Here is a 144179-nt window from a genome sequence, read left to right on the forward strand (position 1 = left end):
ACTGGACAACTATGAAGTTAGCAAATATTATGTAAATATGCACCTCTTTCATTTAGAGAGTGCAATATCTCTTGCATGAATCTGAGTGTATTCAGGCATGCTTAAAAGTTCACTACTGAGCTACCTTAACCTCCCTCCCCTCTTTTTTGTTTGGCATCAAACTACGCGTCTCATGTTTTATATTAGTTTCACTTTCTAATAAAATCATCTAACTCTTCATGTGCATGTTGTAGCTACCCGGAAAGCTAAACCACTATCGAACGGACATGGTGGATTGGACACAGTAGCAGGATTACTAGCATCACTAATGGAAGTAGTGCGGACAACTGTAGCATGCGAGTGTGTATATGTTCGAGCGATGGTCGTCAAAGCTTTGATATGGATGCAAAATCCACATGAGTCTCTTGATGAATTGAAATCTATCATTGCTTGTGAGCTGTCTGACCCAGCCTGGCCTTCTTCTCTCCTGAATGATGTCCTGCTAACCCTACATGCTCGGTTCAAGGTATTGTGCCCCCTTTCACTGCTAATAGTATACACACTACTTTTTTTTTTTCTGTGTGAAGTTGCTCTTCTTCCCCATTTTGATGGCTTATTATCAGCCGTGTACCTGAAATCCGTCTGAAACTGGAAGCAACATTTATCTGTTCTCTATGTTTGCCTAGTTTCCAAGGTTTTAGTTATTTAAAATAACATTGTTAAAAAAATGCTACTCCTTGTTTAATACTTTTACGGGGCTTTTCTTAGCCTTCTTTAATACAAGATTTTATTGTTGCAACTAGTTAATGTTTGAACTATCTTTGTTTGACCCCCTTGTTTATGTGTTCTATGATTGTAATGTGTGCATTTTACTGCTATTATTTTGGTCACCAGTAATATGTTGTCATTTACTTGATTTGAGCGTATTCTGGTTTGTTTTCACATGATAGGCAACCCCTGATATGGCTGTGACTCTGCTTGAGATTGCTAGAATTTTCGCTACGAAAGTTCCTGGAAAGATTGATGCTGATGTTCTACAACTGTTATGGAAGGTAGTCATTTTTTCATAAAGTATTTTCCATTGTTCTTCCGAATCACCAAGGTTTACTTGACGAAAGGTGACCCAACCATTTGTAGTCGTATGCAAAGATGCAGCAAATTTAGCATAGCCCTTGCCTTTTTACAGCATGTTGGTGTTATACTGTTATGCAATGGTTTACATGTCCTGTTTTATACAGGCAATAGTAACTTCCACAAAAAATAACAATTGTTGTCTTTCCAGACATGCCTTGTAGGAGCAGGACCAGATGGAAAACATACAGCCTTGGAAGCTGTGACAATAGTCCTTGATCTGCCACCACCTCAGCCTGGTTCAATGTCTGTGCTCACGTCTGTTGATATGGTTTCTGCCTCAGATCCAAAATCTGCAATGGCACTGCAAAGATTAGTTCAAGCTGCTGTGAGCAAAACGTTAACTTGGTTAATTAGTTCATTGATCATAAAATCAAAATGTGCTGATGCTGTGGCCCTTCAATTTGTTCAACAGGTTTGGTTTCTGGGAGAAAATGCAAACTATGCTGCATCTGAGTATGCATGGGAATCTGCAACGCCTCCTGGCACTGCTCTAATGATGCTTGATGCTGATAAAATGGTTGCTGCAGCAAGTTCCCGTAATCCTACACTTGCTAGCGCGCTAACACGGCTCCAAAGATGTGCATTTAGTGGCAGCTGGGAGGTATGCACCTAATAAAATGATACTTCCATATTTTGAACTTGACAATGTGGCGGGGTGAGACTGAGATGATACTTTATCTCCTTATACGTGCTTTCCGTTTTTCCTTACCCTATTGTTCACTTCTGTAGATCCGTATCGCTGCTGCTCAGGCCCTGACCACCATTGCTATAAGGTCTGGTGAACCTTATAGACTGCAGATATATGAGTTTCTCCATGCTTTGAGTCTGGGCGGTGTGCAGTCAAACTTTTCAGAATTGCAGCTAAGTAATGGGGAAAACCAAGGTGCTAGTGGTACTGGTCTTGGATCTTTGATAAGCCCAATGCTGAAGGTCTTGGATGAAATGTATAGAGCTCAAGATGAGCTTGCTAGGTATGTTGTCCACAAAATTCCTCTTGCCTGTTTTATAATAGTTTTGAAATGATTGCTTTGTATGGATTTTTGCAGGGACATCCGTCAGCATGATAATAGCAAACAAGAATGGAGTGATGATGAACTGAAGAAACTTTATGAAACCCATGAGAGGCTTCTTGATTTTGTTTGTTTATTCTGTTTTGTTCCAAGGATCAAATACTTGCCTTTAGGTCCTACCAGGTATGTATCTGTGATATTTGGTATGTTAATCTCCTCGTATAGTTAAGTTGCTCCTGACACGAAAGGTTACTTCATTGTGGAAATCATCTATGAAGTAAAGCTGTAAAATTTCATGGCCCTCATCATCGTGAGTGTTGTATGGAGCCATGGGCAATCCCATAAAATGGGCTTGGGCTGTATTATCTTGGGCTACCTGGATCATTTGCTCCATATATTGCATAAAATTAAGTGTAGTTTTGGATCATCACCTGCGGGTTATGGTCTAAGCTGTCTACAGGTTCCACTGCTATACTTATACCATAGGGAACATTTTTTTCCCCTTAATGGCAAGTGACACCTTTAGCAATTTTCCTTTACTCTAACCTTTTGTTTCAACCAACTTGGGATTTCATAGAACTGGTGTCGTTCTCGAGATACTGAGAAGACTCATATGCTATGATGTTTTATAGTGATCATGGCCCTATAACGTAATTCAGATATTTTATGCTAGGTAGCCATCAGCTTAAGCTTTCTGGTCCGCACCTACTGCTAATTTTAAATGTGTAGGCTAATTGCCTATATTTTAAAATGTCTTTCACGATGGAAGATATAATATTTAGAAAAAGTTTGAACACTTGTTAAATAAGCTGTAATTATTCATTTTAGCTGCTTAGGGTGTAGGTAAAGTGTTATTTTTCTGGCTTACGCAGTTCATGTAATCTACTTGACTATCGTACTTTTATCACAAGAGAAATGTTGTAGCATCCCATAAGTTAACACTTGTAGCTATTTCTCTACAGAGAGAAAAGGTTGAGTGTAAATGGACAGCATCTTTTCCTTTTTTGGCTGCTTGCAGTATTGTGTAATTATTAATGTTGAATATTTTATACAGTGCCAAGCTCATTGAGATCTACCGCAATCGGCATAACATCAGTGCCTCTGTCGGTCTAAGTGACCCTGCTGTTGCAACCGGAATATCTGACCTCATGTATGAGTCCAAAGAAGTACATAAAGAGACCAGTACTATGCAGTCTGGAATTGACCCTGATTTAGCCATGGCCTGGGCAGCAGGTTTGGAAGATGATGATTGGGCAAACAATGCCCCAGCTGTGGACAAAGTAAGAATCTTCAATTTGTTCTGCTGCTGATTCCCCAGATTTCCTGATACCTATCAGTTCAGCTTAGAAAGCTGCCTGCTGTTATCGGTGGGAGATAGCTTAGTTGCTTAATCGTTTCCGCAACAGTTCTCCTTTTCCTCTCTGCTTGTGCTGAATTTGAGATTTTTTCATCTATTGGCTTATTTCTTCTTTTACTGTACGATAGGTAAAGGACTTCCTTGCGGGTGCTGGAACTGATGCTCCTGATGTGGATGATGAGGAGGAGTACATGAATTCTAGGCCGTCAGTCGGTTATGATGATATGTGGGCCAAGACAATTCTTGAAACATATGAGGTGGATGCAAGTGTTAGAATATTTGCTTAAACTAATTGACTCAAATATTTATTTAAACCCATTCTTTTATATGTTTCAGGAAGATGATGGGAGGTCTTCTGGTGGGTCCTCACCTGAGTCAACTGGTTCTGTGGAGACATCCATATCGTCCCATTTTGGTGGCATGAACTATCCGTCCTTGTTTAGTTCAAAACCACCAAGTTATGGGGCTTCGCAACAAACGGTATTTTGCTTCATTCATTGTATAATTGATATATTTTTTGATACAGTTTCTGTTATTGGATCTTACAATGCAGGTATCATATTTGTCATATGAACATACTTTTCTTAAGAATAAACACCATGCAACTTTAACAAACTAATTTCATAAATACTGGTATTTGCTGGTATGGGCATTGCATAAGATGATCTGCACCACCTAAGGCTTGAAACCAGAATGTATCTCGTTCATCGGGGCTTGTGGTGCATCGCTGCACCCAACCCCGGTTGCCTTCTTAAAGTTTTGAAATATCGGGGAAAAAATGAGGACATATCCATAACATCTATGTACTATGACACGAATTTCAAATCTTAATTTGGATACTGCGTGAGAAACAAAAGGAAAAGTAAAATCCCACATGAATAGCACCTAATCGAATTTGCGTTGTGAATTTGATCAACACTTGATCTGTGTTTTCGTCTTTCTGTCTGTGTTTTGAATTTTAAATTTTGTAAAATGATAGATGGATGGGATGTCTATCAACATTTTTCAGAAAATTTTGAAAAATTTAGAGTGGGCTACCGGGATAAGTTGCAACACGAGCCCTGCTGCAGCAGATGCGCTATGGGTTTGAAACACCATTTATTCCTGAAATCCCAGGCGCCAGAGGAATACAGGAAACCACACCGTTTCCAATCTTCTCATTCCATTTTAACTGTTAGGAACTTAGGGCATCTCCAACCGGGCGACCCAAACGGACGCGCTGGGCCGTCCGTTTTGGGCCGTTTGGGTGGCCGAACGGACACCCGGACAGCGCCCCGCGTCCGCGTGTCCGTTTGGGTCGCACGCTGCGCCCAACGCAGCGGCCACTCAATTTGGCCATTTGGCCTACTTCTTTGGGAAATAGGCCATCTGGCCACAGATACTTTATAAAACAATGTCTAAACCTAGAATAATATCTCATAAACATGGAATAATATATAACAAACATAAAATATAGCAAATAGCATAAAATAGCATCAAATGTAGCATGATAAATCAATTAAAATGTGCCATAGTTTGAGAAAAATATAAAAATTACAATTGAGATTGTCTAACTCAATTTGGGCGCTCGAGGATCTCCTTCCCGCCTCTTCTCGAACCAAGCTCTCTTCGCCTCACTCATGTTGGTCAAGTCGGCATTCATGATGAGGTTGTCCTCGGCTTGGCGTTTGAGCTCAACTTCCGCGCCTTCATCTCCATCTCTTTGGCCCTTGCCATTGCTTTGAGCTCAATTTCCTTCGCCTTCATCTCCACCTCTTTCGCCCTTGTCGTGAGCTCAAGTTCTCTCTCTTTGAGCTCAAGTTCTTTAGCTTTGGCCTCGGGCCTTGACCTCTTCAATCTCAAGCTTCTTCGCTGGACATCAAAGAATTTCTTCCTGTCCTCTTCTTTCTCCCGGCGCCTCCTCTCATCCCTCTTGTCCGTGGACACCTCTCTATCCGCATGCATCTCCTTCAAAGTGCCATACAATAGTACGGAGGAAGCATCACGCTTCATGTCGGCTTTGGTTGACTTGTGGCCGCGTGGACGACTTGCACGAGAAGCGGAGCTACCGCAAGGCTGCCCACCATCAACGTCAATGACCGTGGCATCTTTGGCGGGGTTGTTGCCGATCAAGGTCGCCATGTACCCCTCATACCCTCCCGGAACTTGGGGGTGCCCCGGAGTTCCTTCCAACAATGAGGGAAGGCAAAGGTCTTGTCTCCATTGTTGGCTTTGTAGAAGTCCAAAGCTCGCCACACCTAGAGCAAAGCGAGAGAACAACGATAAACATATGTGCGAATATCGGATGATTAAGTTGAGGTTAAGAATCATACCAAGTCCTTCATACCCATGCCACTAACGGGGAGCCGCTTCGCGTGCTCATACGCCGCCTGGAACTTGTTGCATTCCGTTTGAATTGTTCCCCACCTCTTTTGGATCGATATGTCGGCTGCGGTCGCTCTCAAATGGCTCCTGTCCATATTTGCGATGTTCATGGAAGTATTCATAGATCCGGCGCCGAATGCGGTCCCTTCGCTCGGCACTGTCAACGCATCTTGCCCGATGGTCAACCATGCATGGACGATCATCTTGTCCTCCTTCTCCGTGTAGTTGGCGGTTCGCTTGCTTAGCCGGCGAGCTCTAGCTTGTGCAGCTGCGGCTTGTGTGAGGCCCTCAACGAACAACGGCTCCTCCTCGATGTTTATGCTGCCGGGACAGGCAGTTGTGCCCTCCTGTGTGTCAACGGGAGGTGGCTGGGGAGCTTGCTGTGTCGAAGGATATGGCAGGGTGGCCGGCATCGTCTGCGCGAAAGACGTAGGGGCTCGCACGGTCGACGGTGACTGCGCGCGCGCGGCCGACAAATCGTCGAACGAGGTTGCGTGCGCCGGCCATGGCAGCTGCTGCCGAGTTCTTGTGGCCTTTGGAGTTCGCCGGCGCACGGTTGAGGTCAATGGACGAAGGTGACGGCCCCGACATGGACTCTCCCACCTCCGGTGACCCATCCCGTGACCGGGTACGCGTGCCGCCCAGAATGCGCCCCAATTCCTGCCCAAACGGGGCAGACGGTGAGGCCGGTTGATCTTGGAGGAAGGGGCAGGGTCACGGATGAGGCCGAGCTCCCCGAGGCCGTGCCGGTGCCGGGGATGAGCATGTGCTGGCCGAGCGATGAGTGGCCGTAAAACAGCATGGCTCGCGCCTGCTCTTGCATGACCGTGTTCTTCGCCTGTGTTTGGAGTTGGAGGAGGTGCTCCGCCGCCCGCACCCGCTCCTCCTCGGCGGCGGCCTCCTTCTTCCGTTGATCACACGCCCGGCGCCGGTCCGCCCGCTTCTTGGACTCCATCGCCCTCTGCTCCGCGGTGAGCTCGGGCTTCGCCTTCTTCGTCGGCGGCCCGGGCTCCACGACCACCGGAGCTTCCAGTTCAGAAGCCGCCTCCACGGAAGGAGCGGCAACGGCCGCGACCAGTGCCTCCTCTCCGATGGTGGCGGTGGTGGCGGTGGCGGCGGCAGTCGCTTCGTCGGCCATCTCTAGGTTTTGGGAGTGGAGTGGAGTGTTTCTGTTGTGGGAGGCAGACAGGCGGGCCAGGGGCGGACAAGGGGAGGACGCGAGCGACCAGCCTTTCGCGTCCGCGGCCACGCAAACTCGTCCAAGATTTGGGCCGGGTTTGGGTCGTCCCGGATGCCCCGGCCGTCCGTTTTAGGGATGGGTCCGCGCGCTGGGCCGCGATTTTGTCCGTTTCGACCCATCCGGACGCGCGGGCGCGGGATGGGTCGCCCGGTTGGAGATGCCCTAGGATGCTTTTGGGCGTCTCACCACTGACCAAGATGAATCTTAGTTACCCAGCCAGTTACTGTTGAACGGATACAAACTCCGGGGTTCATCCTTGGAACAGGCTCATCAAATTTTATAGCCAGCTTAAACTAATACTAGACCTGATGAGTTACAATAAAATCACTTCATATTTAGTTATAATCGAACTTTTGACATATGAATATTAAAAGATAATTCTTTTCCTATTTTTCTGTAAGGAAAGTATGCCATCGGATAGTAGTTATAGCTGTGTTGGTGTAGTATTTTAGATTGCCACTTCTACCCTGTGATTTCACATGGTATCTGTATTAAAAACACTGTTCCTGATATCCATTTTGGTTTTATTTCAGATACGTGAAGAACCACCATCATATTCAACATCTGTCCTACAGAAGCGTGAGTCGTTTGACAACCCCCTTGCTGGGCGTGGGAGCCGAAGTTCTGGATCACACGAGGATACCGAGAAGAGTTCCAGTTCCGGGAATCCTCAATCTGGGAAAGCACTGTATGACTTCACAGCAGGTGGCGATGATGAGGTAAGAAGGCTGTAATTCCTGGCTACAACTTATCTTTGTGAAGTCCAATGCATCCTTTCCAAGTTTGAAGGGGTATTGGTTTTAGAAGAACACTTAGCGTCGGTTGAGACGCGGTTCTGTTGCATAGCTTAGGATAGGCTTTTTCTTGTTGTGTTTGTTTTGTCGATGGTGGCTGTCTACGGACTAGCCGGTGTGGAGTTGTCGTGCTACATGTGGTAGTCTTCTTGTATTCAAACCTCTGCCTTCTACTCCCTCCGTTCTTATTTAATTGACTTTGATTAGAACCACAGCTAGTTCATTTGCTTGATATCCATGCGTCGATTAAATCCGTACAGAGGTAGTATAAAGGTAAGGTACGCCTTTGGCGTACTCTCGAAAAAAAAAGGATAGTTATTTACTTCCTGAAGCAAAAGTAGTTGGTGTTCATTTGATACTGGTTATACATTTTAGTTAGTGAAAAATACTCTATAAATTTTCTATTTTTTTTGCAATAAAGACCGAACTTCAAGCGAATGTCAAATAATCAAGCTGTCTCTTTTTTCGAAGAGAATCTCAAAATAATCAAGTTGTCTTTTCTTATCTTGGAATGCAAACAAAATAACACATCATTTATGTAACTGTTTTCAGTTGAGTTTGAACTCTGGAGAAGATGTCGATATCGAATATGAGGTTGATGGTTGGTACTACGTAAGTTTTTATGACTTCGCCATTTATTTTACCTGTTCCCTGGCTGCAAATGGAACATTTCTAATAGGGCAACTGTTGCTATTTGCTCAGGTAAAGAAAAAGAGAGCTGGAAGGGATGGGAAGATAGCAGGTCTGGTGCCTGTTTTGTATGTGAGCTCGTGATAGCAATGAACCTTGTGACATATTATTCTGAAGAGCTGGCTGGAGTAAATAGACCTAAGCGTGGCACACATAAAGCTTTTATGATGTGCGTACTGGAGCTGCTAACATTTTACAGGCACACAGGCTTGTGGAAGGATATATCCAATCATCTTGATGGTTCTATGATGCAGTTTTGTCAGCTTTTCATACTGCCAGGTCATTCAATTCATTGTTTATGTGTGGATAAGCATTTGGATGAACGGTTTAACCTTTCATCTTCTCCGATCTGCTCCACTGGTTATACTTGAAGGATTCCGTTGCTCTCTTCTTCAGTCGTCCCATCCGTTGTGCAATATATCGCATTGTAATTGTAGAACTATATTAGCTGTGGAGAGGCTGTAGTAAACTGTAGCGCCCGAGTTTCCCCACGATTCTTTTGGCCTTGTGTATGGTGTGAAACGTGTGATTCAGTAGTAAGTAGTGGTGTTGTATCGATTTGTGTAAAATTTTGTATTCTGGTGGAACAAGGATACATGAGAATATATACCAATAGCGAAGTGACATGCATACATTGTATTACTCTCTTTGCATTTTTTTTTTCTTTTCTTAACTGAGCTCCTTTTGCCTATACGTTGAAGTGCATAGCTATGGTGATTTGTCGGTGTGCAGAGGTTGGGTTGATTTGTCGGTGGGGTTGGGTGTAATTGGTATTTTTGAGATATTAATATATTTATTTTATTGAAAAAATAGTGATTTGTTAGTGCGCATGAAGTCGCCATGCTTAATCCAGTCATCGCCATCCTTGGACACATCGCCAGTCCGCCTTCACGCGGCCTAAATTGTGTTTTCAACTATATACTGCATCAGATTTACCGATCGTCATGACTTGTTCCATTCTTTTTTATCACAAAATCTATTCGTCGCTAGCCAGACTATGTTGAATTCGCAAAAAAGTGCGTACAGGTACGCGTCTCTCTCAGCGGTCACCATTTCAACAACACATCGCAATTCACAACAGAAAGCAAGCAGCGAGGGGCGCTCGAGGGAAAGCGAGACGGGCGATGGGGAAGAGAAGCAGCGGCGCCGTCGAGGCTCGGGTGTTCGGGAGCATGGAGGATTTCTGGGGCTTCTACCTGGGCCAGCACTCGAAGCCGGCGACGCGGCGCTGGCACTTCGCCGGCACGCTGGCGTCGCTCCTCTGCGCACTCCTCGCGGCCGCCACGGGCCGCGCCGCGCTCCTGGCGGCGTGCCCCGTGCTCGGGTACGGCATGGCGTGGTACAGCCACTTCTTCGTGGAGGGCAACCGGCCGGCCACGTTCGGCCACCCCGTCTGGTCCTTGCTCTGCGACTACCGCATGTTCGCCCTCATCCTCACCGGCCGCATCGACGCTGAGCTCGCCCGCCTCCGCATCCGGCCCCGGAGCGACGCCGCCGTTCACCAGCAGTGACTGATCCGTCTCAAATTCCCCGTCTCTTTGCGTCTCGTGGTACCATCAATAAGTAAAATTTCCTCCCCGTGCACTTGCAGGTGCTAATTAAGTTCTTATTTGGCGTGTGTCTACCATACTAGCCGCAATTTGTGATTGCCCTAATCTTATTGTTCATCACCTGTTTGGCTTGGAGTCAGTGATACACAAACTGGACCATGATTTTTTTTTTTAAACTGAAGGCTCGACGAGCCCGACTTTGAATTAACAAAGCCATCACGGCCAGGAGTACAACAAGAACACCCACAACAGAGAAAAGAAAGCGAAAAAACTGGGGTTGCCAGCTAGCGGTACAAGCACATGTGCTAAGCTAGAGCCTAAACAAAGATAAAAAAAACAGAGGAGCCGAAGGCCTAGCTAAACACCGGCAGCTCGGCTAGAGACTTCACGCACCGAGCGCCGCTCCAAGGAACTGCACCAAACTGAAGAAGAACACTGGGCCGCCTAGCAGAAGACCACCGACGCCAAGGGAGCTAGCTAACTGCGCAAGAGAGCAGGTGAGACTCCAGAGTTCAAAGGGGGAAACCTTCACGGCAGCGCCTCCAGGAAGGGACACGTCGCTCACAAGCGTCGTTGCTGTCGGCACAGAGGGGCCGTGCAATGCTTTCGCATGGGCTTCAACACCCACCCCACGGAAAGCCTCTGTCGGTCTTTGCAACAGATATCAGGACGTCACCAAACTATTGAAAACCACCAATGTCCCCCTGCGCCGACCTCAACTCCTACAGCCACCCTAGGCCCGAGAGTGGTCGCGCAAACCTGGAGCACACCGTCTATGTGAAGCCGGTCGCATCAAGACGCAGTGCATCGACGAGAAGGGGATCCGAGGAGGATCTCGGAGAGCTCGCGAGTCAACAGGGCAGCGAGACGGTGCCCAAGGGAGGCAACCAGCGAGCCAGGATGTGTGTCGTGGCCACGCCTCCAAGGAGGTAAACGGCATCCGTAGACGTCGTCGTCGCCGGCGAGTGGCCTAAGCCTTGCGGTGCTTTCGCGGACACACTCGAAACCGCCGGCGTCTCTCGTAGGCCACACCCCGCAATACCAACCCGGATGGGCGTAACCGAGACGAACCGCCCCCACGGTTGTCAAAGTGGCCGGAGGGGATCAAAACATCAATGGCGGCGGCGAGCCGTCGCCATGCCATAGTCGCACCATCCTACCAACCACGGGTCCCAAGCTCTCCCGAGCCGGAGCAAACCCGCGAGAGAAACTAGATGTCCTGGCCCCTACCGCGAACACCCAGATGCGGCCCAAACCTAGGCCCACCTACCCAGATCTAGGCCCGCCGCCGCCATCCCATGGCCGGGGCCGAGCTTGTCGTAGCGCGAGCGCCGACGAGGAGCTTGGCCACCTGCCGGAGACGAAGAAGACCGCCCTACCATGCCAACAGCGGACGCGTAGGGCGCCCTCAGCCGCCCCGAGGCGCGCACGCGAATCAAAGGCCCCTGCCCTTGACCGCCGGAGTAGCCCGAAGAAGCCGACCTGACGCAGACGTCGCCCGCGAGGAGGCGACCGCGCCGCCGAGCTCCGCCGCCTCGACCTCGAGGAAACGCCTCGCCGCGGCGCGCCGGCCCGCCACGCAAGGTGCCATTGCTTCCTCGTAGAGGATTGATACGTCTCCAACGTATCGATAATTTCTTATGTTCCATGCTACTTTATTGATGATACCTACATGTTTTATGCACATTATATGTCATATTTATGCATTTTCTGGAACTAACCTATTAACAAGATGCCGAAGAGCCAGTTCTTTGTTTCTGCTGTTTTTGGTTTCAGTAAATCCTAGTAAAGAAATATTCTCGGAATTGGACGAAACTTTCGCCCAGGGTCCTATTTTTGCACGAAGCTTCCAGAAGACCGAAGACCTAACGAAGTGGGGCCACGAGGAGGCCAGGAGGGTGGCCGGCGCGGCCCAAGCCCTGGCCGCGCCGACCTGCCCCCTGGGCCCCTCGTGTGGCCCCTCGCGTTGACCCTCCGCCTACTTAAAGCTTCCGTCGCGAAACCCCCAGTACCGAGAGCCACGATACGGAAAACCTTACGGAGACGCCGCCGCCGCGAATCCCATCTCGGGGGATTCTGGAGATCGCCTCCGGCACCCTGCCGGAGAGGGGATTCATCTCCCGGAGGACTCTACACCGCCATGGTCGCCTCCGGAGTGATGAGTGAGTAGTTCACCCCTGGACCATGGGTCCATAGCAGTAGCTAGATGGTCGTCTTCTCCTTGTTGTGCTTCATTGTTAGATCTTGTGAGCTGCCTAACATGATCAAGATCATCTATATGTAATTCTATATGTTGTGTTTGTCGGGATCCGATGGATAGAGAGTACTATGATTATGGTGATTATCAATCTATTGTTCATGTGTTGTTTATGATCTTGCATGCTCTCCGTTACTAGTAGAGGCTCTGGCCAAGTTTTTACTCTTAACTCCAAGAGGGAGTATTTATGCTCGATAGTGGGTTCATGCCTCCATTGAATCTGGGACGAGTGACAGAAAGTTCTAAGGTTGTGGATGTGCTGTTGCCACTAGGGATAAAACATTGATGCTATGTCTAAGGATGTAGTTGTTGATTACATTACGCACCATACTTAATGCAATTGTCTGTTGCTTTGCAACTTAATACTCGGAGGGGGTTCGGATGATAACACTGAAGGTGGACTTTTTAGGCATAGATGCAGTTGGATGGCGGTCTATGTACTTTGTCGTAATGCCCAATTAAATCTCACTATATTTATCATATCATGTATATGCATTGTTATACCTTTCTCTATTTGTCAATTGCCCGACTGTAATTTGTTCACCCAACATGCTTTTATCTTATGGGAGAGACACCTCTAGTGAACTATGGACCCCGGTCCTATTCTTTACATAGCATACAATCTACTTGTTTTACTGTTTTCTTTGCAAACATCTTCCACTCGATACGTTTAATCCTTTGTTACAGCAAGCCGGTGAGATTGACAACCTCACTGTTTCGTTGGGACAAAGTACTTGGGTTGTGTTGTGCAGGTTCCGCGTTGGCGCCGGAATCCCTGGTGTTGCGCCGCATCACATTTCGCGACCATCAACCTTCAACGTGCTTCTTGGCTCCTACTCGGTTCGATTAAACCTTGGTTTCATACTGAGGGAAACTTGCTTCTATACGCATCATACCTTCCACTTGGGGTTCCCAACGGACGTGTGCATCTACGCGTATCAAGCTAAATTTCGGCGCCGTTGCTGGGAACCGAAGAAAGTTGCACCCCAAAGATTTCTAACTCCCACGTCAACTACACGCCGGCAAGTAAATTTACGGCGCCGTTGCCGGGGAGATCAAGACACGCTGCAAGGGGAGTCTCCACTTCTCAATCTCTTTACTTTGTTTTTGTCTTGCTTTATTTTATTTGCTACTTTGTTTGCTGCACCTAAACAAAACACAAAAAAATTAGTTGCTAGTTTTACTTTATTTACTGTCTTGCTCTTTATATCGAAAACACAAAAAAATTAGTTACTTGCATTTACTTTATCTAGTTTGCTTTATTGTCCTGCACTCTATATTTAAAATACAAATTTTTTTTTTTAGTTACTTTTATTACCATGTCTAGCTCTGAACCTGTTACTTCTTCGCCTGAGGACTTAGTTTTTACTTTCAAACAAGGGGATGAGGAGAGTTTTAAGGATGCTTGGTCTAGAATTTTTACTTCTTATCGTAAAACTGAACCTCAAATGACTCTAAGTTTGCTCCTTAGTAATTTTTATTTTGGTCTTATGGTTCGCTATAGATATGCTTTGGACACTTTAGTAGGAGGAGATTTCCTTCATTGTAATGGGGATCAAGCTTTTAATGCCATAAAGAAATTGGTTGCATCACATGATTCAGCTAATAACTTTGATTCAGCCCTTATTAGCATTTATAATAGATTGAACAATCTCGAGATAAGTACATCTCGCTTAAATGACAATTATCACTGTGTTCGTAATCGTCTTGAACAAGTCCTAGAGAATCCTAAACCTTCATTATGGGACCCTTCTGTTAAAATTGTTATCGGTGATCGAACTCTTCATGCCTACTGTGATATTATGTATGAATTTTGCCTTATGCCTGAAAACATTTATAAATCTTTGAAACTTTGGGGAGTCGATAAAGGGGGAGAAGAAATAACTCTCATTAATAACTCTATTATAACTCCTAAGGGAATAGCTGCAGGTGTGCATACAACCATTCATGGAAGAACAATATCCATTGATTATCTTGTTATTGAAACAGGAAAAATCATACTCGGGAGATCCTTGCTGAAACTATTGGGAGCAGTCATTGATGTGGGAGAAGGCACTCTGAAATTCACCTCTATACCCGGGGGAAATCATATATTTCCTAAACCAAAAGGAAAGAAAAACAATAAGAAAGGTAAGGATGAAGCCCAAGGTAAGGTTGACACACCGTCTCTCGATAATACTTGATTTGCACTTTCTGCGCCTAGCTGAAAGGCGTTAAAGAAAAGCGCTTATGGGAGACAACCCATGTTTTTACCTACAGCATTTTTTTTTATTTTGTTGAGTCTTGGAAGTTGTTTACTACTGTAGCAACCTCTCCTTATCATGTTTTTGTGCCAAGTAAAGTTTCTATGTCAAAGTTGATGTTATATTTGGGATTGCTGCGCAGAAACAGCATTGCTGTCTGTCACGAATCTGGGCACAATTCTCTGTAGAAAATTCGAAAAAATCTGCCAATTTACGAGCGTGATCCTCAGATATGTACGCAACTTTCATTAGTTTTGAGTTTTTCCATTTGAGCAAGTCTGGTGCCATCTCTAAATTCGTCTTTACGGACTGTTCTGTTTTTGACAGATTCTGCCTTTTATTTCGCATTGCCTCTTTTGCTATGTTGGATTTATTTCTTTGATCCACTAATGTCCAGTAGCATTATGCAATGTCCAGAAGTGAAAATAATGATTGTGTCACCTCTGAATGAGTGAATTATTAATTGTGCACTAACCCTCTAATGAGTTTGCTTGAAGTTTGGTGTGAAGGAAGTTTTCAAGGGTCAAGAGAGGAGAATGATATACTATGATCAAGAGGAGTGAAAGCTCTAAGCTTGGGGATGCCCCCGTGGTTCACCCCTGCATATTTTAAGAAGACTCAAGCGTCTAAGCTTGGGGATGCCCAAGGCATCCCCTTCTTCATCGACAACATCATCAGGTTCCTCCCCGAAACTATATTTTTATTCAATCACATCTTGTGTTCTTTACTTGGAGCGTCGGTTTGTTTTCGTTTTTGTTTTTGTTTGAATAAGATGGATCCTAGCATTCACTTTGTGGGAGAGAGACACGCTCCGCTGTTGCATATGGACACATGTGTCCTTAGGCTTTACTCATAATATTCATGGCGAAGTTTCTTCTTCGTTAAATTGTTATATGGTTGGAATTGGAAAATGCTACATGTAGTAATTCTAAAATGTCTTGGATAATGTGATACTTGGTAATTGTTGTGCTCATGATTAAGCTCTTGCATCATATGCTTTGCACCCATTAATGAAGAAATACATAGAGCTTGCTAAAATTTGATTTGCATATTTGGTTTCTCTAAGGTCTAGATAATATCTAGTATTGAGTTTTGAACAACAAGGAAGACAGTGTAGAGTCTTATAATGTTTACAATATGTCTTTTATGTGAGTTTTGCTGCACTTGTTCATCCTTGAGTTTGCTTCAAATAACCTTGCTAGCCTAAACCTTGTATCGAGAGGGAATACTTCTCATGCATCCAAAATCCTTGAGCCAACTACTATGCCATTTGTGTCCACCATACCTACCTACTACATGGTATTTCTCCGCCATTCCAAAGTAAATTGCTTGAGTGCTACCTTTAAAATTCCATCATTCACCTTTGCAATATATAGCTCATGGGACAAAATAGCCTTAAAAACTATCGTAGTATTGAATATGTACTTATGCACTTTATATTTTATTAAGTTGCTCGTTGTGCGATAACCATGCTTCGGGGAACGCCATCAACTATTGTTGAATATCATGTGAGTTGCTATGCATGTCCGTCTTGTCCGAAGGTCTATCATTTTAGTGGTTGGAGCATGCAAAATTGTTAGAGAAGAACATTGGGCCGCTAACTAAAGCCATGAACCATGGTTGAAGTTTCAGTTTTGGACATATATCCTCAATCTCATATGAGAACAATAATCATTGCTACATGCTTATGCATTTAAGAGGAGTCCATTATCCGTTGTCCATGTTGTCCCGGTATGGATGTCTAAGTTGAGAATAATCAAAAGCGAGAAATCCGAAATGCGAGCATTCTCCTTAGACCTTTGTACAGGCGGCATGGAGGTACCCCTTTGTGACACTTGGTTGAAACATGGCATGCGAAGATCCGGTAGTCCAAGTTAAGTAGGACGAGGTGCGGGCACTATTAGTATACTATGCGTGAGGCTTGCAACTTGTAAGATATAATTTTCATAACTCATATGCTTTATTACTACCGTTGACAAAATTGTTTCATGTTTTCAAAATAAAAGCTCTAGCACAAATACAGCAATCGATGCTTTCCTCTTTGAAGGACCATTCTTTTACTTTTATTGTTGAGTCGGTTTACCTATCTCCTTCCACCTTAAGAAGCAAACACTTGTGTGAACTGTGCATTGATTCCTACATACTTGCATATTGCACTTGTTATATTACTTTATGTTGACAATATCCATGAGATATACATGTTATAAGTTGAAAGCAACCGCTGAAACTTAATCTTCCTTTGTGTTGCTTCAACACCTTTACTTTGATTTATTGCTTTATGAGTTAACTCTTATGCAAGACTTATTGATGCTTGTCTTGAAGTACTATTCATGAAAAGTCTTTGCTTTATGATTCAGTTGTTTACTCATGTCATTACCTTTGCTTTGATCGCTGCATTCATTACATATGTTTACAAATAGTATGATCAAGATTATGATGGCATGTCACTTCAGAAATTATCTTTGTTATCGTTTTACCTCGCTCGGGACGAGCGAGAACTAAGCTTGGGGATGCTGATACGTCTCCAACGTATCGATAATTTCTTATGTTCCATGCTACTTTATTGATGATACCTACATGTTTTATGCACATTATATGTCATATTTATGCATTTTCCGGAACTAACCTATTAACAAGATGCCGAAGAGCCGATTCTGTCGTTTTCTCGCTGTTTTTGGTTTCAGAAATCCTAGTAAAGAAATATTCTCGGAATTGGACGAAACTTTCGCCCGTGGTCCTATTTTTGCACGAAGCTTCTAGAAGACCGAAGACCTAACGAAGTGGGGCCACGAGGAGGCCGGGAGGGTGGCCGGCGCGGCCCAAGCCCCGGCCGCGCCGACCTGCCCCCCGGGCCCCTCGTGTGGCCCCTCGCGTTGACCCTCCGCCTACTTAAAGCTTCCGTCGCGAAACCCCCAGCACCGAGAGCCACGATACGGAAAACCTTACGGAGACGCCGCCGCCGCGAATCCCATCTCGGGGGATTCCGGAGATCGCCTCCGGCACCCCGCCGGAGAGGGGATTCATCTCCCGGAGGACTCTACACCGCCATGGTCGCCTCCGGAGTGATGAGTGAGTAGTTCACCCCTGGACCATGGGTCCATAGCAGTAGCTAGATGGTCGTCTTCTCCTTGTTGTGCTTCATTGTTAGATCTTGTGAGCTGCCTAACATGATCAAGATCATCTATATGTAATTCTATATGTTGTGTTTGTCGGGATCCGATGGATAGAGAGTACTATGATTATGGTGATTATCAATCTATTGTTCATGTGTTGTTTATGATCTTGCATGCTCTCCGTTACTAGTAGAGGCTCTGGCCAAGTTTTTACTCTTAACTCCAAGAGGGAGTATTTATGCTCGATAGTGGGTTCATGCCTCCATTGAATCTGGGACGAGTGACAGAAAGTTCTAAGGTTGTGGATGTGCTGTTGCCACTAGGGATAAAACATTGATGCTATGTCTAAGGATGTAGTTGTTGATTACATTACGCACCATACTTAATGCAATTGTCTGTTGCTTTGCAACTTAATACTGGAGGGGGTTCGGATGATAACCTGAAGGTGGACTTTTTAGGCATAGATGCGGTTGGATGGCGGTCTATGTACTTTGTCGTAATGCCCAATTAAATCTCACTATATTTATCATATCATGTATATGCATTGTTATACCTTTCTCTATTTGTCAATTGCCCGACTGTAATTTGTTCACCCAACATGCTTTTATCTTATGGGAGAGACACCTCTAGTGAACTGTGGACCCCGGTCCTATTCTTTACATAGCATACAATCTACTTGTTTTACTGTTTTCTTTGCAAACATCTTCCACTCGATACGTTTAATCCTTTGTTACAGCAAGCCGGTGAGATTGACAACCTCACGGTTTCGTTGGGACAAAGTACTTGGGTTGTGTTGTGCAGGTTCCGCGTTGGCGCCGGAATCCCCGGTGTTGCGCCGCATCACATTTCGCGACCATCAACCTTCAACGTGCTTCTTGGCTCCTACTGGTTCGATTAAACCTTGGTTTCATACTGAGGGAAACTTGCTTCTATACGCATCATACCTTCCACTTGGGGTTCCCAACGGACGTGTGCATCTACGCGTATCAAGGATCTCCACCGCCCGAGGGAGATGCCCCGTGCCACCTCCACACGAGCAAGATCCAGGGGCCCGCCGCCGGCACCGCCAGGGCTTTGCCCGGCGGCTGACGCCGGCGGCGGCGGCGGGGGGAGCGGGGAGGAGGGGGCTGGGACTAGGGTTTGGGGGAATCGCCCGCCCGTCGCCCGCGGGGAGCGACAGGTCGGGCCGAAGCGTTTTTTGTTATTGCCCAGCGTACTCGAAGGAGCAGGTCAACTGGACCATGATGCAACAGTTTCTGCCTTATTTCCCTCTTCTGAAATAAGCTTTCGCCCCCGCTGTACTAATATAGCAAACATACAATACATCAGTACATACACGTCTAAAAGAAAACACAAAAGAAAGAAAAGAGAAATACTGCCGAAAAGGCTAGATTGACAAAAACGTCCCGCAATCGCCGCGTCCTCCGAAGAATTATCACCATTACAAAGCAACACCTTCAAAAAGGAATGCCACGATGATACCACTGCTGCCCGGACTAGTCCTAGGGCTACCCTAAGTACGCGCAGGGACAAGCGAGGAGGGCTTCACCCAACGCCCTTTAGGAAGGAAGGGTGGCGCCTACGGGCGTCATCGCGTCGGTGTCGGCCAGACCGACATGGATTTCTCCTGACCCTCGCAACCCCGCCTCGGACGCTCGAGTGTGCTCCACCAAACTCACCGCCCACCAACGCGCCACCACGGCCTTGCAAACACCATCGACGTCTTAACATGGCTAACGAACCGAAGCCAGCGGGACCAAGAAGGATGGCGAAACTGACGAGCAACGGGGTACTAGCCACACAGGAGGGGACCGCCTCCACCGCCAATGGCAATACCCATCCAAACAAGCCGGCAAGGGGCACACTAGGCCCTCATAGCCCGGCCGAGCACAAACGACCCAACTGGCCCATGCTCGTGAAGCCCTTGTCGGGATGTTGCAGGGCACGCGCCGCCACCCCAGCCATCCCTGCTCCGACGCCTCCCCCACCCACCGGAGGCAGCCCTGCTCTGCCGAGGCCCAACCCCAAATGGGGCCCAGATCTGGGCCGGGCGGCCATCGCCACCACGCCGCCAACAAGCCACGCCATCGCCACCACGCAGCCCGAGAAGGTGCGCCGCCGCCGGAACCTCCACCCACCGAAGAGCACCGCTGCCGAATGAGGGGACCCCACGCCCCCTCCAAACGCACGGGTAAGAGCGCTCCGCCGCCGCCGGCATCACGAGGGCATTGCCTGGCGGACTGTACCGACGAGGGCGGCTGGGGAGGGGGAAGGGAGGCTGGTTTGAGCGCCAGGGTTTCACCGCCCTCCCGTCGCCCGCTGGGAGCGACGCGGAGGGCCGAAATGTTCTTTCGCCACCCGAAAGGGTGTCTCTAGGTTGGGTCTTCTGCCTTATTTCCCATAAATTACTTTGACAACATAGCGGTTTTTCGAGATCGGTGCACAGACTTTACAAGTAGAAGAACCTCGCAAGAATTTTACCCCATTAAGAATAGTAAACAAGCATACTTGTCATTTGGTTAGTGAATGGCCAATTTAATCGGAGTGGCTTCTTCCAGTGGAAATCTGTATGAATCTATATTATTTCATTCCAATTTCTTCCCGACACTTCCCAAGAAAAATCCCGAATTGGATCCAAAATTGACGGGTTAATGTGAGCTTATCCATGCGATTAGGCGCTCTTCAAATAGGAATCCATTTTTTAACTGGCTTTCGTGCTTTGGTGAGTCGTCCGAGATCTTTTCGATGACCTATGTTGTGTTGAAGGGATATCTATATGATCCGATCGATTGCATAAGACCCGCGGTAGCAATAGAACGGGAAAAGTATACAGAAAAGATAGTTCTTTTCAATTTAGTGGTACTATTCTATTAGTTACCGAGGAGAATGGGGGCTCAGCAGGAAGAGGATTGTACCATGAGAGAAGCACGAAGGTCAACCCGCTTCAAATATCGAATATGGATTCTAACAATACGAGGGAGTTGGATCCTCATATCGATCTGATACGAATGAATATCTGATATGACTGTAGATCATTCCTCGGCTCAGCTGTCGCTTCTGTTGGGCTTGTCTGACGCCTCACGCCTGGTACACCTGAAAGAAGCAAACGATTGCCTGGTTACCGCTAACGGATGCAGGGGTTCTTGAACAGAATCGTATCGCTCGTTCACGGATCATGAGAAGTGCAGAAATGCCGACTTGTATCGTAAGAGCGAAAGAACAGACAACCAGGCTCATCTGTTTGCCCTACCGGCTACCGTGTCAGCTCATCAGCTGGCGACGGCAACTGTTAGAGATATATTTGGTACATGTGTATTTTGTAGTACGTGATTTGTAATTATCTCCTGCCTTATCTCTAGGATAGTCTTCTTGGCTCCCAAGACTTGTACCCCTATATATACTCGTCCGAGAGGCTCAATACAACATCCAACACATTACGCTAAACCTCTCTCTATCGTTCTACATGGTATCAGAGCGGCACGCTCCTTGACCTAGCCGCCGTACAAGCTTCCACGCCGCGCCGCCCCCGGGGAGTTCGATCTCTATGAGCTACTCCGGGGGCCGCGCAACCCGTATGAGGGTTCGTCCGCCGATCCGTTGATCCGCTGCCCTCGAGTCTTTTTTTTTTTCAATCCGTAGACTGGTTTTCTTTTTGCGTCGCCGCTCGACCGACGTTTTCTTTTTTGGTTTACCGATCATAGATCGGATTGAGTCGCCCATCGCCGTTGTCCACTTGCACCTCTACTCGGACAACGTATCGACCTGCACCGGCCATCAACCGCACGGCACAGCCGCACGCGCCGCACACAGGGCGCCCCTACGTGCATCGCAACAGGTTGTTCTTGCTCGCTCGGTCTCCATCGCCTGCCCGTCTTCGTCGCCATCGACCGGGACTACATCGACAACGCCGCCATCGACTCCGATCTGCGCGTCGTCCACGCCATGGCGCGTACAGCGCTGCCGTCGGTCTGATCAACCGATAGCGCGCACGTCTCCGCCAAGCACGTCCCCGAGCACGCGCCTACCACTGATCGAGCTACGGGTTGCCGCTGCGTTGCCCCTTCGGGCCGCAGCGCCGCCGCCTTTGGTCCACGCTACCGGCCTCCGACGCGCCTTCCGAGGCATGTACGGCGCTGGTGGCCTCCCGCCGCTGCACCGACTCGCGCCCTGCAGCCACACCGGCCCCTCGGGCCGTGACGTCACCGCACACAGTCTACTTCGCCGTCCCCCGCGCACCGATGTTCCAGGCTACTACCGCGCCGCCCCTTCGGCGTGGGTCGCCTCCGTCCGCGCATGGTCTTCGTCACGTCTCCGGGTCTTCCTCGCCTACTTCGTGTACCGCCGCCGCGCCTCCACCCCAGGTCGCCGCTGGGCTCGCCAACCACTACAGGTCACGCTGGGATCGCCGACCACCGCAACGCCCGTCTAGGCGTCCAGCATGACCACCCCAGGTCACCGCTGGGTTAGCCACCTTCTACATCTTCGTACACTACAACTTTGCCGCCAGCGTCCTCGCCTCTTTCCCGACTATGCCACCTGCTCCTCTACTCCGACACCCGTCGTTGAGACCTTCTCTGTTTGTCTACTCCGACATGGCGCGCACTTTGTATTGTCCCTGCCCCCGCACGCCCGGTACTGGCAACACCGGCACGTGCCTTCGTCCCCGACGTGTCCCCGGGCCTGGCAAGCTCGGACCGGCGCCTCGTTTCATCGGCTTCGACGACGTCTTCATCGGCATCGCCTCTACGACTGCCTCGATCGCGTCACCGCCGAGTTCTTCTATGTGTACTCGGTTCTGGCAAAACCGGAGTATGCCTTCGTCCCCGACGTGCGCCTGGTTCTGGCAAAACTATGGTTGCACTTCGTCCTTGACGGCTCAGACTGCATCGACTTCGGCATCGACCATCTCCACGACTGCCTCTGCGCGTCTCCGTCACTCTCCTCGCACACCACCTCACCTGCGGCTACATCGACACCGACACCCGGCCACGACATCGACCACGGCAACCCCTCGCACAACACTCTCCACCAAGGCTGCACCGCCCAACGCTCTCGGCTCCCTCGACATCGGCACAAGGGCTACCACCTCGCACGAGCACCTCGGCTTTCTCTACAGTCCAAGCATCCGCGACGCGACATCGTCCACGACGCTCCCGCTACGACTGCGGGGGAGTGTCAGCCCGTTGGTTCATACCTTCGGTTTCTCTCCGTTCGACCGTCCGCGACCCTTTCATTGTTCACGTCACTACCGCTACGACTGCGGGGGAGTGTTAGAGATATATTTGGTATATGTGTATTTGGTAGTATATGATTTGTAATCATCTCCTGCCTTATCTCTAGGATAGCTTTCTTGGCTCCCAAGACTTGTACCCCTATGTATACTCGCTCGAGAGGCTCAATACAACATCCAACATATTACTCTGTCTATCGTTCTACAGGAACCACTCGTTGGTGGCAGGATTCCCCTTGCAGGAAGCGTGGCGCTCTGTGGAATCCGGGTCTTCGGAGAGTTCAAACGAGGCGCCAGTGGGCTTGTCATCTTGATGAAGCCCGTCCCAGTATGCAGGACATGCACCAAGTTAATTTAACAACTCATGATTCAGAGACCAAAATGGTCACACTGGGCAGCAGGAAGATTGCAGAGACGGACCGTGTGGTGCTGCTTGCCGACGCCGCCGAGGTCTTTGTAGTACTCCGTCTCCACCAACTGCTCCCCCGGCCTTGCCGCCCCCGAGCGCCAGTTTCTGCAACAAATGACCCACGGTCACGCGCATCATATCGGCTCCATGCATGTAAACGAACCTCACGGTTGCGTCCAACGCACCCCAGTCCAGTCGATGCCGTTATTCTCCATTTTTCAAGTGCGCGTGATTATAGGAACATACGTGATCCCCTGACTTCTCGCCACTCCCGTAAGCGTGATTCTCTAACAGAAATCCGCAGGTTATAAGAACACATCTGACCTACGAACTTGACGACCCGTGAACCTCCAAGGCGTGCATCAACAAGCAAAACCCTAGCAGCGCGAGCAGTGGGTGGGGTGGGGTGGGAAGGAAGGACGTCCGACGGTCCGGACGAGGCCACCGAGGTGCCGCCATGAAGCTAACGGTGAAGACTCTAATGGGCATCCATTTCCAGATCCGGGTGCAGCACCATGACACCGTGAGATCCCTTACCCGCTCCTCCATTTATTAGGCCTTGTTTACTTCTCTCGTATTTTTCTTCCCAATGGGTATGGGGATGGGAGGGGATTTGGTGTTCACCCAATCCCCTCAAATACCCTTCCCCAAAAATACACTAGTATGATGGAGAGTTTTTGATTTAGGCAAAAAATGTGGGAATGAGAGGGGATGGGAGGGGATATCTCGGGATTATGTCGTTCAAAACCGGAGAAGTAAACGGACTAGTGGGGATTTTTCGGGATACAAAATAATCCCCTCCCATCCCCATAAATACCCTGGAAGTAAACAAGGCCTTATAGTGTCGAAAATTTCCCTCGAATTTCCCCCTTTCCTACTTTCAAATGGACCTCGATCGTCTTCTTCTCCTCCGCTAGATGCAACACTTCCTAGTGATTTTGTTCGGGAGCTTTTTTTGCGTTTTGATCAAATGCAGGTGCAGCTGTGGTTATGCGTTGATGCAAGGGATGATTAGCTCGTTAGGTTTTAGATATGCGGTGGTGCCGCGAGGAGGGATTTGGCTACGCTACTACTCCGATTGCTCCTGAATCCTAATGCCATTTGCACTGCATCCTTGCGTTGCTTGTGAGTGCTCGGGATTACATACCCAAGATATATATATGAACACGTTTTGGGGGAAGAAGAGTGCTCAGCGTGGGTGCCACTGATTTTTTTATGGTGACCGTGTGTCCTTATACGAGTTTTGGCAATGTTCCAAACACACATCGCTGGTGGAGGAGGCACCGTGTTCATGGCCAAATGTTTTTAGTTAAGATAAACTACGTCCGTTCCATAATTCTTGTCGTAGATTTAGATGTATCTATAATCATATTTTGTGAAAAGGTACATCAAAATCCGCCACAAGAATCGTGGAACAGAGGGAGTACTATCGAACTTCTTTTTAGCTTGAGACCCTAAGGTGATAAGGTCTGTGGCCGCAAAGTTCTCACTGCAAATATATTTTGAAACTATCTAGACTGTTCGTATAATTTTTTTATTATGAGATCTTTTGTTGATATGCTTTTCATAGTATTATAAATAGTGTATTATACTAGCACATCTTAGTGTAAAGTTTTTAAAATATTTTTCAAAGTAGCATCTCAGAGACTTTTGAACTTTCAAGAGTAAAAAAATGTCAGTGGGAGTAATTATTTCAAGATCTTGCTTACTTTTTTGCTTTTGAATCAGATTATGGCTGTCAAGACGAAGATTGAAGAGATCAAAGGAAAGGATAGCTATCCACGGGGTCAACAAATGCTCATTTACAAGGGCGAGGTGTTGAAGGATGAAAGCACACTGGACAAGAATCAAGTTACTGAAGATAAGTTCCTGACCGTCTTGCTTTGTAAGGTAAGCTGCTTATATAGTTATATGCCTTGTACGTATATTGGGAATTATTTCAGTTCTGCACTTTTCTTTGGATTATTTGCTAGCAGGCGGCTTATATTATATGCCATGTGTATTAGGAATTATTTCAGTTCTGTACTATGCTTTTGATTATTTTGACTAGCTGAACGCTTGGTGTAATAATTGTATGAATTTGCAGTACTGCGGAGTTAGCATAAGCGGTTACATGTAAAATGACACGTAACAGCTCTCCTCTAATAAATAAATAATATGCATCAAACAATTTCCAGCCTCATTTGATGCATCACAGTTTCCTGACCTCCTGGCGTAGGCTATCAGTATTGTTACTTCCTACTACCTCCGCTACGATTTTATCAACGCTCGACACCATGTACGTACATGCTCTGGTCGCCACCACTCTGCGTCGATTAAATCGGAAAGAGAGAGTATGTACAGCTATACAGTACAATGTCCATTTATATCAACAACATTACAGAAAGTGCTTGACGCATACAACATTATTTTCACATTATTCAATATTTCCCTCCTCTGTGCTTTGTGCTTTGGCCTTGTTTTGTTTATTTCTAAATATTGCTATTTACTTATTTTCTGCAGAGTAAAGCTTTAGCTTCCAGTGGAACTTCATCTGCTAAGGTGAACTTTCTTTTGGGGATAATATAATATATAACAAGCATATGTACTAACATACTACATGAACCATTACTAGCCTTTGAGCACTCCTGTATCCAGGCAAGCGCCTCCAATTGCTCAACCTCAAGCTTCTCAATCCATGTGAGTCCCTGCTTTCTTTCCTAGTGGCATTCTACTGCATGGGTCATGGTCGTACTCAAGCCAAATGTATCTTTATGCAGGGTCTCAACAACTACAACTGCTCAACCTGAAATACCAAATGCAGAGTATGTTCCATGTCTGCCTACTGATATATGTATTAGGGTTCTTTTTTACCACTTAAATTTCATGTTTCTGCATGTACACTCCCAAGGGAACACCTGTGGCTTTAATTTTTTGGAGTCACGGCCTTCTAATGTTTGTTGCAGCTTTACATCATGCAGTTGGAATCAGGCCAACCCGTCGCGCTGTTTTGTTGCCTCCCCGGCGGTCCAAGGCATGCATCAACAAGCAGAAGGCCGACCTCCTAAAACCCTAGCGCGAGCAGCGGGTGGCGTGGGAAGGAAGGACGTTCGACGCTCCGGACGAGGCCACCGAGGTGCCATAAAGCTGATGGTGAAGACTCTCAAGGGCACCCACTTCGAGATCCGGGTGCAGCACCATGACACCGTGAGATTCTCTAGCTACTTGATCCTCCATTTATAGTGTTGGAAATTTCCCTCAAATTCGCCCCTTCCCTACTTTCAAACGCACCCCGATCGTCTTGATGCTCCTCCATTTGTAGTGTTCGAAATTTCCCTCGAACTATCTAGTGATTGTTTCGGGAGCTTCCTTGCGTTTTGATGATCAATGCAGGTGCAACGCGCGATGGTGAACTAGCTGCTCGGCGCCTGTGGTTATGCGTTGATGGAAGGAATTAGCTCTGTTAGGTTTTAGATATGCCGTGCCGCGAGGTCAACTACTTTCGCTTAGCCGATTGCTCCTGAATCCTAATGCCGTTTGCACACTCCTTGCGTTGCTTGTGAGTGCTCATGATTACGTACCCAAGATATATATATCAACATTTTGCGGGGAAGAAAGAGTGCTCGGCGCGGGCGCGAGTGATTTTTTTATGGTGACCGTGTGTCCTTATACGAGTTTTGGCAATGTTCCATTGTTCCAAACATATATCGTTTGGTGGAGGCACCATGTTCATGGCCGAATGTTTTTAGTTAAGATATACTAGTATCTCCGTTCCATAATACTTGTCGCAGATTTGGATGTATCTATAATCATATTTTGTGAATAGATACATCCAAATCCGTGACAAAAATTGTGGAACGGAGGGAGTACTATCTAAGTTCTTTTTAGCTTGAGGCCTTAAGGTCAGTGGCCGCAAAGCTTTCACTGCCAATATATTTTAAACTATCTAGACCGTTCGTATAAAAAATATAGTATGAGATTTTTTGTTGATATGTTTTTCATAGTATTATAACTACTGTATTATACTAGCACATCTTAGTGTAAAGTTGTTAGAATATTTTCAAAGTAGCATCTCAGAGACTTTTGAACTTTCAAGAATAAAAAAAATGTCAGTGGGAGTAATTATTTCAAGATCTTGCTTACTTTTTTTTCTTCTTTGAATCAGATTATGGCTGTCAAGAAGAAGATTGAAGAGATCCAAGGAAAGGATAGCTATCCACGGGGTCAACAAATGCTCATTTACAAGGACAAGGTGTTGAAGGATGAAAGTACACTGCACGAGAATCAAGTTACTGATGATGAGTTCCTGGTCGTCATGCTTAGTAAGGTAGGCTGCTTATATGCCATGTATGTATATTGGGAATTATTTCAGTTCTGTACTATGCTTTTGAATATTTTGACTAGCAGGCGGCTTATATTATATGCCATGTGTATTAGAAATTATTTCAGTTCTGTACTATGCTTTGGATTCTTTTGACCAGCTGAATGCTTGGGGCAATAATTGTATGAATTTGCAGGTACTGCGGAGTTAGCATAAGCGGTTACATGTAAAACGACACGTAACAACTTTCCTCTAATAAATAAATAATTTGCATGAAACAATTTCCAGCCTCATTTGATGCATTACAGTTTCCTGACCTTATGGTATAGGCTATCAGTATTGTTACTTCCTACTACCTCCGTTCCGATTTAATCAACGCTCGACACCATGTACGTATATGCTCTGGTCGCCACCACTCTGCGTCGATTAAATCCGAAAGGAGATAGTTTGTAGCAGCTATACAGTACAATGTCCATTTATATCAAAAACATTACAGAAAGTGCTTGACGCATACAACATTATTTTCACATTATTCAGTATTTCCCGCTTTGTGCTTTGGCCTTGTTCTGTTTATTTCTAAATATTGCTATTTACTTATTTGCTGCAGAGTAAAGCTTCAGCTTCCAGTGGAACTTCATCTGCTAAGGTGAACTTCTTCTTTTGGGGATAATACAATATAGCAAGGATATGTACTAACATACTAACGTGAACCATTACTAGCCTTTGAGCACTCCTGTATCCAGGCAAGCCCCTCCAATTGCTCAACCTCAAGCTCCTCAACCCATGTGAGTCCTTGCTTTCTTTCCTATTGGCATTCTACTGCATGGGTCTTGGTCGTACTCAAGCCAAATGTATCTTTATGCAGGGTCTCAGCAACTACAACTGCTCAACCTGAAATATCATCTGGAGAGTATGTTCCAGTTCTGCCTACTGATATATGTATTAGTGTTCTTTTTACCACTTAAATTTCATGTTTCTGGATGTACCCTCCCAAGGGAACACCCGTGGCTTTAATATTTTGTAGTCACGACCTTCTAATGTTTGTTGTAGCTTTACATCATGCAGCTGGAATCAGGCCAACCCGTCGCGCCGTTTTGTCGCCTCCCCAGCGGTCCAAGGCGTGCATCAACAAGCAGAAGGCCGACCTCCTAAAACCCTAGCGCGAGTAGCGGGTGGGGTGGAAAGGAAGGACGTCCAATGCTCCGGACGAGGCCACCGAGGTGCCACCATGAAGATGACAGTGAAGACTCTCGAGGGCATCCACTTCGAGATCCGGGTGCAGCACCATGACACCGTGAGATCCTCTAGCTTCATGCTCCTCCATTTATAGTGTTTGAAATTTCCCTCGAATTTTCCCTGTGGTTATGCCTTGATGCAAGGGATGATTAGCTCGTTAGGTTTTAGATATGCGGTGGTGCCGAGAGGAGGGATTTGGCTACGCTACTACTCCGATTGCTCCTGAATCCTAATGCCATTTGCACTGCATACTTGCGTTGCTTGTGAGTGGTCGGGATTACGTACCCAAGATATATATATGAACACGTTTTGGGGGAAGAAGAGTGCTCAGCGTGGGTGCCACTGATTTTTTTATGGTGACCGTGTGTCCTTATACGAGTTTTGGCAATGTTCCAAACACACATCGCTGGTGGAGGAGGCACCGTGTTCATGGCCAAATGTTTTTAGTTAAGATAAACTACGTCCGTTCCATAATTCTTGTCGTAGATTTAGATGTATCTATAATCATATTTTGTGAAAAGGTACATCAAAATCCACCACAAGAATCGTGGAACAGAGGGAGTACTATCGAACTTCTTTTTAGCTTGAGGCCCTAAGGTGATAAGGTCTGTGGCCGCAAAGTTCTCACTGCAAATATATTTTGAAACTATCTAGACTGTTCGTATAATTTTTTTATTATGAGATCTTTTGTTGATATGCTTTTCATAGTATTATAAATAGTGTATTATACTAGCACATCTTAGTGTAAAGTTTTTAAAATATTTTTCAAAGTAGCATCTCAGAGACTTTTGAACTTTCAAGAGTAAAAAAATGTCAGTGGGAGTAATTATTTCAAGATCTTGCTTACTTTTTTGCTTTTGAATCAGATTATGGCTGTCAAGACGAAGATTGAAGAGATCAAAGGAAAGGATAGCTATCCACGGGGTCAACAAATGCTCATTTACAAGGGCGAGGTGTTGAAGGATGAAAGCACACTGGACAAGAATCAAGTTACTGAAGATAAGTTCCTGATCGTCATGCTTTGTAAGGTAAGCTGCTTATATAGTTATATGCCTTGTACGTATATTGGGAATTATTTCAGTTCTGCACTTTTCTTTGGATTATTTGCTAGCAGGCGGCTTATATTATATGCCATGTGTATTAGGAATTATTTCAGTTCTGTACTATGCTTTTGATTATTTTGACTAGCTGAACGCTTGGTGTAATAATTGTATGAATTTGCAGTACTGCGGAGTTAGCATAAGTGGTTACATGTAAAATGACACGTAACAGCTCTCCTCTAATAAATAAATAATATGCATCAAACAATTTCCAGCCTCATTTGATGCATCACAGTTTCCTGACCTCCTGGCGTAGGCTATCAGTATTGTTACTTCCTACTACCTCCGCTACGATTTTATCAACGCTCGACACCATGTACGTACATGCTCTGGTCGCCACCACTCTGCGTCGATTAAATCGGAAAGAGAGAGTATGTACAGCTATACAGTACAATGTCCATTTATATCAACAACATTACAGAAAGTGCTTGACGCATACAACATTATTTTCACATTATTCAATATTTCCCTCCTTTGTGCTTTGTGCTTTGGCCTTGTTTTGTTTATTTCTAAATATTGCTATTTACTTATTTTCTGCAGAGTAAAGCTTTAGCTTCCAGTGGAACTTCATCTGCTAAGGTGAACTTTCTTTTGGGGATAATATAATATATAACAAGCATATGTACTAACATACTACATGAACCATTACTAGCCTTTGAGCACTCCTGTATCCAGGCAAGCGCCTCCAATTGCTCAACCTCAAGCTTCTCAATCCATGTGAGTCCCTGCTTTCTTTCCTAGTGGCATTCTACTGCATGGGTCATGGTCGTACTCAAGCCAAATGTATCTTTATGCAGGGTCTCAACAACTACAACTGCTCAACCTGAAATACCAAATGCAGAGTATGTTCCATGTCTGCCTACTGATATATGTATTAGGGTTCTTTTTTACCACTTAAATTTCATGTTTCTGCATGTACACTCCCAAGGGAACACCTGTGGCTTTAATTTTTTGGAGTCACGGCCTTCTAATGTTTGTTGCAGCTTTACATCATGCAGTTGGAATCAGGCCAACCCGTCGCGCTGTTTTGTTGCCTCCCCGGCGGTCCAAGGCATGCATCAACAAGCAGAAGGCCGACCTCCTAAAACCCTAGCGCGAGCAGCGGGTGGCGTGGGAAGGAAGGACGTTCGACGCTCCGGACGAGGCCACCGAGGTGCCATAAAGCTGATGGTGAAGACTCTCAAGGGCACCCACTTCGAGATCCGGGTGCAGCACCATGACACCGTGAGATTCTCTAGCTACTTGATCCTCCATTTATAGTGTTGGAAATTTCCCTCAAATTCGCCCCTTCCCTACTTTCAAACGCACCCCGATCGTCTTGATGCTCCTCCATTTGTAGTGTTCGAAATTTCCCTCGAACTATCTAGTGATTGTTTCGGGAGCTTCCTTGCGTTTTGATGATCAATGCAGGTGCAACGCGCGATGGTGAACTAGCTGCTCGGCGCCTGTGGTTATGCGTTGATGGAAGGAATTAGCTCGTTAGGTTTTAGATATGCCGTGCCGCGAGGTCAACTACTTTCGCTTAGCCGATTGCTCCTGAATCCTAATGCCGTTTGCACACTCCTTGCGTTGCTTGTGAGTGCTCATGATTACGTACCCAAGATATATATATCAACATTTTGCGGGGAAGAAGAGTGCTCGGCGCGGGCGCGAGTGATTTTTTTATGGTGACCGTGTGTCCTTATACGAGTTTTGGCAATGTTCCATTGTTCCAAACATATATCGTTTGGTGGAGGCACCATGTTCATGGCCGAATGTTTTTAGTTAAGATATACTAGTATCTCCGTTCCATAATACTTGTCGCAGATTTGGATGTATCTATAATCATATTTTGTGAATAGATACATCCAAATACGTGACAAAAATTGTGGAACGGAGGGAGTACTATCTAAGTTCTTTTTAGCTTGAGGCCTTAAGGTCAGTGGCCGCAAAGCTTTAACTGCCAATATATTTTAAACTATCTAGACCGTTCGTATAAAAATTATAGTATGAGATTTTTTGTTGATATGTTTTTCATAGTATTATAACTACTGTATTATACTAGCACATCTTAGTGTAAAGTTGTTAGAATATTTTCAAAGTAGCATCTCAGAGACTTTTGAACTTTCAAGAATATAAAAAATGTCAGTGGGAGTAATTATTTCAAGATCTTGCTTACTTTTTTTTTAAATTTGAATCAGATTATGGCTGTCAAGAAGAAGATTGAAGAGATCCAAGGAAAGGATAGCTATCCACGGGGTCAACAAATGCTCATTTACAAGGACAAGGTGTTGAAGGATGAAAGTACACTGGACGAGAATCAAGTTACTGATGATGAGTTCCTGGTCGTCATGCTTAGTAAGGTAGGCTGCTTATATGCCATGTATGTATATTGGGAATTATTTCAGTTCTGCACTATGCTTTTGAATATTTTGACTAGCAGGCGGCTTATATTATATGCCATGTGTATTAGGAATTATTTCAGTTCTGTACTGTGCTTTGGATTATTTTGACCAGCCTTATGTTTGGGGCAGTAATTGTATGAACTAGACAATACCCCGCGTGTTGCGGCGGGTCCTTTTAGAAAAAAAATGATGGACAATATGAATGTTGAAAGATCATATAGATAAGATAGCATAACCTGATAGGTTATAGAAGTAGTGCTCAACTTTGTATATAGTGTGGTCAATATAATAAGTTAGCAAACTATATAGAAATAAGGCTTTTGAAACAAAGTCAATACAGTCAACATTGATTTAGAGAAATTTATTTGTCTTACATAAGAACATATAGGACTACCTAAAGATGCAGCGGTGACATATTTATTTATTTTACTGCTAAGTCATGTGTCCTTATTTTAGTGCATCACCTTCTCATTCATTCTGTAGATGCAGTCTCATCTCCATCGGTCAAATATTCTGAAAGCGAACCGCAATATATATATTATTGTGTTATTATTTAAGAAAATTACATAGAAGAACGAACATCATGAATATGAAGTGACCAGGTCAATTATTGCAGCTTGTCCAAGTTGGATAAATAATCAATAGATGTACGAAGCAATTGGTAGCTGATATAGAAGCTATATGCACCTGAAACTGAGCAACACAATGACTATTAGAAGCGAAGCATAACTAAACACAGCTGAAGACGAACAAATCTGATATCTTTTCTGTATTACATTACCGTCCCCACAGGATCACTTTAGAAAGAACAAATTAATGAATCAGTTGCAATAAATCAAATTAAGAGGTTCTCCTGATTATACAACCCAAGTCGAGTTCTGAGCTAGTAGAAAATCTCATGTCGAAAATCTTAACATAGTCTCGGCAGAAATAATAATTCTGACCTAGATCTTGCAATCGGGCTACACCAATATTGAGGTCAATCCAAACATCAATGAATCAATGGCACACAACTTCTGAATGAGCTCACAGAGGGGGGTTTGGCATCCAAGCACGGTGCGAGCTGGTGGTAGGCTGCTGGTACAGCGACGGCTGGCAGGATGTGAAAAACAGGCACGTGCACCCAGGTTCATCTGGGTATTTCCCGCTTATATGCCATGTATATTAGGAATTATTTCAGTTCTGCACTATGCTTTGGATTATTTTGACTAGCAGGCGGCTTATATTATATGCCATGTGTATTAGGAATTACTTTAGTTCTGTACTATGCTTTGGATTATTTTGACTAGCTGAATACTTGGTGTAATAATTGTATGAATTTGTAGCCGAGGGAGTTCAGGAGCATGGAGGATTTCTGGGTCTTCTACCTGGGCCAGCACTCGAAGCCGGCGACGCGCCGCTGGCACTTCGCCGGCACGGTCGCGTCGCTCGTCTGCGCACTCCTCGCGGCGGCCGCCACCGGCCGGGCCTCGCTCCTGGCAGCGTGCCCCTATTGTTTGGAGCCCTTTTTCTTCAAAATTCAAAGCCCTTATTACAAGGAGCGTCCATGGACCCTACCTGTCAATCCTCGCGGCCCTTCCCCTGATCCCTCTCTTCATTTCCACCGGAGTCACAAACCCCACGTCCCCACCGCGAGCTCCTCCGAATCCACCGGCCGGCGGCGACTCCCTCTCCTCCTTCGCCCCCTCCTCCGGCGATCCGAACCTCCTCGGTAAGCCCCTACACACCCTCTACTGTCATATCCATTTCGCGCTTGCTAGCACGCATGCATCCTTACGTTACTCGCGAATCCGCTAGTACCACCACCGCCTCACAGCCACCGATGCAATCCGCCGCGAGATCGCTCGCCGCCGCGGGGAGTGCTGCCCTCCCCCTCCCCCGCCTCCGCCTCTTCACCGCGTCGCCCAGGAGGATCCGCGCCCGGATCCAGGCCCAGGCCCAGGCCCAGGCCCAGACGTCGACCGGGGCTCGTGAGTGCACTCAGCCGCGTGCTCAGCGTCTCAGCGACTTCCGCGGCCCGCTCCACGACCTCCCCGCCGCGCTCCGCGGCTTCGCGCCGCGCCTCACCCCGGACGCGGCGCCCGCGGTGCTGCGCCGGTGCCGCCACCTCCCCGTGCCGTCGCTCCGGTTCTTCCTCTTCGCCGCGGCGCTCCCCGGGTTCTCCCACCTGCCGGACTCGCTCCTCGTCCTCGCCAACTCGCTCGCTGCCGCACGGCTTTTCCCGCTGCTGCGCTCGCTGCTGTCCGATCTCCCGCCGGCTGCGCTCTCGCGAGGCCTCTTCCCGCGGCTGTTCCGCGCATACTCGCGCGCGCTTCTCCCGGATGACGCGATCCGGGTCTTCTCCTCCATGGCGGGGTTTGGGTTCCACCCGACCCTCGCCGATTTTCACTCGCTGCTCTTTGCCTTGTTACATAACGGCCTTGTAGACCTTCTTCTGAGAATCGGCAACCCATTTCGATGTCTCAGCGAAAACCTACACAATCCTGATCTCTGGGTGGGCTGTTGCGGAGAAGCCGGAAAGCGCGCAAAAGCTATTTGATGAAATGGTCGATAGGGGTGTCGAACCTGATGTGCCTGCCTACAACGCGTTGATTGATGCCTTATGCCGCGGAGGTGATATTGCACCTGCAGAGGACCATCTGAAAGATATGCAACAGAGCCGCGGGCTTGTTCCGGATGCTGCCACTTATGGTCCATTCATCCGTGCCGCCTGTGCATCAAAGGACGCCCGGGCCGCTCTTCGTGTGCTAGATAGGAGGCGCATGCACGACCTCACGCCCAATGTATTCACATACAATGCTATAATTCGTCTGCTGTGTGAGTTGGGAGAGATTGAGGAGGCTTACAATATCCTCGGTGAGATCATCGCACGAGGCGAGAAGCCTGATGTTTGGAGCTACAACACACTGATTAACGCGCATTGTAAGAAGAACGAAGTGAACAAGGCCTTGAGGCTCATTGCGAGGATGGATAAAGGCTTGTGCATACCAGACCGTCATTCTTACAACATGCTGCTAAAAATGTTGATTGGTATAGGAAGGATTGATAAGGCTGTTGAGATTTGGGATGGGAGGGAAAAGCGTGGCTTTCACCCAGGCGCAGCAACTTATGCCGTCATGATCCATGGACTTGCTTGCAAGAAGGGAAGATTAGAGGAGGCCTGCAGCTATTTCGTGATGATGCTGGATGAAGGTATCCCACCTTACCAGGCCACGTGTGAGGTTTTGAGGGATAGGCTAACAAGGCACGGCCTGAGGGACCAACTTGAGGTCCTCACTGATAGGATGCGGCGGAGCACTTCCTGCACAATACAGGAAATGACAAGTATCATGTGCACTCGTAAGAAGGCAGATGAAACTAGAAGCGTGAGCATTGAACAAGAACTAACAGGGCATGTTCTTGATGAGAGTGAATGGAGGGGGAAATGGAAACTAGGAGACTGAACATTGATGCCATTGGCCTTGTCTACAAAGTCCTGTACCATGTGATGTTTTCTTGTCTGTCTCCCTATTGTACAACTTATAAGGTAGTAAAACTTGTATTCTACCTCATATGGAAGTTCTACTATTACAATAGACATAGTGCGTTTGCCAATTTAATGAAATTAAAAGGTTAGGATGCTTGATTCTGGTCAAGCAATTGGTGATGGAGTATTTTGAAGCCTGCCTACTGTTCCTTGTCACCTTTTCGTCTTTTCTGTACTTCTCCTTGACCGGTAGGATGCTATGAATAAATTCCAACATTACCACTGTTTCCCATTTTTGATCAGATGATTTATTATTCCACTCTATGATTCTTATTATTTTTTCAAGTACGTCGCCCTCTTACCTTTTCATACAATCATATGCACATCTGTCAATACTCAATATACATCAAATATTTATGTATTTTCAGTATTATGACTTTGTTGGTATGAAGTGTAATCACCATGCTGATAGTACTTAAAACTGAGATACATTTCAACCATTATCTGTTAAGTGTTAATATTCTGACACCACAGCCATTTTGTTTCACTTATATGTAGTTCTTCTGTATAGTATCATTTCTGTTAACTCCTTCACTGGATTTGTTCTTTCAGGCAAATATGGATTCAGATCCCTCATCACAGAACCCAACAGACATGAAAGCATTTGTAAGTACTGATGTTATATACTTCTGTGCATTGTAACATTGTAGGCATACATCATTCACTTCAATGATATTTCATCCTCTTTCTGGTACAATAATTGGCTGAACATAAGATCTATTTTTCTTCAACGTATTTGTACACACTTTATGGATCATTTTAGAGTGTTTTTATATTCTAGCAGTACTGTATTATGTTGCTGTTTGAACTAATAATCTGGAAAGCATTGCTGTAACATGAACTTAGTAGATGCCTAGATGGTGAGGTTAACAGTCAAATTATGCAGTTTTTCTACTGGTGAAGAAGTCCTAATTCGCTTTTGAGGAACCAGAAGTGTATCCCTTTGTTTAACAGAAATAAATAGTTTTGCTGACAGTTTTTGTCTTTTATTTAACACTTGTTAAATGATGATGAATTTCAGCAAACATGGTTTGAGTCTATGTCCCAGAACATCGTGTCAAAGAATATCCTTACCTGCGGATTATGATTATTCTTTTTGTTACCATCAATTGTTTTCATGGCCACATTGGTTCATCATCTTCCGGCAATGCACAGTTAACTAGACATATCGTTCTATTCTTGTTTGCCTGATGTGAGATTATTATGATGCCATTATGCATTTATGATGCTGATATATGTAGAAAATTTATTCTTCATTGTTATGTGTTTCTTTGTTATTTGTTTTGTGCAAATTTTTAACGTTCATCAACCTTTTGATTTTGACAAATGAGCCAAGTATACATGCATGTATGATATATAATAGTATGTCACACACACCCAATAACCATGGCAATGGGAACATATTGTTGTTTTGAGAAGTCTATGCTGCTGTTACAGTGCTCGTGAGCAAAATAGAAGCTGTCTGTTTTACTTCCGCTTTTCTTCAGACAATTATACTCGAGTTTGTCTGTTTGCTCAGTCATTCCTTTGTGTACCACAACTTTTATATGTTAGTGTACCAAGATTCTTGCTACATTGAGATAAATTGAAAGATTGTTGCTAAATCAGTGCAAGTCAAATGACACAGTTTCACAATCATATTCTAATTTTAAGTATATTCCCTCCATTCCAAATTAAGTGATGCAGCTTTGTCTAGACAAAGATGCGTCACTTAATTTGGAACAGAGGTACTACATATTTCTATCATGTTGACGTCAGAAAGAGCTCTTTGCATCATCCAATTTTGTTGTAGTAACTGCAAAATTCATCTCAGTTTGAATCCATCAAACTTGCACCAAGTTGATTGCTGCATGAGTTTTACAATACCTCTGGGCTGCCATATTATATTTTCCTTGACCACACTGCACTAGATGAAATGGGAACCAAGATCGATGAACTGGAGCAGAGCGTCAACGATCTGAAAGCTGAGATGGGAACCACCCCAAGAAGCCTGAAGAGGCAAAGCCAGCTGACTCCGCATAACCACATAACTTGGCTGTAGGCCAGAGATTGGCTAGTAAAGATTTCGTGGCATGACTAAAATTTCGGCCTTTATATGGGTATCTGATGGATTCCCATGGACCATATCTCTTGTATGAGTGTACTTCCGTATTAGACATCTATTGCTCCGACTGTAGCTTCTGCTCTCCAGAGCCCTGACTGTTTAGGTTGTTTTCCTATGCCTATGGTCATTCTCGTACTGTTGGTTTGCCTTCTCTCCAAAGCTGATGATGCTTCAAGACGATGTATGAGCTTCTACGCAATTTTATCGACCTCGGTGTTTGTGTTGAAGAGTTATGCTGCACCTGCCTGTAATCAGCGTGCTAATCCATTAAGCATTTCAATTTTTTTACTTGAGAAAATGTATTCCTTGAGTTACCTTTGCGGGGTATGAAATTTCGTTTTTGCAATTTCTATGGTGGCCGTGTGACGGTGTGAGTCCCTGGACATTTGCAGCGGCGCTCCGGCATGCGTCACCGGGGGGCGGCGCCGACACATGCCAAGATGAACTCGCATCGCCTCCCGCTCCCGGTCTCCCACCGGCGACCACGACCAACCCCCAAAGGCCAAAAACGCCACCAGCCAGGAGGCAAAACACCAACCACGGCGACCAGCTACAACCCTCTCACCGACACGCGGGCCCCACCCGCCACCTCCACACCACCAACCCGCCTCCTTCAAAATTTTATTTGCGAGAAAACCCCCTCGACGTCCCACCTCGCCGCCTCCGCCCAACGAAACAACCAAACCCGGCGACCTCCTCCAAGAGCCGAGCCGCCGCCGCCGCCACCGCTATATACTGCCCCGACCCCGGCATCCCTCTTCTCCCGACTCCTAGGATGGCCCACCAGCTCCTCCTCCCCTCCAAGCCCCTGCTGCCCGCCGCGGCCGCCGCCACCCCGCGCCGCGCCGGCCGCTCCGTCGTCTCTGTCCGCGCGGCGGTCTCCGGAAGGCGGTCGGCGCGGAAAGCGTTGCTGCGCTCTTGCTGTAGATTCATGCTGCGCTCTTGCTGTAGTTCCGTATCAGGGTTCTAGCTTGGATGTATGGACCTTCTTCCCTCGGTAGTAACTATTGATTTGAAGTAAAATGTGACGTGTTCAAATTGATGTGATGGATCATTTTTTCTTGCTTACTTCTGAATTGGGTTGCTCGTTATATTGCCTAATAGTATTAGTGATTGGGTAATGGAGCCAAACTAATGGTTTGATTCTATATGAGTTATAGTTGCTCTTGGCTCTGTATGCGTTCCTTGCGAATTAAGAAAATGTGACTATTGCTCATGTTTATTGCCGAGCTTCTTATTGATGCTAACAGGAATATTTGGTTCAGAACAAATCATGCTGCCGTTGCTTTTGATAGTCTAGTACTTTAGTAAGTGATAATTTAAGTCCGCTACTGGTCCTTTTGTTGAACATACTTACCTTAAGTCCCCGCAAAAGAAATAAGAGAGTCTGTAAGTTAAGGTTCAAATGAGTGCAACTAGGAACAAGACCTGTATAGAAATACAATGGTGAAAAGGAAAAATAACAGCTGACAAAACTCCTGGGCAAACAAAGCGGATAGAAATATAAATTCAGAACACTAAGGGACAAGAGCCATGATTACTTCTCTATCTCTATCTCTATCTCTATATACTATCTAAAAAGGAGGAACTGGTTCTGTTTCCTCCGGTTAAAAGGTTTCGTCCTACATATTTTCATCTGACTATTTTGCCCTCCCACCAAACCGTACATTTTCAGTACCGGTTTCTTTAATTCTCGTCGCCCCGAAAAATCCTCTCCCGTCTCTGGTCGAATACCCAAATCTCCATCTCCACCGCCACCCGCTCGATCCACACCACCACCGCCGCCCCTGCCTGGGAATAAGGCTGCCAGAGTTCCTGTTGGACCCGGAGGCGGCGGCCCTTGACGACATCGTTGACCTGCCATCTGCAGGGACGCACACGATGCCAATCCACGGATCCTCGTGTTTGTGGAAATCACGATCCAGCACCACCGCCGCTAGGGATCGCCCCCCGCCACCTCCTGACTGTATGCCACGGCTCGAACGCGCCGAATGCAATCTGTCCGCCGCCGCTCGCTGGTTCATACCTTGCCCGCTGCCTCTGTACCTGCTCGGTCTTCGTCTGAACTCGGCCTGGAGGTCGCCTGATTGAGCGACGCGCCCACGACCTCGTACGTATCAGGTGCTAATTAGGTACGAACACAAACATCCTCGTACGTGTGTTATTTGAACTGTAATCCCCTCTCTCTCATCTTTGGTTGCTAGGTGCTTGATGAATTCTGGTATGATACATGTTCCTATAGGTACGTCGCAGTTTATTTTTACCAAGAAAGAGGGAGAGGATGGGGATGACGGCGTGGTTGATCCGGCAGCCGTCTCGCTTGTATGTTCCCGAGGCACCGCGTAACTTCTTTCCAGACCTAGCCAAGAGAGAAGATGAGGCAGCGGGAAATTGATGTGTATCTTGAGGACAAGGAATTGTAGAACTTGAAGCGGATTCAGGGGAAGTTCGTCATCCACCATAAGTGGCTTCAGTCTGAATATGATTTGTCTTGATGCAAACAACAGGTGGCCTTATGATATGTAAGATGATAGGAAGGGAATACTTTGTTTATTCGATACTGGAATTTGTCTATCTTTGTTACATCTTTCTCATATTGTAGCTTGGCTGAATCATCTAATAACAATCACACTGATAAACTCTGTAACTTTATGGTGTATTTTATAAGAACAATAATTATGTTTTCAAGAGATAACATCACTGTAGCGAAAAGGACCATGATTGTTAGGAAGCGGTCTCGCAGCCCAGCTAGGAGCCATAATCCTCCACTCCACTTGCAGTTTGGTTCATCTGGATGAAACAGTTTTGGTGCATTCCTATGGCATGGGCGTATCTCCATTTGCTTTTTTGGCAACTGGTGCATTCACCCTTGGGCTTTTTGGCATCGAATATCAAAAGTTTTTGTGTTGACGGGTTGTAATCGTAGATGCAAAAGAGGAAACTCTGGAGCAGATTGTGTATGTTGCTTGTCAGATCATAATTTGTATGAAGATTGTGTTGAGGGCCTGTAATCGTAGATGCAAAAGAGTGTGTATGTTGCTTGTCAGATCATAATCTGTATGACAGATAATATTTTTCACATTTTAACAAGGTATGTTCTTGTATTTTCTACTGTTCACTTTTCCATTTTTTTCAGGACCTATTCCAGGGATGTGGGAGGCCATGGTGCAACCTCTTCGCATTGTGGAAAATTCTATGTCATTCACAGTGGAATTGATCCGATACCAAGTAACAAAGAGTTTTCTTCACAGCTCTTTATTTTATGCTGCTTCAGTTCCATTGTACTCATGAGAATATTGTCGAAAGAAAGATTACTGCAGAATGGGCATTGCATCGGAAGCTTGGATTACAGCAAATTGAAGACACTTATCATCAGAATCATCACCTATTTCAAAGCCCAGAATGGATCCACTTCATCAAACACGCAACGATAGCCAGGTCAGTCGCTTTTGAGTGATAAACTTCTAATGTTTCAGTAGAAAAATGCTTCCTTTTGTAAGGTTATTTTATTCTCTTCAAAACAATAAAACTGACAATGTCGTATTTTCTTTCGAGGTGACTATTCTTGGTTGACCTCCAGAGCATCCAATACAATTTGATTTCTTCTTTGGTAAAACTTGTTCTAACCTAATATGAGCCTCCTTAGCTCCACAACATCCTACACTATCTAGCCCACCATTATAAAGGAATCAGAGACTTGCCTGATATTTATGCTGCATAGATGCGCTGTCTCCAACTTCATTCTTCTTCCATTTATGTGTGAACCTTGAGGCTTTGGTATCCATTACCTCAACCTGTTGCTATGCATTATTGGATCAGTATCTTTCATTTGGAAAATGTTCCCTCCAGTTGCAAATAATTCTCCAAAAATAGATGTATCTAGACATGTTTTAGTGAGTAGATATGTCTATTTTTTGGCAACTATTTTGAACCGGTTGGAGTAGTAGACTAGAAGTGACTGTTTTAGGATGACGAGGTGGATAAGATGTGTATGTGGAAGAAACGATCCATTTTTCAACACCTTTCTGCTTTTCTGTATCTTGATATGCATTAGTATTTTTTGTACGATTTGTGAGTGATTTCGCCTGCGTCGCTAATTGCATTGTAGCTGCTGTTTGTGCCGGTTCAAGACAAACTATTTTGTGTACTGTTGTTACAGCCTATGAAAAGATTGGCTATGCGTGCCTCGGTTTTATTGAGCATAGAGGAACATGAAAATTTAAGTGGATCACCTTAGTGGAGCTGCAGATGCACAATCTCCCACATTTGCCATCATCTCCATGCCTTCCATTTCTTATACGAGAAGTCAGGCCTGCCACAGGCCTGACCAAGCTCGCTGATCATTATGTTGCATCTATTGTCTCAGCTATCGCCTATCAGTTCCATCGAGTCATATACGCTCACATTATACAGGGAGTTGATTTATTAATGATATATCTGCCACACTCATAATTTCTATGAGGTTGCATCACACATGGAGTATGCTAGAACTTAGGTTTTTGCAACTTCATTGCATTATAAGTTTGAAAGGTCGTGTTTTGGCTTCTGGTTTGTATACACATGTAAAATCACCCAAAAAATCGTAGAAAAATACCCTTCACAACATAGTTTAATTTACAACTTGAGAATGGAGATACTCCGTAATATTGAAACGGCACCTTAGTGCCTTCGGATTCACATTACATGGTATCTTTTAGAACCATTTTTTAGATTTTTCTTTGCAATGGCTTTGGAAAGAAGTAAACATGATTACGAATTGGTGATAAATGCCCAGCTTTGAGCTCGCTACTGCAAGGTCCCCCTTTATGCTTCTCTTCTCAACTCATGTTTTTATCAAGATCTGTGTATGCATTGGACGTTGATGCAATTTTATATATGGAGCAATTTGTTCTGCCATGTTAGTTTCTTGACATAATTAGGAAAAGTTTGGGGTAGAAGACAGTACTGCGGCGCCAGAACAATCTATGGTACTCCTCGACCCTGGAGCCCCTGGATGTACAAAGAGTTCATTCAAGTTTGGGATGATATACTGTTTCGTTTTGCAAATTAGTAGATTCAGTTAGTTCAGGTATGTGATGATCTGTGAGCAGTGGAATTTTTATGCACCTTTGACGTTAAATCCAAATGCTATTCCAGCCACCGTAATGTTAAAACAAATAGTACGATAGTTTAAAAAGTTGCTTTGGTTACCTACCATATCAATAGTATAACGTTATTCATTTATCATCAGTTACTGTGTCACCATTTTCTTAGGTTACGCATTGGCTCAGGGCCTCCATACTGTGCATTGTGCTGCCCAAGAAGGATTGGGGCATTGGAAAAATCAATTGGTGGATTTTCCAAAGGGCACTTCTGAAAACGTCGGTAAAGAGCAGTAGCTAATGATATTCTTACATGGAGAGTGATGCTCGGGTAAGCTACTGTTGCAAAAGTGTATTCTTGATAGAAGTAGCATGGATGTTTAAATATGAAAATCTGAGATGGACTATGGAAAGTGTAAAGTTCTTTTGAAGAGCAAGTGTCTTCAGGCAACCAGATCGAAATGCCGAAGTTACATTTGCTTTTTTTTTTTTGACTGTAACTACGGCGGGCGTGAGCCAGCCTGAACATATATTCAGTCAAGTTGCCTATGAGCTTTTCAGCCTCTACAAGATAGGTTCAAATGAACCAGAGTACACGGGGGTTACAAGAGAGGAGAAGAAAAAGAAAAACACACACCGACAACACACAAGACCGAGGAGAGAAAAAAAAAGTGGCCACCCCACAAAACTGGGGGGCAGTTGGCCGATGAGAATACTCATCGCGACCCCAGCACAACGATCACAAGGAAGAGTCCCGAGGACACACCAGAGGGACATCCCAGCTCGAGGCTCCATTGGAGTAATCGAACGGCTTTGGTCCGCCGAGACCCGAAGAACGACACTGCACCATCGACGTAATCGAAGGGCCACGCGCATCCGAGACCACACTACGCACCGACACCACCTGTGTCGAGGGTGTGGCCGAAAGGTTGCACGTGGCCGAGACGACGCCACGACGCCTGTGTGCCACCAGCTGGAGTCGAAGGGCATCACAAAGCAGAGACACGCCCATTGAGCACTCGCACATGGAGCACCCTCGACACGCCAAAGAGCTCCGACAAGGACCCGACACCGGAGCCCGAACAACCGGCAAGAAGAAGCCACCACCACCACTGCCACGGCTCACCTCGCATCGGAGAGGAGACCGCACCCATGGCCGCCATCTGCATCACCATGGGGCACACCAGTACAGATAGGAGCAGCGTCCTCTGCCACTGATGGCAAGACAGAGGGGCTCAACACCCAGCCACGACGACCCCCCGGGTGGGAAGCACGTCACCACCATGGCCGCCACTGCGAAACCACGGCACCCGCCAACCCCAGCGGCGATCCGCTGCAGGTTGATGTCTGAGTAAAGAGGAGGCGCCCCTCGCAGCCACAACACCGACCAGCAGTGGCCAGCATATACTGCCGCCAAGACAGCCGAACGCCGACCACCACCGGACCGCCAGAATTGGAGAACTCATCGACCCGAACCGGAAGCGCCACACCATGTGGAGGCAATCCACAACGGAGACGACAGCTCCGCCCAGCACCATGCTGGCAGGAGCACCGCACAACATCTCTCCCAAATGCCAGCCTAGAGAGGCAGGCCGCTCCAGATCGAGCGCACCTGATCTTCAAGGAATCCTCCTAGCATGCCGGCTTGGGAGAAGATAGAGGGCAGCAGCACAGGACCTCCAAAACCGCCCGACACGCCGCCCGACGCGACCACGCCGGCCGCCACCGCCAAAAACCACCGCAGGCCGCCGCCCGGAACCCAACCACCACCCTCTACGGAGGAAGCCATCAGAAGTGGCAGAACACGCAGCAGCCACCGCGCAGCAGCCGCGCCGCCCCTTCCGCCGCCACCAGCCGCAACCGCCGGAGAAGGACGCCGGAGCCGGGCCGCCCAGATCCCGCGCACCGGAGGGCGCCCCGCCGCCACCGCGCCGCCAGGGCTTTGCCCGACGACGCCCACCGGTGGCGGCGAGGGCGGGGGAGACGGGGGGGGGCCGGCCGCTCGCCGGATCTGAGGCGCCCCGGTGCGGCTCGGCTCAGCCGCACGGGGTCGGGAGCGCTTCTGTGTCCGCGACGCGATGTACATACACGGAAGTGTATAAGTTACATTTGCTTGTAATACCTCCCGTAGAGAAAGAGAATATTACTGTTGCAGATAAAGCAGAGCATGATCCAGCGATAAAGATCGGTAAAGTAGACAGAGAGAAGCTGTATGGCAACACTTTGACATCGTATTTGAAACTGAAGATAAGGAGGAGGTGCCGAGCAATCAGGATATAGGGATAGTTCCATGTAGCGGCGACAAATATTTTGTTATTAACCAAAGTTATTTATAATAGTGTCATGACAGCTGATAACGAGTTATTTTAAATTATAATCTGAGATATAATTGTATAAGTAATTCTTTCTTTGATAATTATATTTTGTGATATCTCTAATTTGTTTTGGTTTTCCACACGTGAATAATACATGTGCCACCGTTGTTGCCCTTAGGTTACGAGGTTAATTGTGCATGCAATGCAATGAATTTTGCTGGTCACGACAAAATTTTTAACTAATGTGTGAAATCTGTTAGATACTTAGATGGGTCGCTGGTTTGGGAATATAATGAACTACAACAATTTGTAGAACGAAATGATCGAACTCTTTAAATTCTCTAAATAATTTGGTAGCTAACATGGTTATTTTGAGTACAGAGAAGAATGCATGTTATGCACGAGGAATGCGTTCGGTATTCATTATGATATCCCTGATTTGTTTTGAATTTTCATAGTGGTTTATAAATTATATATATTTATTGAGAAATAAAATTTGAGGACCGTGACAACGCACGGGCATTTGTACTAGTCTTAAAATAAGATATTATTGTCCCGAAAATTAGTCTTCCTCTTTGCGACCAGTTGTTTAACACGGCTGTCATTTTATTTGGAGCCCTCTCTTTTAGAAAATTGATATCCAATAGTGATGTTGGCCTTTGCTAGGCATATCATTTTGTGGACTCAGTAGTCAGTAGATTTGTCCTGACTTGGCTGTGATTGCTGAAGTTTGAAGATGACTAATTTCTTGCTCATGCATACGCTATCTGCTTTTCTCACTATTGTAGTGGCCTATGCATAATTATACTCACTCCGATCAGAAAAGGATGTCTCAACTTTGTCAAAATTTGCATTTATCTACAGACTAAAACTCGTCTAGATACATGCATATCTAGACAAAGTTGAAGCATCCTCTTCTGGATGGAGGGAGTAGTTGTATTGACTGCTATGTTAGATTTAAATTTTTATTTGTAAACCTTAGTAGATTGAATTTTTATGGGATTGTTTATTTCTAGCTTGAGCAATCTCACAATACTGTCCTAATGGATGGCATGGCACTAACGACGTATATATGGAGCATGGCTCAGCTGAAGCGGCACATAAGAACTACAATACTGACATTTGATGCAAATTACGAAATTGTATTTATATTGTGAAATTAGTAACATCCAGTTCAACTATTGAACAATAAATGATTTTTGGATATTTGTACAACTGTTTATGGTTGGATTGATTCCCCAAATTTGTGGGAGTAGAGGATGCAATCACATGGATTGCTGCGCTCTTGCTGTAGATTCATGATCCAATTAATGCCAACTACATAGTATCGGAGGATCTTCCTAGGTATTGCCCAACAGATAAGGGGGATCCTCCCAACAACGCGATGAATGCAGCCTGGAGAAGAGGGACGAATCCAGCAAGCAACGGATCGATGAACGATACGCCTCAAATCTGAGCTAGACAATCCTTGATGAACACAAGAACCTTCGCAGCGGATATATTTCGAACTAGATAAACGGCAGCGCCGTACCCCCGGAGGGATTATACACGTGAACACACGGAATGGTTTTTAACCTAAAACTGATCTAACCCTAAACCCTACCCGTGCCCACCCTTATATGAGGAGATGGCCGGCCAAGCCCCTAGTGGGCCTCCCTAGTTCGACTCAGACAGGCCCAAGTCGAGACACACAACTTATTAAAAACCCTAATTGGCCCACATATGACCATAGACATAAAATAAAATAACTAAGCTGGCGGAGTCCTGAAATTGGGCTCCACATAGGCCTTCATGCCCGTATCACTTGCTCTGACCCTTCAAAAGATTATATTTTTGTAGGATAGGTGATTTCTAGGATTCTGATGGGGCGTGGGAGGGGGTCTTAATAGGCCTGATGTGTACTGGTGCACAAACCGTCCCGAGCGAATGGTTAGAATTTAAATAGGCTCGATTCTCATAAGAAGCATGCTACTAAAATCAAAGGCAGCATGATATGGATATCCAGGCAGCTTGGTACACTAGGACAACAATTGATACGAGGATTAAGTCTAAGGTTGTACCATTATTGTATCGTAATATTATTATTAGAGAATAATGTAGTCAGGTCATGTGGTGGGCCATCTAGGGGTTTTAAAGTGTCTGTTTGACTTGGGCCTGTCTGAGTCAAACTAGGGTTAGGCCCATAGTGGGGCGCCCCAGCCCAATAGGGGCTGACCGGCCACCATCTCCCCATATAATGTGGTGGTGCGGCTAGGATTAGGTTTAGCTTAGATTGAATCAGAATATGTAGAACTCTAAGTTCATACTATCACCGTCCCTATGGGATCGGTGTGCGTGACGGCGTCTTGGACGTTCGTCCGGTTATGCAATAAAGATGTGTGAGTTCTTGAGTTGTCAAGAGTGATCATGTGTGCTTGGGAACCCTTGAATCTATCAAGGGAGTTCAAGATCTATCGGTGCTATGGATCATCAAGGTGCATCATGAAAGATCGGGAAAACAACCCTCATCATGTGGTATCAGTTTGCTAGGTTGATCACGGTGCAGATTGCTTTGTGCTCGGTTGTTTCTGCTCGGTTGCCGTGGCTACCATTGGGTACGTCGCCACCATGCTGTTGGTGAAGATCAAGGAGGAGGAAGTGGGTGGCAGAGTCAAGTTTCAAGAAGCCTTCGTTCATGCGGAGGAGGTGGCGGCGGCAAGGGAGAGGAAGGAATAGTGCTGCAGATCTCTGCCACGACAGGATTTTGCCGGAATTCTCTGCCACGGCAGAAAAAATCGCGAGGAAGAAACTGTTTCCGTCCGGCGGCTGGCGCCAAGACCCGGCGGACCGGCCCTACAACCGGCCGGGCCGCCCACACGGCCGGCAGACCGCCCCCCACACCGGCGGCTCCGCCGCCACGGCCGGTTGGACCGGCTGTCAGGCCGGGCTGGCCGACAAAAACCAGGTCCAGCACCGGTGCCCACCGGGGCGGATCCAGGGAGCAGCGGAGGCTCATCCGGCCTACAGGCCGGCAGGACCGGTGCCCAGGCCGGTCGGACCGGGCCCCAGGCCGGCCGTTCTAGGTGTGCAGTCCGGCAGTACCGGCGTCCAGACCTGTAGCGCCACTTATGCTGCTGCTTTTTGTTCGTCGCGGAGTGGAAAAAATTTTGCTCTTCAAGGAGGAAGACATTGGTGTTTCAGAAGGGTGCATACTCAGGTGTTTTCAACTTATTTGGATCTAAGGCGGACATGAATTTGTTCTGTTTGTTTTGGGTGATATGTATGGTGCGCTTCAGTTGCATTTGAAAGGATACTTGTGTCTTCAATCAGGTTGATGGCGTCGAAGACCAAATGGTGCCAAGGACAAGTCAAGCTAGTCGAGAGGGAGGATGAGGTGTGGAAGACCGGCGAGGCTTGAGGATGAAGACCGACAATGTTGCTTATCTGAGGCCACCCTTTTTCTAGCAGACCCTCACGCGTTGGGGACAACGCTTCTTGAAGAAGGGGAGGATGATATGGATATCCAGGCAGCTTGGTACACTAGGACATCCATTGATACGAGGATTAAGTCTAAGGTTGTACCATTATTGTATCGTAGTATTATTATTAGGGAATAATATAGTCAGGTCATGTGGTGGGCCATCTAGGGTTTTTAAAGTGTCTGTTTGACTTGGACCTGTCTAAGTCAAACTAGGGTTAGGCCCATAGTGGGGCGCCCCAGCCCAATAGGAGTTGGCCGGCCACCATCTCCCCCATATAATGTGGTGGTGCGGCTAGGGTTAGGTTTAGCTTAGATTGAATCAGAATATGTAGAACTCTAAGTTCATACTATCACCGTCCCTATGGGATCGGCATGCGTGATGACATCTTGGACGTTCGTCCGGTTATCCAATAAAGATGTGTGAGTTCTTGAGTTGTCAAGAGTGATCATGTGTGCTTGGGAACCCTTGATTCTATCAAGGGAGTTCAAGATTTATCGGTCCTATGAATCATCAAGGTGCATCGGAAAGATCGGGAAAACAATCCTCATCACAGCACATAAATCTTCATAGATGGAAGAGAGGGACTAGGCGAAGATAGCTGGATCACACGCATGATTGCTTCGACCAATCACTTTTCAGTGAGAATAGGAGTAGACTGCTTTGGTAGACCGTAGACCTAACTTTCCTATTTATATTTTGGCCAACTCGTGGGGATCCTACATTTTAATCATTATTATTGTACTATGTCTCGGATTATAATACTCCCTCCATTCTAATGAATAAGACGTCTGTTCGCACACCAACACGTCGCCGTGTACCCTCGACGCCGAGCGCGATGCGCTGCAGCACGCGCCGAGGGAGGCTCGCCGGAAGCGCGATACGCAAGACAGTCCGGCGAGCGCTTTGGAGACCCGAAACCCCGCTCGCCCGGGAGGGACCCCGTCAGGGCTTGCGGCGGCTATGGGCTGCCCTAGGTCGGCCTGAACGCCCCTAGGACCTCATGGATTCGCAGCCTCCAATCCTGAAGAACAACGAAGAACGAGAAGAAAGATACAAGGGGAGAGAGATAAAAGTAGATGAACACGAAAAAGTAGTAGATGTGTTTGTTCGATTGGTGTTGGTTTCAATCGGCCGTCACCCCTCATGTATATAAAGGGCGGCTGGACTTCCCGTGCAAGATGGAGGGTTGGATTCACGTCCAAAACCCTAGTTTGAGTCCAATTCGGATGGTTTGGACCGAACTTTCCAAAACTGTTCGGTTTAAAACTGGCAGTACCTTGTGTGGCAACTTTGAGGCAGTAAATGACCTCAAATCAAAATATTGTAAACAACAAAGTTGTTCGTCTCGGAAAAACAAAGAACTTTCATGTTGACCACTTTTCCATCCGAGTTCATCTTGATCGCTCAATCGAGGTAGCAAGAAAAACGATCAATCCCGGTTTTCGCCGTGCTCCAATTCCGCTCGCGCCCTACCTTAGAGGCCTCTATGGTCGGGCGCCCCACCTCCGGTAATTTGAGTTCCAGCAGTATTTTAGCTCTACAAATCGTATACTAACTCGGATCGCGATGACTCAAAAACCAAAGTTGCTTGTTTCGACGAGACGCACAACTTTCATTTATATCACTTCTTCATTTGAGGTCATGTTAAATGAGCTCTAGTGGAAGCCTTCATATATCGATTCTCGAGATCACCTCTGACTGATAGCATAATCGGCTATTGATGCGCGTATATGTACACGTCCGTTGGGAACCCCAAGAGGAAGGTATGATGCGCACAGTGGCAAGTTTTCCCTCAGAAAGAAACCAAGGTTTATCGAACCAGGAGGAGCCAAGAAGCACGTTGAAGGTTGATGGTGGCGAAATGTGATGCGGCGCAACAACAGGGATTCCGGCGCCAACGTGGAACCTGCACAACACAACCAAAGTACTTTGCCCCAACGAAACAGTGAGGTTGTCAATCTCACCGGCTTGCTGTAACAAAGGATTAACCGTATTATGTGGAAGATGATTGTTTGCAAGAAAACAGTAAAACAAGTATTGCAGTAAATTGTATGCGATGTAAAGAATAGGACCGGGGTCCACAGTTCACTAGAGGTGTCTCTCCCATAAGATAAAAGCATGTTGGGTGAACAAATTACAGTCGGGCAATTGACAAATAGAGAAAGGCATAACAATGCATGTACATGATATGATAAATATAGTGAGATTTAATCGGGCATTACGACAAAGTACATAGACCGCCATCCAACTGCATCTATGCCTAAAAAGTCCACCTTCAGGTTATCATCCGAACCCCTTTCGGTATTAAGTTGCAAAGCAACGGACAATTGCATTAAGTATGGTGCGTAATGTAATCGACAACTACATCCTTAGACATAGAATCAATGTTTTATCCCTAGTGGCAACAAGACATCACAACCTTAGAACTTTCCGTCACTGTCCCAGTATCAATGAAGGCATGAACCCACTATCGAGCATAAATACTCCCTCTTGGAGTTAAGAGTAAAAACTTGGCCAGAGCCTCTACTAATAACGGAGAGCATGCGAGATCATAAACAACACATAGGTAATAGATTGATAATCACCATAACATAGTATTCTCTATTCATCGGATCCCGACAAACACAACATATAGAATTACAGATAGATGATCTTGATCATGTTAGGCAGCTCACAAGATCCAACAATGAAGCACATAAGGAGAAGACGACCATCTAGCTACTGCTATGGACCCATAGTCCAGGGGTGAACTACTCACTCATCACTCCGGAGGCGATCATGGCGATGAAGAGTCCTCCGGGAGATGAATCCCCTCTCCGGCAGGGTGCCGGAGGCGATCTCCTGAATCCCCCGAGATGGGATTCACGGCGGCGGCGTCTCAGTAAGGTTTTCCGTATCGTGGCTCTCGGTACTGGGGGTTTCGCGACGGAGGCTTTAAGTAGGCGGAAGGGCAAGTCAGGGGGCCACACGAGGGCTCCACATGACAGGGCCGCGCGGCCAAGCCCTAGGCCGCGCCGCCCTGTTTGTGGCGGCGCTCGTGGCCCCACTTCGTTTCCTCTTCGGTCTTCCGGAAGCTTCGTGCAAAAATAGGACCCCGGGCGTTGATTTCGTCCAATTCCGAGAATATTTCGTTACTAGGATTTCGAAACCAAAAACAGCAGAAAACAAGCAATCGGCTCTTCGGCATCTTGTTAATAGGTTAGTTCCAGAAAATGCGTAAATACGACATATAATGTGCATAAAACATGTAGATATCATCAATAATGTAGCATGGAACATAAGAAATTATCGATACGTTGGAGACGTATCAGCTATCAAGCCGGATCATGGCACAACTTGGAATGGTGGACATGGTGTCTCCTAAATGAGTAATATATTTGTCACGTCGAACACCGAATTATGTTCTTGATTAGCCATCGGCCCAAAACGAGTATCAACACATGCCCCCCTGTTTTCTGGCAGAGCTTGCATGCCAGAAAATAACTTTCTCCACCTTTTGCTCAGGACGATGTCAACACTCCACCGGCCATTGGTTCTCAGGATGATAATTCTATATCGGCCATTTATGTTCAGGTTTGGTTGCCACCTTGGTGGAACTTCTTCAAATAATCACCTTTGAGAACAACCACTTCATCTTGACGATTGATGGATGTCCCAAATACGTTCATGTACATCTCCCATAGCGACTCTTGCTTGATCTTCATCCAAGCACTTCAAAAGAATACAATCAACTATTCGGTGATAAAGCTTATCGTCCATTAATGCATACTTAAAAGCCATCTGCCGAACAGCTATGTCCGTCCTCTTGCTAGGATCCTGCAAATATTCAACAATAGGTCTTTCCAATCTTCTTGTTCACCTGCACTAGATCCTTCATTAGTGACCGAATCAATGGGATTTAATTCGGTCTTACCTATGATAGCGAGAGCAAACATCGGCCTATGAGATATATGAAAAACGCCACGATTAACATGGTAGCCAGATTCTTGGTTGTGCTAACTCATTTGCATTCCAAATGTCTTGCCTAGATAAATGAGCAACGCTAAAGTAATCTAAGATAGAAAATATATCTAGAGATTTATCAAGATACATATTAAGTGATTCGTCGAAACATTGGAAAACCTTGGACTTTTGTTATACTACTACCAATGAATCACTAGAAGCCTCAATATGTGTATCACCTTGTCTCGTGTTTTAATAGGACTAGGGACGATGTTAACACGCCACATCGTCCATGATTAGATAATTCTCTCAGGGCGATAGGATAAGTATCGGCCATGTGTTGTTTGCTTCAAAGGCATGTATAATTCATCCACCAAAGTATGTATAGCCGAAATAAACAAAATAAAACAACTCTGATTATGAACTCTAAACATTTCGGCCTCTCACATTAGCAACAAAATTGCAACTAACCAAACGAATAACGTTTTGGTAATACCCTTTGATGATGTAAAGAATTATAATGCATCCACGGATTAAAATAAGACCATGGAGGGTAACTGATCATACCTGAGGATATGCTACATGGCATAGGCATAAATGGCATGGCTGAATAATATGTATGATGTGCTGACCGAAACCTCTTAGTATATGATAGAAAATTCTTTCTTGATCGTTTGCTAGCCTCGGTCTTTTCTTCCTTCATCCTTATCGCTATTCTTGCAATAGGAACTTGCACATCCTCCTTACTTTGAGGTCCTTCCTTAGGGACCCATGCCATGTTCTTTGTCTTCAGCTTTGTGGCACTAAGCCGTTTCAACTTCCTCTCTTGCCAGCTTGTCAAGCCGAGTGGGCATCCCGGCTGTGATTTAGTTTCGCACATTAGCGTTTCTTCCTTAGCCTCTGGCACTTTCAACTTTACTTGTTCAGATTTGGCACTTCGAGCTCCAGCATTTACTTGCTTCATCTCTTTGTCTTCTGTAGCCAAGGTCAACTTGACCGGCTCTTTTTTATTTGAGATCGAATCTGAAACATCACACTTACGGTTATCCTTTTTCACTTGATAAACTTGCTTGACCGTCTCCTTCTTGTTCGTTGAGCTCCTAACCGATTCTTTTTTTATTGAAACGGTCTTTGACATGTGATTGTTGTTCAGATTTTGACCTTCTTGGAGCTGCATAATTTGGGTTAGATGATCTATAGTAAGACGGATAACGTGCCCTTGGGTCATACCTGTGATCCCATGATGGATATGGATAACAATCACCATAGGAAGGTATCCATGACATTGGCATTGGTGGCCTAAAGGGAGGATACGAAGCTGCTACATTGAACTTCTCCCATTGCCGATCCCGGTCTTTAGACTTTCGCCTTGGGGGTGATCTCGATGACTTTTCAATACTTGGCCGATAAGAACTCCTTGCTTCACTCTCCTTCTTATATTTCTCCAATAACTCTGTGAAAGTGACTTTAGTTTTCTTACCCTTGAGCTTATCACGGCCTTTGTCCTGTTTCGTTTTGCGTCCATCGATCTTTGAATTTTGTTGTTGCCCCCCAGTGCTTGATATCCTTGGTGTAGCTTCAATGGAACACCCAGCTTCAAGAATGTCTTCAACATGCTCTTCAATAATTTCTTCACTTGAAAGCTTGATCCCATTATCTTCCCGTGTGTACCTTCTCATCATCATATGAATCGGCTATAGGTAACCGATCCAATAACTTTTGATCATTCATACCAATCGAAATAGATTGGCTATATGTTTGTGTTTCAACAAATTGCAATCGTCCTTTATCTACAGCCGATTGTACTATTTTATGAAACATGGTGCAATTATAAGTACTATGCTCAAACGAATCATGCAACTTGCAATAGATTCGTCCTTGTGCTAATGGCTCAACATTGTGATCAAGGATTCTAATATAATCACTCGTCAGCAATACATCAAAGATATGATCACACATGCTCAAACTAAAGGTACACCTTTTATCTTCCAGCCGTTCTTGCTGTGAAAACGGCTTTGAAATTAAGCAACCGAATGGTTCAGATTTTACATCACCCCATTCATCTATGTGTTGATTTTTACACTCTTTTTCCGATGTGTTTGAATAAGTTGTTGTACTATCATCAGCTTTATCACAAGACACTAACCTTGGCTTTGAATTTCTGAAACCAAAATAGTTATAACACACATGTCTCACTTGAGACCAAATGTAAGCCAAGTATGAAGTAAGCAAAGCTACCCATGTAGATATAAAATTCAAATGAAACAATGTGGAAAGCCTTGGCTGTAATAATTTTTCACTATCGGTCTTTCTAAATGGTACAACATATTGACCGATATGTTGTGTAGCAACTTTATTGCTAACAAATAAATTACTTTTCACAATTGGTCTTTCAAAGTTTCTTATGAAAATCTTGCTAATAGATGCATCAACAATATAGTTTTGACCAAATTGGAAAATAAGTAAATTATTTGTTGGATATACCTCTTTGAAGACGTTGGGCGAGTATGATGGTTGCGTAACCTGAACATTATATTTCCCCGCATTTGGATGATTCTCCAACGCCATGTATTCTTGTTGTCCTGGATCATGTGCTCCTTTACTTTGATGCTCTTTCTCAACCGAACATTGTTCGGCTATATTTTCTTGTCGTTCATGCTCATTAACTTCTTTGACATGCAATTCATAGGGCAACATGTAAGCTCCTGTGCATCCATAAAAATCAAGCATGGTTGCACCATGATCTTTTTCACTGAAGCTGGCATCTCTTGATTCAGTAGATTCAGCACATGTACTTTTTGATTCGGCTTCTATAACCGAATTAACCATACTAGCTGAGTCATTCTTATTTTCTTCATGGATCTTATTACTATGCAAAGCTTCTTCTTCTTGCTTCGATATTTCAGAGGGTTCAACTTGATTGCTGCATGGAGGAGAGGATTTGGTTTCTTCAACCATGGTAACATTATCCTGAGGATTCTTCTTGATCATTGCATGGAAAAATTGTAGATCTTCCTCTTCAAGTTTTTTCTTGTACGCTTTATGCTCCTCCTTGAGCTTAATTTCAAGCACCTCAAATTCCTCCTTGCGCTTATTTTTTAGTACTTCATAGCCTTGGCGTTGTTCCTCCGATAAATCATCAAACATAATGACCTTATCGGCGTTAACCTCAGCTAGACATTGTTGCGCTCTGATGCTTGTTTTCTCTTTCGGCAATGAAGTGTTGCCAAATCTTTGTAGTTGTGAAGGACAAAACCTGACATTGCATGCTTGACGCTCTTCTTCATGCTTCTTCTTGTATGATTCATAAGCATGTATTGCTGCAAGATCACATGGATTTTCTTCTTGTTTCCGACGAAGAGCATTAAACTTCTTGAACTCAGCTGCAAGTTTTTCCCTACAATCATTGTAACCATACGCTGCATCACTAGATGAAGGCACCTGAGCTTCTATTGAATTTCCACTTATTCGGCTATAACCATTGTGGAGGTTTGGAGCCGAATTATGGATATCTCCAGTCGCATATGGTGCTGAAAAGTTAGTAACATAAGGTGCAACATATGATGGTTCAGGGTAATTGGCCAAATAGCTAGTAGTAGCATGTCCAATATCCCTATCCATTGGCAGATATACAGGTGAAACAATATATTGTGAACTATCTACCGATGAATAAAACGATGAAACACTATCCTGCATGCTACTGAAATTTTTAACATTGGGTGTTTCATATTGATTAACTGAAGTCATCATGTTGTTGTTGCCTGCCAAAACCCACCGGCGAGCAGTGGTTAAGCAACACGAAGAGCCGGGAGGCTTCCAAGGCGGCAGCGGGCCCTGGTCCCTCGACGTCGTCCCGCAAATGCTCCGGCACACGACCTGGCGGCTGCAAGGCGTGCCACCTGACCTATACCTGGCCGAGGAAGGTGTGGATTGCTTCGATTAGTTCCTCGCATGGCGTACACGTAAACATTAAATACGAGCCCGATCGGCTCTCAGAGTTGCCTCGTGGATCGGCTCAAAGAGCCGATCGCCCCATGGTTTATGTCGGGTTGACAACGGCATGGGGCCCTCGCTGATCGTATAAAGCTAAACCAATCTACGACAGACTTAGGGTTTTCACCGTATGATCGGAACATCCTACGCGTAGTTGAGCCTAATAAACACGCAAGATAATGGAAAGCTAACCCTAAAAGAGGCCTAAAAACCAACGTTAAGTTAATTCCCGGAACATCCCTCTTAGAGCTAGCAAACCATACCTAGTGCACTACCGGATCGTTCAACCCGTTTGTAAGGCCTAACCATACAGATATTAAACCAATCCTTGAAGAATCAAGGAGCAGCTATAACGGATCAGATCTACTAAATAACGAACAAGCAAGACGCTGCCCTTACATCTGGATAGGTGTAAGGGCAGCTAGATATCAAGGGACGGCACAGCTAAGCAGATATGCGTAAGAAAAGCATCTATGCAAGCCCCAAAACATCTATGATAAGTAGTGCTACTCGCCATCAACAACGCTTCAGCACGAGCAGCACAAGGTAAACGAATAAACGTGTGCTGCCTAGATCGCAAGATGCGATCTAGGCAGCATGATGCTTACCCGGGAGAAACCCTCGAAAGAAGGGGTGGCGATGCGCCTGATTTGTTTGTTGTGAACGTGATTGTCCTCCTTTTCTGATAACCCTAGATACATATTTATAGTCCAAGGGACTTTCTAATCTGGACGTGCACCTAACCGTGCACGGGTTAAACTCTATCTTTTAATCTAAACTACGATGCGATCTAATATATTTACAGATACACGGGCAATTAAGCCCAAACTCCTTGCGCAAGGCCGCTTCAAAGACGCTCCACGTGTATGTCCTTCAAGCCCATCTTCACTTACGGCCCACCTCCTGATTTGGCCAAAATCTGGTGATAACACATGCCCCCCTTGTTTTGGTAATGATAATTTCAAAACCATCTGTTTTTCCTTCGAGGGGTCATGTCGTGGCAGAGCAGAACCGTCGCAGTATTCTTTCATCATGACGCCTTGCCTTCTCAACTTCTCTGCACGATTTGACAGTTTTGGCACCACATCCTCGGAAACTGTTCGAGCATTTAATCTCCAATATATCTCTTTTTATTTAACCGCATCGAACAGTTCACTTCTTCATCCTCCTGCTTCAAACCAGCCATCGGCCCAAAAACCCTCCTCCTCTGTAACCATGTCTTCCTCTTCCTCCTCCCAATCCTTTTCCTCGAGTGAGCTGGAGCCAGAGGTCAGCCAGATGGAAGCGTACAATAGGCGCGCTCCCAAGCATTGGGACGAGCAAGAGTTCGACTTCGACTTCGTACCAGAGGGTCGACCCGAGGACCTCGTCTGGTCGGATGGCGACATGCCCCTGACTGACGGGGAAGATGACCTCCGATTCCTGATTGACGGAGAACTGGAGGCGGAGAGCGACGACAACGACCCTCCCTTCCGGGGTAAATTCACCTCCTCTACCAAAGAAGAAGAAGAAGAAGAGGACGACGAAGACGAAGACATCTCCTCCGACACGAAGAAGGAACCAGAGGACGACACCTCCTCCGATGAACCGCCACCAAAGCGCATCCGTGGCTGGGCCTGGTCCGATGAGGAGGATGATGATGAAGAGGAAGAGGCCTCCGCTGAAGGTCACAGTAGCAGCGACGAGGAATTCGTCGACAGTAGCAATGACGGCAGCTACCCCAGCGACGGTGAAGACGCGCAATGACCCTTAGAGTAGGGATTTACTAGCATAAGACTAGCAGTAGCAATCTGTTCCCCTTTTGTTGATCAATCAGCCTTCTCCTTGTAAGAAATCCCCTTTTTAATCAATGAAGATGAATAGATTCTTCCAATTCAATTTCCAATCATCGGATTTCAGACTTTGCCATTTTCTGATTGTCAAAGGTGGTCAACGCCTTAATGAGACGATGGAAACGCATCAGCCTTCCTGGATAAATTTGCGAGACGGGTAAATTCAGTTATCCTTCAAATAACAACCTGCAACCCTTGTCCCAATTCCGATTCTAAAATCGGCAAACCTTAACCACTCCAAATCACCAGGACAACATTGAACAAACTTCCAAGCAACAGCCTGAACCCAAGGAAGTATCAGGATGGTTCAGAACTTTCCTTATCAAGAGCCTGAAAATTTTGAAAATTTGGTCCCCTTCTGGTTAGACAACTTGCCGATGACGACAGCCCTTGGCAGTTTTACTAATGATCCTTCCCTGCTTCTTCTCAACTGGTACGCTTCCTCAAACAGGGTCATGAAACTGGTCATGGATCTTTAAGTCCACTGCCCCCCGAGCCTCAGTCAAGGTGAGAACAACAAGGAGACAGGTTGCCACCAGGAACTTTGAAAGGGAAGAGTCCCTCTAGGCTTCAGTAACATGTTAGTCCATTAATCCTGCTCTTGGAGACCTTCACTGAAGATAATACCAGAGAGGAGACGCAGTCAAGTCGACGAGGCTCAAGCTCGGGCTCCTCTGAGGGCACTGCTATGCGAAACCAGCCAGATGAGCCACCATCGGCTTTCCAGATAAGACCAGCCCTGACTTTGCTATCCTTCTAGCTCATCAAAACAGGGCGCCATCTGGACAAGGAACTTCTAGTGGGGATACTGATGAAGCTCTGATGCCCTCCATATTAACGGCGACATTGAACAGGTTACGGCTTGGCCAAACCCCAGACAGAAACGCCACAGCCGATTGCATCGTCATCGGCTGTTCCCATGGTCCTAGGAGAAGTATGCTCTTTCACCGAGCTTAAACTCTGTAATTCTAAAGTCGATGTCCGAGCATCGGCTGTGCTGAAATTTTTTGTATTTTCGATTTTTTATTAGTCGATCGATTCACGAATCGGCTTCCCCTGGGTACATACTTCGTGGCTTACTTCGTGGCTTTGTACCTTCCCCGTGTGTATGCCCCCCGAGCCGAATCCTTCAAGTGATTGAAGATATCGGCTTTTCAGCCAATTCAAGCTTGTCTCACAAATCACCATGTTAAAAACACGGCAACTAGCAAATGTGGTGAGACTGATTTTAGCCGATTGCTGGAATCGGCTTCCCTTGCAGTTCTTAATCCGACTATTTGCTGATAAATGTTGGTCGTGGCTTATCCCCAGGACCAATGTTGATCTCTTCTAGCCCATCAGCTGCTGTAAACCCCTATCCCAGCTTCCTATCGCCTGCCAAATCGATGATGAACACCGGCAGAAGGTATGGTGAGGGTAATTTTGGCCGATTGCTAGAATCGGCCTCCTTTTCCATTGCAATATTTCCTGAGAGTTTACAACTTCTTGGTACTCTGATATAGCTACGTGGCTTACTGGAGGTGAAATCCTCGCTTTTTATTTTTTGGGGCCGATCGCAGGGATCGGCCTCGCCACGTGCGTCCGTAGACTCGGATCTTGCTACTCTGTCAGGCCAGTGGATAAGACCAGCCTCACCCCGTTTTTTGTAGCTTCGATGCGCTCACAGCCGTCCAGATTGATTCCCGAGAGCGGCTCTTGGTCGTTTGCTTCCCAGATGTTCATGGCAGCCAAAGAGATATCGACTGAATCATCTGCATGAACAACCTCCACGTCATCTCCATCCCATTGTATGATGCACTGATGCATTGTGGATGGAATGCAGCAGTTAGCATGGATCCAATCCCTTCCTAGCAGAACAACATAAGTGCTCTTGCTATCGACGATGAAGAAGGACGTAGGGATGGTCTTTCGGCCGACAGTTAAGTCCACGTTCAGAACACCCTTGGCTTCTGACGGTTGGCCATTGAAGTCGCTTAGCGTGACGTTGGTTTTGATCAAATCTTCACTGGATCGTCCCAAACGTCGTAACATGGAGTACGGCATTATGTTGACTGCTGCTCCCGTGTCAACCAGCATCTTGCTAATAGGCTGCCCATTGATATAACCCTTCAGGTATAGGGCTTTGAGATGCCTGTAGCTCCTCTCTTTTGGCTTCTCGAAGATAACTGGTCGTGGCCCGCAATCAAACTGTGCCACTGATACTTCCTCATCTCTTGGAGCACAAAACTCTGACGGGAGAACAAACACCATGTTTGTATCAGCCGATGCCTCTGCATCGGCTTTTGTCTGCTTGGGTCGCCACACTTTCTTTGGTGGGCGAGCCTCTGTCTCCAGCGTTTGCTGAATTTTCACGGCCAGATCGGGCTGTGCTTTCCTCAACGTGTATAGGTACTGCGCCTCGGCTTCTTCCAAGTTTCTTAGCCGTTGCACTCTGCGCTTTTGGGAGTGGCTGAGCCCATCAGGACACCACCTTGGTCGGTGATATCTATCTTCTTCTTCTGACTCCTCGAAGTCTTCATCTTGAGATGACTCAGCTCGTTTGTTCTGAGGTGGGAGAGGTCCTAGCCGCTCGAACACTGAAACTTCATTTGTTCCCTTCCTCTTCGTCCGCATTCTCGGCGCTCTCGATTGTAGGCAATCGGCTCATTCCTCGAGTCCCGACGAATGTTTGAAGAAAGGACAGCTCCAGAGGCCTATCCTCGTCCTCCCGCTCTCTTGACCTCCCTCTAGCGTGACGCTCATACCCTTCGTGTCGACGGTATTTCCTGTTGTCTGCATCAGACCGACGATATCTATCATCATCTTCGCCGTATCGTCGACGTCGGTCGTACTGCTGCTCATATTTGTTGAGGAGATATGTGATACGTCTCCAACGTATCGATAATTTCTTATGTTCCATGCTACTTTATTGATGATACCTACATGTTTTATGCACATTATATGTCGTATTTACGCATTTTCTGGAACTAACCTATTAACAAGATGCCGAAGAGCCGCTGTCGTTTTCTGCTGTTTTTGGTTTCGTAAATCCTAGTAACGAAATATTCTCGGAATTGGACGAAATCAACGCCCGTGGTCCTATTTTGCCACGAAGCTTCCGGAAGACCGAAGGAGAGTCGAGTGGGGCCACGAGGTGGCCAGGTGACGAGGCGGCGCGGCCCAGGCCCCGGGCCGCGCCGCCCGTCCCCCGGGCCCTCGTGCCGCCTCTGACCTACCCTTCCGCCTACAAATAGCCTCCGTCGCGAAAACCCCAGTACCGAGAGCCACGATATGGAAAACCTTACCGAGACGCCGCCGCCGCGAATCCCATCTCGGGGATTCAGGAGATCGCCTCCGGCACCCTGCCGGAGAGGGGATTCATCTCCCGGAGGACTACACCGCCATGGTCGCCTCCGGAGTGATGAGTGAGTAGTTCACCCCTGGACTATGGGTCCATAGCAGTAGCTAGATGGTCGTCTTCTCCTTATTGTGCTTCATTGTTGGATCTTGTGAGCTGCCTAACATGATCAAGATCATCTATCTGTAATTCTATATGTTGTGTTTGTCGGGATCCGATGGATAGAGAATACTATGTTATGGTGATTATCAATCTATTGTTTATGTGTTGTTTATGATCTTGCATGCTCTCCGTTATTAGTAGAGGCTCTGGCCAAGTTTTTGCTCTTAACTCCAAGAGGGAGTATTTATGCTCGATAGTGGGTTCATGCCTTCATTGATACCGGGACAGTGATGAAAGTTCTAAGGTTGTGATGTGCTCGTTGCCACTAGGGATAAAACATTGATTCTATGTCTAAGGATGTAGTTGTCGATTACATTACGCACCATACTTAATGCAATTGTCTCGTTGCTTTGCAACTTAATACCGAATGGGGTTCGGATGATAACCCGAAGGTGGACTTTTTAGGCATAGATGCAGCTTGGATGGCGGTCTATGTACTTTGTCGTAATGCCCGGATTAAATCTCACTATATTTATCATATCATGTACATGCATTGTTATGCCTTTCTCTATTTGTCAATTGCCCGACTGTAATTTGTTCACCCAACATGCTTTTATCTTATGGGAGAGACACCTCTAGTGAACTGTGGACCCCGGTCCTATTCTTTACATAGCATACAATCTATCGCAATACTTGTTTTACTGTTTTCTTGCAAACAATCATCTTCCACTCGATACGCTTAATCCTTTGTTACAGCAAGCCGGTGAGATTGACAACCTCACTGTTTCGTTGGGGCAAAGTACTTGGGTTGTGTTGTGCAGGTTCCACGTTGGCGCCGGAATGCCTGTTGTTGCGCCGCATCATATTTCGCCACCATCAACCTTCAACGTGCTTCTTGACTCCTACTGATCCGATTAAACCTTGGTTTCTCATCGAGGGAAACTTGCCACTGTGCGCATCATACCTTCCTCTTGGGGTTCCCAACGGACGTGTACATCTACGCGCATCAAGCAAATTTCTGGCGCCGTTGCCGGGGAACTGAAGAAAAGCTACACCCCAGAGATTTCTAACTCTCACGTCAACTACACGCCAGAAGCAAATTTCTGGCGCCGTTGCCGGGGAGATCAAGACACGCTGCAAGGGGAGTCTCCACTTCTCAATCTCTTTACTTTGTTTTTGTCTTGCTTTATTTTATTTACTACTTTGTTTGCTGCACCTAAACAAAACACAAAAAAATTAGTTGCTAGTTTTACTTTATTTACCGTCTTGCTCTCTATATCAAAAACACAAAAAAATTAGTTACTTGCATTTACTTTATCTAGTTTGCTTTATTTACTATTGCTAAAATGAATACCCCTGAAAATACTAAGTTGTGTGACTTCACAAACGTAAATAATAATGATTTCCTATGCACACCTATTGCTCCACCTGCTACTACAGCAGAATTCTTTGAAATTAAACCTGCTTTACTAAATCTTGTCATGAGAGATCAATTTTCTGGTGTTAGTTCTGAGGATGCTGCTGCCCATCTCAATAATTTTGTTGAACTTTGTGAAATGCAAAAGTATAAGGATGTAGATGGTGATATTATTAAATTGAAAGTGTTTCCTTTCTCATTAAGAGGAAGAGCTAAAGATTGGTTGTTATCTTTGCCTAAGAATAGTATTGATTCATGGACTAAATGCAAGGATGCTTTTATTGGTAGATATTATCCTCCCGCTAAAATTATATCTTTGAGAAGTAGCATAATAAATTTTAAGCAATTAGATACTGAACATGTTGCTTAAGCATGGGAGAGAATGAAAACTTTGGTAAAGAATTGCCCAACCCATGGACTGACTACTTGGATGATCATCCAAACCTTCTATGCAGGACTAAATTTTTCTTCGCGGAATTTATTGGATTCAGCTGCTGGAGGCACCTTTATGTCCATCACTTTGGGGGTGGCTACAAAGCTTCTTGATGATATGATGATAAATTACTCTGAATGGCACACGGAAAGAGCTCCACAAGGTAAAAAGGTAAATTCTGTTGAAGAAACCTCTTCCTTGAGTGATAAGATTGATGTGATTATGTCTATGCTTGTGAATGGTAGATCTAATGTTGATCCAAATAATGTTCCTTTAGCTTCATTGGTTGCTCAAGAAGAAAATGTTGATGTGAATTTCATTAAAGTTGCGTACTTGATTTGCACTTTCTGCGCCTAGCTGAAAGGCGTTAAAGAAAAGCGCTTATGGGAGACAACCCATGTTTTTACTACAGCAATTTTTTGTTTTGTTGAGTCTTGGAAGTTGTTTACTACTGTAGCAACCTCTCCTTATCATGTTTTTGTGCCAAGTAAAGTTTCTATGTCAAAGTTGATGTTATATTTGGGATCGCTGCGCAGAAACAGCATTGCTGTCTGTCACGAATCTGGGCACAGGTCTCTGTAGAAAATTCGAAAAAATCTGCCAATTTACGAGCGTGATCCTCAGATATGTACGCAACTTTCATTAGTTTTGAGTTTTTCCATTTGAGCAAGTCTGGTGCCATTTTAAAATTCGTCTTTACGGACTGTTCTGTTTTGACAGATTCTGCCTTTTATTTCGCATTGCCTCTTTTGCTATGTTGGATGAATTTCTTTGATCCATTAATGTCCAGTAGCTTTATGCAATGTCCAGAAGTGTAAAGAATGATTGTGCCACCTCTGAACATGTGAATTATTAATTGTGCACTAACCCTCTAATGAGTTTGCTTGAAGTTTGGTGTGAAGGAAGTTTTCAAGGGTCAAGAGAGGAGTATGATATACTATGATCAAGAGGAGTGAAATCTCTAAGCTTGGGGATGCCCCCGTGGTTCATCCCTGCATATTCTAAGAAGACTCAAGCGTCTAAGCTTGGGGATGCCCAAGGCATCCCCTTCTTCATCGACAACATCATCGGGTTCCTCCCCCGAAACTATATTTTTATTCAATCACATCTTGTGTTCTTTACTTGGAGCGTCGGTTTGTTTTTGTTTTTGTTTTTGTTTGAATAAAATGGATCCTAGCATTCACTTTGTGGGAGAGAGACACGCTCCGCTGTTGCATATGGACAAATATGTCCTTAGGTTTTACTCATAATGTTCATGGCGAAGTTTCTTCTTCGTTAAATTGTTATATGGTTGGAATTGGAAAATGCTACATGTAGTAATTCTAAAATGTCTTGGATAATGTGATACTTGGCAATTGTTGTGCTCATGTTTAAGCTCTTGCATCATATACTTTGCACCCATTAATGAAGAAATACATAGAGCTTGCCGATACGTCTCCAACGTATCGATAATTTCTTATGTTCCATGCTACTTTATTGATGATACCTACATGTTTTATGCACATTATATGTCATATTTATGCATTTTCCGGAACTAACCTATTAACAAGATGCCGAAGAGCCGATTGCTGTTTTCTCGCTGTTTTTGGTTTCGTAAATCCTAGTAATGAAATATTCTCGGAATTGGACGAAATCACCGCCCGGGGTCCTATTTTTGCACGAAGCTTCCGGAAGACCGAAGGGGAGTCGAAGTGGGGCCACGAGGTGGCCAGGTGATAGGCGGCGCGGCCCGGGCCCCGGCCGCGCCACCCTGTCCCTCGGGCCCCTCGTGCCGCCTCTTGACCTACCCTTCCGCCTACAAATAGCCTCCATCGCGAAACCCCCGAGCATCGAGAGCCACGATACGGAAAACCTTACCGAGACGCCGCCGCCGCGAATCCCATCTCGGGGATTCAGGAGATCGCCTCCCGCACCCTGCCGGAGAGGGGATTCATCTCCCGGAGGACTCTTCATCGCCATGATCGCCTCCGGAGTGATGAGTGAGTAGTTCACCCCTGGACTATGGGTCCATAGCAGTAGCTAGATGGTCGTCTTCTCCTTGTTGTGCTTCATTGTTGGATCTTGTGAGCTGCCTAACATGATCAAGATCATCTATCCGTAATACTATATGTTGTGTTTGTCGGGATCCGATGGATAGAGAATACTATGTTATGGTGATTATCAATCTATTGTTTATGTGTTGTTTATGATCTTGCATGCTCTCCGTTATTAGTAGAGGCTCTGGCCAAGTTTTTGCTCTTAACTCCAAGAGGGAGTATTTATGCTCGATAGTGGGTTCATGCCTTCATTGACACTTGGGACAGTGACGTAAAGTTCTAAGGTTGTGATGTGCTGTTGCCACTAGGGATAAAACATTGATTCTATGTCCAAGGATGTAGTTGTCGATTACATTACGCACCATACTTAATGCAATTGTCCAGTTGCTTTGCAACTTAATACCGAATGGGGTTCGGATGATAACCTCGAAGGTGGACTTTTTAGGCATAGATGCAGTTGGATGGCGGTCTATGTACTTTGTCGTAATGCCCGGATTAAATCTCACTATATTTATCATATCATGTACATGCATTGTTATGCCCTTCTCTATTTGTCAATTGCCCGACCGTAATTTGTTCACCCAACATGCTTTTATCTTATGGGAGAGACACCTCTAGTGAACTGTGGACCCCGGTCCTATTCTTTACATAGCATACAATCTACCGCAATTGTTCTTTACTCGTTTTCTTGCAAACAATCATCTTCCACTCGATACGCTTAATCCTTTGTTACGAGCAAGCCGGTGAGATTGACAACCTCACTCTGTTTCGTTGGGGCAAAGTACTTGGGTTGTGTTGTGCGGGTTCCACGTTGGCGTCGGAATCCCCGTTGTTGCGCCGCATCACATTTCGCCACCATCAACCTTCAACGTGCTTCTTGACTCCTACTGGTCCGATTAAACCTTGGTTTCTTACTGAGGGAAATTTGCCACTATGCGCATCATACCTTCCTCTTGGGGTTCCCAACGGACGTGTACATCTACGCGCATGAAGCAAATTTCTGGCGCCGTTGCCGGGGAAATCAAGACACGCTGCAAGGGGAGTCTCCACTTCTCAATCTCTTTACTTTGTTTTTGTCTTGCTTTATTTTATTTACTACTTTGTTTGCTGCACCTAAACAAAACACAAAAAAATTAGTTGCTAGTTTTACTTTATTTATTGTCTTGCTCTCTATATCAAAAACACAAAAAAATTAGTTACTTGCATTTACTTTATCTAGTTTACTTTTGCTACCATGTCTAGCTCTACACCTGTTACTTCTTCACCTGAGGAATTAGTTTTTACTTTTAAACAAGGGGATGAGGAAAGTTTTAAGGATGCTTGGTCTAGAATTTTTACTTCTTATCGTAAAACTGAACCTCAAATGACTCTAAGTTTGCTCCTTAGTAATTTTTATTTTGGTCTTATGATTCGTTATAGATATGCTTTGGATGCTTTAGTGGGAGGAGATTTCCTTCATTGTAATGGGGATCAAGCTTTTAATGCCATAAAGAAATTGGTTGCATCACATGATTCAGCTAATAACTTTGATTCAGCCCTTATTAGCATTTATAATAGATTAAACAATCTCGAGATAAGTACATCTCGCTTGGATGACAACTATCACCGTGTTCGTAATCGTCTTGAACAAGTTTTAGTGAACTCTAAACCTTCATTATGGGATCCTACTGTTAAAATTGTTATTGGTGATCAAACTCTTCGTGCCAACTGTGATATTATGTCTGAATTTTGCCTTATGCCTGAGAGCATTTATAAATCTTTGAAACTGTGGGGAGTTGATGAAGGAGGAGAAGAAATAACTCTCATTGATAATTCTGTTATAATTCCTAAGGGAATAGCCGCAGGTGTGCATACGACCATTCTTGGAAGAACAATATCCATTGATTATCTTGTTATTGAATGTATAGGGACAGGGAAAGGTCACACTCGGAAGATCCCTGCTAAAACTATTGGGAGCAGTCATAGATGTGGGAGAAGGCATCTTGGATTTCACCTCTATACCAGGGGGAAATCATACATTTCCTAAATCAAAGAGAAAGGAAAACAACAAGAAAGGTAAGGGTAAAGCCCAAGGTAAGGATGATGCACCACCCTCCGATAAAACTTGATTTGCACTTTCTGCGCCTAGCTGAAAGGCGTTAAAGAAAAGCGCTTATGGGAGACAACCCATGTTTTTACTACAGTACTTTGTTTTATATTTGAGTCTTGGAAGTTGTTTACTACTGTAGCAACCTCTCCTTATCATGTTTTTGTGCCAAGTAAAGTTTCTATGTCAAAGTTGATGTTATATTTGGGATCGCTGCGCAGAAACAGCATTGCTGTCTGTCACGAATCTGGGCACAGGTCTCTGTAGAAAATTCGAAAAAATCTGCCAATTTACGAGCGTGATCCTCAGATATGTACGCAACTTTCATTAGTTTTGAGTTTTTCCATTTGAGCAAGTCTGGTGCCATTTTAAAATTCGTCTTTACGGACTGTTCTGTTTTTGACAGATTCTGCCTTTTATTTCGCATTGCCTCTTTTGCTATGTTGGATGAATTTCTTTGATCCATTAATGTCCAGTAGCTTTATGCAATGTCCAGAAGTGTAAAGAATGATTGTGCCACCTCTGAACATGTGAATTATTAATTGTGCACTAACCCTCTAATGAGTTTGCTTGAAGTTTGGTGTGAAGGAAGTTTTCAAGGGTCAAGAGAGGAGTATGATATACTATGATCAAGAGGAGTGAAAGCTCTAAGCTTGGGGATGCCCCGTGGTTCACCCCTGCATATTTTAAGAAGACTCAAGCGTCTAAGCTTGGGGATGCCCAAGGCATCCCCTTCTTCATCGACAACATCATCAGGTTCCTCCCCTGAAACTATATTTTTATTCAGTCACATCTTGTGTTCTTTACTTGGAGCGTCGGTTTGTTTTTGTTCTTGTTTTTGTTTGAATAAAATGGATCCTAGCATTCACTTTGTGGGAGAGAGACACGCTCCGCTGTTGCATATGGACAAATATGTCCTTAGGCTTTACTCATAATGTTCAAGGCGAAGTTTCTTCTTCGTTAAATTGTTATATGGTTGGAATTGGAAAATGCTACATGTAGTAATTCTAAAATGTCTTGGGTAATGTGATACTTGGCAATTGTTGTGTTCATGTTTAAGCTCTTGCATCATATACTTTGCACCCATTAATGAAGAAATACATAGAGCTTGCTAAAATTTGGATTGCATATTTGGTCTCTCTAAGGTCTAGATAATATCTAGTATTGAGTTTTGAACAACAAGGAAGACGGTATAGAGTCTTATAATGTTTACAATATGTCTTTTATGTGAGTTTTGCTGCACCGGTTCATCCTTGAGTTTGCTTCAAATAACCTTGCTAGCCTAAACCTTGTATCGAGAGGGAATACTTCTCATGCATCCAAAATCCTTGAGCCAACCACTATGCCATTTGTGTCCACCATACCTACCTACTACATGGTATTTCTCCGCCATTCCAAAGTAAATTGCTTGAGTGCTACCTTTAAAATTCCATCATTCACCTTTGCAATATATAGCTCATGGGACAAAATAGCCTTAAAAACTATCGTAGTATTGAATATGTACTTATGCACTTTATCTCTTATTAAGTTGCTTGTTGTGCGATAACCATGCTTCTGGGGAACACCATCAATTACTCTTTATTGAATATAATGTGAGTTGCTATGCATGTCCGTCTTGTCTGAAGGATCTATCACCTTAATGATTGGAGCATGCATATTGTTAGAGAAGAACATTGGGCCGCTAACTAAAGCCATGAATCATGGTGGAAGTTTCAGTTTGGACATATATCCTCAATCTCATATGAGAATAATAATTTTGCTACATGCTTATGCATTAAAGAGGAGTCCATTATCTGTTGTCCATGTTGTCCCCGTATGGATGTCTAAGTTGAGAATAATCAAAAGCGAGAAATCCAAAATGCGAGCTTTCTCCTTAGACCTTTGTACGAGCGGCATGGAGGTACCCCTTTGTGACACTTGGTTGAAACATGGCATTGCAAAGATCCGGTAGTCCAAGCTAAGTAGGACAAGGTGCGGGCACTATTAGTATACTATGCATGAGGCTTGCAACTTGTAAGATATAATTTACATAACTCATATGCTTTATTACTACCGTTGACAAAATTGTTTCATGTTCTCAAAATAAAAGCTCTAGCACAAATACAGCAATCGATGCTTTTCGCTTTGAAGGACCATTCTTTTACTTTTATTGTTGAGTCAGTTTATCTATCTCCCTCCACCTCAAGAAGCAAACACTGGTGTGAACTGTGCATTGATTCCTACATACTTGCATATTGCACTTGTTATATTACTTTATGTTGACAATATCCATGAGATATACATGTTATAAGTTGAAAGCAACCGCTGAAACTTAATCTTCCTTTGTGTTGCTTCAACACCTTTACTTTGATTTATTGCTTTATGAGTTAACTCTTATGCAAGACTTATTTATGCTTGTCTTGAAGTACTATTCATGAAAAGTCTTTGCTTTATGATTCAGTTGTTTACTCATGTCATTACCTTTGTTTTGATCGCTGCATTCATTACATATGTTTACAATAGTATGATCAAGATTATGATGGCATGTCACTTCAGAAATTATCTTTGTTATCGTTTTACCTGCTCGGGACGAGCAGAACTAAGCTTGGGGATGCTGATACGTCTCCAACGTATCGATAATTTCTTATGTTCCATGCTACTTTATTGATGATACCTACATGTTTTATGCACATTATATGTCATATTTATGCATTTTCTGGAACTAACCTATTAACAAGATGCCGAAGAGCCAGTTGTTGTTTTCTGCTATTTTTGGTTTCAGAAATCCTAGTAACGAAATATTCTCGGAATTGGACGAAATCACCGCCCAGGGTCCTATTTTTGCACGAAGCTTCCAGAAGACCGAAGGGGAGTCGAAGTGGGGCCACGAGGTGGCCAGGTGATAGGGCGGCGCGGCCCAGGCCCTGGCCGCGCCACCCTGTCCCCTGGGCCCCTTGTGCCGCCTCTTGACCTACCCTTCCGCCTACAAATAGCCTCCGTCGCGAAACCCCCAGTACCGAGAGCCACGATACGGAAAACCTTACTGAGCCGCCGCCACCGCGAATCCCATCTCGGGGGATTCAGGAGATCGCCTCCGGCACCCTGCCGGAGAGGGGATTCATCTCCCGGAGGACTCTTCATCGCCATGATCGCCTCCGGAGTGATGAGTGAGTAGTTCACCCCTGGACTATGGGTCCATAGCAGTAGCTAGATGGTCGTCTTCTCCTTGTTGTGCTTCATTGTTGGATCTTGTGAGCTGCCTAACATGATCAAGATCATCTATCTGTAATACTATATGTTGTGTTTATCGGGATCCGATGGATAGAGAATACTATGTTATGGTGATTATCAATCTATTGTTTATGTGTTGTTTATGATCTTGCATGCTCTCCGTTATTAGTAGAGGCTCTGGCCAAGTTTTTGCTCTTAACTCCAAGAGGGAGTATTTATGCTCGATAGTGGGTTCATGCCTTCATTGACACTCGGGACAATGGATGTAAAGTTCTAAGGTTGTGATGTGCTGTTGCCACTAGGGATAAAACATTGATTCTATGTCCAAGGATGTAGTTGTCGATTACATTACGCACCATACTTAATGCAATTGTCTGTTGCTTTGCAACTTAATACTGAATGGGGTTCGGATGATAACCCGAAGGTGGACTTTTTAGGCATAGATGCAGTTGGATGGCGGTCTATGTACTTTGTCGTAATGCCCGGATTAAATCTCACTATATTTATCATATCATGTACATGCACTGTTATGCCCTTCTCTATTTGTCAATTGCCCGACCGTAATTTGTTCACCCAACATGCTTTTATCTTATGGGAGAGACACCTCTAGTGAACTCGTGGACCCCGGTCCTATTCTTTACATAGCATACAATCTACTCGCAATTGTTCTTTACTCGTTTTCTTGCAAACAATCATCTTCCACTCGATACGCTTAATCCTTTGTTACAGCAAGCCAGGTGAGATTGACAACCTCACTGTTTCGTTGGGGCAAAGTACTTGGGTTGTGTTGTGCAGGTTCCACGTTGGCGTCGGAATCCCTGTTGTTGCGCCGCATCACATTTCGCCACCATCAACCTTCAACGTGCTTCTTGACTCCAACTGGTCCGATTAAACCTTGGTTTCTTACTGAGGGAAACTTGCCACTGTGCGCATCATACCTTCCTCTTGGGGTTCCCAACGGACGTGTACATCTACGCGCATCACTTGCTAAAATTTGGTTTGCATATTTGGTCTGTCTAAGGTCTAGATAATATCTAGTATTGAGTTTTGAACAACAAGGAAGACGGTGTAGAGTCTTATAATGTTTACAATATGTCTTTTATGTAAGTTTTGCTGCACCGGTTCATCCTTGAGTTTGCTTCAAATAACCTTGCTAGCCTAAACCTTGTATCGAGAGGGAATACTTCTCATGCATCCAAAATCCTTGAGCCAACTACTATGCCATTTGTGTCCACCATACCTACCTACTACATGGTATTTCTCCGCCATTCCAAAGTAAATTGCTTGAGTGCTACCTTTAAAATTCCATCATTCACCTTTGCAATATATAGCTCATGGGACAAAATAGCCTTAAAAACTATCGTAGTATTGAATATGTACTTATGCACTTTATCTCTTATTAAGTTGCTTGTTGTGCGATAACCATGCTTCGGGGAACGCCATCAACTATTCTTTGTTGAATATCATGTGAGTTGCTATGCATGTCCGTCTTGTCTGAAGGATCTATCACCTTAATGATTGGAGCATGCATATTGTTAGAGAAAAACATTGGGCCGCTAACTAAAGCCATGAATCATGGTGGAAGTTTCAGTTTGGACATATATCCTCAATCTCATATGAGAATAATAATTTTGCTACATGCTTATGCATTAAAGAGGAGTCCATTATCTGTTGTCCATGTTGTCCCGGTATGGATGTCTAAGTTGAGAATAATCAAAAGCGAGAATTCCAAAATGCGAGCTTTCTCCTTAGACCTTTGTACAGGCAGCATGGAGGTACCCCTTTGTGACACTTGGTTGAAACATGACATTGCAAAGATCCGGTAGTCCAAGCTAAGTAGGACAAGGTGCGGGCACTATTAGTATACTATGCATGAGGCTTGCAACTTGTAAGATATAATTTACATAACTCATATGCTTTATTACTACCGTTGACAAAATTGTTTCATGTTTTCAAAATAAAAGCTCTAGCACAAATACAGCAATCGATGCTTTCCTCTGCGAAGGACCATTCTTTTACTTTTATTGTTGAGTCCGTTTACCTATCTCCCTCCACCTTAAGAAGCAAACACTTGTGTGAACTGTGCATTGATTCCTACATACTTGCATATTGCACTTATTATATTACTTTATGTTGACAATATCCATGAGATATACATGTTATAAGTTGAAAGCAACCGCTGAAACTTAATCTTCCTTTGTGTTGCTTCAACACCTTTACTTTGATTTATTGCTTTATGAGTTAACTCTTATGCAAGACTTATTGATGCTTGTCTTGAAGTAATATTCATGAAAAGTCTTTGCTTTATGATTCAGTTGTTTACTCATGTCATTACCTTTGTTTTGATCGCTGCATTCATTACATATGTTTACAATAGTATGATCAAGATTATGATGGCATGTCACTTCAGAAATTATCTTTGTTATCGTTTTACCTGCTCGGGACGAGCAGAACTAAGCTTGGGGATGCTGATACGTCTCCAACGTATCGATAATTTCTTATGTTCCATGCTACTTTATTGATGATACCTACATGTTTTATGCACATTATATGTCGTATTTACGCATTTTCTGGAACTAACCTATTAACAAGATGCCGAAGAGCCAGTTGTCGTTTTCTGCTGTTTTTGGTTTCAGAAATCCTAGTAACGAAATATTCTCGGAATTGGACGAAATCAACGCCCAGGGTCCTATTTTGCCACGAAGCTTCCAGAAGACCGAAGGAGAGTCGAAGTGGGGCCACGAGGTGGCCAAGTGACAGGGCGGTGCGGCCCAGGCCCTGGCCGCGCCGGCCTGTCCCCTGGGCCCCTCGTGCCGCCTCTTGACCTACCCTTCCGCCTACAAATAGCCTCCGTCGCGAAACCCCCGCATCCGAGAGCCATGATACGGAAAACCTTGCGAGACGCCGCCGCCGCAATCCCATCTCGGGGATTCAGGAGATCGGCTCCGGCACCTCCGCCGGAGAGGGGATTCATCTCCCGGAGGACTCTACACCGCCATGGTCGCCTCCGGAGTGATGAGTGAGTAGTTCACCCCTGGACTATGGGTCCATAGCAGTAGCTAGATGGTCGTCTTCTCCTTATTGTGCTTCATTGTTGGATCTTGTGAGCTGCCTAACATGATCAAGATCATCTATCTCGTAATTCTATATGTTGTGTTTGTCGGGATCCGATGGATAGAGAATACTATGTTATGGTGATTATCAATCTATTGTTTATGTGTTGTTTATGATCTTGCATGCTCTCCGTTATTAGTAGAGGCTCTCGGCCAAGTTTTTGCTCTTAACTCCAAGAGGGAGTATTTATGCTCGATAGTGGGTTCATGCCTTCATTGATACCTGGGACGATGACGTGAAAGTTCTAAGGTTGTGATGTGCTTGTTGCCACTAGGGATAAAACATTGATTCTATGTCTAAGGATGTAGTTGTCGATTACATTACGCACCATACTTAATGCAATTGTCCGTTGCTTTGCAACTTAATACCGAATGGGGTTCGGATGATAACTCTGAAGGTGGACTTTTTAGGCATAGATGCAGTTGGATGGCGGTCTATGTACTTTGTCGTAATGCCCGGATTAAATCTCACTATATTTATCATATCATGTACATGCATTGTTATGCCTTTCTCTATTTGTCAATTGCCCGACTGTAATTTGTTCACCCAACATGCTTTTATCTTATGGGAGAGACACCTCTAGTGAACTGTGGACCCCGGTCCTATTCTTTACATAGCATACAATCTACTGCAATACTTGTTTTACTGTTTTCTTGCAAACAATCATCTTCCACTCGATACGCTTAATCCTTTGTTACAGCAAGCCGGTGAGATTGACAACCTCACTGTTTCGTTGGGGCAAAGTACTTGGGTTGTGTTGTGCAGGTTCCACGTTGGCGCCGGAATCCCTGTTGTTGCGCCGCATCATATTTCGCCACCATCAACCTTCAACGTGCTTCTTGACTCCTACTGGTCCGATTAAACCTTGGTTTCTTACTGAGGGAAACTTGCCACTGTGCGCATCATACCTTCCTCTTGGGGTTCCCAACGGACGTGTACATCTACGCGCATCAATGTGCGGAGAGTGGTCGTTGATACCGTACGCTTATCATCTCTTTCTCAGTTAAATACCGTCTATCATCAGGATGGGGCCGGTCGCGTGGATCGGCCTCCTTTTTATCTTTGTCGCGAGAGCGACTGCTCTCTGGCTTATCCTCGCCATGGCGATCTGCAAGCCCTGCCATATTGATATCAAACGAGAAACCTGGCTCGCGTCCTATGCACTGACTGAGATCGACCATGTTGACTTCCGGAAACGGCTGCGTGTCAACTCTCATGGCAAACTGACCGAAGAGCAATCGGCCTTGTTCTATTGCCATTTGAATCTGTCCGCGAAGGACTTTGCAGTCGTTGGTGGCATGGGTGAACGTGTGATGCCATTTGCAGTATGGCTTGCCGTTCATCTCTTGTGGCGTGGGGATTTTGTGACCTTCGGGTAACTTCAGCTGTTTCTCCTTCAGTAGCAAATCAAAAATTTGCTCCGTTTTGCTCAAATCGAAGTCGAACCCCTTTGCAGGCCCTGGTTGTTTCACCCACTTGCAGGACACGGGTTTTGCCCCCCCAAGTCCACTCAGCTACAGCGACCTCCTGGTCTCCTGCGAAATCTTCATCTTCGTCTGTCTCGATCAGGGCGACGCGCTTGTATTTGTCCCGGTACAATTCGGATGGCGCTCGTTCATATGCGATCAACTTCGAACCATGTGCGCCGGTGAACCGTACTCGCTTGGAAGGTCACATCTTTGAGCGGCGCCGATAATCCTGCTACCGCCAGCTCGATCGCTTCCTTCTCGGTTAGGCGAACCGAATAACATCGGTTCCTGACGGTCCTGAACCTCTGGATGTACTCAGATACCGTCTCTCCTCGTCTCTGCCAAACTTGGGTCAGATCGGCAAGGCTAGCTTCCGTAGTTTCTGAATGGTATTGTACGTGGAATTGCTCTTCCAGTTGCTTCCACGTCCGAACCGAGTCTGGTAGCAACGAGGTGTACCACCCAAAGGCTGGACTCCGTGAGAGACTGCGAGAAGAACCTCACACGTAGCTCGTCCGAAGCCGAGACCATGCCCAACTGCGCCAAGTATCGGCTCACGTGCTCGATCGAGCTGGTTCCTTCGATCCACTAAATTTTGTGAAGTCGAGGAGCCGATACTTAGGTGGCAGCGGGATCAGGTCGTAGTCGTTGGGATACGGCTTGGAATAGCCGATCATTCTCTTCTTCGGCAGGATGCCGAACTGGTCTCTCATGATTGCGGTGATCTCATCCACCGTAGGAGCTGCAGAAGTTGATCGTTGATGACTTGTACTGGTGGCATATTTAGCTAGCCACGCCTGTTTCTCAACATCTGCTCCGGCACTGCTTCCTGCTCCAGCGACTCCTCCTGCCGTGGCAGTCCTTCCTGCCATAACCGGGGTCATCCAGTCGTTGCAGTCCGGCACGTATGTGCACACGTATCCATGTGGAATCTCCTTGGGCGGCTCATACAGGAATTGGTAGTCGCCAGGATCACCTCCAGTCTTGTAGACGACGTACGCCGGTGAACCTTGCTGCTGTGGAGCTGCAAACGTGTGTTGCAGTGGTGGCCTTGTGTAGAGCGGTACCTCCCCTTGGTGAGTTCCTAGAGCAGGACCTGACGGAGAGTACTTGTGCTTCGTGACTTCTTGCACCACATTGAGCGCGACACGCTCCGGAGTATTCACCAAGCTCTCGGCATGCCGATGAAGAGAGTGAGCAACGGCATAGTTGACTTCCTGTCGCAGGGCTCTGGTACGTTCGTCCGAAGGGAGAGATAGATCTAGTCCATCTAGCGCGCCTTCGGGTTGGAACCCTTTGAACTTGATCCCGTGCGAACGGGTTTTCTCGAAAGCGCCGATGAGATCGGCTTCCAGGATGGCCTTGAGCTCATCATATCTCTTCTTGTGCTCAGGAGGCAGATCCTCATACTTGACTGGTTCTCCCGCAATCTGAGGCGCAGATGACGACATGGTTGCTGCGGAAGATTGTCCCGATGTCCCACCGGGCGTGCCAGAATGTGTTGCCTGCCAAAACCCACCGGCGAGCAGTGGTTAAGCAACACGAAGAGCCGGGAGGCTTCCAAGGCGGCAGCGGGCCCTGGTCCCTCGACGTCGTCCCGCAAATGCTCCGGCACACGACCTGGCGGCTGCAAGGGCGTGCCACCTGACCTATACCTGGCCAGGAAGGTGTGGATTGCTTCGATTAGTTCCCTGCATGGCAGACACGTAAACATTAAATACGAGCCCGATCGGCTCTCAGGTTGCCCTGTGGATCGGCTCAAAGAGCCGATCGCCCCATGGTTTATGTCGGGTTGACAACGGCATGGGGCCCCTGCTTGATCAGTATAAAGCTAAACCAATCTACGACAGCTTAGGGTTTTCACCGTATGATCGGAACATCCTACGCGTAGTTGAGCCTAATAAACACGCAAGATAATGGAAAGCTAACCCTAAAAGAGGCCTAAAAACCAACGTTAAGTTAATTCCCGGAACATCCCTCTTAGAGCTAGCAAACCATACCTAGCGCACTACCGGATCGTTCCCGTTTGTAAGGCCTAACCATACAGATATTAAACCAATCCTTGAAGAATCAAGGAGCAGCTATAACGGATCAGATCTACTAAATAACGAACAAGCAAGACGCTGCCCTTACACCTGGATAGGTGTAAGGGCAGCTAGATATCAAGGAACGGCACAGCTAAGCAGATATGCGTAAGAAAAGCATCTATGCAAGCCCCAAAACATCTATGATAAGTAGTGCTACTCGCCATCAACAACGCTTCAGTACGAGCAGCACAAGGTAAACGAATAAACGTGTGCTGCCTAGATCGCAAGATGCGATCTAGGCAGCATGATGCTTACCCGGGAGAAACCCTCGAAAGAAGGGGTGGCGATGCGCCTGATTTGTTTGTTGTGAACGTGATTGTCCTCCTTTTCTGATAACCCTAGATACATATTTATAGTCCAAGGGACTTTCTAATCTGGACGTGCACCTAACCGTGCACGGGTTAAACTCTATCTTTTAATCTAAACTACGATGCGATCTAATATATTTACAGATACACGGGCAATTAAGCCCAAACTCCTTGCGCAAGGCCGCTTCAAAGACGCTCCACGTGTATGTCCTTCAAGCCCATCTTCACTTACGGCCCACCTCCTGATTTGGCCAAAATCTGGTGATAACAGTTGTTCATCGGCATATGAACTTCTGGGGTTGCCGATGCATGAGAAGTCGATAACTGTTGCAAGTTGCTAAAAGTATGGAGATTATTTTGCATCGACTTTTGCACATAGTAAGATCTAGGGTTAGCCGATACATTATATGTACCAAGGATCTAGCAACATCAATTTGAGAGTTGTTTGCATCTACATAAGGAGATTGGAGATTCATGATACCGTTGTAGATTGCAGCCTCTTGATGATGATATCTTCGTAGCAAGAACGGGCTGGAGACCGTTCGAAGCTTCTTCCCCAGCGGAGTCGCCAAAAAGTGTGTTCGCACACGAACACGTCGCCGTGTACCCTCGACGCCGAGCGCGATGCGCGGCAGCACGCGCCGAGGGAGGCTCGCCGGAAGCGCGATACGCAAGACAGTCCGGCGAGCACTTTTGAGACCCGAAACCCCGCTCGCCCGGGAGGGACCCCGTCAGGGCTTGCGGCGGCTATGGGCTGCCCTAGGTCGGCCTGACCGCCCCTAGGACCTCGTGGATTCGCAGCCTCCAATCCTGAAGAACAACGAAGAACGAGAAGAAAGATACAAGGGAGGGAGATAAAAGTAGATGAACACGAAAAAGTAGTAGATGTGTTTGTTCGATTGGTGTTGGTTTCAATCGGCCGTCACCCCTCATGTATATAAAGGGCGGCTGGACTTCCCGTGCAAGATGGAGGGTTGGATTCACGTCCAAAACCCTAGTTTGAGTCCAATTCGGATGGTTTGGACCGAACTTTCCAAAACTGTTCGGTTTAAAACTGGCAGTACCTTGCGTGGCAACTTTGAGGCAGTAAATTACCTCAAATCAAAATATTGTAAACAACAAAGTTGTTCGTCTCGGAAAAACGAAGAACTTTCATGTTGACCACTTTTCCATCCGAGTTCATCTTGATCGCTCAATCGAGGTAGCAAGAAAAACGATCAATCCCGGTTTTCGCCGCGCTCCAACTCCGCTCGCGCCCTACCTTAGAGGCCTCTATGGTCGGGCGCCCCACCTCCGGTAATTTGAGTTCCAGCATTATTTTAGCTCTACAAATCGTATACTAACTCGGATCGCGATGACTCAAAAACCAAAGTTGCTTGTTTCGACGAGACGCACAACTTTCATTTATATCACTTCTTCATTTGAGGTCATGTTAAATGAGCTCTAGTGGAAGCCTTCATATATCGATTCTCGAGATCACCTCTGACTGCTAGCATAATCGGCTATCAAGCCGGATCATGGCACAACTTGGAATGGTGTACATGGTGTCTCCTAAATGAGTAATATATTTATCACGTCGAACACCGAATTATGTTCTTGATTAGGCGATCGGTCCAAAACGAGTATCAACAACGTCCTCATTTCTCATGTTCTTTCTTTGACCAAAAAATACTTCAAATATGTAAAAATTGTTGGTATAAAATTAGCATCATTACAAAGTATTTTTCAATACAAATCCAACCATACTAATTACATATAATATGATTAAGATTTTGTTGCTTCATTTTTTGGTTAAAGTTTGTCTTAAAATACGTGTACGCCTTATTGAACAAAACGGAAGTAGTTTAATGTAACATGGAGTAGGACTCTTACCCCTTTGGAGGGATTTGAACCTGGGGAAATTGTGTCTAGTAATGGTGACCTGAGCATCCTTCATCAAATAAATCACGCGTAGGTATAGGACGCTTTTTAAATTACTGGGCAGGGCTTCAGAAGGAGGGTGACAAGATTTTGATGATGGAAGAAGCAAACAAGTAGATGCAGGCGTGTCCTGTTTCCACGTCAAGGGCGTGGGACTGGCGCGAGGCGAAGTCGTGTCAGCTTGATGATTACTAGGAGCTGATTGTGGTGAACGATGAAGACATAAGTTGCTTTGTTGATCCCTGGTTTGTGATGCTTGTCGATGGTGATAGTTTCGACCTGGATGGGTTCCGAGATGATGTCTTTGTAACTAGTGTTTCTTTTCGTGCTTGATGTTTTGTTGAGACTCTTTGTGCTCGGTTATGATCTGGTCGCATCAGGTTTTGGCCCCATAGTGGTTTCTTGACGAGAACATATCTAGTGCTACCACTCCTTTAGGTGCTACCGTGCTACCGTATAAAAAAACATATTTTATACGTGTCAAAAAATTATACGAAAAATTGTGAGTGCTCATGAAGCATGTTCCTACAACATCCCAAAATTTCATATCCAAAAACGACATGGACACTGAGAAATAAAAAAGAGAAAATCAGCATGAATAGTGCCATTTTCTGATTTGTCTTTTTTTGACACTAGGTAGCACTATTCATGCTGATTTTCTCTTTTTTGTTTCTCAGTGTCCATGTCGATTTTGGATATGAAATTTTGGGATGTTGTAGGGACATGCTTCATGAGTACTCACATTTTTTCGTATAATTTTTTGACACGTATAAAATACGGTTTTTTGTACGGTAGCACGGTAGCACCTAAAGGGGTGGTAGCACTAGATATCTTCTCGTTTCTTGACGTCCAGACGTCACAGTGGATTTCCTGCTGGTGCTCCAACTCGGTTCATGTTTCCTATATATCTCGTTTCTCTTTTACTTTTAGTTGTAAAAGTGCTTTTTTGAAATGAGAGCATCCGCCCCAGCCTCTGCACCCAACCGATTTACACGGCCTTTATATTATATATCAGTTTTACATTCATGAAACACTCAAAGTCGCAGAAAAAATGATACGGGCATGACAGCCTATGTGGAGCCCAATTTTAGGACTCCATCAGCTTAATTATTTTATTTTATGTTTATGGTCATATGTGGGCCAATTAGGGTTTTTAATAAGTTGTGTGTTTCGACTTGGGTCCGTCTGAGTCGAACTAAGGAGGCCCACTAGGGGCTTGGCCGGCCACCTCCTCATATAAGGGTGGGCACGGCTAGGGTTTAGGGTTAGATCAGTTTTAGGTTAAAAATCATTGCGTGTGTTCACGTGTATCATCCCTCAGGGAGAACGGCGCTACCGTTTATCTAGTTCGAAATATATCCGTTGCGAAGGTTCTTGTGTTCATCAAGGATTGTCTAGCTCAGGTTTGAGGCGTATCGTTCATCGATCCGTTGCTTGCTGGATTCGTCCCTCTTCTCCAGGCTGCGTTCATCGCGTTGTTGGGAGGATCTACTATCCCGGGTTCTCGCTGTGAAAGATCGGGCAACACCTAGGAGGATCTGCTGGGATCCCCCTTATCATGTGGTATCAGATTTCTGGGTTGCTCACGAAGAGGTTTTGTTGATCGTTCTCATCGGATCGGTTTGCATCGGAGGAGTTTGGCTCTAGGTTGAAGGAGGTTGGTTGGAGGAAGATTGGTGCTGTCGTGGTTTCCTATCATCTATGGCAGTTCCAGGTGCCAAAATCGCGGAATTTGGGGTTTGGCGTCGCGAGGAAGAAGCAAATTCGCGACCCGATCCGGCTCCAGGGCCGGCCGACCGACTCCAGGACCGGCCGGGCTGGTGCCAGCTCCGGCCAGACCGGGCCCCAGGCCGGCCAAACCGGTCAAAACCGGACCCCAGGCCGGTGCACACCGGGCCAAGTCCAGGGGCATCCGCCCTCCCAGCCGGCGTCCAGACCAGTCAGACCGGGCCTCAGGCCAGAAAGGCCGGCATGACCGGGCCCCAGGCCGGCTCGACTGGGCCGCAAACCGGCCAGGCCGGTGCTTAGTCCGGCCAAACCGGCTCGTTGACCGGCCACGCTGCTGCTGTGATTCCTTCGGCGGTCTTGTCTGCTACTGCTGTTTTGACCACAGATTCGTTTTCAGACGATGTGTTTGGCGTACGGTGCTCGCGTGGCAAGAAGTCAAGTGTTTTTTCAATGATTATCTTGACATTAGGCTGGGAATACAATGTCATGCATCCCAGCTTGATTGGTATCTATATCATTTGGCGACAGTTGAGGAGTATGAGGATTGGGAGAAGAACATGGAATTGGGTTTGAATCGATGTCGCCGATACAAAGGAAAGTTCAGTGGTTATGATGCATATGTTCTTGCTCACCAGCGTGTGGACGAGGAGTTACACAATTATTGGTGTGATGCGGTTGACAGAGGAGAATTTGCTTGTACTTGGGAGGACTTCAAGACTTTTCTTCATGAGGGTTTCGTGTTACCATGTATGGAGGAAAGTGAGCAGCCGTCCGGAGTTGTGCATGCAATAGAGGAAGTGGGAAAGTGCATAGTTCCTATTCAGGAGGTTGGTCCACTACCAACAGTCACCAAGGGCGAGGTGATATCTTCAGAGAAGAAGGAACCTGGCTCTGGTACCATGGGCACTACTGTGACTATGGAGGAGGATGTACCATTGAGCGGGCTGAATATGCAACTCAAGAGGGTACAAGATGATGCTTGCAAGACAGTTGACATGGTTCAGCGATGGAGTTTGTTTCATACTCAGTGCATTATAAAGGGCAAGGCTTGCAAGTTGATGATTGATGGTGGTAGCTATACTAATGGCATTAGCAAGGCGATGGTGGCAGCATTGGGGTTGTATACATGGCGTCTTCCTGAACCTAAACGTCTTGAGTGGTTGAATAGCTGTGGTATGCTCAAGATTACTCACAAGGTGCGTGTGCCATTTATAGTTGATGATTATGTTGATGAGATAGAGTGCGATGTGTTGCCATTGGAGGTGTGTGGATTGCTACTGGGGCGACCATGGCAGTATGATCGTAATGTGACACATGCTGGGAGAGAAAATACATATTCTTTTATGCATGGTGGCAAACAGCGGACATTGAAGCCTATGGGTGATGATCATATCAAGTCCGATGTGGAGTTAGTGGTGCGTAAGAAGAAGTTGCACAAGCCTAAAGTGCAGCATGAGGAGCATGATGTTCCGAGCATCAATGTTGGTGATGTTTCAGCCATGCCTGTAGATGACAAGCCAGTTCTTGTTGGTGACAAGTCGGATGAAGCTACTCCTATTGTTGATGAAGATGTGGCAGCATGTGCTACAGTTCCAGTTTGTGTTGATGCCAGTATACAGACTGACGATATTTGTGCTGATGGTGTTTCAGTACATATGGCGCATATGCGCGTGGGAGGTGTGGGAGGCGAGTGCGTCAGTGGAGACAGTGGGCAGCGGCACTACCATGCTAGGAGTACTGCAGTCCAGTTTTCCGCGACACCGCGGATGCATCGAGGCAAGGATGGATGTGTGAGACATTTATGTGGCCCAGGCCTTACACATCTTGTGCAGGGTCATGTTCAGCGAAACAGGGGTCCATCAAAACCTCGCAAGAAGAAGGTATTGGTGCTGGAGTCCAAGCTCATGTGGAGAAGAAAGGAGGTGCCAAGTGTTGTATCAAGTCAAGCAAGCCGCGAGGGAGTATGTGGTGTGGAAGGCAAGCAAGACTTGAGGATGGCGCGGGCGTGTGATGTTCATATCACGTCACCTTTTTCAGAAGACCCTCACGCGTTGGTGACAACGCTTCTTGAAGGGGGGAGGATGATACGGGCATGAAGGTCTATGTGGAGCCTAATTTCAGGACTCCACCAGCTTAGTTATCTTATTTTATGTCTATGGTAATATGTGGGCCAATTAGGGTTTTTAATAAGTTGTGTGTTTCGACTTGGGCCTATCTGAGTCGAACTAGGGAGGCCCACTAGGGGCTTGGCCGGCCACCTCCTCATATAAGGATGGGCAAGGCTAGGGTTTAGGGTTAGATCAGTTTTAGGTTAAAAACCATTGCCTGTGTTCACGTGTATCATCCATCCGGGGGTACGGCGCTGCCGTTTATCTAGTTCGAAATATATCCGCTGCGAAGGTTCTTGTGTTCATCAAGGATTGTCTAGCTCAGGTTTGAGGCGTATCGTTCATCGGTCCGTTGCTTGCTAGATCGATTCGTCCCTCTTCTCCAGGCTGTGCTCATCGTGTTGTTGGGAGGATCTACTATCTCGGGTTCTCGCTGTGAAAGATCGGGCAACACCTAGGAGGATCTGCTGGGATCCCCCTTATCAGCAAGTGAAGTCCACCATCGGAAATACACAATGCAGACGCATGCACACACATCACAACATCGCAGACCCCCTCACCTGCGTACCCCACCCACCGCGCAATCATGATTTCCCCAGGTCCAGGCCCCTCAAGCGGGAAGATATTTCTAATCCATGTTGGATTATATTATAACTCGGGACATAGTACAATAATGATCAAAATGTAGGATCCATGCGAGTTTGGGAAGAACCTGACGACTATTGTGGATGAAACTAGAAGATCCACTCTAGATGGTTATGGGCTTATGTCAGTTGTGTAGAACTTCGCCCTGTTTGCGAATCTTGGTGCTTCCTTATCTAAACTCGATAAGGTATTGACTTGCTCCCCTCTGAACCTTAGGGCAAACACCACACATATTGTACATATCTATATGTATATGGTAGTACGGCTACATCGTGAAGCACAAATAAACAAAATCATAATGAAATAATACTTAAATTACATCTAGGATCACTAAAGGGGTTTTACTTCATACAACAATCAAGGAAGCATTACACACCACCGTCATAAATATAAAAATTGTCATGAATACAATAATGCATATATAATATAGGGATTTCTATTTTCGTGCCCTCAGGTCCTTAGTTGTACTCAGTTTTCTCCAGCTCCTTAGTTTTAACTCATTTTTCCCCAAGCCCTTGTCTGAAACCCGCAGAAGGAGCTCGGACGGAAGGAATCCGTTAAGTTGACCGTTCCGTGCTAACGAGTGGGGTCGTGTCGTTTGTGGGGTCGCGTCGTGTGGGACCGCGTCGAGTGGGGCTGGTAGGAAGGGACCGCGTGGGACATGACGAAACCGTGTTTGTGTGGCCGTAGCGTGTGGAGCCGTGTGGGTCCGGGACGGGGGTACGAGTGGTTTCTGTCTCTTTCGCCCAGATTAGCAGTTTTCAATGTACCTTTTTCCTCTCTCTCGCTCGATCTCATTCATATTTGATAGCCCAAATTGGTAGCAAATCTAGAGCAGCTTCTCCTTCTGTTTTTTAACGCCATTCATTTCTTTATGCCTTCATTTTTACCCAATCAGGTAGGAAATCTAGGGCACAAATCTAGAGAGAAAATATAGGATAAGCTGCATACATCAGGCAACATAGCATAGATATATTCACGACATATCCAATAGTAGTACCGATAGATACAACATAAGCTACATTTTACATGAATTTAAGCTGCTCTACAGATAGAACATTCACATACATAGAGTGCAGTACGCACGTTCAACGCCTCCAGGTAGCGCCTGTGACTCGCTTGGAGGTTGCGCAGGTGAATCCCAAGTGCTTTGTGTTTGGCCACCAACGCATGTACGTTCACAGTCGTTCCAACTCTAGCGCCGCATCTGCCAATGGATTCAGCATGGTTCACCAACGAGTTGAAGTCGGTGGCGCGGAGCTTCCTGTTGCAGAAGGGCCACTTGTAAATGCCTCGAGCAAAGGGGCCATCGTAATGGCCGGACTGCAGCCTCCTTAGGACGTGACGAGTCTTGGTGTGGAAGGACTCGTCGTCGCTGTCGACGCCGCTGCTCTGCACCTGTCACGTAGCACCAAAGTTCGTGGAAAAAACACAGAGTCAATTGCAACGATGATGGAACAGAGAGTGAACACAAGATCATGCATGATAATATGGGCTCGAAAAAAAGAGGTAGTCTTAGTTACATTGGACACACTTATATCCAGGATTTGAGTTAGCAAACCAAAGATCATGCACAACAAATTTGTACACACCAATTGTTTACTGACCAAACCCTGAATCAATTTGTGCCCAAATATTCATCATCATCGGTACAAATCTTAAACAAAAGCAAATCACAAAAACTAATAACGCAAGATCTAACACAAAAGGATTGAACTAGGAACAGACGAACACTAATAACGCAAGATCTAACACAAAAGGATTGAACTAGGAACAGACGAATCCTAATAATGCAAGATCTGACATAAATGGATTGAACTAGGAACAGACGAACCCTAATAACGCTAGATCTAACACAAAAGGATTGGAATGGGATAAGAACAAGGGAACAAAGGGTTACCTCCGGCTCGTCGTCGACGATGCTGGTGTCGTAGGGGTTCTCCGGCGCGACGTACGGCACTGGTTCGTACGGGTCCAAGCGACGGGGGCCTGAACGGTGGCGGCGGCCGATGCGCCGGCGGCTGATGCGCCGTCTGCTACGTTGGAAGCAGCGACAGGGGCCTGGACGGGGCGGCGGCCGATTCACCGGCGGCTGATGCGCCGACAATGGGCATCTCATTCTTCTCCATCGCCGGCGGTTTTCTTCGGGGTTTTTTCTTCGGTTGTGGAGAAGATGATGGGACAGGAGAGGCGGTTGCAGTGAGAACGTGCGTCGAGGGAGAGAAAGAGGGGCTCTATAAAGACGAAGGTGGCGTGTACCACAACACGCGTCCGCTATGCACGGCTGCAGCGTGCACCGCGACCGCGACACGAGTCTAACCCTGGGACGTTTGGTGTACTCAGTTATAACCTCGGGCCTTATACAAAATTTTTATATGTACTCAGTTTTCCCCTCGAGGACTTAGACCGGCAAGTGCAATATACTCAGTTTTACCCTCGAGTAGCTGGTCAACAGAGAGTCAACAAATGAGATTAACATAGCTAATTGAGTCATTTCATGCGCAAAAAATTAAAAAATAGCTAATTGAGTCATTTCATGCGCAAAAAATTACAAAACATAGTGGCACCTACTCATGGAGTCTTCCTACGCAACCCGCCACCTAGAAAACCTTAACAAACATATATAAATCAAGTTTTACCACAAATTGCCACTTCTCAGAATCACTAGTGTAGCTATGAAGATGCATGGTTTTCCACTGAAACCCCTTTGCAAAACATCTTTCCCAAAAACATAGTTTGTCTAAATGATGCCATAATTGTCACACTCATTTATATTTGAATGGCAAATAATTTGATGTAGCCCAATATGAATTATATTGTATAAAACACGCATTTTTCATTTTGTAATTCTTTTGTTTGAATCTCTTAGTCTATTTACTATTTATGTGCCCTTGGATTCTTAGTACTACTCAGTTTTGCCCTCAAGTACTTGTCACAAATGCTCTCGAAGCCCAAACTTATCCTGATTGGTTGAGCCGTTGTCACACGGATCAACTCCACGAACCGTTGATCCACTGATCTAACGGGCAGTATACACCTCTCCGTCTCTTCGTGGCAACCTCTCTCTCTCTCTCTCTCTCTCTCTTCGTGGCCACCCCTCTCTCTCTCTGTCGGTGGAGAGTGCCCACCCCTCTATTTATGTGCAATAACGAGTTTGCCACTTAATATAGTTTAGGATATAGTATTGGTATAAACATGAGGCATACATATTTGCGGATTTCGGTGAATGCATTATTTGTCACCCCTCTAACAATTATCAACTATCTTTAGCTTTCCTTTTCTTTTAGGGAATATAGTTTGGGATATAGTATTGGTATTTTGAAACGGCCCAAAAGTGGTATAATTTTGGTATAAACATGAGGCATACATATTTGCGGATTTCGGTGAATGCATTATTTGTCACCCCTCTAACAATTATCAACTATATTTAGCTTTCCTTTTCCTTTAGGGAATATAGTTTGGGATATAGTATTGGTATTTTGAAACGGCCCAAAAGTGGTCTAATTTTGGTATAAACATGAGGCATACATATTTGCGGATTTCGGTGAATGGATTATTTGTCACCCCTCTAACAATTTTCAACTATCTTTAGCTTTCCTTTTCTTTTAGGGAATATAGTTTGGGATATAGTATTGGTATTTTGAAACGGCCCAAAAGTGGTATAATTTTGGTATAAACATGAGGCATACATATTTGCGGATTGATTTCGGTGAATGCATTATTTATCACCCCTCTAACAATTATCAACTTTCTTTAGCATTCCTTTTCTTTTAGGGAATATAGTTGGTAATTTCGGTGAATGCACACACTAACTTTGAAAACAACTACATGTACATGTAACTGAATAATGGATTTGTAATAAGGTATCCCTTGTAACAACTTCTAGCGCCTGGTGAGCAATGATAAGAATCCGATCGCAATTATACAACAAAAAAAACAACCAGCCATCAGATTAGCTTGCTTCTTCAACTCGATCAGCTGCCTTAACTGCTTGTTCATTTTCTTCAGTTCTCCCTTCACTTCCACCAGTCCTGCATTGGGAGCATTAGACATAATCGGAACGGCTCCTCTCTCCGCCGCATTCTCTACAGCAAGTCCCCCCTCCCAAATTGCGCTCCCCAATAGCGCCAATTGGTTCCTGCAATTGAAACCTCTGAACGTACACATCGATCCACTCGAAATGCCTGCATTTCTTCAAGATCTGAAAACAACAACGTGAACCCTAAATCCCAAATTCGAGGGAATAACAAGAAAATCGAGAGAAAACAGAGAAATTGGAGCGAGATCTAACCTTATCCCCCTCTCTATATGGCAAGCTCTCGCATGCAACGAACTCACGTCCACGGTTGCCGTTGTCGTTCGTCTTACAGATCGACCGCTTCAGAGGCTCCTTGGCGTGGGCGGTCGAGGCATCTTGTCAAAGGCACGGGTCCATACTGCGGCCATGAAGAACGGGAGGTCGAAGAGAAACTAGACATCACCCGCCTGCCGGAGAAGGGCTGCCGCTGGCAGAGAAGAAGAACAATGGGGAGCGGGGAAAGAAAGGGGAAGCAATGGCACGGGCACGGGGATGGCTCGGGCTCCCATTTTGCAACGGTCACCTGGGTAAGCTGTTGGTTCGGCGTGCTAACGTGGACAAGTTGTGTGTCCCACGATGATCTAGATAAGTGGAGACGTGTCCACTGCGGGGCACCAACTGCGGCCCCACTTGCCAGCACCAACCAACGTCAACTAAACGGGAATCCTCCGTCTGAGCTCCTTCTGCGGGTTTCAGACAAGGGATTGGGGAAAAATGAGGAAAAACTAAGGAGCTGGGGAAAACTGAGTACAACTAAGGACCCGAGGGCACGAAAATAGAAATCCCTATAATCATGGAAAAAAATAGCACGCTATTTCGGCGCTAATAGCACGCTATAGCGTTTCTAGACAGCCCACGCTACATCATTCCGACGCTATAGCGTGCTATAGCGCGCTATAACATGCTAATAGCGTATTTTTTGGCCGACACTATTTTGTTATAGCGCGCTATTTTTTCCTTGCCTATAATATAAGTCCTCTTACGATCCCTATAGTCTAAATACAAAGTCCCGATGGTTCTCCATTTGCAGTTATGACCTCCCTAAGTAAGAATCCCGCCAATTCCTCCTAAATTGCTCATACGCGATCCTTTGTTAGGAGACTGTCCCGCAGACGTCCGATCTAATGTAAAGAAGGGGATCAATATATGAATGAAACTCAACACAATTGATGGCAACAAAATAAGATTGTGAATATTGTTTCCGTACATGAAGGCTTTGTAAAATTCTTCCCCCCCCCCCTCGACGACAGGTCATCTGGGGAATATACTCGCAAATGTAGTATCCACATAAATATTCCAGTATTCCGGCGTCAAACACTTTACGAGAATAGAGTTCAATCAAAATAATAATGAAGCATGATAATGGTATTGAAACAAGAATAAAAGAGATGCGCAGACCTAGCTATAGTACTACTTACATCGTAATCTCGAAATGTAAGCTCATGTTTCCATTCGCCCCTAGCAAGATTGATGAACCGTTTCCAAACCCTGCTCGGCAAAGAAAAAATGATTAAAGGAGTTATTAATTACTTGATATCAAGAAATGAACGGAAGATGCTGATATAGGGCGATAATGATTGAAATAACCTATGGAGAATTGTGCTAAGATCCGCCCACGTCTCATGGTCTTCACGTTTCGAGTCCATGCCAAGTACTACTCCTTTATCAATCTGAATGACTAATAGAATAAAGTGGAACCTGCACACTTATAACTCAGAGGATTACACTTAACATCGAGTAAGCGAAATCGAATGTGTACAAGACACTAAAACTCACTTGAAGTTGTAAGAAAATAGTATTTCCATTTTGGTTTCTTGTTTCATTAGAAACGTTAGCAAGTACTCATCTGTGTCCTTGGCGTGTTTTTCTACCGTAAATTTATGAACGGTATTGGGGTCAATGAACCCAAGGTCATATATTTGTCCTCCTTTACATTCGAGCATCTTCCTTCTGCATAATAGCGTACAAAAAAATATTTTGAGGATGTTTATTCATGCAATAAACGAGCTGAGCTAGAGACTTAATTACAGAAATAAATCACTTACATACAATAGCAACCGATGAGAGATTTGTCCATGGCGTCTTGATTAACCAAAATAATTCTTAAAAACCAATATGTATCTCGTCGTCTCCATGGAAGTAATGTTCATCTTGAACTGCCGCGATGAGCATGATGTCCGCTTTCGCGTAGGCTTTCATGTACCAGTCATGCAATCTTCGCATTTGTGTTCCTAGATGCGTGAACTGGTTAGCTCTGAGGAGAGGCTTACCATATGAGTATTTGGATGATAATTCAGCCGTGGGATAGTAGTCTTGGTATTTAACAGTCGTACCAAGATATATGGACATTCATCCGACTAGTTTTGTCGTGTCCGGATCATCATAGGACTACACGTTGGGGGGGGGGGGGGGGGGAACCCCAGGTTTTTCTGTTCCCCCAGATGTGCAATTGTTTTCCCGCTTGCTTTAACAGACTATACAATAGAGCGGTCATAGTCTGATAGAGCTTCAACTGGCGATGGTCGCTCCCGACATAGTGCTTCACAGTTCTCCGTGCTATGTACTGCTTTGGCGGGGTCTGTTTCATTGCAAGCTGCTGCTTCACATCGGCAACCACGATAGTGGCGTTTTCCTCATCAGTCATCTCGTATGGTAACTCGGGAGGAGCCTTCTTCGCAGCTGTACTACTAGCTGCCGAAGCGATGGTGCTCTTCCGCTTTTGTCGAGTCTGCTCAGGCGGTGGAGACGGCAGAGATTGAGCTGGAGGTGGCATTGGCTTCCAATTTGGAAGCACGATGTTTTCCTTTCGCCATAGAACGGTGCCTCTAATGGCTTCTCCTAGTTTATTCAGATCCCCTCCACCTACAGGCGAGTCAAGCTTTAGCTGCTTAAATCCCATCATGACTTCATCCGCCCCAACAACAGCATAGCCATCTGGAACCGGAGAGCAATGGTAAGTTGGTCTAGGTCCAGAAGGTAAGACAAAGCCAACCGCCACCTTCATGGATATCTTCACAACTTTCACATGTAGCTCACAATTTACGCTCTCCGTGATATCATCCACGGGGTAGCGAGGAGCCAACATCACCAAATCATCATCAGTAGGGAGCTCTGTGGAAGCCACGCTGGTTTTCCACTGAGATTGTGGGCTGGTAGCATCAAATGCATGATCTTCATGCTGCCGTTGAGATGGGCCGGTACCTTGCTGTCTAAGTACTGCATTTAATTGCTCCTGCTGCGACCTCAATGTTTCTTCTATCCGCTGCATCCGGTCTGCATCCCTTGCCTTTATCCTCTCACGGCTTCTATTGGGAAGTCTCTTCCTCTCCTTGGCAAACCCAAACTTCCACGGAAGGAAGCATGGTGTGCCTCGTGTTCGTACTGAGTGTTTAGGATTTCCAAGGGTACGTGTCAGCTCGTCGTTCTCTCTTTCGGGATGGAACGTCCCCTCCCACACCTCGTGATGTGCAGTTTTAAGGGCTTCGTAAGATTGTGAAAGATGTTCTTTTGTATAAATACACTCCCCTGTTTCTTGGTTCAACTATTCCCCATGCCCGTAGAACCACTCCTTTGCCCGTTCGGTCCACCCGATGTCACTGGATTGATCCCTTTGACAATCAGGTCCTTCTCAGCTTTCTTCCACTTAGGCATGTTAGTCCGGTCGCCACCTGTCCCCATAACATGATGATATAACTTCCTCTTAGCATTTGCCTTATTTGTTGCCGACCTTTTCAGAGCTACATCTAAATTATTGTACAACACGAATTCGTCCTAGTGATATTTTAGCTTCTCATTCGCTCTAGTAAACTCCGGAGTCTTTTCTTTCATGATATAGTCCTTGTGCAATCTTTTCTTGTGGTTGTTGAATTGTGCATCCATCTTCTTAAGAGCCCACGCCCTGACTTTTCGCTCTATAACTCTGTTTAATGGATCCACCTCTTCCGGTAGGGTGAAATTTGGCATGAGCGTATGCCAAAGCATATCTTTGGGTCTATAATCAACATAAGAAACTCCATCCGCCTTTGGCTTGTTCCATTCTCGAACGGTGATCAGGATGCTGCCCCTAACAATAACTCCGCATTGACTTACAAATAATTTTACGTTCTTCGTGGGTTCAATCTGTTCGCCATATTCACCAACTTCTTCGATCTTGAACCTAGCATTATCGCCCAACTTTTTGGCCGGGCCTCGTTTTGTCTTTATAGAAGATTGGCTCGCTCCGGAGGGCTAAAAAAAGAAATAAGTGTCAATATATATATACAAATTAGTTAATGCATCTACTCAGCAGCGGCTTAATTTATATACCTCGCCGGACTTTGTGATAACTAAGTTTCCAACACAGGAGCCGTCATCTTCTCCCTCCATTCCCTCATCGGAACCATCTCTTCGCTCGAGATCCTCCGCTACCTCACCGAAGCCAAATATTACTTCTAGATCCTTCACCATACCAAATACATCTTCACTAGTATGGTGGATAGGCTTCTTCTAGTGATATGCCTCACCTTTGAAATGCTTGCCTTTCTTTCTTACGACATGCTTGTTTGGAAGAAATCGATGATGCCCCCGGTACACAACCTTCTTACATTTATCCAAATATATACCTTTAGTCTCATCTAAACAATGCATGCATACATTGTATCCCTTGTTTTTCTATCCTGAAATATTACTAAGAGCAGGACAATCATTGATGGTTACGAACAACAACGCTCAAAGGTCAAATTCCTCCTGTTTGTGTTCATACCACACCTGTACACTTTTTGCGGCTCACAATTGTAGAATTTCTTCAACTAATGGCTTTAGGTACACATCAGTGTCGTTGCTGGGTTGCTTCGGGCCTTAGATGGGCATTGGCATCATAATGAACTTCCACTTCATGCATGACCAGGGAAGAAGGTTATAGATACATAGTCACATGCCAGGTGATATGAATGCAGCTCTGCTCTCCAAAAGGATTCATACCATCACCAGGGTCATTGGCATCATAATGAACTTCTGCTCATACCAAACCTTAAGTTCCTTGCGTCATCGGAAAAGTCCGGAAACTCTCTCTCGATTTTTCTCCACCGCGACCCATCAACGAGGTGTCTCAACATCGCGTCTTTCTTACGGTATTCTTTGTGCCATCACAACAACCTGACATGATTTTTGTTTCTGAACAAACGTTTCAACTGTGGTATTATAGGAGCATACCACATCACTTTGGCAGGAACCCTCTTCTTGGCGCGCTTGCCCTCAACATCACCAGGGTCATATCGTCTGATATTATACCGCAATGCAGTGCATACCAGTCATGCATCCAAATTCTCGTACTCACCACGGTAGAGGATGCAGTCATTAATGCATGCATGTATCTTCTCCACGTCTAATCCTAGAGGGCAAACAACCTTATTTGCTCCAAACGTACTGGCGAACAATTTGGTACCCTTTGAAAACTGCTTCTTCAATATTTTTAGCAACTTTTCAAATACCTTGTCAGTCACACCCTTATCTACCTTCCGTTGCAACAATTCCAGTGTGCTACCTAGCTTTTTCAGGCCATCTTCGCAATTTGAGTACAACAATTTTTTCTGATCCTCTAACATCTGCTCGAACTTCAACTTCAACTTCTCCTTTTCAGTTTCGCATTCTGTCTTTGCATCAGCAATGGCCCGACCAAGATCATCAGCGGGGTCATCTGATGCCTCTTGATCTTCTGTTGCCCCCATTACAGTCTCACCGTATTCAGGGAACATATGATAGTTGTCATCATCCTCTTCTTCTTCATTATCTTCCATCATAACCCCTCTTTGTCCATGCTTGATCCAACAATTGTAGCTGGGCATGAAATCAGACCGAATCAGGTGGGTGTGAAGGGTTATCGAGGAAGAGTAATCCTTCTTATTTTGACAGTCAGCACATGGACAACACATAAAACCACCCCGTTTGTTTTGCTCAGCTATACAGATAAAAAATTTCAAGCCCGCAATGGACTCATTATGTCATCGGTCACCGTACATCCATTCCCAGTTCATCTGCATTATATAATTAAGTTTATCAAAACCATTACAGAACATCATGAACAGTGAAGCGATGTACATCGACACATGCATTTTATCAATGGCGGATGAAAGGATAAAGTTGTTAACCTCGACAGAGAAGGAAAAAAAAGAGGACAAAGCTTAAGTGTGGCTCGGGCACTTCATATCGTATTTGTTTCATGTGAACTCAAGCATCATGCTCTTTGGCATTTCATCGAGCACCTCTTGTGCATAGTCCCGGTTGGTGTCTCCAACCGGGACTAAAGATCCTGTCCGAACCAGGACTAAAGGGTGGCCGTGACCCCGTGCGCGTCCTCGCCGCTCGAACCGGGACTAATGCTCACATTAGTCTTGGTTCGTAATGCGACTGGAACTGTTGCTTCCAGGGCCACTGAACGAAAACCTTGTTTTCTACTAGTGACGTAACACTCCTTAAAATCGATCGGGTAATGAAAATGACTGATCTCGTGGGAGCCAAGAGACTGAACACCACTAAGTGTCACGTACCCTGTTAAAACCCCCTATCCTGATGAATTAACAATACTCTAGCGAATCGATGAGAGCGTAAGACTTAACCCAAATGCAAGTGCGTAAATGTAGTTATCATAGCCAAATAGTATTTAAGTTAATAGAAACACTCAAAGATGAGGCCCATTTTGCACCCGGAATCATATGCTTCCAGTTTGTAAAATAACTTTTAAACATAGTTTAAAATGTTTAAAATTGTAAATAAAATATTGACGTGTATATCTCGATATTATATGTGCTCATAGTCATTTTGCGGAAAATCAAAATTTTGTGGGAACGACTAGGACGCGCGCGCGCTCTGCGTTCCGCGTCAGCGCGCGGGATGGCGCGCGTGAGATAGCGCGCACAGCCGCTCCGCGCTTGACACGTGGCTGCGCAGCAACAACCTGTCCCCGTCCAACTGTCCACCATTTAAACAGTCTCCAGTGCTCGGGTACGGCATGGCGTGGTACAGCCACATCTTCGTGGAGAGCAACCGGCCGGCCACGTTCGGGCACCCCGTCTGGTTCTTGCTTTGCGAGTACCGCATGTTTGTCCTCATCCTCACCGGCCGCATCGACGCCGAGCTCGCACGCCTCCTCATCCGGCTCCCGAGCGACGCCACCGTGCACCATGAGTGATCGATCCCTCTCTTCGCGTTTCATGGTAACATCAGTAAATTTCCATCCACCGTGTGCACTTACAGAGTTGCAGGTGTGGATTCCTTGAAAGGAAAAATAAATAACACTTGCAGTTGCAGGTGTTAAGTGGGTGTACTACTGTATCTATTTTTGGTGCGTATTTATCGGGGCATTCTTCCTGGTGTATGTGCATTCGCAGTGTAACAGATAATGCCATGCGGCTTTGCTATGTTGATTTCTTTAGAGACTAATCTTATTGTTAATCATCTGTTGGCGTATGTGCATTCGCAGTGTAACAGATAATGCCATGCGGCTTTGCTATGTCGCAGTGTAACAGCGGTTTGCAGAACGATGGACAAGCTTTAGTTGTGCACTTGCAGAGTTGCAGGTGTGGATTCCTTGAAAGAAAGAAAGAAAACACTTGAAGAGTACTATTTAGATGTGTATTGCATTTCTCATGTATCTCCACGCACAGATAGCCATGCATGTGATACCTGATTTTTGTCCGTGAGGGCTAGCTAGCTCCTCCTCGTGCCTGGCGCCGCCGCCCGCCTCGCCGCGCCGCTCGCCCGCCTCGCCGCGCCGCTCGCCGCCACCCACCTCGCCGCGCCGCCGCTCGGGAGTGCCCTCGGCCGCACCCTCCCCTTCGCTGCCACCCGGAATCGCCAAGTTATCCTGGGAGCAGGGGATGGCGTCCTCCTCCTCCGTCTCGAGCTGGCGAGTTACCTACGCCCGTCGGCCGCTCGCCGGCAGCAATCAGAACAACCCCTTCCTTGACGGAGTGCTGATCGTCCACCACGCCAGGGGACGCCTCCTCCTTCTCAATCGATTGGAGCTCGTCGTCGACTCGAGAAACCTCCGCGAGCAGGAATCGATCAAATTCGGCGGCCCGGTAGCCCTTCCTCGCCATGATGTTCGTATCCCGCTGAAGCCGCTGCCACCAGGATCCCTCTTCGTCTCAGAATTCCACCAACCTCCAATGGGAAGGGATCCGCAGCAGAACAATTCGTCTACATCCTTCCCTGCTTCGATCGAGGAGCTCTTCTACGCGAAGACTCCGAGCAAATCACCAACCCGATCGGGAATGGTGGCGCCGCCGCGGCCACGAGGTGGTCACGCCATTGATCCGGGGAGATGGAGCTCGCAGGGCCTGCTCGGGGCCTCTCCTCATTCTACTGTGCAAGGAAGCCCAGTTCATTCAGTGGAATTGGGCTTGGGCCCAGAAGCTGCTGAATCCATGGCGGCTTGTGATGGAGATGGGAACACGTGTTCAGATCCTCCACCATCCATCGTCCATGGCGGACACAGACAAGCGGGTCCCAGCAACCCTAAGGCTTTTATACCACCCGGTGGAGGCGCCGCCGCTTGGTCAAATCTAGATCTCCTCCTCGAGCATTTCTGAGGCGATTCTAGGGTTAGCACTTCTCCACCTCGCTCCGCCGATTCGTTCGGCTGGTGGCGCGGCAAGGTCGCCGGAGATCCTCGTTCCTTCGCGCAAGTCGCTGCCGCTCCTTCGATGGGTGATGGCGGAGGGAGATTTGGCGGCGGGAGAGGCCGCAACCAACCAAATCGTGGCCGCGGCCGCAACGTCTGGCAGCGTGATGAGGCGCCGCGGACCTCCTCCAACAACCTGCGCGCCTCCAACTCTCACTCCCAGCAATCCAACGACCGTTGGGAAGCGGCGGCCTGGGATTCGGAGAGGCGCCGCCAGGAAGCATCTTCTGCTGGTGGAGGTAAATCGGTTGCATCTCAAGGGCCTGGAGCCAATCCTCCTGCGGCTGCCGGTGACCCTGCTCCTCGTCTCGCATCGCAACATAGTGGGTCATTACACTGCTCGTTGCCCCACTATTCGCTGTGATCGATGTAAGAAGCTTGGTCACATTGCTCAGATTTGTCAAACTGTGCTTCCTTGGGAGTGTGTTCCATCTATGTGTGGGTTTCAAGCACCTGGTAGGGGTTTCTTTTACATGCCTGATCAGAGCTCCTCCAAGTTGATCAAAGAGAGAGCTACCAGTGTGGTTATCACGATTATTGAGGGGAATGCAACCTCTCGGGAGATTGAACAATCCTTTAACATGATTTTTGGTGATAGTTGGAGATGTACTGCAAGGGCTATTGGTCCTAATCAATACACGATGAGATTCCCTACACCTCGGGAGGTTGAAAGAGCTGTTTGTTATGGTGCTTCCATGAAACTGAAGACGGCTGATGCTACTGTCAGTTTGTCGCCATGGACGGCTTCGGTCGGAGCCAAGGCTCCGCTGCAGAAGGCTTGGGTGAAAATCAGTAATATCCCACTTGACAAGAGATGCGAGACAAATGTGTTCTATGCTGGTGGTCTTGTTGGTGTATCTCTGGACCTTGATGCCTCCACCCTGCACAAACCTGAATATGTCAAAGTGCTGATTGGTTGCAGAGACATTGACATGATTCCCTCAAATGCTGAAGGTTGCCTTGGGGACAATTTCTATGATTTCTACTATGAGGTGGATAAGATAGTTGTTGGCAAACTTTCTGGTGAAGCTAATACTGTTGTTGTCGGTAACTCGGGTGCTCCTTCCCCGAAAAGACAGAGGGTCGAACAAAGCAACATGGTCACTGAGGAAAACTCTGAATCTCAGCTCGTCAGTAGCCAGACCGAGTCGGTGCAGCAGTCTCACCACAGGGAGAGAATGATCATCACTGATGTCACTGAAGAAATTGACACTCAAGAGTCGGAGGATGCCAGTACCGGGGGAGAACTCCTTATTGAAACCATAGCCCGTGAACATGCGGATGCTCAACAAGAAACTGGTACGTCTCCAAATAAATGGCTTGTTCCCTGCCCCATTCTTGACTTGAATAAACATGTGATTTGTGAACCTGTTTCACCTATGGCTGCCCCTCTCTCTTCCTTATTGTTGCCTTATTCGCAAGCCCTTTCTGTCGTAACCTGGCCACCGCTCCCTATGGTAACATATGTCTCTGATTCGTCTTCTTCTCCCTTGGGAGACCCTCCAGGTTACCTGGTCCAATCACCTGACGCCTCTTTGGAGGACGACGTGGAGGAGGCACAAGAGGAGTCGGACCCCAGAATGAACTGCCGCAGAGCCTCGGCGGACATGAACTCAAGCATCATGGAGAAAGTGGAGATTGTTGCCAGGAAAAGGAGTTTGGAAGGTAACGCTGTCCCTACTTCCAATAATTCGAACTCTTTTTCTGTTCTATCCAATAGTGAGCTCATGTGTAGAGCACATAAAATGGGCGTTAACATACCTGATAATGATTTCGCGGCGATTGATATCCTTAGAGATTTGGAAGCATCTAGAAATGACTTAGCTGAGAAATGTATGTCTAGAAATAATGAGGACACTCTTTTTATTGAGAACAATGTGGGTAACTCGACTCCTCTATCAATGGATTAGAATCCTGTATCTGATAATGAAGAACCATTTACTATTGTTAGGAATAAAGGGAGGAAAGCCTCGAGAAAGAAACCTGTAGTTGTCATATCTAGACCTAATACGAGGAGTCAAACCAATGAGGACCTTTTGTCTGGCGACAAATCTGCCCCGATTCCTGGCAGGGTCGCTAGAAAACGTACCAAGCCAAGTCGTTTTAAATGAAAGGTGTTTTTTGGAATTGTAGGAGTGTTGGAAAAAAAGGAGTTGTGGCCTGTATCAAAGATATGTTATCTGACTATTCCTTGGATTTTATTGGCATCCAAGAAACTATGAAAAAGGAATATAATCTTAGTTTCTTTCGTAAGCTTGACCCTAATAACAATTTCTTTTGGAAGTGGGTCCCCTCCGTCGGAAAATCTGGTGGCATTTTATGTGGTGTTAAAAATGAGTCCCTAGAGGTTAATGCTGTCAAGATAGGTAAATACATGCTGCAATTTGTCCTATGGGACAAAATTCATAAATACAATTGGGCTCTTGTTGTTGTTTATGGTGCTCCTCATGAGGAGCACAAAATGGATTTCCTTACTGAGCTCTCCACTTTCTGTCATAATATTCTTATTCCCTACATTGTTGGAGGTGATTTTAATATTGTAAGGCACAGTGGTGAGAAAAATAAAAACTTTGTACACTCTCACTCCATAGATATTTTCAATTCCGTCATTCACACCCTAGGGCTTCGGGAGATTTTTATGCATGGGGGTCAGTACACTTGGTCTAATAAACAAATTTCCCCAACCTTAGAAAAGCTGGATCGTATTTTGATGTCGCCGGATTGGGAGGACATGTTTCCTCTAGTTTCGGTGAGAAAGTTGGTTAGAGAGATTTCTGACCATAATGCTTTACTCCTCGACACGGGCACTCATTACTCCATTGCTAATAAATCTAAAGAATTCAGGTTTGATATTTCCTGGTTCAAGCATGTTGACTTTATGCCTCTGGTTGGGAAAATCTGGAACAAAAAAGTATATAGTAATGATCCCATTGATATTATTAACATCAAGTTAAAGCGTTTTAAGAAATTCTTTAAAGGTTGGGGTTCAAGTCAATATGGTCACTCGAAGAAAAGGAAAAACGATTTAAAAGTGGAGTTAGCCTATATTGAAGAGTTGGAAGAATCCTTAGAGCTGTCAAGTGATTTGCACTTGCGGAAAACGTTGATCATGGTTGAGCTTATGGAAATTTATAAGGAAGAAGAGTTGATGTGGTACCAAAAGTCACATGAAAAATGGTTATTGGAGGGAGACTTGAATACTAGTTACTTCCATCGTGTGGCCAATGGTCGCAAGAGAAAAAATACTATGATTTCCCTTGAGGAAAATGGGATTATTATTGAAGGGACAGAAAATCTCATTGACCATGCTACTTCCTACTATAAAAACCTTTTCGGTCCTGCCCCTGGAAATCTTTTTCCTATTAATCATTCTATGTGGTTGCCGCATGAAAAGATGAATAACAATGATAATGAGATTATCAGTCGACCTTTTTCTGTTGAAGAGGTAAAAACGGCACTATTCTCTATGAAAAAAAACAAAGCTCCGGGACCTGATAATATTCCCATAGAGTTTTATCAACATTGTTGGGATATTGTCAAAAATGATATTATGAGACTTTTCTATGCTTTTCATGATGGCTCTTTAGATGTACAACGTCTTAACTATGGCATTATTACCCTTCTCCCCAAAGTTTCCGAGGCTAATAAAATCAGCCAATATAGGCCTATTTGTCTCCTTAGATGCATTTACAAGCTTCTTACCAAAGTTCTCACTTTAAGGGTGGAACCTTTCCTTCCCAAAATTGTTAGCTTGCATCAAAATGCTTTCATGAAGAATAGGACCATTGTTGATGGGATTATGTCGCTTCATGAACTGTTACATCATACACATGTGAAAAAAAAATTGGTGTTGTTCTAAAGCTTGATTTTGAAAAAGCTTTCGATAAGGTAAATTGGGATTTCCTTCTTGACAGCCAAAAAGCCATGGGCTTTGGAGAGTTCTGGTGTAGTAAAGTAGAAAATATCCTTCGAAATGGCACGGTTTCGGTGAAAATTAACAATATAATAGGGCCTTATTTCCAGAGCTCAAAAGGGGTTCGTCAAGGTGACCCTCTTTCTCCATTCCTCTTTAACTCCGCGGCACAATGCCTTACTAAGATGATTCTTGAAGCCCAAAATAATAACCTCCTTACTGGTTTGGCACCTGATCTTATTGATAAAGGAGTGGCCATTATGCAATATGCGGACGACACAGTTATCTGCCTTTCTCATGAGCCTGACAAGGCTATCAATTTGAAAATTCTGCTCTATTTGTTTGAGCTAATGTCGGGGCTTAAAATAAATTACCAGAAAAGTGAGATTTTCCTTATTGGTGGGGACAATGATACTGCCAACTTCTATACGGACATGTTTGGATGCCATATAGGAACTTTACCTATGAAATATTTGGGCGTTCCAGTATCCTTCCGTGGTTTAAAAAATTCAGATCTTAACTTCATTGATGTCAAATTCACTAAAAAGCTTGATGCCTGGGTTGGTGGATCCTCCTCTTCTGGAGGAAGACTAACTTTAGTTGATTCCTGCCTTTCCAACCTTCCTTCTTATATCATGGCCATGTTCCTTCTAAACAAAACTTTTATTGAAAAGTTGGACGTGCATCGACGTCGCTTTTTTTGGCATGGTAAAAAACAGAAAAAAGGTTATTATATGGTCAAGTGGACCAGAGTTTGTCGCTCCAAGAAAAAGGGTGGTTTAGGAATTAAAGATATTCGGAAACAAAACATTAGCCTTCTATGTAAATGGTGGTGGAAACTTGAAACCCTGGATGGTTTATGGCAAGATATTGTTAAGGCAAAATACTTAAGAAATAAAACTGTGGCAACGGTTTCCTCAAAATTCAATGATTCCCCATGTTGGAAAGCAATTTTAAAAGTAAAAGATACATACTTTGCTGGGAGAAAGGTAGTACTGAATAATGGAAATATCACCAGGCTTTGGAAAGACCCTATTATGGGCGAACAACCTTTTTGTGAAAAGTTTCCTGTGTTGTTTAACCTCTGTCAGGTGCAGGACTGTACTGTGAAAAGCTGCAAAGAGGCAAACTTCGAGATTCCCTTCCGCAGACATTTGAGAGGTGAGTTACTGGATCAATGGCAGCATATCTTGAATACCTTGCTTTTGGCTCCTTCTCATGATGAAAATGATAGGATTACTTGGTCTCTGAATAAGAATGCTATTTTCTCGACTAAATCCATCTATACTTTCCTGGAAAAAAACCTGGCCGGTGCTCACTATAATTGGATATGGAAATCCAAGATACCCTTGAAAATCAAAATCTTCATGTGGCAAATGTGTCAAGATGCTATTCTCACCCGAGATAATATGAGAAAAAGAAAGTGGCCTGGTTCTCCAACTTGTTCCTTTTGCAGACAGGTTGAAACAAACAATCATCTCTTTTTTACCTGTAACACCTCCAAGGTAGTTTGGGGTGTCTTGGCTGTGGCTATGGGAGCGAATTGTGTCCCTACTTCCTTTTGGCAGGCTATGGCTTGGTTTCATTACTTTTCTCCTGGGTTTGATAAATTCTATATCATTATCATCGCGGCTATTTGTTGGGCCATATGGAATGTGAGAAATAAGATCACCTTTGAAAACCATGTCATAAAATCACCAAGCGAAATTTCATATTTTGCGGTGGCTTTGATCTTGTATTGGGCAGGTCTTCAGAAAGTGGAGGACAAAAAGTGCTTGGTCGACGGAGCGGACAAGATGGTGCAAGCAGCGGCGTTTGTCTACCCCAGGTCCAGGCGCCCAGCAACGACATCCGGGCAAGGACAGTTGCTGATGATTACGGGTGCCTGAGGTCTCTCCATCGTCTCTTGGCTGATGTCCCAGGATGTTTGAAGTGTGGATGATGGTGCTTCCAAGCTTTTGCTATGGGCTCTGCTACTTCCTTAGTTGTTCAGTTGTTTGATTTTGCTCCCTAGTTTCTGTGTTGTTAAAAGACCCTGTTAAGGCTAGGATTCTGCTATAGTGGTATCAGGTTTTTGTCCCATAGCGGGTACTCGACGGCGAGTACTCGTAGTGGGTTTCCTGATACTGCTCCAGCTCGCTTCCCCTCTCCCTAACCCCTCTCTGTTGTAATTACTACTTGAACCTGTTCTTTCCGTTTATTGCAATGGAAAGGGGTGGAAGCCCGGTTGGAAGATAGCCATGCATGTGCTTTTTGTGATTGCTTTAGAGACTAATCTTATTGACATCTGTTTGGCGTGGAGTCAGCGATACATAGATTGGACCATGGTGCAGCAATTGCTAGTACTTTATTTCCTGTAAAATTACTTAGACAACACAACGGTTTTCAGATCGATGAACAAGCTTTATAACCTCACAAGAATTTCATCTCATTAACGAATAGAAAAGACACGCGTATGCAGCCTTAATTTGTGAATGGCCAAGTTAATAGGAGTGGTTTCTTATTTGGCAGTGGAGAGCATACACATCTGATGTCTGAAGATGCCCTAATCTTGTTGTTTATCATCTGTCTGGTTTGGAGTCAGTCCTACACAAAATTGGACCATGATACCGCTTTATTTCCTGTACTTTTACACCGTGCTTCAATACCCACAACAGAGGTTCCGAAATCGACGCACAAACTTCATTAAGTACAACGTCACAAGAATCTCATCTGAATAACGAATAGCAAATACACGCACGCTTCGTGGGTTTGTGAATGACCAACCAATTTGACCGGGGAGGTTTCTTCTTCGCTGGTGGAAATCATACACATCGTGAACTGATGGCTGTAGATGATTCCTCAGCTCAGCTGTCGCTTCTGTTGGGCTTGTCTGACGCCTGGTGCACCTGAAAGAAGGAAAACCATTTGCCTGATTACCGCTTACGGATGCAGGAGGGTTATCGAACAGAATCGTATCGCTCGTTCACGGATCATGAGAAGTGCAGAAATGCCGACTTGTATGGTAAGAGTGCAGGGTAAAAAGAAGAGACAACCAGGATCATCTGCCTGTCCTCCTACCGTGTCGGCCGACGGGATCCACTCGTTGGTGGCAGGATTCCCCTTGCAGGAAGCGTGGCGCTCCGATGCGTCGGGGTCCTCGGAGAGCTCGAAGGAGGCGCCGGTGGGCTTGTCCATCTTGATGAAGCCCGTCCCAGTCTGCAGGGCATGGGCGCAGCCCACCAGAGGTTAAGTTAACAGCTCGCCCATACTGTAATTTTTGGAGATCAAAATGGTCACCCGGCCGGGCCGGCAGCAGAAAAAGGCATACAGAGACCTACCGTGTGGTGCTGCTTGCCGACGCCGCCGAGGTCCTTGTAGTACTCCGTCTCCACGAACTCCTCTCCCGGCTTGCCGCCCTCGAGCACCAGTTTCTGCAGCAAACGAACCACCCGCACGCATCGATCGTAAGCTCCTTGTAAACGGCACTAGGAACTGGAAGAGGAGAAATCAAAGGAGAGCGAGCGACCTCGGTGTGAGCCTCGAGCTCCTGGAGTTTGTCGAGCTCGGGGTGGGAGGAGTCGACGAACGCGTCGTCGGTGTAGACGGCGGAGTGCTCGCTGCGGGAGGGTTTGGTGTGGCGCTTGGGCGCGGCGTCGTCGTAGTACTCCCGCACCTCCGCCACCCGCACCGCCTCGTCCACGGGGGACAGGTGCGCGTCGCTCCTGCTCGGCCGCGACATCGATCGATCTCTCCGCACTGTACGCTCGCAGGTCGATTGCTAGCGCTACTACGGCTACTTTTGCTTGTGCTCGTGCTTGTGAGTAGTGGTATTGATTAAGCGCGGTTGTGTCGTACCGGTGGCGGAGGCTGATCGAAAGCGCCGTGCTATTATGGTGCCGCGCGCGACGGTGGCGACGGTGCACCGGCGCTGGGGCCAACGCGATATTTGTGAAGGGTAAAATATCCACGGGATCTAGGTGGAGTGGATAGAGAGGATGGTCCATGGCTTAGCGGGAACGACGACGGACGAGAGGCCAGGAATGCGCAGCCGCTCGGCCGTCACGTCGGAGGCGGCGAGGCCGGGGCCCGATTTGCCCTTGGTTTGTCTACGGTGCCAAGATAAGGCGTTCTACTGCACATCGGATGGTGACGGCTTCTGAGTTTTTGAAAAGGAGGCCGGCCGACTAGACGTACTAGGCGTCTGCATTATCGATGAGAAAATGTAGGTTCCTGACGGAATGCAGTCCATATACAAATATTTCTAAGCAGGGCTTACACCACACCTACACTCATTTCGTGCCAAAAATTCGAAAAATATGTCTACGCCGTTGTACCAAAAGGCTTAGTTTCATCTGTGAAGTTTGAGGCCGATTAGCTGTGCGGAGATACAAAATAGATAAAATTTGATGAATTTTGTAGTAGTCAAATTTATCTGCTACCACTTCTTATTTTTGTGGAGGCCACATACTACAAGTTATTCCTCTGAATATTTTTATGACTAGCAAAAGTGCCCGTGCGTTGCATCGGAAGAGAAAAAAACTACGTCATGGTTAGGTGCCGCCACTACCTCCTGAGTCCTCAGGCCCCACCAACAGAGCCATTAATGGCCATCGCTAGCTCACCCAATTAATTCTGCCAAGAACTTCGCCTATCTCGAGTCCAGAGTAGAGAAATGAGAAGACAACGGATAGATCATTGGGCGGGATATAAAGATGTGCAAAGATGTGCATGCGCGGCGCCCTCCAACACTGCCAACACCTATGCATTTGGGAACTTTTCATAATAATAAGTATAATCAAATTTCCCGGATTATGCTCATTTAGGAACTCTTTTAAACAGAAAACTTATTTGAGTTTTGGAGAAGGAAAGTTATACTAAAATTTCTGAAAATATTTCGGAAAATTTAATTATGGTGAGGAATTTTAAAACCCCTATGAGAACTTCCACTATTTGAAGTTAAATTTTGAACCTCCAGCATAACAGACCACAGAATTCCTATAGATCTTACACATGATATAAAAAAGAAAATAGAAAGAGGCCTAGCATTACCTGTTTGGTCCAAGTAGCCGGCGATCGTTTGTGAAAAAGAAGATCCAAGATCATTTATTAAATTTCTCTCTGCTGCATCTTTTTCTTTAAGCACCTGCACTCAAGAGGTAGCTCAACTGGCGTAAAATTGAGCCCAGCGGCGGAGCACAGCAGCCGAGCGCCGCACGCGAGATCTTCCTGGAAAATTGGAACCCATGCATCGTCGTCCTTCAGTACTCCTGCTTCTGCCGAGACGCCAAATATGGAGCGCACACCATGGCCACGATCTGTAGCTCCCGTCCTCGCTCATCATGATCATTATTTTCCCGATGTACTTCTGATTCCAAGTATGCCGTCCAGCAGCCTGACAGCCTGACGCTGCTGCAGAACTCCTTGAGGTATCGATCACCACGAGGTACGTACGTCTCGCTCTCGTTGGTCACCCAACACACGCATCCGGGCGAGGGTCCACTGGTCGACGTCAGGGAGGCGACGGAGGGAGTATTCGATGCAGCGCCGCAGGCGGCAGCCACCGACGAGCTAGCCGCCGACCCAATCGACCATGAAACCACCGTTGCAGAGGAACGCATTTCCGCGCGCGGGCACAACCAGTTCTAGGACGACCCGAGCACGTACATGGGGTGGGTGAAGGTACTCAATCGCGACCAGCTCCGTCGCTGGCTGTACCTGCTCCAGTCTCGGTACCCCGTGTCTTTCTATGTTGCCGATATAGGGTAGCTGCGGTCCGCATTCAGCAGGCCCGGAAGGCGCCATCCATGTCATACCTAATCTTGAGCAGCCCTAGCGTCTAAAATTGGAGTCAGCGGTGAGTCGTATCGGTCGGACGGAGACCGCAGGAAACCAGACGTACACCTTCTACTCCCCCGCCGCGGCGGCATCCTTGCGCTCCATCTCACCCATCCTTGGTGCCGGCGCTCCGGCAGCGATCGACCAGCAGCGCCGCCGCACGATTCTAGCGCCTCCGTGTTTTCCCGATCGATCCTCCTTGATCATGCGTGAGCTAGCAAGTCTGATCGTTCCCTTCTATTTATATGGCCCGTTTCCTTGTGGTGACTTGGGCCGTTCGGTCGGCCCACATGAAGCGAAGCGAGCGATCCTCCAGCTCGCACCAACGTTCGCTCGATCAAAAAAACATAAAACATCGAACCGTTATCACTTAGCGGTGGCAGACCCAGTAATTTTTTCAGCACCAGGTCAACGATCCAGGAGCAAAATCGGAAGAAAAAATGACGGACGACGAAAACAATCCTTCCTTTATTATTAGATTAGAGGTATAGATAGATATAGTCTTCTACTTCCACCGATCTAAATTACTTGTCAGAAATACTCATTATTCAGCTTTTTGTTGTTGTGGTTTACTATAAGAAAAAAAAAATCAAAAGGTAGTGGGGTGTAGGTGTTATGTGATTCAGCCACAACCTTTCCTATGTAAGAGATAATTTTTTTTTTATACTTGACCTGTTGAGTATATAGTTTCTTCCATTACCAAAAGGATGTCACAGCTTTGTTCAAATTCGAATAAATCTATACGGTAGGTACTAACTTCTTTCCAATAAATAAGACATGTTTTTTTAAATTTGTCACCTGTTCCAATAAATCAGGCTATATTTTTCTGAAGGAGTTAAATAAAATTTGACCAAACTTTTAAATTTTATTATTATCAAGAACTATGATATTAATGGTGTATCTAACGGTATTGATTTTGTAATGTGCATATTAATGATTTTTCGAAACACTTGGTGAAACTTAATGTAGTTTGCCATGGAAGAAGAGAGTAGTATGTTTGAATACCTCTATTGTTTTAACACAAGGTAATGTTAAGAAAGGCACGTGCCATAGGATGCTTTTCTGTGGGCACGACGGGTAAGATAAAACATTTTAAAGTTTGAAAAACATAAAAATCCTACCTAGTAGTGGACTCCATATATGTGGTTGCCATATTAAATCCATGCTCATGAAGTGTTAATATGGGGCACGTGCCCTAGATAGCACAATCCTTTAACAAAGCTAAAGCTATTTGGCGAGTTTGAAACCGAGCGGGAATCAGTCATAATCACCTACGGTCATATATAGACGGATCATCTAAAAAAAGAGGATTTCTAGACGGTGACATTTGTAAACTCACTCGCTAGTCGATCTACCACCGCCGCCGGGGCAGCAACACACAAAATCCCTGCCGCAGGACATGGCGACACCCATCAGTCGGTGACCGCATCAGCAATTAATGCCCCATATATCATCATGGTGACCATCCTCTGCAGGCTCCGGATCGACGAAGCGGCAAGGTGTTGAATCCTCGCGTCTCGCTAGAGCCACCTCTTCCCGTCCACCCTTCTCGACTTCAAAACATACCTTAGCAGGGCTGGAACATTGTGAGGGCTATCACCTCCATCCTCGCCGCCCACCCCGAAGATTCCATGGGGTCCTTCATGACGGGCAGGATCGGCTTCCTCGAACCTGGGGACAAGGGAGCCGTCGACGTCTGGCTACGGGATGCCTTGGCCAACTTGCCGCCCCGTCTGACAGTTGCTACCTGTCTGGACTGTGTCTCACATGCACCTGTTTCCTGTGGTAACTCTTTGTGGTATAAAATAAGGTCCATAGCTTTGTAGAAAAGGTTTGCTAGTTCAAATGAAGAAAATTATATGGAGGAGAAGAAAGAGGGAGTCTTAGCTCCCTCTGTACGGAAGAACAAGCCAATAATCAGACAAGCATCATGTAGGGGTTTGCATCATGCGCTCTGAACCTGGATAAAAACCGTGCGTGTCTTTGTGTTGTGTTGATCTAGGTTGCAGCGCCACGCGGCCACTTCTGAACCAAAAGGGGTGAGGAACCCTGGTGTACGCGTTTCGGCGGACGCGACACCTGTTTCATGAATCACACCTTTTTTCTCTCCTTAACGTAGAACCATCTGCAACAAGTTAAGATTGAGTACAAAACCTTGCACAATGCAAACTATTGAAACAACGACACAATTAATATAAGTAATCAACCCGATATCCCAGCACACATATAGTGTGAGCAATATCTGCTTCTCCGGCTTGTCCTAGTTGATCTGGACGACAAATATCTACTTCTCCCGCTAAATGAGCATCATATTTTTCACCATGATAGACCCACCTAATATATATGCGATCCATCCCAAAAATGTAAAAATGAGCTTCCACTATATGTCGATGGCTCTTCTCGCCATTCATACATGCCCGACACGGGCGATACACATGTATGTTATAACTTTCGTTAGCTCTAACAAACCCCACAAAGTGCTCAACACCATTTAATTATATATTAAGGGGTAGATAATTATCCATGCTACATCCAAGTTCCGTTCTTCTGTTTAATTTTGAGATACAATGATTAATGCTTAACTTAAGGCAAAGTAGGAAATATATATCGACCGAGTACAAAATTATATATGCTTATGCATTTCAGCAATCATATCGAGCATACAACTAAATATGCACATTGACATTTCAGCAAACAAATTGAGTACAAAACTCTTCCATGACATTTCAACACATGGATTGAGTATAAAATTGACTACCCCATGCAATCGAACAAATCGATTGAGCACGAATTAAACTATGGTCAAGTATTTGAGCAGGCAGACCGAGCGCAAAACAATAAAGTGCCAACTGGTTCGAGCATACTAACGAAATTAGCAGCATCAAGAAACTACACATCGTTAGTTCGTCTTGCTTGATGAATGACCGACTGGAGGTAGTCGGCATATCGTGGGATCGAGTTGACCACCGGTGCATCTCGAGTAGAACGACCCGGGAGGAAGTTTCTTTGCACACCCAAGATGAGTTGTGTTGGGGGGAATGTTTTCGCGTGGCTAGTGTGATAAGGGCGGTGGATGGTGTTTAATAGAATTTTGTGTTTACTTTCCGTACACAAGGTTGAGGAATTGATTCCATTTGCTGCGTGCACGCTTCAAACTATCCGGCGCCCGCAATTCAAATTTTCCATATTTTATTTAAATCGATCGTAGTGTCATTTAAGTGGGTCAAAATTAGCTAGGATGCTTTAAAATTAGTAAAACTCGGGAATTATCCGTTTAATATGGTCAACTTCGTGTGAAAATTGGGGTGGTGGCATTTTGATCCGTGTTATTTATACTTTCTTCATTAAAACTCCTATTTTTGGTACTTGGGAATTGAAAATAAATTATTTGTACATAAAATTTTGGCAACCCCATTTGCAATATTGTTTTACATGGTAAGATGCAGCGATCCACCAAATATGGGGAGAAATTTATAACCATCTATATATGGCACACACATATGGCCATGGCCCTTCTAGCTGGTCCTATGTGGATTGAATCCCACTGTTGTGTTCATACATATCTACACACTGGCTTGATATAGATTATAACTGTGTGAACATTTCTATTTTTTCATTGACATTGTAATCATGATTCATGCATTACGTTCTACTCTGTTTGAAATACTTCTTGCTATTGTCATATCTTTTCCTGAATTGGTGATCGGGATTAATTGGCATATTTACTCCAGCCAATTTAGTTGATCTATGTGTAAATACTATCCATGCACAGCTAAACATGGTATATGATACCTTTGATATTTGTTAAATCTTACATGTATGGTAACAATGCTAGCTGAAATGTGTATCTTTTAGGATTTCTTCAGTATTATAATTCTAAGAGTTAGGAAACTACCCCAAGTATGGGGTAAAGTTTTAGCATTATAAGAAAATAGAAGTAATGCAAGTCTCAGTAAAAGCACATGAATGTAATAATCCGATTAAAGACTAACTGATGTGACTCAAGCAGAGGAATGCCACACAACTATAGTCATCAGCAGTAGAATAACCTTAACCTAATCTCAGGGTCATAAGCGGTAGAACAGCCTCAACCTAATCTCAGGGTCATCAGCGGTAAAATAGCCCTGACCTTATCTAAGGGTGTAAGAGCGAAGCCCCCGCTAGCACGACAACGCTCATGATTTTTCTTCTCTAAATCGTATAAATTTTCCGAAGATTCTGCGCAGTGCACATTCATTTTTCAGCATGATAATGCATTATAGATTGAAAACGGCAAGGATCACGACTATTTCTTAGCCGACTGCAAGTGCTAATTTTCTTTTCATTCGGAATGCCAAAATTGTAGGGTCTAATAAGTAAACATCAGATTAATTCACAAGTAAAAATTAGATAGCTACTTCTGATAACCGTATGCCATTTCTCTCAACTTGATCGTTCATGTATTCTTTGTAATCAGAATGTACGAATAATTTGCTTTCAGCGTGTTTAGGCAAGCTGGCAGCTCTAGATTAAACTATCGTGTGTATTATAAGTTATAACATTGGTTATATTCCTCTTTTGATATGGATGGAACAATTTTTCGATTATTTCCGATAATTTTCTTGCGACAAATCCTCCCTAATTTTTCTTTGTAAAGATTAATTTACAATCAACTCTACATGATATTATTCTTATAGCAGGTAGTGAGACATCAAATGCGCAAGCCAGTGATATGCTCTCATCACTCAGGAGTTTCTATTGAACAATTTTAAATGCTAGAGCAGGTCTCTTGTATGTACTGATCAGCCCATTCGATTTTTTGGTAACTAGCAAGGTGGCCCTCGCAAATGCGAGGCATAATCATATTTATGTTACCTTCATATTACTTAAGTTATAATATTTGCTCTCTTATTTACCCACCTAATTGCAAAAATAAAAGTCATTTTACAAATCACGACATTCATAGATCTGTCTGCATCTTAGTAAGAGAATGGTACTAAAGTTTGATATATTCTAAGGGCCGAGCGTGCCCCTGTTTCCCCTGTGGTGTGATGGCAAAGTTAAGTTGCAAGGGGATTTTTCAGGTTGGACCTGACAACTCTTTTCTTTTTCTTTTTTTTGGAAAAAGAACCACCGTATGGATTTTAAAGAGCGCCCCAGATCACATCGTGCTGCCGTGCTAGAAATCTCATGTTCGCTCGATATCATGGTCCTAAAGTTTAAATTAATCATGTATATATTCTATTTCTGAAAATCACAATAAGCTATGAATATTTAATGGATTAATTTTATTGGCATATTTACCGAAGAAAAATCATTTTTCTCTTATTTACCCACCTAATTGCAAAAATAAAAGTCATTTTACAAATCGCAACATTCATAGATCTGTTTGCATCTTAGTAAGAGAATGGTACTAAAGTTTGAGATATTCTAAGGGCCGAACGTGCCCATGTTTCCCCCGTGGTGTGATGGCAAAGGTAAGTTGCAAGGGGATTTTTCATGTTGGACCCGACAACTCTTTTCTTTTTCTTTTCTTTTGTTGGAAAAAGCACCACTGTAAGGATTTTAAAGAATGCTCCAGATCACATCGTACTGCGGTGCTAGAAATCACATGTTCGCCCGATATCAGGGTCCTAAAGTTTAAATTAATCATGCATATATTTTATTTCTGAAAATCACAATTAAGCAATGAATATTTAATGGGTTAATTTTATTGGCATATTTACCGAAGAAAATCTTGCTGTGGCCAAGGTTGATGTGATATCTACTAGGAGATTACTTTGTTGTTATTTAAAAAGATCTGGGTGTGCATGGACGGGAAACAATAATTAGTAGTCCAAAGAAAATAGATTGAGAAAATCCACCATCATATGCAAATATTAGATAAATTAAGACATGTTTTATGGGAAGGATAGATTGTAATATGACGTTTTCTCGTTTTTCAGTTCAGGAGGACAAATTTTATGGGAAAGATAGACTGTAATATGCAGGAAAAGTTTTTGCATCCATGGAGCTGATGCGATTCAAACGTGATTGGGTTAGTCTCCTTCTCACGTGTTACAATCATGTGAAAGTTGCGTACCTGTTTTTTTTACCGGTTATGTGCTTGAGATTCAGATCCGGGATTTGTTTCGTAGGCACAATTAGGAACGTGGATTCAGATCTATCTCATATCCACCCATAGCCTACATACACGATCTTCACTATCTGTTTCTTTAAAAGGAGGAAGCTTCTTCTGTTTTGATCTAATGGAGACATACAACTTTTGTCACCACGTTCAAGCCAAAAAAAAAATTATGCAACTACCATGTAGCGTACGTGCACGGTATTTTTGAAGAGACTTATTAGTTTTTATTAGATGTGATGTGATAGAACTAATATCAATCGTGTCAAAAGGTTGTATCAGCCATGTAAAAAAGTTACGGAAGTAATATTGTATTGTAAAATCCAAGACTTAGATTTTAGATCTAACCATTAAGATAATTTTTGATGATGTGGATTAATGTAATGCCTCTATTTTAACCTCTTATTTTGCTTTTAGTATATAATAGATAGATTTCTTTTGCTGCAATTGTATACGTTTGAAGTCAATTGCCTTTTATATGACAAAATGTAGGAAAATACTTCTGCAAGCCAAATTGTAAAGCCAATTAAATGTTTATTCATTGTTTTGGTTTACAATAATTGTATGTTAATTGTTAAGCCTGATGGTACAGATAAACTCAATTGCTATCATTAGTTAAGTTATTGCTCTAAGTGGTATGCCATAATCGTGCACCCAGATGTCTCTTAAGATATCACTGAATGATTGTAAAACCACATGTAGTGTCACCTTGATGGAACTCTTACAGGCAGGAGGGACAGTAAGACAGACTGAAAATCATCTTCTAGGTTTACTGAATTGCTAGAACAAGCACAATATGATGTATTTGCCACCATCAGAGTCATGATCTAGGACTAAGACATCCTCTTCACCACCACATTGGGATATCTATGCATTGTGTGTTAATGGAGCACTTGGTCTTTATGATAGATATCCTACTTTTCCTCAAAAAAAAGAAGAAGATATCCTCTGCCATGTATGTAACATCCCAAATTTCAATAAAAGAAAAGAAGAAGAATTCCAGAGATCCAAAATTCAGAGCCAGCAAAAACTTTTATTTGCATATAGTGCCATGCATAGGACTTGTGCATTTGAGTGATATGCCATGATGATTGTTATTGTGTTATTATTCTAAACCCTAAAACCCTAATGTGATCAAGTGAAGATCACTAACCAAATAAAATAAAAGAGAAAGAAATCAAATAAGAAAACCCTAATACCCTCACATATGGTTATGCCATTTTTGCAAATCTTGACCCTAGACCATTTTGGTCTTCATCATTAGTTGTATTATGTTACTAAACAATTATTACAACTTTTGGAATCAAAGAAACACCAATCAAATCAAATTCAAACTCAAATTGTGATCACATGGGATAATGGTCAAATCTGTCATTTACATTCTGGTCACTACTTTGAGCCTTTGTATTTAAATTTTTTCAAACTAAACTTTCCCAATTCTTTGCATGTCATCCAAGAGCACATCAAGGTGAACAACTTTGGTAAAGACCATCATGCCAAAATCATCTTGGATCAAAATCTATGCTCATGCAAAGTTGAGACTTTTTATTATGTGGAACAATCTCACTTTGTGCAAATTTGCAATTCTTTGTTTTCTAAATTTCCACCACCACACATGATTGTCTCTGGTCATTTACAACTCAACCAAACCAACCCCTCTCAATTTTTGCAACCATATGAACTCAATCAAATTTTGCAAGAAATTGAATTGGGCAAATATGAAACAAATCCAACACTATTTGAAATAGTGTTTTGGGCCAACCCTAACCCACCACTTGACATCTACCTTGTACCCTGGTCCCTTCTATCTCTATTAAACCAAATAGCAAGCCTAGAGGAGGGCCACACATGGCAAACCCTAGCCATGCCGGCCATGGACAGGCCACCTCACTCCCTCTCTTTTCTCTCCAACCTAGCACCGACCACCTTGCCCTACTGTCTCCCCTTGGTCCCCTGAGCATGCTCATCGGCGCCATTCGTCGAAAGGTGGACCACAACGCCCTAGCCAGCGCGCGCCCACGACGCATTGGTGCGACAGGAGCGGCATGGCCATGCCATGGCGTGTCTGCCGCGGACGCCACTGGCCACGCGCCGCGTCACCGCCTCGAGCTCGCCCTGGACCCCCTCTCTGCACGTTGAGCACCACCGTGCCACCACGACGTCGCCAGACACGCGCTCGACACCGACCCATGCCCGCCGTCGCCGGAGACGAGAGCGAAACCCCGCCGCGGCCACGGACAACATGGAAACAATCCGACCAAGTTAGGCACCATCTGACCCTGCTGCCGCCGCCTGGAGGACCGCCACGATGCTCTGAACAGCATGCCGCCCTCGCCTAGCTCGCTAGAGCGCCGAAGACGCCGCACCCATGTCGCCACCGCTGCAGCGCCACGGCCAACCTCGCGCCTATAAAAGGAGGCATCGCCTCGACGATTCCTTCACACCGCCACACTTCCCTCTCCTTCCTCGACTTCTTAGCCACCTCGCCGCTCCACATTGACCTCGGAGCTCACCAATTGCAACCTCACTGCCGCGCTCCACCGCAGAAGATCGCCGGAGTTGGAGGCCATCCCCGGAGACGCCACTGCTACCAGGAGGACCGCCGTCTTCGACAACGTCGCTGCGCACATCGCCGCCGACTGCCGGAGCTCTGCCGCGCCCTCTGATCCCCTGCCGTCGCCGCCAGTAAGCCCCCTTCTCGTCGGAGACGACGATGCACCAGCACCGTCGATCTGGCTTTTAATCCAACGATCCACCGCGCGCGTACCGTTTCGCGCGTTTAAGAGACGCTGACGGGTGGCCCCCACCTCGTCAGTAAGCCCACGCGCACTGGATGCGTTGCTGGGCCAAGTTTCTTTATTTCAAACCGTTTCGGCCCAACTTCGTTTCCCGCCGGCCCTTTTATTCAAAATTCGTTTAATTAATTTCAGTTCAAATTCAATACTGGCCCTGACTTTGAAATTCAATAGAATCTGTTTGACTTGGCCAAATTTAGCAAAATTTATATTGTTGGAAAGCTACTGAAATGATATACAACTTGCCACTGGTCTCACTGTGAGATCTGTTGTAGAATTAATGTGACTAAAAGATTAAGTCAGGGACTTTTGTGCATTCAAATAAATATTAAAAATCAACCAAAAATGATATTTAGTTGATTCCAACTCTAATAGCTCACATTTCACTTACACTAATTGTTTATGCAAAGATATGGTGTGGTCACTTTGGATGATCATGCCCTAGTTTGAATAAAGGACTTTATGGCTAGTTTATCTAAGTGATATTGTCCAAAACTATTATGCAAATTATATGGAGTGTTATACTTTATTTAAATCTTGTCCCAAGTAATTTCATATGAAGTTTGGACCACTGGTCAAATACTCTCACATGAAATACTTGGTGATATTAAAACATATTGAGAATTATTAAATAGTATGAGGTACTCTACCTCATTTAAATCATTTTCTCAAATGATGGTGAGGAATGGTTGACTTAGGTCAACCTCAACTCATGTAGGATTGTTTGAGAAATTAAATCTTAAGAAGATTCAATGAGAGGAAATTATTCCTCAAGAACAAAAAGGAAACTATCATTTACATATGTAATGAGAGGAAATTATTTTCTTAAGAATACAACAATATCAACCAACATGATGGCCATGTGATAATGCTAGAATAGTTTGTGTGATTTATGTGTGTGCTTAGTATAGCTCTTGATCTGTTGAGTGATTATACCTCGTATTCAAATTTAGACACTAGTACCGGAGAATACCAGGAAGAGGAAGGTTGCTACCAAGAGGAGGAAGAGGAGAACTTTGACCACTACCAAGGCAAGCTAATATTCTTGCAAAGTGCAAAGATCTACAAAGAGCAAGGCACACTCATCTTTTCTTATGCTTCATGAACCCATTCCAAGTTTTACTCTTCAAGTTTTCAATTTGAATATTTAAGATTTCCTTTTATAGTTAACTTAGGTCTAAGTCTAGAATACTACAAGAGTATCAAACTTAGCCTAACAAGCATTACAAGTAGCTAGCACCCCTCATGACTAGTTGCTAGTGCTAATACTAAAACTTGACTACTCTAGATGGGAACATGTGACAGGAAATAAAATTGAAACTTTGGAATGATGATGCATTCCATTGAATGAATTTTGAAGGTGAATATGACCAAGAGAAGATAGTGATTTTTGATTAAAAACTGATATTGGTTTGGATGCGATACCTTTCCAATTCTTGAGTACCCCCACAATACCTGATTATCGGTAGGGCTTAACTAGAAATTTATGTATCTTATTATGGGTTCCCTCTGAATACACATCATAGGGGTTATGCCAAGGCTGCCTCCGTTGTTGAGAAATGATGTGAATTGAGGTGAATTGTACGGCCAAGCCCTGTGCATTTCTTGGTCTTCACTGGGAGGCCAAGATCATGGGGAGAGGTGCTCATACTAGGGTTTGTAAATGAAAGGTTATGGTTGATGATCCGCGTACTGTGTTACGATGATTCGGGGTTCTCTAGACGGATGAAATCAAATGTTGTGGCACAAGTGTGCAACCTCTGCAGAGTGTAAACCAATTCGAATAGCCGTGTCCACAGTTACGGACGGTTGGAAAGGCCATACAGTTTCCAGTGTCAGAATCTTGAAAATATTGATAAAGTGAAGGGTGAATGGTGACTTGTTTTTGGAATCACAACAGAGTGGTGGGAATGACACTAATGTTCCCACTTGAGTTAGTTAGCACATGAATAAGTCTTTTATCAAACACTTGTGAACTAAAATTGGCTTAATGCAAATAAACTAGAGCTTAGCACCCCTTTACTAAGAATTGTGAGTATTTACACTAGTATTAGTTTGCGAGTACTTAAAGTACTCACGACTTTGTCCCTGGCTATTCAAATGGCCAGAGTATGAAGATGAGCAGAACTACCAAGGAGATGACCAGCAGGACGCCTACGACAACTAGGAGTCTTCCGACGTCAAGCGTTGGCCTGTGGACTAGAGAGTCCATTTATCTTTACGCTTCCGCTATGAACTTGTGTTTGTTCGTTGATCAATAGATCAACTATTTGTTCAATATGGATCATATGATTCAAGTTGGAAGACAATATGGTTTGTAATGAATGATGACTATGATATTCAACTATTATGCCTCGCAACAACAATATTCCTGGGATTGCGATGAATGACATAATAGGCATCTGGACTTAAAAATCCGGGTGTTGACAAGTTGGTATCAGAGCCATTGTTTGACCTTAGGAGACCCTAGCTTAGAATGGACGTTCTGAAAAATTTAGTTTCACAAAAACAAAGGAAATGAATACTTGCAAAAATTTATACACACTCTTTTCCTTGAGATCTGTTCAAAATGGTATGTCATGCTCTTCCTTATAAAAGTACTTAAAATTTTGACACACTTGTTCACTCTCTAACTTGCTCATCCAATTCACTTTCAGATGGAGCCGACCAACGTCAAGTTTTACCAGCTCGGGAACGGCGGGGACTTGATCTTCGAGAGGGACCTTGATGCCCTATCGGAGTACCTTGGGCGTCCACACCCCGAGTTTCACGGAGTCGAGGTCAACGACCAGCACGGAGGGGAGCTTCAGTGGGTTATCACCGCTGACTTGAGGGGCAAGGTGGAGCCTCCCACCTCTGAGAGGATCCTCTTTTCATTCAGGGAAAGCAGCTGGATGGACGGACTCGCTCGTGCTCTTCAGGAAGCACTTGACCGTCTGTGCGGACAGAACGTGGTGGCGGTACTCGCGTCTCGCTTTGCTCACCATGCAAGGCGTGACTCCTTTGGAGCACCCATGGAGGTGCAGATGCACCCCCAGCTGAGGCACCATGCATGTGGACCATCTGGACTACATGCTGTTTCAGACTCAGAAGGAGCTGGATAACTCCCGAGCTTACGCCAACCAAACTCACATGGCATTGGCTCAGCATGCCGATGCCATCAAGATGCTCGCCAAGGACCGCAAGTCACTCCGCCTGCAGCGTGCCAAGAAGGACGCTACCATCTTGCGCCTTCGCGCCAAGATCGCATCCTTGGAGGCCACTGTCAAGGCCCAAGAGGACCAGCTGAGAGAGATGGAGGATGACGATGGAGTTATCGACCTTCAGGGAGGAGGAGCCTTCCTGAGTGACGACGACGACTTTGAGGAGGATGAGTTCACCGAGGAGGAGGACTACGAGTTCCTGGAGGCCGCGGAAGATGGAATCATCCCGATCGATGTGGATGAGGATGCGGAGGAGTAGTTGCACTAGATCACTTATGTAGGTGTGAGTTGTATCCCGTCCTTTGTATCGTAGCATGAGAAGAATGGTTCTTAAAACCATGGGTGTGTTAGCTTGTAATATTTGATGAATGAATGTTTGTGTGTTATATGCATCATCAAAAGAGTTCAAGTTTTCAATATTTTCAAACTTACTCAAACAAACCATAGAAGATTCCCTCTTATCTCATGATCTGTATACATGTTCAGATGGCTCGTCCGAATAGCAACGCAAATCCAGATGCAATGATGCAACTGCTGCAAACCCTGATGGCAGATAGGGAGGCTGACAGAGCTGAACGTCAAGCCAACATAGCAGCCCTGTAACAGCTGGCCAACAACAATTATGGCCATGGAAACCATGATCACCCTAGGTCAAAGCTCAAGAACTTCCAGAACACCAACCCACCCGTCTTCAGAAAGACTGAAGAACCTCTGGATGCTGATGATTGGCTGCAGACCATGGAAAACAAGCTAGAAGTGGCTTGAGTGGAGGCCAATGAGAAAGTGCTATTTGCCACGCACTACTTAGCAGGACCAGCAAGAGCTTGGTGGACCAGCACCCGTGCCATGAACGGAGGTCCAGTCATGACTTGGACAGATTTCAAGCTCAAGTTCAGCAAGTACCATGTGCCCCCAGGCTTGATCAAGAAGATGAGGGATGAGTTCCGTGAACTCAAGCAAGGCAGGATGACGGTGGTAGAATACCGCGACAGGTTCCTTACGCTGTCAAGGTACGCCCCCGACGAGACCGACACCACCGAGAAGAGGCAGGAGAGATTCTCGAACGGATCGCATGATGAGATGCGGCTCGTCCTCGTCAACATTCCCTTCGCCGACCTTGAAGCCTTAGTGGACTCTGCCATCCAGATGGAAGGCAAGCTGAATCAAGCCAATGAGAACCGCAAGCGCCGCATGATGCACCAGAGTGGGCCCAGCAATGCCCCGAAGTATCGCCCCAGCTCAAGCGGAGGTTTCACCCCAAGAAACAACAGCAAGCCCCAGATGCAGACTTCACACCCGGGTTATCAGAACCGGAGTTGAGGAAACCCCAGGCCCGGAGGCCACCACAACAACAGCCACTACAACAACAACAACTTCAACCGCGCTCCGCCCAGAGCCCCCAACACCACCAACAACAACCCTAACACCGCTCCAAGGACTGGGAGCAACGCCATCCCCGTTGCAACCAAGGACAAGGCCACCATCACTTGCTATGAGTGTGGTGTGGTGGGACACTACTCCAACGAGTGTCCCAAGAGGTTAGCCAAGATTGCAGCCAACACCGCTGCACCTGCTCAGCAACAACGCCGTGTCTCCACCGGCAAGAAGTTCGCCCCCAACAACCCCAATAACCGCAGCGGCCGTCTCTTCCACATGAATGCTGAAGAAGCCCACGAAGCACCAGATGTTGTACTGGGTATGTTTTCTGTTAATTCAGTACCTGCCAGAGTGTTGTTTGATTTCGGAGCATCTCATTCATTTGTCACCGAAGATTTTGCATCCACAAGTAAAATTCAACCTATCAGTTTGAAGCATGTTATGATAGTCCAAATTCTCGGATCAACCACCAAAGCCAGAAAATTTTGCAAAAATGTACCCATCAGAATCCATGAAGTAGATTTTTTTGCCAATCTGATTGTTCTGGGAACCAAAGGTTTGGAAGTCGTAGTAGGAATGGACTAGATGTCAAAACACCATGGATTGATTAACTGTGCCAAGAAAGCCATCACCATGACTAGCATCACCGGTATCCTAGTAGAACATGTATCTGAAAGATTACCCAGAAAATTTACCTGCAACCAAAGTGTAGCCAAGCCAACTCTGGATCAGATCAGGGTCGTCTGTCGATACCCTGATGTGTTTCCTGAGGGTCTACCCGGTATGCCCCCAGATCGGGATATCGAGTTTATCATCGAGTTAATCCCTGGAACAGGACCTATAGCCAAGAGAGCCTATAGCATGAACCCAGCAGAATTAGTGGAACTAAAGAAGCAACTGGATGAATTGTTAGCCAAAGGTCTGATCCGACCAAGTGCGTCGCCTTGGAGATCCCCAGTTTTGTTTGTGGATAAGAAAGACGGTGCCAGTCATTTATGTACGGATTATCGTAAGCTTAACGATGTCACCATCAAAAACAAATACCCCTTGCCAAAGATAGAAGACCTGTTTGACCAGTTGACCGGTGCCACTGTGTTCTCTAAGATTGATCTTAGGACTGGTTACCATCAGCTGAAGATCCGTGCAACGGATATCCCAAAGACTGCCTTCATCACCAGATATGGGTTGTATGAGTACAACGTCATGTCGTTTGGATTAACCAATGCCCCAGCTTTCTTCATGAACCACATGAATAAGATCTTCGTGAACTTTTTGGATAAGTTTGTCGTTGTTTTCATCGATGACATCCTTATCTACTCCAAAACCGAAGAGGAACATGAGCAACATCTGGAAATCATCCTAGAAACCCTTAGACATCACAAGTTGTATGCTAAGTTCAGCAAGTGCGAGTTTTGGTTGAAGGAAGTAGGATTCCTGGGACACATCTTGTCTGCAGGAGGAATAGCCGTAGATCCCGCTAAGATCAAAACAGTTGACGAATGGAAAGCCCCAACCACTCAGACTGAAGTCCGTGCCTTTCTCGGATTAGCCGGATACTACCGTAGGTTTATTGAAGGATTTTCCAGCATAGCCCGACCAATGACTCAACTGCCAAAGAAGGACAAGAAGTTTGAATGGACGGACAAATGTGAAGAAAGCTTCCAGACACTGAAGACAAGACTGACCACAACCCCAATCCTGATCATGCCGGATATCACCAAACCATTTGACGTCTACTGTGATGCATCCAAGATTGGTCTTGGATGTGTGTTGATGCAAGAGTGCAAGGTGATATCTTACCTGTCTCGGCAACTGAAGCAACATGAGCAGAACTACCAAACCCATGACCTCGAGCTTGCAGCCGTAGTTTTAGCACTAAAAGTATGGCGTCATTACCTCATGGGTAATCGATGCGAGATCTACTCAGATCACAAGAGCCTGAAGTACATTTTCACCCAGAAGGAACTAAACATGAGGCAGAGGAGATGGTTAGAGTTGATAAAATATTATGACATGGAAATCCATTACCACCCCGGGAAAGCCAATGTAGTGGCAGATGCCCTGAGTAGACTGCCGTGTCAGTTGAACTCCATGATAGTGATGCGCGTAGATGTACACGTCCGTTGGGAACCCCAAGAGGAAGGTATGATGCGCACAGCAGCAAGTTTTCCCTCAGAAAGAAACCAAGTTTATCGAACCAGTAGGAGCCAAGAAGCACGTGAAGGTTGTTGGTGGAGGAATGTAGTGCGGCGCAACACCAGTGAAACCGGCGCCAACGTGGAACCTGCACAACACAATCAAAGTACTTTGTCCCAACGTAACAGTGAGGTTGTCAATCTCACCGGCTTGCTGAAAACAAAGGATTAAGCGTATCGAGTGGAAGATGGTGGTTGTTTGCAAAGAACATTAAAAACAGTAGAATGTATTCAGATGTAAAATATTGGACCGGGGTCCACAGTTCACTAGTGGTGTCTCTCCAATAAGATAACTAACATGCTGGGTGAACAAATTACAGGCGAGCAATTGACAAATAAAGATTCAATACATATCAACGATGATTACTATGTGATTTAATCGGGGCATTACGACAAAGTACATAGACCGCTATCCGGCATGCATCTATGCCTAAATAATCCACCTTCGAGGTTATCATCCGAACCCCTTCCAGTATTAAGTTGCGAACAACGAGATAATTGCATTAAGTATGGTGCGTAATGTAATCAACACAAATATCCTTAGACAAAGCATCAATGTTTTATCCCTAGTAGCAATAGCACATCCACAACCTTAGAACTTTACGTCACTCGTCCTGCATTTAATGGAGGCATGAACCCACTATCGAGCATAATTACTCCCTCTTGGAGTTACAAGTATCAACTTGGCCAGAGCCTCTACTAGCAACGGAGAGCATGCAAGAACATAAACAACACATATATGATAGATTGATAATCAACTTAACATAATATTCTATATTCATCGGATCTTGCCAAACACAACATGTAGCATTACAAATAGATGATCTTGATCATGTTAGGCAGCTCACAAGATCTATAACAATGAAAGCACAAGCGGAGAAGACAACCATCTAGCTACTGCTATGGACCCATAGTCCAAGGATGAACTACTCACGCATCAATCCGGAGGCGGGCATGATGATGTAGAGCCCCTCCGGTGATGATTCCCCTCTCCGGCAGGGTGCCGGAGGCGATCTCCTGAATCCCCCGAGATGGGATTGGCGGCGGCCTCTCAGTAATGTTTTCCGTATCGTGGCTCTCGGTACAGGGGGTTTCGCGACGGAGGCTTTAAGTAGGCGGAAGGGTAGGTCAGGGGGCCACACGAGGTGGCGACACAACAGGGCCGCGCGGCCCAGGCCCAGGCCGCGCCGCCCTTGTGTCTGGCCGCCTCGTGGCCCCACTTCCTTTCCCTTTCGGTCTTCTGAAAGCTTCGTGCAAAAATAGGACCCTGGGCGTTGATTTCGTCCAATTCCGAGAATATTTCCTTACTAGGATTTCTGAAACCAAAAACAGCAGAAAAACAAGACAGCGGCACTTCGGCATCTTGTTAATAGGTTAGTGCCGGAAAATGTAAAATAACGCTGTAAAGTATGTGTAAAACACTCAAGTATTGTAATAAAAGTAGCATGGAACATAAGAAATTATAGATACGTTTGCGACGTATCAAGCATCCCCAAGCTTAGTTCCTACTCGTCCTCGAGTAGGTAAACGATAACACAAATAATTTACTGAAGTGACATGCTACCAACATAATCTTGATCAACATTATTGTAAAGCATATGAGATGAATGGAGTGATCTGAACAAAAGATTGCTAACAAAGATAATGACTAAACAAATGAATCATATAGCAAAACTTTTCATGAATAGTACTTTCAAGACAAGTATCAATAAGACTTGCATAAGAGATAATCTCATAAGCAATAAATTCAAAGTAGAATGCATTGAAGCAACACAAAGGATGATTAAGTTTCAGCAATTGCTTTCAACTTGTAACATGTATATCTCATGGATATTTGTCAACATAGAGTAATATAACAGGTGCAATAAGTAAACATGTAAGAATCAATGCACACAGTTAACACAAGTGTTTGCTTCTAAGATAGAAGGGAATGGGTAAGCTGACTCAACAATAAAGTAAAAGATTGGCCCTTCGCAGAGGGAAGCATTGATTACTATTTTTGTGCTAGAGCTTTTGTTTTGAAAACATAGAAACAATTTTGTCAACGGTAGTAATAATTCATATGTGCTATGCATAATACTTCCTACAAGTTGCATGCCTCATGCATAGAGTACCAATAGTGCTCGCACCTTGTCCTACTATCTCGGAAACACGGATTCTCATCGCATAACATATGCTTCAACCAATTGTCACAAAGGGGTACCTCTATGCCGCCTGTACAAGTGTCTAAGGAGAAAGCACGCATTGGATTTCTCACTTTTGATTATTCTCAGCTTAGACATCCATACCGGGACAACATAGACAACAGATAATGGACTCCTCTTTTTCATGCTTAAGCATTCAACAATAGTTAATATTCTCATAAGAGATTGAGGTTGTATGTCCAAATTGAAACTTCCACCATGATACATGGCTTTAGTTAGCGGCCCAATGTTCTTCTCTAACATATGCATACTCAAACCATTTGATCGCGAAGTCCACTACTTCAGACAAGACGAACATGCATAGCATCTCACATGATATCCAACAAAGATAAAGTTGATGGCGTCCCCAGAAAACATGGTTACCGCTCAACAAGCAACTTATAAGAATTAAGACACATAACTACATATTCATCACCACAATAGTTTTTAAGCTATTTGTCCCATGAGCTATATATTGTAAAGGTAGAGGAATGAAATTTAAAGGTAGCACTCAAGTAATTTACTTTGGAATGGCAAAAAAATACCACATAGTAGGTAGATATGGTGGACACAAATGGCATGGATTTTGGCTCAAGGTGTTTGGATGCACGAGAAGCATTTCCTCTCAGTACAAGGTTTGGGCTAGCAAGGTTGTTTGAAGCAAACACAAATATGAACAGGTACAACAAAACACACACAAGAACATATTGCAAGCATTATAAGGCTCTACACTGTCTTCCTTGTTGTTCAAACACTTTACCCGAAAATATCTAGACTTAGAGAGATCAATCATGCAAACCAAATTAAACAAGCTCTACAGTAGTTCTTCATTAATAGATTAAACTACATGATGCAAGAGCTTAAACATGATCTATGAGAGCTCAAACAATTGCCAAATTTACCAAACCATATGCAGCATTTTCCAATTCCAACCAAATAGCAATTTAACGAAGCAATAAGCTTTCGCCATGAACATTAAAGCACAATTAAGAACACAAGTGTTCCATAAGAAAAAGCGGAGCGTAATATCTCCAATATAAGAATGGCGGGATCCAACTTTATTCAAAACAAAACAAAAATAAAAACAAACCGACGCTCCAAGTAAAGAACATAAGAATGTGATGGAATAAAAATATAGTTTCACTAGAAGTGACCTGATAATGTTGTTGATGAAGAAGGGGATGCCTTGGGCATCCCCAAGCTTAGATGCTTGAGTGTTCTTAAAATATGCAGGGATGAACCACCGGGGCATCCCCAAGCTTAGACCTTTCACTCTTCTTGATCATAGTATATCATCCTCTTCTCTTGACCCTTGAAAACTTCCTTCACACAAACTTCAAGCAAACTCATTAGAGGGTTAGTGAATAACCACAAATTCATATATTCAGAGGTGACACAATCATTCTTAACACTTCTGTACATTGCACAAAGCTTCTGAAAGTTAATGGAACAAAGAAACTCATTCAACATAGCAAAAGCGGCAATGCGAAATAAAAGATAGAATCTGTCAAAAACAGAACAGTCCGTAAAGATGCATCTGGACTGGGCACTTACCTTGCTCAAATGGAAAAACTCAAAACTAATGAAAGTTGCGTACATATCTGAGGATCACGCTCGTAATTTTGCAGATTTTTTCGAATTTTTTACAGAGACTTATGCCAGAATTCGTGACAGACAGCAATGCTGTTTCTGTGCAGCGATCCCAAATATAACATCAACTTTAACATAGAAACTTTACTTGGCACAAAAACATGATAAGGAGAGGTTGCTACAGTAGTAAACAACTTCCAAGACTCAACAAAACAAAAATTGCTGTAGTAAAATAAACACATGGGTTATCTCCCAAGAAGTGCTTTTCTTTAACGCCTTTCAGCTAGGCGCAGAAAGTGCAAATCAAGTATTTCCAAGAGATGGAGCATCAATATTATCTCCAGGGGCGTGGGAAGTTTCTTCGACAATGCATGTTATCTTATCTATGTAAGTTTCAGAGGCCCCCTTTTCATTACTCTTAGGCTTGCTATTCTCATCAAACAAATTTTCAGGAACAAGCCAAGCATAGTTATTTTCCAAAGCTTCATACATCCCTAGGAGCTTACTAGGTATTGGCGCCTTAATTTCTCTACCATCATTAATATTATTAGTATACTTAATTCTATCCATATCCATCTTTTTAAGGATGCTAGCAAAGTTGGTGTAAGATCCAAGCATTTTATATTTAGTAAAGACTTTTCTAGCCTCTCTTGCTACACCACCAAATTCTTTTAGAAGAGTTTCTAAGACAAAATCTTTCTTTTCTCCTTCCTCCATATCAGAGAGTGTAAGAAACATATGCTGAATTATAGGATTAAGATTAACAAATTTAATTTCCAACATGTGTACTAAAGAAGCAACAGCAATTTCATAAGTAGGAGCAAGTTCTACCAAGTTTCTATCTTCAAAATCTTCAGCTATACTAACATGAGTGAAAAAATCTTCTATATTATCTCTTCTAATTATAGACCCTCGGCCTACCGGTATGTCTTTTAGAGCGTACTTAGGAGGAAACATGATGAAATAAGCAAAGAGTAAACTAAACAAGTAAAGTAAAGATAAGTAACTAATTTTTTTGTGTTTTTGATATAGAGAACAAGACAGTAAATAAAGTAAAGCTAGCAACTAATTTTTTTGTGTTTTGTTTAAGTGCAGCAAACAAATAGTAAATAAAATAAAGCAAGACAAAAACAAAGTAAAGAGATTGGAAGTGGAGACTCCCCTTGTAGCGTGTCTTGATCTCCCCGGCAACGGCGCCAGAAAAAGATTGCTGGCGTGAAGTTGACGTGGGAGTTAGAAATCTCTGGGGTGCTACTTTTCTTCAGGTCCCCGTCAACGGCGCTAGAAAAAGAGCTTGATGCGCGTAGATGTACACGTCCGTTGGGAACCCCAAGAGGAAGGTATGATGCGCACAGCAGCAAGTTTTCCCTCAGAAAGAAACCAAGGTTATCGAACCAGTAGGAGCCAAGAAGCACGTGAAGGTTGTTGGTGGAGGAATGTAGTGCGGCGCAACACCAGTGAAACCGGCGCCAACGTGGAACCTGCACAACACAATCAAAGTACTTTGTCCCAACGTAACAGTGAGGTTGTCAATCTCACCGGCTTGCTAAAAACAAAGGATTAAACGTATCGAGTGGAAGATGGTGGTTGTTTGCAAAGAACAGTAAAAACAGTAGAATGTATTCAGATGTAAAAGATTGGACCGGGGTCCACAGTTCACTAGTGGTGTCTCTCCAATAAGATAACTAACATGCTGGGTGAACAAATTACAGGCGAGCAATTGACAAATAAAGATTCAATACATATCAACGATGATTACTATGTGATTTAATCGGGGCATTACGACAAAGTACAGAGACCGCTATCCGGCATGCATCTATGCCTAAATAATCCACCTTCAGGTTATCATCCGAACCCCTTCCAGTATTAAGTTGCGAACAACAGATAATTGCATTAAGTATGGTGCGTAATGTAATCAACACAAATATCCTTAGACAAAGCATCAATGTTTTATCCCTAGTAGCAATAGCACATCCACAACCTTAGAACTTTCTGTCACTGTCCCAGATTTAATGGAGGCATGAACCCACTATCGAGCATAATTACTCCCTCTTGGAGTTACAAGTAACAACTTGGCCAGAGCCTCTACTAGCAACGGAGAGCATGCAAGAACATAAACAACACATATAGGATAGATTGATAATCAACTTAACATAATATTCTATATTCATCGGATCTCGCCAAACACAACATGTAGCATTACAAATAGATGATCTTGATCATGTTAGGCAGCTCACAAGATCTATAACAATGAAAGCACAAGCGGAGAAGACAACCATCTAGCTACTGCTATGGACCCATAGTCCAAGGATGAACTACTCACGCATCAATCCGGAGGCGGGCATGATGATGTAGAGCCCCTCCGGTGATGATTCCCCTCTCCGGCAGGGTGCCGGAGGCGATCTCCTGAATCCCCCGAGATGGGATTGGCGGCGGCGGCCTCTTACTAATGTTTTCCGTATCGTGGCTCTCGGTACAGGGGGTTTCGCGACGGAGGCTTTAAGTAGGCGGAAGGGTAGGTCAGGGGGCCACACGAGGTGGCGACACAACAGGGCCGCGCGGCCCAGGCCGCGCCGCCCTGGTGTCTGGCCGCCTCGTGGCCCCACTTCCTTTCCCTTTCGGTCTTACGGAAGCTTCGTGCAAAAATAGGACCCTGGGCGTTGATTTCGTCCAATTCCGAGAATATTTCCTTACTAGGATTTCTGAAACCAAAAACAGCAGAAAAACGAGCAACTGACACTTCGGCATCTTGTTAATAGGTTAGTGCCGGAAAATGTAAAATAACGCTGTAAAGTATGTGTAAAACACTCAAGTATTGTAATAAAAGTAGCATGGAACATAAGAAATTATAGATACGTTTGCGACGTATCAGATAGCAGCAGAACAACCTAGCCTATACCAAGAGTTTGAGCAGTTCAGAATGGAACTAGTTAGTGAAGGATTCCTAGCCAGCATAGAGCTTCAGCCCACCTTGATTGTACAGATCAAAGAAGCACAGAAGGGAAATGCCAGCATCGACAGAATCAAGAACCAGATAGCTACAGGGAAAGCACCGGGATTCACCGAAGATGAGGACGGAGTTCTTTGGTACCACGGACGCCTGTGCGTGCCATCGGACTCGGAGTTGAAGCAAGTTATTCTGCAGGAAGCCCACGATACCCTTTATTCTATCCATCCCCGAGGTACCAAGATGTACCAAGATTTGAAGGAACAATTTTGGTGGCATGGAATGAAGAGGGAGATTGGAAGCTACATCGCCAAGTGTGATATCTGTCAACGAGTCAAGGCAGAACATCAACAACCCGCAGGATTGCTGCAGCCACTGCAGATTCCAGAATGGAAGTGGGATTCAGTAGGAATGGACTTTATCACAGGTTTGCCCAAATCCAGCAAAGGAAATGATTCCACTTGGGTAGTTGTCGATAGACTGACCAAGGTAGCCCATTTCATCCCCGTCAAAACCACCTACCAAGGCCCAAAGTTTGCTGAGTTGTATATCTCCAGAATAGTCGCCCTGCACGGAACCCCGAAGTCGATAGTGTCAGATAGAGGATCACAATTCACGTCAAGATTCTGGCAGAAAGTACATGAAGGACTCGGAACCCGGCTGAATTTCAGCACCGCCTATCACCCGCAGACCGATGGACAGACTGAAAGAGTCAACCAGATACTAGAGGATATGTTGAGAGCCTGTGTGCTGGAGTATGGATCTAAGTGGGATGACTGCATGCCTTACGCAGAATTCTCCTACAACAACAGTTACGAAGCCAGCTTACAGATGGCCCCCTTTGAAGCCTTGTACGGAAGGAAATGCCGTACCCCTTTGAATTGGTCTAAAGTCGGAGAAAGCCAAGTCTTTGGACCTGATGTTCTTCGAGAAGCCGAAGAGAAAGTCCACAAGATCCGAGAGTACCTCAAGTCTGCTCAGTCAAGACAGAAGAGTTATGCCGACAAGAGACGCCGAGAGACGACCTTTGAGATCGGAGATTTTGTCTACCTCAAGGTGTCACCCCTTAAAGGAATGCAGAGATTCCAGCTGAAAGGAAAGCTTGCACCCCGATATGTCGGACCCTTCAAAGTTCTTAGCCGCCGAGGCGAAGTATCTTATCAACTGGAGCTACCAGAAGAAATGGCGGCTGTGCACGATGTGTTTCACAGCTCACTCCTCCGGAAGTGCCTAGAAGTCGACGGGAAGACCGAAGTGTTCAAGAACATCGATCACCGATCGGTGGATATCAACACGGACTTGACGTACCGCGAAGTGCCGATTCGCATACTGGAGGAAGCTTACCGAACCACCCGCACCCAAAGCATCAAGTTTCTGAAGATACAGTGGAGTAACCATACCGAAGATGAAGCAACTTGGGAGCGGGAGGAAGATATGAAGAAAGAATACCCAGATCTCTTTAGTAACTAATTTTCTTTTAGATCTCGGGACGAGATCTTTTGTAAGGGGGAAGGGTTTGTAACATCCCAAATTTCAATAAAAGAAAAGAAGAAGAATTCCAGAGATCCAAAATTCAGAGCCAACAAAAACTTTTATTTGCATATAGTGCCATGCATAGGACTTGTGCATTTGAGTGATATGCCATGATGATTGTTATTGTGTTATTATGCTAAACCCTAAAACCCTAATGTGATCAAGTGAAGATCACTAACCAAATAAAATAAAAGAGAAAGAAATCAAATAAGAAAACCCTAATACCCTCACATATGGTTATGCCATTTTTGCAAATCTTGACCCTAGACCATTTTGGTCTTCATCATTAGTTGTATTATGTTATTAAACACTTATTACAACTTTTGGAATCAAAGAAACACCAATCAAATCAAATTCAAACTCAAATTGTGATCACATGGGATAATGGTCAAATCTGCCATTTACATTCTGGTCACTACTTTGAGCCCTTGTATTTCAAAATTTTCAAACTAAACTTTCCCAATTCTTTGCATGTCATCCAAGAGCACATCAAGGTGAAAAACTTTGGTAAAGACCATCATGCCAAAATCATCTTGGATCAAAATCTATGCTCATGCAAAGTTGAGACTTTTTATTATGTGGAACAATCTCACTTTGTGCAAATTTGCAATTCTTTGTTTTCTAAAATTCCACCACCACACATGATTTTCTCTGGTCATTTACAACTCAACCAAACCAACCCCTCTCAATTTTTGCAACCATATGAACTCAATCAAATTTTGCAAGAAATTGAATTGGGCAAATATGAAACAAATCCAACACTATTTGAAATAGTGTTTTGGGCCAACCCTAACCCACCACTTGACATCTACCTTGTCCCCTGGTCCCTTCTATCTCTATTAAACCAAATAGAAAGCCTAGAGGAGGGCCACACATGGCAAACCCTAGCCATGCCGGCCATGGACAGGCCACCTAACTCCCTCTCTTTTCTCTCCAACCTAGCACGGATCACCTTGCCCTACCGTCTCCCCTTGGTCCCCTGAGCATGCTCATCGGCGCCATTCGTCGAAAGGTGGACCACAACGCCCTAGCCAGCACGCGCCCATGACGCACTGGTGCGACAGGAGCGGCATGGCCATGCCATGGCGTGTCTGCCGCGGACGCCACTGGCCACGCGCCGCGCCACCGCCTCGAGCTCGCCCTGGACCCCCTCTCTGCACGTTGAGCACCACCATGCCACCACGATGCCGCCAGACACATGCTCGACACCGACCCGTGCCCGCCGTCGCCGGAGACGAGAGCGAAACCCCGCCGCGGCCACGGACAACATGGAAACAATCCGACCAAGTTAGGCACCGTCCGACCCCGCTGCCGCCGCCTGGAGGACCGCCACGATGCTCTGAACAGCATGCTGCCCTCGCCTAGCTCGCTAGACCGCCGGAGACGCCGCACCCATGTCGCCACCGCTGCAGTGCCACGGCCAACGCCGCGCCTATAAAAGGAGGCATCGCCTCGATGATTCCTTCACACCGCCACACTTCCCTCTCCTTCCTCGACTTCCTAGCCACCTCACCGCTCCACATTGACCCCCGGAGCTCACCAATTGCAACCTCACTGCCGCGCTCCGCCGCAGAAGATCGCCGGAGTTGGAGGCCATCCCCGGAGACGCCACTGCTACCAGGAGGACCGCCATCTTCGACAACGTCGCTGCGCACATCACCGCCGACCGCCGGAGCTCTGCCGCGCCCTCCGACCCCTGCCATCTCTGCCAGTAAGCCCCCTTCTCGTCGGAGACGACGATGCACCAGCACCGTCGATCTGGCTTTTAATCCAACGATCCACCGCGCGCGTACCGTTTCGCGCGTTTAAGAGACGCTGATGGGTGGCCCCCACCTCGTCAGTAAGCCCACGCGCACTGGATGCGTTGCTGGGCCAAGTTTCTTTATTTCAAACCGTTTCGGCCCAACTTCGTTTCCTGCCGGCCCTTTTATTCAAAATTCGTTTAATTGATTTCAGTTCAAATTCAATACCGGACCTGACTTTGAAATTCAATAGAATCTGTTTGGCTTGGCCAAATTTAGCAAACTTTATATTGTTGGAAAGATACTGAAATGGCCTACAACTTGCCACTGGTCTCACTGTGAGATCTGTTGTAGAATTAATGTGACAAAAAGATTAATTCAGGGACTTTTGTGCATTCAAATAAATATTAAAAATCAACCAAAAATGATATTTAGTTGATTCCAACTCTAATAGCTCACATTTCACTTACACTAATTGTTTCTGCAAAGATATGGTGTGGTCACTTTGGATGATCATGCCCTAGTTTGAATAAAGGACTTTATGGCTAGTTTATCTAAGTGATATTGTCCAAAACTATTATGCAAATTATATGGAGTGTTATACTACATTTAAATCTTGTCCCAAGTAATTTCATATGAAGTTTGGACCACTGGTCAAATACTCTCACATGAAATACTTGGTGATATTAAAACATATTGAGAATTATTAAATAGTATGAGGTACTCTACCTTATTTAAATCATTTTCTCAAATGATGGTGAGGAATGGTTGACTTAGGTCAACCTCAACTCATGTAGGATTGTTTGAGAAATTAAATCTTAAGAAGATTCAATGAGAGGAAATTATTCCTCAAGAACAAAAAGGAAACTATCATTTACATATGTAATGAGAGGAAATTATTTTTCTTAAGAATACAACAATATCAACCAACATGATGGCCATGTGATAATGCTAGAATAGTTTGTGTGATTTATGTGTGTGCTTAGTATAGCTCTTGATCTGTTGAGTGATTATACCTCGTATTCAAATTTAGACGCTAGTACCGGAGAATACCAGGAAGAGGAAGGTTGCTACCAAGAGGAGGAAGAGGAGAACTTTGACCACTACCAAGGCAAGCTAATATTCTTGCAAAGTGCAAAGCTCTACCAAGAGAAAGGCACACTCATCTTTTCTTATGCTTCATGAACCCATTCCAAGTTTTACTCTTCAAGTTTTCAATTTGAATATTTAAGATTTCCTTTTATAGTTAACTTAGGTCTAAGTCTAGAATACTACAAGAGTATCAAACTTAGACTAACAAGCATTACAAGTAGCTAGCACCCCTCATGACTAGTTGCTAGTGCTAATACTAAAACTTGACTACTCTAGATGGAAACATGTGATAGGAAATAAAATTGAAACTTTGGAATGATGATGCATTCCATTGAATGAATTTTGAAGGTGAATATGACCAAGAGAAGATAGTGATTTTTGATTAAAAACTGATATTGGTTTGGATGCGATACCTTTCCAATTCTTGAGTACCCCCACAATACCTGATTATGGGTAGGACTTAACTAGAAATTTATGTATCTTAGTATGGGTTCCCTCTGAATACACATCATAGGGGTTATGCCAAGGCTGCCTCCGTTGTTGAGAAATGATGTGAATTGTACGGCCAAGCCCTGTGCAGTTCCCAGGTTGACAGTTGGTCTTCACTGGGAGGCCAAGCTCATGGGGAGAGGTGCTCATACTAGGGTTTGTAAATGAAAGGTTATGGTTGATGATCCGCGTACTGTGTTACGATGATTCGGGGTTCTACCGACGGATGAAATCAAATGTTGTGGCACAAGTGTGCAACCTCTGCAGAGTGTAAACCAATTCGAATAGCCGTGTCCACGGTTACGGACGGTTGGAAAGGCCATACAGTTTCCAGTGTCAGAATCTTGAAAATATTGATAAAGTGAAGGGTGAATGGTGACTTGTTTTTGGAATCACAACAGAGTGGTGGGAATGACACTAATGTTTCCACTTGAGTTAGTTAGCACATGAATAAGTCTTTTATCAAACACTTGTGAACTAAAATTGGCTTTATGCAAATAAACTAGAGCTTAGCACCTCTTTACTAAGAATTGTGAGTATTTACACTAGTATTAGTTTGTGAGTACTTAAAGTACTCACGACTTTGTCCCTGGCTATTCAAATGGCCAGAGTATGAAGATGAACATAACTACCAAGGAGATGACCAGCAGGACGCCTACGACAACTAGGAGTCTGCTTCCGACGTCAAGTGTTGGCCTGTGGACTAGAGAGTCCATTTATCTTTACGCTTCCGCTATGAACTTGTGTTTGTTCGTTGATCAATAGATCAACTATTTGTGTAATATGGATCATATGATTCAAGTTGTAAGACAATATGGTTTGTAATGAATGATGACTATGGTATTCAACTATTATGCCTCGCAACAACAATATTCCTGGGTTTGCGATGAATGACATAATAGGCATCTGGACTTAAAAATCCGGGTGTTGACAATGTATCTCGCGGAGAGAATGATAACAAAATGACCAAGTATTTCATGATAGGTCTTGAGGGTAAGCCCTTCCTGGTGATTTCTGGTTATTTACATTCAACTTCTTTTTATTGTCATTCTTCTTTGTTTCATAGAAGATTTTTATTCTGAATGCAAGATCATGTGCTTTGTTTTTTGAGTTGTGGTGTGTTGTTGACCCCGGTGAGGTGTCCCTCCTTCGGGTTGTTGTTCTATGCTGTCTATCCAGAGTGTTCCAGGTCGATTAGGCTTTCTTCTATTATCAAGGAAGGTGAGGCAGATTCTCAGCTTTGGGGTGAGCTATTTTTTTTCGCACGGCTTCCGCATGGTCCACCTTCACGCTTACTTGAGGCAAGGTGATTTTTCCTCACCTCCTGTCCTTGCGGTTGGAGATTGTTGTGTCTTCATCTTTCTCCATGTCCCTGAACATGGGTTGTTGCTCTTAGACCATCTCGAGAGTGAGCATTCAATGTATGTTGATATTACCATTCAGGTTCATGCAATACAAAAAAAAGTTTCAGTAGTTTTAGTTTGTAATAATGTAGTTGTTCTTTACTTTGTTCAATTAGAATTTTTTTGCCCGATCAGGTTAAAAAAGACATTGACAAACTCTACATATTTTACTGTGAGCGGACAACATAGAGGGATCATTGTCTGAATTTTTTTCTTGATTCCTTGAAGTTATTGGTTCTTCTTCTCTATTTGCATGGTCATGGAAAACTCAGATCAACCAACCATTTAGTTGGTACTATCTTTTGCATCCTTGTCCAATTATTTATATTTTTGTATCAACCCAAGCACTGGGCTAAAAAATCTACAGCGTTGATTGTTCTCTTCCCCGTGGGAGTGCAGCTGTGTTCTGTCACATAGCTTTCTTTATATACTTTTAATCTTCAACTCCCACTATGTTATGCCCAGTCAAGTTGTTGCCGAATGTCTACCGCGTACAGGTTTGCCTTGGCATCTCACATTGCATCATTTAGATAACTGGTGAACGTACATTATTTTGGCAAATACAGAAAAAAAATAGAAGTTGTTTTTACTGAATAAGTTTTTGCGCTTCTTTTCCAAGTGAATTAGTGCCACGTCCTAAAACAGTTTGATCATGATAGGGCGAAGCCGACAGACATACAACTTAACTTCTTCAACGTAAATTCTTTTGCAACACCTTAGAAAGATGAATATTTGTAATACTTTTATTAATATAATCCTACATGTCTTTCTTTTTTCTTCAAGAACTTGCGAGCTTCTCCTAGAAACTGATGAATTCATGTACTAGTTTGTTGATTAATTGTGTGACATGTAAAGTCTCGAATCCAACATAAATGGAAATAAGACAGAGAGCTCAGTCTTTCTGATGCTCGCTTATTTACCAATTATTGTGTGAGTACATGCTTCTAACTTCACCTCACGCCATAAACGGAATCCCAATCATGAGCGCAACTGTATTTACATGTTCAGTCACCTGAGTGAGCTTTCTCCTCAATAAGGATGTGGCTGCTGTTCAAAAACTCAGTTATTATTACTAGACTTATTTTTTGTGTGAGTACCAATTATTATTACCAGAGTTATTTTTTGTGTCTTTCTGATGCGCTTATTTACACCTTTCTTAGGATCAACTTTTTAAGCACGTAATTGTATAAAAAAATTATTAACCACCTTAAAACACATTATTTAAACAACAAAGTATTCATTACTTGTATCAATTCAAGTGTGGTTTAAAACTATTTACACCATATCATTGTACAATCGGCGCGGCGTGCCACCGTGCCCATGTATGCTAGTAATATATATAGGCCATGTATAACGTGAAGCAAGCTTTTAAGCGGTTGTAAAAAATTAAGTTTATTGGTGCTAATGGAAAGTAGTGCACATATATTAGATCGCTCGTCTTGCGCAAGGTTTTCAATTTTTCTTCATTTTATTTGGCTGTTTTCAAAACAGGGTCAAATTTATTCGTACGTGAGCTACTATTTTACATGCCAAGATGCACCTATCTACTAAATATGGGCAAGTTATTATAAAATTATGGCATATATATATGGCATGCATGGCCTTGGCCATCTAGTTAGCTTGAATCCCAAGTTCCCAACAATAATGGCCATACATGGTAAGCCATATTATGAAGCAAGTATTTTGAGAACTAGCTTTGTTGTGTCAAAATTGAAGTTTATCGGTTGTAATGGAAGGTAGTGCGCATTAAGAGGACCCCTTGCGCAAGTTTTCATTTTTTGGGATTTTTTTTTCATTTTCTTTGGTTATTTTCAAAACGGGGTTAAATTAATTTGTTCCTGTGTGAGCATTATTCACCTGATGGCTTTTGAATCTCCCAAGGATGCTCATATAAATGATAGGACATATTTGAAGCAAGTTTTCTAGAAGATGTAAACATATTAAAGTATATCGGGTTATCAATAATATGGAAAGTAATGAACCATTAGTTAGATAGAGGACTCGACTCATTCACAAGTTTTTCATTTTTTGATTAATTATCTTCATTTTATTTGGTTATTTTTAAAATGGGGTCAAATCTATTTGCATGAGCGCATTCATATACCCAAGAATTTGCCTCTTTCAAAAGTATAAGTGAATCAACAATATATAATCACTACTTGGGCACCTTAGTATGATTTTTCTTTTCGAATTTCGTGAGCATTCTATCTTCACAAATCTCACTTGTTCTAATTCAGCATGTATGTTTTCATTAAATCGAACTTAAAGTCAACCTGCGGGGAAATTAATTAGCTAGGGAGGCTTAAAAACTAGTAAAAACCCGGGAACTGTCCACAAAATATATGGTGTACTTCTCTTATTAAAATTGGGTTGCTAGCGCATTTTGAGCCATTTAGTTTGTACACATTCTTCATATTTAAAAACCCAAATATTTTGGCACACATACGTACTATGACTCCTCGGAAATTTCAAAAGTAATTATTTGTATATATATAAAATTTACAACACTTTGCTTTACGGGCAAAGCAGACGATGCACCCATCTACCAAATATGGGGCGGGCACAAGTACGTGCTATCACAATCTAAGTCGTATATATAGATGCTATGACCATATGGCCTAGCTTGGCCATCTAGGTTGAATCCCAAAGAAAACGAATATGTTCATACATGATAGGCCATATTGTGAAGCAAGTTTTTGAGAAGAAGTCAAAATTCAAGTTTATCAATTTGATAACGGAAAGTGTGGTGCACGTTACATGAACCTCTTTTGGCCAGGAAAGTGTTTCATTTTTTGAGTTTCTTCATTTGCCTCATCGATTAGTTTCAAAACAGGGTCAAATTGATTGTTATCGTGCGTGAGCATATGCATGAATTCATGTGAAAACATTGAATCTTTCAAAACTACCCGTCGATCTCTACGATGTAATGAGTTCTACTACTTTTGGGTACCATAAAATGATACTTGCCAAATTTCGTGACCACTCGCTGTATATCACACACTAGCTAGCTTGTAGTTCAAATATGTCATTATGTTATTAAATCGACACTTCGTCATCTAAGAGGGGAAAATTTGCTAAGAGCCTTGAAAATCAGTAAATCCCGTAAACTATGTATACATCTGTAAAATATGGTGTGTACTTGTCGTGTGAAAATTGGGTTGTTAGCTAGCATTTTAAGCCATATTCCTTTGTACTTTTCATAAGAAAATCATCGATCATAAGCATTGCAAAATTGGAATAGAAATTATATTTGTGCTTAAAATTGATCTGGCAACTCAATCAAAGCTGTTGGCAATATTGTTTTACATCATATATGCATCATGCACATCTCGTCTACCAAATATGGGCAAGTTATCACCATCTTTGGCATATTTGGCCATTGGTCATTGGTCATGTGGCTTAGTTCGAATCCCAAGATTATTCTTCCACGTGCTATACATATAATAATATATAGGCCATATATATAATATGAAGTAAAATTTTGAGAAGTTATCAAAACTCAAGTTTATCGGCGATAAATGGAAATTAATGTTTTTGCACTTTCTTACAATCATGTTGTGCCCGAAAGGGAAGGGGACAGAGTGGCCTACTCTATGAATTCATCGCAGTCTACATATCAGTCGAAAAAGGGATAAAAGGGATCAAACAACCCAAACTTATAACATAACAAGATCTTGGTCATCCCACCATAAAAGAATTTTAGACCCACAGCTGGCTCGATGTAGTTATAAACAGCCCAAACAAAGCATCAACTTGAACCTAAAGGACAAAATAAACCAATGAAATTGTATAATGAGTAAAGTGCATAAACACATTTTATTTTAAAGAGGTGCTAGTTCGAGGATTGGAAGGATTTTTTTTCGAGAAGTTGAAAAGGGGGCTGCGGTGCCTCGCTCAGTCTGGCGACGACACCAACTATAGCTTCTCCCTTCAGCTTGCTCCGCCCAAGCAGGTCTCTGCTAGGAAGACCAGAGATGCCATAATCTCTGTTAATTGGCTAGTCTTTGTAGATTTGGATTTGTGGTATTTCTTACAACCGTACTACTCAATAGCCGGTGTTTTGTTACTACGGCCCGAGTGTGTTTGTGCAATCACTCTTGTGCAAATCCATATCATTATATACCTTTCATGCTCTACTACTCCATCTTTCACTTCCTTCCGTCGATAGTACTAAAGTTTTGATGCGCGGAGTAATTATTAGCACCAGACGACTGTAAAGCACGTAAGTAAACAGACTCGGTAAGCAAGCTACAGCTTTAGTTACCTTTACAACTATGCATGCATGTAATACGTATGCAAGATCGAGATAAAGTGGCTTCTATAGGAATCCTCTTCTGCGCGCTCTGCAAATACCTGTACAGTGGCATGCGCTTATCGGTACATAACAAATTAGTCAATGGTAGAGGTCACATCGTGGGTGGAGGAAGTGGAGAAAATGCTGCTGGAAGATCACGAGCCTTCGTCGGAGGTCGAGCAATGGCGGAAGCAGGCAATCTACCGTGTCCCGGCGCGCATCAAGAGGCTAAACGGCGCCGCCTACAAGCCGCAGATGGTGTCCCTGGGCCCGTTCCACCACGGAGACCCCGACCTGGTGCCTATGGAGATGCACAAGCGCAGGGCGCTGCTGTGCGCCTGTGCCTGCTCCGTCGGGCCGGCAGGCCGCTCAGGGACCTTCTCGCCGCCGTGGGGGAGGTGAAGGAGCAGCTGCGGGCGGCGTATGTGGGACTCGGGGACGAGTGGCGTGGAGGGGACCGGTTCGTGGAGATGATGATCGTGGACGGGTGCTTCCTGCTGGAGGTGATGAGGATGGCGGCCGCCGCCGGCCGGAGGCGTACAGTTCATCAGGACTACGCGCCCAACGACCCCGTCTTCAGCCGGCACGGCTTGCTGTACATGGTGCCGTACGTCCAGCGCGACATGCTCATGGTCGAGAACCAGCTGCCCCTGCTTGTGCTCCAAAGGATCTTCGCTGCTGAGGGTGGAATTGGAAAAACATCGGTAAATATAGAACCAATCCCATACTTACAAGTTCTTTTACGAGTGAATTCCACTTCTTTTAGTTGTGCATTTAGGACACATATTACCTTATTTAGTAGAAATTCTACCAAAATATTATATTTAAGAGACTTTGAACTTCACCCTAGTTTAGCATTTTGTATGTTATTGTTAGAGCATCTCTAGCAGATCCTCCAAAATTTTTAGGGGAAACAACGCCACAAATAGAAGAGGATAAATTTGACCTCTAAACGGTGGCACTAGATCCGATCTCCAATTTTTTTTTCTTGAAATGGGGCAATACCTAGCCTCTGCATCAGATTCAAAAGTTTACATCAAGGATCAGAGAGGGTTGAGACATGTATCAACCATCGAAAAATGAATAAACACACAAAATTATCCATTTTGTACCTACTAGTGTGCCGCCACCCAGTAGCCCGAAAAAAGAAGTCCTGAGTAACCGTCAGCAGACGGTTGCATCCAGTATCCATAATCTCCCGCTGATCCTCCGGGAGAAGGAAGGCCCATTGTTGAATCCAGTACGCCGCCGTCGTATAACCTGCAAAAAATCGGTTCCCTTTTGTCTGTTAAAAATAAGGTCATTCTGACTTGTCCAGATAGACCAACATAAAACAGACATGTCAATCAGTATTCTATTTTTATCCAACTTGTTAACCCCATTTAGCCAATTACCAAACATATTCGTAATATTTGCAGGTGGAGGCATATTAAAAGTAAAGTAAATCATACAAAGGAGCAAATTTTTTTGACATGGTTTTGCAAATATCAAACATACAAAGTTTAAACATGCATATGTATTATCCAAAAAACAACATATTGTCCTTGCATTTACCGGTTTCAATGGCGCCGGACCACCGATTGCAACTGTTGGATATAAATAGACTGCCTAGTCTTTTTCATCAATTCGATTTTTGTTTCAATTGGCTAGTGCGGTAAGGGCAAAAGTAGCCTAGATATGAGGGGGAGTGTTGAATATAAATACACTGCCTAGTCTCTACAACACTCAAGTATTGCGTCCCAACGATGACAAAGAGAGCCTTAGGTGCGGTAGTACGGTATCTTGACAATATTGCGGTAGTGCTCTTCAATTCTTTGCCAAAACTTGTCCTTGCATTGATGGGTTCAAGTGCCAACCGATGTAATCAAGCGAAACGAGTTCATCCAAGTCTGGCACAATGCAATGGCCTCGATTTCTAGGGATCACTATCCTATCTTTCCTCCTCTAACCATTTTCGACTTTGGCCTTTAGCGGCGCATATTTCCTCCTCTAAGCATTTTTTGTACTTCTGCTAGAGATGCTCTTAGATAAGACATGCATGATGCACCGATGTGGCACCACAAAATGTGTAAATATCAGAGGGCGTCATCCTCAATTACATCGAGACTTCTTGTATCCATTTGCTCTACTCCTTGTCCTTGGCTTGATACTTTTGGACCCCCATCATCACCTCACACCTCACCGAATGGACACGCATCACAAAACGAGGATCCAGAACCTCTAAAAGGGTAATGTGCACAATTTTTCACTAGATAAGGTAAGTAATATAAAAAAAAGCATAACAAAAGTGTAAAATTGGAATTCACATTTTTTTTATTTAGGCACTCAGCTAGCGGTCTAATAGATTATAATAGCTAGCTTTTCCAAACTGATGATGCTCCTTTCAGTATACATAATGTCTCTTCTAAACTACTCCCTCCGTTCCATTTTACAAAATATTATTTGGGGATTTTGATTGAAACAGGAAGGCTAATTAATCTTCTAAAAAAGGTTTATAATAGAGGAAGTATAGTATTTTTTTTAATGCATGAGTAAACACATGTAGTTTTAAAACGTTCTACAGCCAACTAACTACAGAACCTTCAACATCATTCTATATTATGTTTTAAAACACAATATCTCAGAATAAAGAACCTTCAACATCATTCTATATTACATATTCATAACTGCGCATAGAGATTTGCATGCCTGATAAAATAAATATACTTATGTTTCTTTTGTGAAAGTAGACAACCAATTTTTTTGATGGCATTGACTAATCTATTAATCTATTATGAGAGGTGCCCACAGAACTACTCCATCTGGCTACGTAGGTATTAGAGCATGTAGGATGGTAGAGACTCTGAGTTATCGCTTAGCCATCCACGTCATCTACAAAAGAAAATAAAAATAGGTGGTCCAACCAATTTCGTTTATTGTCATCCTACCAATTAATTAAAATTAATTATATTTTAGTGGCATTTTTTGTGTTAACAAGGAAAGGCATAACTAATTGAATTTAACCTTTCGTTTCTTCGTTAGTTCTTCTTCAACTAAGTAAAAAATCCAACATGGAAACTCTAAGAAAACACTGATATCAACCCATTTTACAAGGCCTTAGCATACAACCCTATAAGAACGGAGGGACCAACAGTTGCAGTCATGCAAAGAATCTTTTTCGCAACTGAAAAATTCAAAATAAATTATATCTTAAACCGTTGATTCAATTGACAACATGTCTTCACCGCTGGGTTCTTCTCAACGAGTACTTTAGACATGGTCCCATCTTAATATGTTTTGACAAAAAAAAGTTGCATGTTGCCAGATTATTAGCTACCATGTTACTAGTCGACAATAACCACCCAAATAACACATAATTAGCATACATTGTTTACATGATATTTGTTAGATCAATAATGTACATGTCCAAAGATGAGTATTTGATGCACTCTAAACACGTAAAATATCACATTACCATCATGCACAACTTATATTGGTGAGGTGCAAGTCTAGGATACATGGTAGACATTTGATTTTAATCTGATAACCAACTTGACTCTATCTAGTAACCATTTGATTTTAATCAAGCAACTAGGATTGAAACAAAAAAAGTTGTCAAAACATGTCAAAGATGGATCTAGTTTCTAAGATTCCGTCGCCCTACAGCCAATCCTGAGAATGATCTGAATTTCCACATATGGTTAGAGATAAAATATTTTGAAGATTGACAACCAAAAGAAATCCTACGTTGTTGTATGAATGCATGGCTTGGTTGCCATATTTTTCCCGTTCCCATGGAAATCTAATCAGCAACATGTGCCTTTATTACTACATTCCTTGATTAATTCACCAAAAAGAAAACTATTTTATAGCTCACTCTGTTTGTCAACAACCCGTTTTTGCCATTGATTTGTCGTGACAATGTATTCTACGCTATATCTCATATGAATATGTTTCCGTGACTTCTTTCTGACACAAAAGGCACTAGGTAGTCACATGTGAATTCTATAGAAGAATGTTTTGCGTGGTTTGATAAGTTCATAAGTTGACAACAAATTAATATTTGAGTGACCAAACTATTTACGTAGTAGCTATCAACTTTGTAACTACATGATCTTAGTAAAATAACTATCTTGCGTACAT

General features: G+C 44.6%; 5 protein-coding genes, 1 long non-coding RNA gene and 2 pseudogenes across 7 annotated transcripts in view; 7 read left to right on the forward strand and 1 right to left on the reverse strand.

The window, feature by feature from the left end:
- Positions 1-9207, forward strand: part of LOC124702006 — a 13958-nt gene extending 4751 nt beyond the window's left edge. Inside the window, exons 14-25 of the mRNA XM_047234103.1 lie at positions 234-505; positions 930-1031; positions 1262-1438; positions 1526-1714; positions 1843-2084; positions 2160-2306; positions 3178-3403; positions 3609-3737; positions 3817-3960; positions 7618-7803; positions 8431-8490; positions 8581-9207. Coding sequence (XP_047090059.1) covers positions 234-505; positions 930-1031; positions 1262-1438; positions 1526-1714; positions 1843-2084; positions 2160-2306; positions 3178-3403; positions 3609-3737; positions 3817-3960; positions 7618-7803; positions 8431-8490; positions 8581-8652 — 1946 coding nt within the window. The 3' untranslated portion in view covers positions 8653-9207. The remainder of the gene's footprint in view (positions 1-233; positions 506-929; positions 1032-1261; positions 1439-1525; positions 1715-1842; positions 2085-2159; positions 2307-3177; positions 3404-3608; positions 3738-3816; positions 3961-7617; positions 7804-8430; positions 8491-8580) is intronic.
- Positions 9208-9664: 457 nt separating this feature from the next.
- On the forward strand, positions 9665-10228 carry LOC124698728. The gene has a single exon (XM_047231174.1). The coding sequence runs from the start codon at positions 9693-9695 to the stop codon at positions 10077-10079; it is 387 nt and encodes a 128-aa protein (XP_047087130.1). The 5' UTR covers positions 9665-9692; the 3' UTR covers positions 10080-10228.
- Positions 10229-28898: 18670 nt separating this feature from the next.
- Positions 28899-31099, forward strand: LOC124695247 (probable ubiquitin receptor RAD23a). Its single transcript, XM_047228117.1, has 6 exons — positions 28899-28964; positions 29773-29934; positions 30547-30585; positions 30659-30723; positions 30804-30877; positions 30990-31099. The coding sequence occupies exons 1-6, from the start codon at positions 28899-28901 to the stop codon at positions 31097-31099; spliced, it is 516 nt and encodes a 171-aa protein (XP_047084073.1).
- A 74-nt stretch (positions 31100-31173) lies between these two features.
- Positions 31174-95887, forward strand: LOC124695248. Its single transcript, XM_047228118.1, has 4 exons — positions 31174-31230; positions 32187-32348; positions 33716-33871; positions 95687-95887. Exons 1-4 carry the CDS (start codon positions 31174-31176, stop codon positions 95885-95887), a joined length of 576 nt encoding a protein of 191 aa, XP_047084074.1.
- On the forward strand, positions 34970-37938 carry LOC124702007 (annotated as a pseudogene).
- On the forward strand, positions 39749-43530 carry LOC124702008. Of its 2 annotated transcripts, XR_007002297.1 has the most exons (4): positions 39749-40152; positions 40263-40542; positions 41157-41458; positions 43274-43530. It is a non-coding gene; the product is annotated as an uncharacterized LOC124702008 (long non-coding RNA). The 2 variants fall into 2 exon arrangements; XR_007002296.1 differs by lacking the exon at positions 43274-43530 and having other exon boundaries at positions 41157-42030.
- A 7994-nt stretch (positions 95888-103881) lies between the features above and the next one.
- On the reverse strand, positions 103882-105239 carry LOC124702009. Its single transcript, XM_047234104.1, has 4 exons — positions 104803-105239; positions 104615-104707; positions 104355-104492; positions 103882-104182 (listed from the first exon to the last, which is right to left on the reverse strand). The coding sequence occupies exons 1-4, from the start codon at positions 105013-105015 to the stop codon at positions 104141-104143; spliced, it is 486 nt and encodes a 161-aa protein (XP_047090060.1). The 5' UTR covers positions 105016-105239; the 3' UTR covers positions 103882-104140.
- Positions 105240-140159: 34920 nt separating this feature from the next.
- Positions 140160-144179, forward strand: part of LOC124695249 — a 6616-nt pseudogene continuing 2596 nt past the window's right edge.

Source organism: Lolium rigidum, chromosome 3 (assembly GCF_022539505.1).
Source record: "Lolium rigidum isolate FL_2022 chromosome 3, APGP_CSIRO_Lrig_0.1, whole genome shotgun sequence".
In the NCBI taxonomy this organism is placed as follows: domain Eukaryota; kingdom Viridiplantae; phylum Streptophyta; class Magnoliopsida; order Poales; family Poaceae; genus Lolium; species Lolium rigidum.

Excerpts from the sequence above, each read along its gene's own strand:
- LOC124702009 (XM_047234104.1), bottom strand. The coding sequence starts at position 105,015 with ATGTCGCGGCCGAGCAGGAGCGACGCGCACCTGTCCCCCGTGGACGAG. Across the intron at positions 104,708-104,802 it reads AGCTCGAGGCTCACACCGAG|AAACTGGTGCTCGAGGGCGG; the intron begins GTCGCTCGCTCT and ends CGTTTGCTGCAG. Across the intron at positions 104,493-104,614 it reads TCGGCAAGCAGCACCACACG|ACTGGGACGGGCTTCATCAA; the intron begins GTAGGTCTCTGT and ends CATGCCCTGCAG.
- LOC124695248 (XM_047228118.1), top strand. The coding sequence starts at position 31,174 with ATGGTGAAGACTCTCAAGGGCACCCACTTCGAGATCCGGGTGCAGCAC. Across the intron at positions 31,231-32,186 it reads GGGTGCAGCACCATGACACC|ATTATGGCTGTCAAGAAGAA; the intron begins GTGAGATTCTCT and ends AATTTGAATCAG. Across the intron at positions 33,872-95,686 it reads GCCGGGCCTCGCTCCTGGCA|TCTCCAGTGCTCGGGTACGG; the intron begins GCGTGCCCCTAT and ends CCATTTAAACAG.
- LOC124695247 (XM_047228117.1), top strand. The coding sequence starts at position 28,899 with ATGAAGATGACAGTGAAGACTCTCGAGGGCATCCACTTCGAGATCCGG. Across the intron at positions 28,965-29,772 it reads GGGTGCAGCACCATGACACC|ATTATGGCTGTCAAGACGAA; the intron begins GTGAGATCCTCT and ends CTTTTGAATCAG. Across the intron at positions 29,935-30,546 it reads TGATCGTCATGCTTTGTAAG|AGTAAAGCTTTAGCTTCCAG; the intron begins GTAAGCTGCTTA and ends TATTTTCTGCAG.
- LOC124698728 (XM_047231174.1), top strand. The coding sequence starts at position 9,693 with ATGGGGAAGAGAAGCAGCGGCGCCGTCGAGGCTCGGGTGTTCGGGAGC.